Source organism: Anopheles arabiensis, chromosome 3, assembly GCF_016920715.1.
Source record: "Anopheles arabiensis isolate DONGOLA chromosome 3, AaraD3, whole genome shotgun sequence".
NCBI classification, from domain to species: Eukaryota; Metazoa; Arthropoda; class Insecta; order Diptera; family Culicidae; genus Anopheles; species Anopheles arabiensis.
In genome coordinates this window covers 45,722,345-45,853,142 of record NC_053518.1, presented here as the reverse complement: position 1 = coordinate 45,853,142, position 130,798 = coordinate 45,722,345, and the positions used below count along the sequence as shown (strand labels likewise).

The following is a 130,798-nucleotide window of genomic DNA, read 5'->3' as shown; positions in this document are numbered from 1 at the left end:
TAATCAACCCCATCAAAGCTCTCACCAATGACAAATTGTTTTAAACTTTTTGTTTTTGGTTTCTCTTGTCACCTAGGACCGATGCGCTGCAAAGGATAGCCACATCAACCTATCAACGCGTGCGTAATCATTTGATTGGTCTTATGTGTTTCCCGCGATCTGGGAGATTGTGATCGCGGGCTAGGTTAAATTTGAATTTTGGCACGTTTGGCAGCTGGATCCAAATAAATCCCCCAACATTCACAGGGCACTTTCTGCCCCGTCCCACATGTTCTGCCCTGCGAGCCTTGTTCCGTCAACGCTGTAGCGCTGTGTGGCAGTGATCCAATCCATCTGTCACGTCACGGTGAATCATCGGTTCCGTTCCCGAAGCGTCACAACGGTACGGCACATCGTACGACGATGGCAAATTTATAGTAGCGATTAACCCTTCTTCTTTTTTTACTGCCGGATGACACAAATGACACTGGTCATCGGGAGGATACGAGGGATGAGGTACGCAGGTAGATCGTCCAAAAAGCTAAGCAGTGCTGTGTGTTCATCGCTAACGAATCAAAAACATGCCATATCCACAAACAACTAATTTATGTCTCTAGGCCCATCTTCGGCATTTGGAATGGGGTGGAGTGATCGCAAAAAAAAATGCCACAAACTCCTCGAAAGCTTATATCAACCGATGCACCCATTTCTATGGTTCAGCTTGAAAAGCAAATCTCATTTATTTACACCGTGTACCGCGCCACAAAATTCCACCCTTCGGCTTCAAGCGCACGCTGAACGCGTCAGCAAATCTGCCAACAACCAAAGTCAGAGAAAAAACACGCAAAGAAGCACGCAGAACCTATCCCAGTGTTGAAATTTACATAAAATTCCACTTCTCCTCTTCAGATTCCTTTGCCAGCCGTTCAATGGTGGAAAGGAAAGTTCTGTCTTGCAGCTGCTTGGTGGCTTCTGCACAACCAAACCAAGTTTATTCAGGAATGACGTTTGACGGTACTGCAAGATTGATCAAACAATCGTATTTCTGAAGCGGGCTGGTAAGTGGATTCAGCCCAAATGGCCGCACTAACAATTCTGCTCGTGATTAGTTAAAAAGAGCACAGTATTATTTGTCACCTTTCGTTAAATATATGTAATTTATTCAAATTCAATTTGACTCCTCTTATATGGAACGATTTCTGTTCCAAACAATCCAACTTCCCGTCCAATCGCAAGACCAGCACACAGTCTTTCAGCACACACACACACACAAACACACCGAACATCTCAAACATTGTATAGAGATCACACGAGATCACCGATAAGTACGGTCGAAATGGCTAATATTTTAATTTGAAAATAGTTTCGTTAATATTTATCTATTATTTATGGCTGCCGTGCTCGTGGGCGACCCAAACCCCTAAGCACGTCCGAAAGCAGAACGGATCGATGGGTTGGGGGAAACAAAATAAAAAAAAAGAAAAATAAACTGGGCACGGCAGATCGACGTGAGCCATCGAAAGGTCCAAATTTGAATGGAAATGGTCCACAGGAACATGACACAACGATCGAGCGCGCACCACACATCTACCGCACAGATCGAACTCGTTAAAGTCGTTCGGTTTGCGGGGTGAGGGCAAACGGGGCATACCGTGCGATGTTGGCGGTGCTACAGCGATCCCTCCGCGATCACATATTACACATTACTGGCCCGTGCTGGGCGGTATTGCGGCGTGCGTTATTGTAGCACGATATTTCGGGTTTCGTTACGAGCATAAATCTCTCAATTTATGATTGTCGCTGTCGTTGCCGGGGAGATCGCATCGGAAAGGTGCGATGTGCGACTGTCGTAAAACTGACATTGGTGCGGTCAATCGACGATCGCCGGCGTTGATCGGGTTGCGGAGTTCGCATTCGTCTACCTACCACAGCCAGCCAGGGCCAATGGGTTAGGGGTTGACGCTTCCGGATCGGGAGGAAAATCTCTCCAGCTCGACGAAAAAAATCTTTTCAATGGCTAACGTTTGGCATAGATTAGGATTTGCCACACTGCCTCATAGTACAGGGTGTTGAAGTCCTTCTCTAAAATAATAAGATATTTGAAATGCTTCCTACTGCGTTACCTATATGATAGGATAAGGTAAGTAAATTCAACCCAAAAATCTAGATATTTTACATGGCTAGTAATTTTAGACTATTTCTGTAGACACCCTGTTATAGCTCGGGCTCATCATTTTGATCCTATCAAAACTTTCGTAGACTATATACAAGATATGCGGGCAACAGCCATTGATAAGCATACGATATTTGCATAATTTGATGTTTATTTTTTGTGGGTACACCCCTTGTGGAATGTGATCAATTCACCGCCCAATCGTCATTCGGGCTATCAATGTCGATGAGCGAAATGAAGTGATATTATAAACTAGCATTAAACAAGCCTTTTGACACGGTTCCCTCCCAAAGGTGATCGACCATTCTACGCGGCTGCGGAAACTATATGGATCTGTTTCATTGGGTACAGACATCTGTTCGGAGGAGTTCAACGTTGAAACACGTTTGTGTTCTGCGCTCAATGCGGGGACTGTTGCTTCATTCGAAACATTGTTTCCCATAGCAATAATTTGGGTGCTGCTCTTTATCTCCCATAAACCATGTGACATTTGAACTACGGCTGCTGATTGCGTACATGAAACATCATGTCTTCCAGTTCTCTCTTTACCAAGAAGTGTGGCTAATCCGATCTCAGACATTAACGGTAAGGTTCTATGCTGCTTAAACGAGCTGTTGAAAGGTGTTGAAAGATGGCTAAAGTCGTAAACGGCTAGGCAAACATCCAGGCTCATACGGTCGGTATCCCAGTCTAGATGTCGAAGATAAGCTGGAGCTTCTCATTCACCTGACCACCGAGCAGCAGCTCGCAACGCAGAAGCAGAAGCAATTAATCGCCTTTCCTCGTTCATCCTTGTGGATCCCAAGCATAATCTTACAGCACCCTATCTCTCTTCCGACGAACGAACACTAAACGCATGCGATCGTAAGCTACCCTTCCGCAGCAGAATGCACTTGTCGGAATGGAACCCTGCGCGGGCTTGTGACCACACGAAGAGAAGATCGTTATCTCACATCACCTAACTGGGGCGTACCGAGAATTTTTTACCTGTTTCAAAATTAGACCTAATTGCTACAAGTTGCACCAAACTGGACTAATTGAAACATGATCTATCCTTCTATGCTCAATGAGGCTCAAAACAAGTGCTTGTTATAGTTCCTAATTTGAAGAACCGGTGGACCGGTGGGATATTTCCACCTCAACCTCGGCACAGAGTGACAAGCATTTGGGAGTTTTACATCACTTTTACTAGCACCAGATGCTGTTGATATAACCCTGATATAAAATGGGGCTTCTGCATTGGATGCTTACATAAAATGCACCAAAAGGAAACAGTTAACGAGGATAATAATGAGATGTGAACAATAGTGATGAATTCGTGGTGGTCTTTATGTTCTAGATCTGTGCATTTCTAGAACCAAAAAGAGCATCCACCTGTCAAGGGAATTATTTTCCCGCTTTTTTTTCTTGAAGCGGAATTAATCCCATTAAAATCAGGAAGTTTACAAAGAAAGGTGAAAACTTTATGGGTCATAAAATTAAGGGAAATGTTTACTGTTCTAGTATATTGCATTTTCTGAGGATTGACAGAAATAAAGATCTTGAGAGGAAGATTCCTCATCATAAGGTTACATTCATCATAAGGTAGCTAACGGTTTTGTGCGCTATGGGAAAACGACATTTTGTTATAATTCCTGGATGAGAGAATGGAAGTGTCTGGAGTAAAAACATTGATTTGTTCGAATTTTTACGCCTATACGTCTCGACCGTGCTTACGAGAAAGAAAATAATAGTGTGGACCCTCACATAACGCATTTATTCTATTCCAGTGACACATTCGATATACGAAAAACTTGTTTTGCGGGATGATCTTTTCCATATAATTTGAATGTATGAAATGTTAATTAATTGTTTGCAGGACTGCATAAGAGTGGATGTCTTCTACTTCTATTTGGCGTAACGTCCTACTCCGACAGGCCGGCCTATACAGGCTCTCGAGACTTTATTAATTACCACACAGCCGGATAGTCAATCCTTGCTACAGGGAGACGGTTCATTCTAGGTTTGAATCCGTGACGGGCATGTTATTGAGTCGTACGAGTTGACGACTGTACCACGGGAAGTGGGAAAAGTGAAAGGGAAAAATACGAATATAATAATAATCATCAAATTTAAACAAAGTTAGTTTATTTTTTAAATGTTCAGATTTTTTGTTTTGAATAAAAATTATAACAAAAATTGCATTTATTTTGCGATAAATAAGCGATAAAGTATATTGGCATATGACAGGGTCTCCACATGTATTGGGCTCGTGTAGCGTAACGTACTGTTAAACTCCCCGTACAAAATGGAACAGTACGGTACGCTAGTCCATGACGTGTAGAGGTCCACTAAAGGGCCCCGAAAACGATGGACTAATTCACCACTGCATACAGTCTTACAGCGTACAGTTACGCGGTTCTCGACTTTCGCGGATTCGGAGCTTCGTGATTTTTTTTTATGTAACAGGTCAAATGTCAAACCAGTACAATTTGCTTCAATAAATGACCATCAATCAAAAATACCCAATAATACATTTTAGCTGAAAAACATAAAATTCGACTTACGCGGATATTTGAGTTACGCGGATTCCTCGGGAACGCATAAACCGCGTATCTCGAGAACAGACTGTACAAGTCATTTATTCGTAGATTCACGGCCTATTCTTAATGACGCTTAGGGATATATTCGTAAAAGAATGTAAAAAATGTAAAAAAGTGTTTTCATCTGATTATGTTCGGGAATAATTTATTTTATATGTGTTAGATATGTCCTAGCATACCTGCTCAATGTAAACCGATTGTGACCTTAACAAACAAGTGTTTGATGCTGATCATGATAATGTTCTCGATATACGAGATTCAACACGCGTTGACACGCGTTGACAGCCACGCTCTCGCGCAGACCGACAATTTCTCGTGCTATTATACGATAAGCGGCGTAGTTCATGTCTTTCTCGTTGTTGTATTCCTAGTTCATTCGAAGAGAATTATTGAGTGTCAAAGATTCAAAGCAGGAGAGAAAAAAAAATCGTCACCCTAATACGGGTGACGTGGCAGTCAACATGTTAAGAGACGTTTTTGTCGAGCATTTAGATTTGCTCGTTATGCGAAAAATTCGATATAAAGGGTGTTGATTATGAGGAGTTCCACTGTACAAGATTCCTTGCTCAAACAAAGAATATTGCTTATTTGTCTCAATATATTTTATACAATTGTTTACTTATTTGATATATCAATCATTAAAAATACCTCAGCTTCGATCCAGTGATGGTCGGTCAGATCCTATAACTCGTATGTCTGCGGAGTTTAATGCTAGCTCTGATGCATTTGACTTAGGGATATCTACATAGTGGTTTAAAGATAGAATCCGGCTCCTGTCATGGCTAATTGAATGCTAGGTACATTACTATTACTATCATTACTGTAACAGTTGCTGCTGTAATGGAAAACATTATTACTGTAACTTGGCCTGTACTGTAAATCCTCTTAGGCCTCTTAACAGACCTATTGAAGTAAATAAACCACAATTAAAATTATCAATACATTAATTGCATATTTACTGCAATTCGTTGAACTTTACTATACATACTATGAATTTTACATTAATGCCGTTTATACTTTTTCACGTTACATTATTATGTCTATAATTATTCAGTACCAGTTCATAAACACATACAAAACATTATTCTTAGTGCATTCTTGACCCTGTCGAATCAAGGCATAAGTAGTCATAATCAGATAAAAGTAAAGTGAAGTTAGTATAAAAACAAGCATAACTAATGCGAATTGGCTACAGTAATCAGTGTCACAATTAAATATCTTATTTCAATTCCCCTCTGATTGCATTGTGGGCTTCTGATTAATCTTTCTTTACAACTGATAATACTTACCTGTTACGATTCCCGTTGACTGTATTGATTTTTCTAAAGATTTTGCGCACGTCCAATCAACAGCATCGCATTGATAACGTTCCCCATGCTTCACTGGCGGCCACACCGTTATGCTAAATTATAACCTTTACATGCGGTTTTGCTGTTATTCTTTCCTGGCAAAGAGAAAAGTAAAGCTTCATTCACAATACGCCAGATACGATAATTCCGCAACCAATCCAATCCACCCTTCCTTCCAGCCCACCGCCATCGTTGCGTAAAAAGCGGCACATGTAATTTTCACCGCTGCAGCAGCACGCGCAAAACGAAACTCCGCAACCTGCCAAGTGACATGTTCGTGTATGTGTGTGTGTGTTTTTTTTTTTGCATTTGTATGCATTTTCATTAACGATTTCCCGTCACCGAAGCGAACGATTAAGCCATTCGGCGAGTGCGTGGTGCTGCGCTACTCTTGGCGAGGGCTGCGCATTTCGCGCACAATACGCCGCAGGCGAGCGTTTGCCGCGTAAGGACACTGGCCGGGGAACGCGCAACGTACCATCGGCAAACCAGGCAGCTTCCATAGGACCGAGGGAGCAAAAGACGAAGAAATCGAACCTATCGATTAGAGGTGACCCACGTTATGTCGACTTCTTGGACGCAAATGTTCTTTTTTCATCGTTTCCTTCTCTGTCGCTGTCATCGATAAACGTTCGCGTCGTCACTGCCGCCCCATTCATGGTATTGAATGCTACACACATAAAAAGATACACACGCAAACACACACACACACACACAATTGGCGTGAGTCGGATAGCATGCCAATAGACTTGTACTTCCAATTCTCATTTGCTGTGTGTGGCGTTAATGGCAAGTGATGATATAAATTATTGTAATTGATCCCGAAAGCAATTACCGATCGCTCGTAATTATCGTTTCATTCACAGGTTCCCTTTTTCTTTGCGCAACGGCCCGTGTGCCATCTTTCACGCACACTTTCCTTTACACATGGGGCAACACACCACCACATCGCCGCCGGCCCCCCCGCATGGTTCCTCCTTCCGTCCCGATCGGACTAGTTTTCTTTTCTCCTAGAACAAGTTACCTTTTAGCTTCCCGATTTGAATATGCTTTGCTGGTTGTTGTTCGTTGTTGCGAGTTGCTAATGATGATAGTACCGCGCCAGCGCTGGAAAACCGGACGCGCAGCAGCCATGCTATGGCGAAGGAGCCCGACGGCAGCACGCCAAGCAGCATGACGATTGCCGTTCATCATTGTTGCACCTCGTGTCCAGCCCGGTGGCGTACATCGATCGAGGTGTACTTCATTAGTAGCGCCGACGCTACGTGCACAAGGAAGATGGATGGTGCAAAGGAGGATGGGATGGGAGCGGGTCGATCGGTCCTCCGCCAGACATCATAATCCGGGGCGGAGATTCGCCAATTGATACGACTCGGTCTACCTCGTTCCTCGGAACATCACCGTCCTCCCCCCTCCTTCCTCCCTCCTCCATCACTGGGCTTCGGGTGCTGATTTATGGAACGATCGGTAATCAATCATTTGCTACCGCGAACGAACACCGGCCACTACAGCACGGTGATGATTTGTGTGTCACCATCGGCGGCACCAGATCGCTGCACTCTCATCTCTTGCTGCCGCGTGTACGCGTGTGCGTGCGTTTGTGAGTAAACAAATAATTTAACCTACAACCGTATTAATAGTGAGCCCAGGTGAGCTCATTAACATTTCTGTCGTTAATTTAATTACACCCTAATGGTAGTATCCTGTACCGATGGTCACCGTTTTCGCCACCTTCCCCATTCGCTTCCCAAGCGTCCGCTTCCCATCTATATCACACCGTTGGACCCTACCCCGCCCCAGGTGCCTACGAGCCCAAGACAAAGTTTCTCGCGTCAACGCGCCCGGTGTTCCGTTGGGTTGATTGACAAAGTACAGTTGCGCGTCTGCGTAGACGTAGCAATTTGCATAGATTCTGTGGCGACAAATGTGTAGTTGTTTCTTGCTGCTGTAGCCGTACCCCATACGACATCGTTTCTGCAATCACTCTGCGTCCCCCCAAGACCAAGGCGAGTAGATCGAGGCCGATGGAATATGACAAATGTGGTTGCATTCGCAGTGCATCACTTCGAAGCTGACCTGTTGGAAAGGGTGCAACATAGTACAGACGGATACAGCATAAGAGGTAAAAACCTGTGAAAGCTCGAAGGATTGCGATACATGTTGAATCAACATTTAAGCGTAGTTTCTTTATGTTTTTTTTTTTTGGGGAATCCATGTGTGTGTGTGGCATTTTGGTTCCAAGGGGTGAAATCGACGATGAAAACATTTTGTCTCATAATTAAGTACATGATGCATGAGCCTGTTGACAAATTGTGGCGCCTCGTGGAATCTGTAATGTGATCTTTTGTTGACCGTTGGGTAACGGCGCGAACCAAACATGGACCAAAAAGCGAATGGCGAAGACGTGAAGGATTTTGGATGGAATTTCTTTATTTATTTTCTATTTGGAGTTATAAGATTTGGTAAAAGTGAATTACAATGAAGTAACTTTTTTGTATTACCGATTATTTTAAATATTTAACTGGCTTTCCTTAGATATGAGCTTTTATTTATTGTTTGTTATATTAAAACGTTCTACTAATCATAAGACACATCTATCTCCTACAATCTAAAACAAGGAATCTCCTAAATATTCGTAACATAAGCTGCGTAACTAAGCCGGTCTCGTAGTACAGTCGTCAACTCGTACGACTTAACAACATGCCCGTCATGGGTTCAATCCCCAAATAGACCGTGCCGCCATACGTAGGACTGACTATCCTGCTATGGGGGGAAATCAATTAGTCACTGAAAGCCAAGCCCACAAGAGGTACAGGCAGGCCTTGACCGACAACGGTTGTTGAGCCAAAGAAAAAAAAAAAAAAAAAAAAAAAAAAAAAAAAAGCTGCGTAGGTTTGGCATTGTTCAAATTTTCAATCATAATCTAATTTCAGAAGCATATGATAAGAAAATCATCTACAAAAGACACATATCCACAGCTGTCTATTATTGAAAACTAAGTTCCGCTGTACTGAGGTGATTTTTTTTTAAATTGTAGTATGAAAATATATGTTATTATTTGCCACTCAAAGGTGTCTTTGCGAGCCGCGTTTAGTTTAATGAGAAATCCCGACTCATGATATTTGTGAATCAGCTCTTTCCACACAATTTGATGTTTTTGTATAAAATTTTGTTCTGATTATTTATTAGCATTTTCCTTACAACTTCAAACAAATTTGACTAGTCACAGCAAGCCCATATTTGGCGATCACCGGCGATCAGGCGATCAGAATAAGGATTTAAATCTTTTTTTTTTTAATTATTGGACGAATCGATCAGGGGATTTAAACAATCTGATGGCTCTAATTAATGATTTATAATAGCTTCGAAGTAAGACATATCTCACCCTAAATGTCCTTTTTGTCGCAGCACTCACTTACAATGAATTATACAATAATTCCTGAAAAGTCTACACATTTCCCATAGCATTTTCAATGCTGTCGTCCATAATTTAGGCTAACGGGGTAGTAAAAGTAAGGTGACGTTTTTATTCGAGATACCACCATCCAGCAGCATCCTCAACCTTCATAAGTGCTAGTTTTTGTTTATAGATATAAGAATTCTTCAAAGATGCAATACATACTTTCCTCGTTGAGCGAAATGTGTTAACGGGATCGGCAGTGTTGTCTTGTTTTACTACTTACATGATTTTATAAACTCAAGCTAACATTTCATATCAGAATTTTTAAAGAAATGTTACTAAAAATGTGATAAATGCGAAAAAATACATCAACATAACCTAGATATTTATATAAATATCTATGGAATATTTGAGGGTTTCTATGAGACAATTGCAAAACGAAAACAAACGTATAAAAGACGATTTTAAAAAATATATATTTTTTCAATAATTTCAATGTTTCCAATTCAGCCCGATAGCTCAACGTTCACCCTTAATCTACCGCAGTGAACTGTTAAATGTTAATTACCTATAGGTCTATTAGTTCCTCAAAATGATTAGACAAAATTTATGCGGCTTTCAAAAACAATGTTTGTTTTTCAAACCACAGCAAACTTTACATTTACCGTCTTATCGGCCCATGCACCTCCAGCGGACTGCCGTTTGATGCAAATAGTGTTCATAAATTCACTGCTAAGCGGACCCATTCCTCCGTCCAATGCTCCATTCCAGGTGAAGCCCTGACGCGCATCAACTGACGCTAACGGCAGCTACCCCGTCGCGCTGAAATTAAATGTTTTATCGAACCGCCGGCACTTCAAAATCCGATTCTTTCTACACTGACACACACACACACAAACGAACACCCGGCAGCCTGTGGAACGATTGGCTGACCACCGGGCCCGTTTCGCTTTCCCGTCGGTCTGAAGCTGACGGAAAGGTGACAAAAATCGACTTGGGTGTCAGCAGATTTTGACATCCGATACCACCAACCACGAATTTTTCTGAACCACACACACACACACACAATTATGTATAAACGGACGCTAATCGTGTTGTTGCCTTCCTGTCATAATCATAATAGTCCAAAGTGGCCCGAAAACTCGGAACCATGCCTTGTGCGGCGAGGAAGCGCAACCCATCACGTAAGGCATCATCCCGAGAATCCAATAAAATAAACATATCTACAATGTTCGACCAAAGGTTTCGCCCCGGTACGACCCACTGCTCGATCCCGCCCAGAAGCCCGCTGTGCTTACGGTAGTATCATATTCATAATTTAATGTGTTTGATCGTTACCGATGATGTTTCGAGGCATGTCAAACATTTGCTCCAGCAGCCCACCTAGCTGGCCGTCGGGACAGCAGTGGATCTTCTCTAAGCGGAACTACAGACCAGACTGTCGACAGACGATCATGCAGGCGATCGGCTCACGGGTGGAGACGGTCTACTGTCCGTCAGACACACATGCAATGCATACACGCTCCAAAAATGCGATTAAGAGGGAAGGTAGCAGCTTGCTAATTGATTGAAACGGTGTTCTAGGGAGGCCTCTGTGGTCCCATGCTGTTCTCGTAAAATACGCATAATTATTGAGCTGCTTTCACGGCACATCCTTATCCAGTTGCGTGCGGCTAACGCATGAGCGTGGACTTCATAGCATAAAACAAGAACCAACCACACCACACCTGGAGTGACAACGGTGACGCTGGAAATCATTGATTCCTCCCGGGCAATCGAGAGCGACGATTGCGATCGCGCAGCATGCCGTATGACAGTTGAGATCGCACATTTAAGCAGCCGTTTGACACCAACGCATGGCCGTTGCCGTGTACGGACCGCTTGGTTCCTTCGCTGATCCACATTTGCATAATCCGTTGCGATGGTGGCACGCACCTTGTTCGGCACCCGCGCTAAGAGCGAAACGGTGTTACAACACCGATGGGAAGCTTCCCCACAATGTGTGTATGTGTCAAATGGACCAAATCGTCCAAAAAACGCCCCGTGCCCACGGATGCTGTGATAGAATAAGATGTCTTATGTGTCTGTTCGACATTTAACGGTATAGCTTCAAAACCACGATCATTAAATGCATCATCCGTGTGTGAATGTGTTTGTGCTCATTTGCTCGTAACTCGAAAGCTTCTTCAATTCGCACAGCTTACGAAACAGTTCCCCGTCGTTGAAACAAAGCAACACTCCTGATGGTTTGTTGTTTGTTGACATAAATGTTTTGTTTTGTGCTGGAAGGTTTTGTGCTACTCAATTTTGCCACAGTTCGCACTTCGATGACCATGGATTCATACTATTTCGGGGAAAGAACGGGTTTCCCAGCTACAATACGATCAATTGTTACAAACGAAGCAAACCGTAACGCAGCTTGCTAACTAGTTGAAGTAACGCTGGATCCGCCAGCGTGTCGTCCAAAAAACGGCCCCCAAATCACTGATCCATCCTTTCCGACCATCCTCTAATTTAGTCGTCATTTTGACAGCAATTTTTAGACGCGACGCCCGAAAGTGAAAGCCAGCCTATGCAACCCAGCCACACAGCCCGGTCGATTGTTTCCCCTGGCACGACGAATGCTCACTGTCACAGTCAGCGGCGTTATGGAATTCACTGTCCATGAATAGGTCAGGGCAAAAGGGGCATTACGGTCCAAAGAAAGGTGACAAAAATTATTTCATTAACATCGCGCCTCTACCCTCTTCCGCCCGAAGGCTCCCCCAACAACTCTCACACACTCACTGAACATACGCATGTTCCTCTATGCAAACTCTCCAGCACGAGTTTGAGCTCTTAGCACAATGGGGTTGTTTTATCGCTGCCGGTTCGGTATGTGGGTTTCGTTTTCGCGCTCTTTCGACTGTGAAATTCGATACCGGCAGTCGCTCATTCGCGTTAAAATGGCTCGGCATCGATCACGCTCTTCACCTTTGCCACATACCCGTGTCAATGATGCTGGCATCCCTGTCAAGGAGACCAGTGGCAAGAGAGCTAGCGTGTTTCGAGCTCAACTCCAGTAGGTCGGCAAATTGTAATTTTAAGCAACCCGGTTTTGCTTTTCCAATCACAGGAAAACTGATCCTAGAGAGCCGCCAACCACCGGTCGGGGGTCGGGAGAGATGATTAGAAATTCCAAACGCTTGGACATTCGATAACACGACCAACGCATCGACTGCGTATCGCTTCAGGCTGCGAAAAAAGCTACCAATACGTTGTCAATAAATTGTGTTTAGCTACTAGATATACAAATTAGCCGTTTTCAACCTCTCACCCCCCTGTTCACGCTACACAGGCAACGGCTTCACATTCAAACAAGAGTCCGGGTTTGGGCATTGTTGGGCGGGTATCGGGTGACTATGTTTCAACCCCTTTTCACGATCGGGTCCTGCTGACTTGATCGAGTAAGGTGTCAAAACATGGTTTATGTGACAAACTGATACATAATTATTCCCTGCGAGGGATTAAAATGTATATTTTCTGTTAAATTAAATTAGTAAAAATATACAGGGCTTTTCTAGGGTTCTCATAATTTGGGGACACTGGGATGAAAACTCAAGCTTACTGCAGGTGAGCTTTGTGTGATGCGAAGTGGACTACGGCGCTCTTTTCGAACAGTGATCATTTGGAATCTAATAGGATTTTCTAATTTACATGTCCAAAAGGGAGTGCTAGGTTTACATTAAATTTGCTTCCAATAAGAAAGAGTTAAGATAGTATCTAAAACTTAATGAGAACCCCTTGTAAGAAGCAAATGAACCCAATTGGCCCAAAGTCTCTATAAAAACAAATGATTTAAAAAAAACCCTGAAGAAGTACGAAATAATTTTCAATAATATAAAGTCTCAAAACATCTTAAATTCACATTGATTTTGTTATTTTTTGGGACTAACTTGCGTAAGACAAGATTAATCGACAATCTATGCTCTCGGAACATCTGTTTTAAGTGCCTTGGTAGAATTTTGTTGCTCCACCCGGCCCTGTCAAATCGGTGGCTTATCACTTGTTTATTACGGTCGTTATATTTTATTTCCGTAATCTTCGGATGCTATCGTATAACCAGTTGCACAGTTATCATTTCATTAACTAGGCAAAGGCAAATTGAAACGACGCTTCCCTGCGGTGCTGCAGAAGACGAAGACGCGTGAAAATGTCACTTGGAAAATGGATTTTTAAATAGGAACTTAACATGATCATAATTTAAAGGACTCATTTTTTACGCGTATGCGAATTCGTTCTAAAGTCATACGGCTGAGGCTCAGTGTGGCGCACGTTGTGCATTCCTACTAAACACTCAGATATGCTGAGCTTCCTTCAATTGGATGGTACTATGGATGGATTTGGTTTATCGATTATGTTGATGATGATAAGCTTTCACTAATGATTTCCATTTCCATTGTAAGCTATATACCGCAAATAATCCGCTATGAAAACATGTGACATTAGCTTTAACGATACCGAACGATTGTGGTTGGGTGGTCGTTTTTTGTTTAATTTAAATGCGTCATCAAAAACAAAAATGCACACTTCAAATTCAAATGCCACCCGAAGAAAGTAGCTCCAATCGAGCTCGATACATTCTATTCGATAGGTAACAACGACAACAACAACAGCAAACTTTGCACACAAAAAAGTCAATTTTTTGTTCCGTGTATTAAAATTATAGCGTCGAAATGAGATCATAGATCAATGCAAATATGCAAAGCGCGCCCGCCAGACCACAGCACATATGTCCACAATTTGTGGGATACTCCCAAGTGCCATAAAACCCACGTACCCCAGTGGTCCGGCCCCGATGGATAACGCTTCAATGTAAGGCAGTAAAAAATTCCCCAGAGAGGTTGGGAGGAAAATTGACAGATTAATAAAAAAACGACGACATCAACCGATCACGAGCACGGAGTACGGTTGTGCGACCGATACCGGCCAAAAGCTCAATCTCGTTCGCGAATGGGGCAGGCACACGCCGCTAAACAAGCGCTTCGTTCCGGGGACGCGTAAAGATCACCCGTCATTATCATCGCCGTGGCTGCGATCATCCAATCATGTTTTGACGATTTCGAGAGTATGGTGCTTTCCGTTCGAATAAATTCATATCGATACGGCTCGTTCCGATCCTCCACCAATTCCCGTTTCCAGCCTGCACACACCGCCAAACGCGATCGATCCATCGGCAAGAGAAAAGCCATCATCGCACAAGAATGTCACATCGATTTCTTGACAACACACCACAACCAACGACTCACCCCAAATGGGCGATTCAAATCCTACGCAAACCATGTTCGAGCGCTCGAGCCAAGGTAGAACACATCGCCGATCGCTCTCACCTGTGCCTGTGGTCTTTTGTCGCGGCTCGCTATCAGCTGCATGGCGATACAAACGCGATCACACACATGACAAAACATGCGTCGTTGCCGAGCGGTGCCGTGAATCGAGCGTCAACCGTGGCCGGCCAGTGTCCTCCAATCGCCGAACATCGACGCGGTGGCGGTTCGCTCTCTGTCCGGTCCATTATTTTATTTATTCACTTACACGCCTCTATCCTCTCTCTTTCTACACGCGACACGCGGTTCGGTACGCATCGTACAGAAAAAGGAAGGTGAGAAAATGACAAACGAAATCGTAGTCACAGAGAACCCGAATATCGGTCACATCCTCCTAGAGAGCTACATAGAGTGCTGTTGTTGATTTTTAGGCAACTAAAACCATCCTATTAGGCTGAGAATCCTTTACTACGCATTCACTAAGCCGTGATATTAGTGAACAGGATGCTTTAAGTACCATAACAGGATTCTGTAAGTACCATAGTATGCTTAGAACATAACAAAAGCATACGAGGGTAAACTGATGGTACTAGATGCACGAAATGACAAACAAATGTGATCCGAATTTAATTGGTAATATTGATAAAGTTGTGTTTCTGTTTTGTAAATTGAAAATAAAATAAAAACTTAAAAAAGAAAGATTAATTAATTTGTTTTAGTTGGTTTTCAAATTATAATTAAAGACACTTACTTACTTTCTTGCCCATTGCGTTATATCGCTGAGATCACAAATCGTATAATTACAATACTGCTTCTTGCAACCCCGATCAGCACAGTAGGTGTGGGATACCGAGTTTCATTCATTGCCTTAGCGCCGATCTTCTCGCCGTAGGATCTTCTCTCGTGACACTTTTCTTCGCCTCTTACTATCAACCACGATAGATCAGTGTGTCTTCCGTCGAACGGAAGCAGCATCACCGCTGCCAACCACGGCCGTGACAGAGACAGACATGCATGAATGGGAGAGAACATGGATGATGTGCGATAATAACGAAAGATGCCAAGACCATCTCGATCCGCTCTCGCCCAACTGCGTACGCCAGACAGAGCACACAGCATCGCTCACTCGTGACTACACAGTGACCACACAGTCCGGAGATATGGAGAAAAACCCACCGCAGCCTAACAGATGATTCGGATGGGCTTAATCAAACAGTTTATCTAGGTAAACTGACGTTAATGGTTGGACACACGCGCGTATCGCTCCGTGGTGCTTATTTTGTGTCCAGCCTGCTACCGGAATTGCGTACCACTGTTTGAAACTGTCGGGTGTGCGTGTGTGATTATTCTGTACTGTGACAAGCTTGCTCAAGGATATAGTTTGAGCTACAGTGCGCGAAACCACCAAGTGTATTGCTCGAATCGAGTTCGTCGCTTACTACTTTGTGCCCAAATCTTTCGTTTCGCAACGCTTGCGCCTTGGAAACAATACGTTTTACGGCTACTAGACGAGCTGATAACATGATCATAAACGCAGTGTTAGCGCTCTGATGCGCATGCCGATTGTGTGTGTGTATGTGAATGTGTGTATCTGTGTGTTTTTCGTGCCTTTTTATCCTCGCAGCATGGGATTTAGTGACAATTGTAGCAAAATGAGTGATCTGAACCTGCTGCCCAAGAAGCACACCAACTTCAGCATCGAGCGTATCCTGCTCAAACAAACTGCTGCCTCACCTTCCGACGGTAGTGGCGCGCCAACCAAAATGTCCCACTCACCCCAGCCACAGTTCGAGTTGCTCGAGCAAAAAGTGGACCTGACGGTTAAAACGTGCCTGAAAATAGTTCAATCGGCCACCGACCACCGTACGGCCGCAGGCTCCACTTCCGCCTGCACGGTGACCTCGAAGAATGTTATCCCGCTGGCCACCGCCGGAGACACCGGAACTTCGATCGTGGCCCCTTCCTCCCAAACGCTTCTACTCGCCGGTCCGCACCGGCCACTGAACCGCGTTCTGGACAACCCGTGGTGCTCCCGGGGACCTCTCATGTTCGATCCCAAGCTCATCAGTGGCCCCGGTCCCGCCGCCAGCTTCGGTGGCGGTACTCCTCACAAACCTGCCCATTCATCCCGGGGTGCCGTCGGCGATGCTGCTCTCGGACTGCTCGGACCTGTCACACCGCCGTCACCCTCGTCGGCAGCATCACCGTCGTTGGCGTCGTCGTCGTCGCCGTCGTCGTCACTCATCAAAGCGGAAGTCGAGAGAAAAGTGGTGCTAAGCGCGTATGCTAATAATAGTGTAATTGAACGAAACAGATTATCTATCAATTATCCTTATCCGGTCGGACTGTTCAACGCGTACGCCTCGGCAGCGGCGGTCGCGGCAGCAGCAGCCGCCACCGTATCATCGGTTCACCAGTACCAGCATCATAATCAGCAGCAGTGCATGACCCCGTCAGCCCCGCCCGATGCGTTGCTTGCCGCGGGTACAGCTTCGGCATCGATCGGCATCTCGATGCAACAGCAGCAGCAGCAGCAACATAATCAGCCGCATCCCCGTGCGGCAAGTTTGTCCGCGGCTGCCATATTGGCCGGCTCGGGCACGGCTCCACTACACGCTGCCAGTGCTGCACTATTTAACAGCTTCTATCAGTTGCAGAAAAGTGATGAAAACCAGAATAGCATCTTCGATCAGGTTAGTGGAGAGGACGAAGGTGCCTCGGATGGAGGTACAACGGTCACCTCGGGCGATGGCGGCAAGGACTTGAAAACGGATCTGTTCCACGCACATCATCTACACCATCATCATCATCATCTGCATCACCATCATGAGCCGGGCAGTGCGGGTGCCGCCGCCGCCACTGGTACGCTCTGTACGCTCATGTTTCCCGAGTGCTCTTATCAGTGTGCGATTTGTGATAAGATTTTCGGAAACCAAGACACGCTTATGGTAAGTAAAGATAACGTAGGACGCATAAATGTAGGAGATGTTGTTCAGTCATGCGAGTTGACGACTGTATCACGGGACCGCTTCATGACTCCGTAAATGTATGTAAAGTCTTTTTTTATACATCGAAGCACAGCGATAAAAGGTCCTCGAGATGCAACGTAAATGTTTTAGACGCTTAGCATATTTTTTGTTTTTAATTGGTCTCATGAACTATTGGACGCTACCCAGTATTTGTATTGATTTTCAATGGGAGGATTTCAATGAGCCGAGGGAACTAGCCCGAAATATATGGGGAAACGGTGAATAAATCGTAAGATGTAACCCCAAAAAGTACAGGAAACAGCCAAACAATCATGGAACATTCTGTATCAGTTAGTATATAGCAGTTTTTTTAATATTTTTTTTAATATCTATCGCCTTATTCTGGAAGTTCGTGAATGATAACGCTAAATACGTTTTCGCAGTATTTTTTTCTTATTGCTATTTATTTTATGTGATCGTACACATTTGGTTTACAAATATGATTATAGTTTTGAGTTTCTGTATAATCAGAATTTTCGATAATGCCAATTGTACAAAAACATATTCTTAACTAAATACTTATTGTGGTAAGCATGATCCTTAATAAAAATTGATTGTACATGCCTGGATATTCTGTTAAATATAGCATATACTATTTTTATGCTATATTTATTAATACTATATATTTAAATATTTTAGAAAAAATACTATCTAAGAGATAAGAAAATAATATAAGATAAATATTGACCAGTACCTTTCGCTCAAAGCTCTTCAATTTATACATATTGTGAATAAACTGTATGTATTTGTAGCGTAATCGGTACCATCAAAAACTTTGAAAAATTTCTTTAGAATTCTAAATGAAACGTGTTTATAAGCATGCATTCTCATGATTGACGGTATTTTTAATTACTTGGCAATTATCAAAACAAATAGTAGTAAATGAAGCGCATTCCGCTTATAGGAAAATCAGTCTCTGGTTATGATCCTTTTCCGAAAGCGCACATTCGGTAAGGTCGCACTTTGCATAAGACTTGATGTACATCAAACAAAGAGTGACGTATCAGACAATAGTATTTGTTGATAATCTAATAAAAAGACGTATACCTGCCTATCTTACGCAAAGAGTCGTGAGTAGACATTCAACAATATCCTACACGGGGAGCTAATGCTTCAAGAGTGCCAAACTATATGACTGCAGGAGCAAGAAATTATTTGTTTCACAGAGGAATCCAGCATTACAATATAATGCCACAAGAAATTGTCAATGCTGGTTCGGGGAACTAATGTAGTTTAAATGAATTGGAAACTCCGGGTGATGATGATATTGTTTCCTTCTTATCTTTTGTACTTTTAAATGTTTTGAAATTTTGTAAAAATAATCTACATTCTAAATTCATCAAATTATAAAAATTATACACTTATATTAATAATTATCATAAATTTCTTTTTAAAAAATACATAGAATGAGACTAAACTGAATTAAGACACACACGCGTACAGTAGACTCGGGGTTCGGAGCTCAGTAGATTGCTGTTGATTGGGCTAATAACTCGTCATCTTTATTTCATTTCATTTCATTTCATTTATTTCATACAATATCCGCCATCAAGGCTAAATATAATAGACTTAAAACTAATTTAATACTAACAAATAAACAAAATAATTCATGAAAAACTAAGCCTAACTAACCTAGTCTTGACCTAGCAAAAAAGAAAAGAAAAAAAAACAAGAGTAGAGCGTAGAGACTATGCTTTTGTTCAGCTCTCAATCATCTACTCGTATGAATTTTTGTAGCTTTATCAAATTATCGCAAGATACCTCGATCATTTCAATCCTTTGTAGGTGTCAGAGGTGGGTCATCATCATCTAAGATTGATAACTGATATATAATTCTAGCCTTCTTATTTCGCGCAACAACCGTCTAGTCGGTATAGTCCTGTCTGTCTCTCTGTAGCATCACTGTCACGACTTGGCTATAATTAGTGACTCATTGGGTAATATATAGCAGCATACTCAGTCCTACGTATGGGGGGGGGGCACTCGGTTCATACGGGACTTGAACTCATGCCGAGCATGATCAAAAGTCGTGGGTGTTAACGACTGTAACCTGAGATCGACCGTACACTTACATTGTTATGAGATGTGAAATCGTTTAATAATTTGTGTTGTAATGTCACACCGCTAAATATCATAATTTACTAAAACTACAAAATTTTTCTGGAAATAATTAGAGAAAACTAGTTGAAATAGTACACTGAAAAATAGTGAAAAATATATTCATAATTTTCATATGAATCATGAAATCAACCGATAATCGTTCAATTGTGTATTCCTAAGACGTGCCGAATTGTACAAAACATGATGGGATAAAATTCCTTTCAAAATCGATCTCGAAGACTGTCCAGTATTATTGGTAATCACCAATTGAACTTGTATTGCCTTTATTAAACACAATTTATGACACATTTTCTAATATCAAAAATGTATTTTCCAAGTTTTATTTACCAATAGTTGACATGTTTCGCATGCGTGCTTATTAAATTGCCTGTTTGTGAACCATCAAACATACTACTAAGAAGTACGCTAACTATTTCTCGTATGCCTATATAGCCCAGCATGTTAAAATTGAGTTTCCTGTAACCAAACAAATTTTTGGATGTTTTAAACCAGTGGTCGGCAAGTCGGCTATATTTGATATATTTGAAAAAATGGGAAGAACCTATTCGTCTACACATTACTGAACGTCATTTAGTATAACATTTAATACCGTTAAACTCTTTTAACTTTGACTATCGTAATATGGATTGACGGATGAATCGTTATGGTTAAAGTTCCAGTATGTATCACTAACATTGTTAGTACACGACAATCAGACGAGCATTGTAAAACAGAAAAAAAATTTAAAAAAATCAAAAACCTCAAACTAGTGTGTTGTTTTTACGACTACGACGATAATACACTGTTTACAACGATTGTCAATAGCATTTTCATAAGGAATCAGGTATCAATTTATCTGACTTGACATTAATTGATAGTAACTTATTTTTTATTAAAACATTACAAATCCGTATATTTGCTTACAAACTATTCCCTAACTTAGCATGACGTGTTTTATTCGTTATTTGTTTTATTTCATTATTTTCTACCAATTCTATGTAGTTTATGAAAAGAATCATGATTGTTTTGTCATTTTGCTTATTTATGCCTCTCAGTTCTGGTTTAGATAATTAGTTGAATGCAAGAGGTTTTATGTGGTACGATTCAATAATTTCTTTAAACATTTCTCAGTAATCTTCAATTTGTCTGCAGTTTTTAAATTTGTGTTCTAGTGTTTCAGTAATTCCGCAAAATGAGCAATTTGGACTGTTAACCGATTTGTAATTATGTTTGAATTTTTGATCCTGAGTGTTATTTTTTTCATTTACTAGTAAATAGTATAATGTTCTTTGTTTTGAGCTGAGTTCATTGGAATTGATATTTCGCCATATTTTGTTCCATTTTAATGCTGGGTATGTATTTTGTGTTATGCTGGGTATTAGCCGGTCTCGTAGTACAGTCGTCAACTCGTACGATTTAACAACATGCCCGTCATGGGTTCAATCCCCAAATAGACCGCGCCGCCAAACGTAGGACTGACTATCCTGTTATGGGGGGAATCAATTAGTCACTGAAAGCCAAGCCCACAAGTGGGTACAGGCAGGCCTTGACCGACATCGGTTGTTGAGCCAAAGAAGAAGAAGAAGAAGATGTATTTTGTGTAATTGGAGGAGGAGGAATGAAGTTAATCATTGGTTTATGTATTTCCCTTGCTGTAGGGTTCTCTACCACGGGTTCTGTTAGATATGCACATTCTATGGTTAACGTTTCATGGACATGGATAGTTTTTGGGGATTAATTGTATATCAGGTAGATTCTCTGTTTTGGATTTAATTCTGGGTGTGAAGTGCATACGGTGTTGTTCTTTTAAGTATCTATTTTTTATCAATGATGGTAGCTTTAATTTTGGTATCAGTAGATTTAGTCCCCCTCTAGAACTTACTGGTACGTTTGTCTCAATAATGTTTCAGCCGTTAAGGCTTTTTTACTACAAAAGCTAAACATTTTTGAAACATGGTAAGGGAGATGGTCATAAAGAAGTGATATTGCTCTTGCTTTGTAGTTTTGACTGATCACATTTTGCCCACTCTGTTGCTGATCTTCAACTGACAAATCTTTGCAATTAGTTTTACCAATAGGAACTACCAATTTTGAGCCTTGCTTCGATAATATATTTTATCATTTTCTTTGGCACAACAACCATTGTCGGTCACGTCGTGCCTCTGTACCACTATTGGATTTGGTTAAGTGACTTATTGATTACCCCTAGCAGGATAGTTAGTCCTACGTATGGGGGTTTGAGCCCACGACGAACATGTTGTTAAGTCGTTCGAGTTGGATGATATAATTACAGAATATAAACAACATTATCGCTTTTTTATTGCTTGATATCATAGACGAATCGTTTGATTTCGTAATAGTTTAAGTGCAAAAAACGCTTGCTCCTTGCCCGCGACTCTCGATTATTTACTAAATTTGGACCTTTCCTTCATAAATTTGCCGATTGCTTTTTATAAACAGCTTTCAATCTGTTTTTTTAAATGAACTGTTACACTCTACAAAAAAACCATTGTAGTTCGCTTTAACGTCTATAGTCGGACTTGAGTTTTCCTCTTACCCTACGCGGTCAAGTCGGCCAATAAGTTATTTTGTAAGTGTCACGCAGCCGGATAGTTTAATAGATAGTCAGTCCTTGATTGCAATCACAGGACTATTGTTTGATTATTAATATTAATGAGACTTTACTAATACGATCATATCAAATTCTTATACAAATACGATACGATATGTTGAATATCATTATATGTTATATTCGTTATATTCATCATATTTCATGAGCGCCGTCTCGCTGACAAGATACTGAGGATATCATTGTGCAGATAAATTCTACCAATATTTCTGCACTCATTGATCCTGATGTAAATCCTTAAGGTCGTCTGTCATGTGACATCTGGCAAAGATATTTTTAAATAATTACTTTTAGAAGAATGAAACTCTCCAACCTAGCATTAAACTCAATAACGGCTGCACAGAGACAACATGATGACTTTTAATATTGCGTAATTACTAATCCAAAAACTATGATGTAGTGAAAGCTGTACAAAAGGGATTATATTTAAGGAAATTACTTTTTCTTCTTCTTTGACTCAACAACCGTTGTCGACCAAGGCCTGCATGTACCCACTTTTGGGGTTGGCTTTCAGTGACTAATTGATATCCCCCAATAGCAGGTTAGTCAGTCCTACATATGTCGGCACGGTCCATTCGGGGATTGAACCTACGACGGACATGTTGTTAAGTCGTTAAAGACTGTACCGTGAGAACGGCCTAGAAGGAAATGACAATGACAAAATTTGGGAAATTTTCAAACACAAACACCAATATGGACAAGTATCAACACACTTTTTCGAGGCAGCAGCTCAATTAATTGCTTTTCGTGTTCAATATCATTGGCACAATGCAATATAATACTTGCACAATCAAATTTAACAATAAGAACAGTTTCACAAAACATCACACTTCACTTTGTTTCTTAAAAGATTAGATTTTGTTTAAAAAATGACAATACAGACCTTGTAGCAAATTAGAAGTTCTTCTAGTTCTTCTACTGATAAGAAGCAGTAAACTGAATAACCATTACATTCAGGGCACCAGTTAGTGTATCGTTCTTGTTCACCTTTTTTATGTTTTTTCCCTTTAGTTTCATGATTTTGACAACCGATTTTTTCCCCAAACTCTCCTAATTTTCCATTAAACCTCTAAGGTCTATGCAAGCTTATAAGCCAATAAAATCAATCAGTAAGAAGCTTTCGATGGCATATTAAAATTAACTACCAAAAGGTAAATTTTATCTTGTCTTTGTGCTGTGCTGTCTTTTATACAACAAAAAACCAAACCAAAGTTTACATTACATAATTAAGACCAAAAAACTTTTAGTACACACAAATTTGTAGTTTAACTCTTTGAAAGTTCCACAATTTTTAGAAAATGCACAAACCCAATGTGAAATAATGGCAAGAAGCTAATAAAAGGAAAAAAAATTCGCCACATTTTTGTTTTCTTTTTTTATGACACCTTTTTTGTGAATAACTTCTTTCTTTCATTTTTACATTGGAGAATACGTTTAAAGCTTGAGTTTGTACATTTAGTATGGAGTGTAAACCAGGACAAGTCTGGCCTGCAAGGTAAATCTATTTGGTCGGGAGATCATTGATTGCATCCCTGCATATTTTAAAATCAAAGGGAATAGAATTTCGAAAAAATAGTTACATTGTATACATTTTAAACATATATTTTTTCTTAAGGTTTTGATCAATGAGTAGTTGCATTTTTTCTTCATCTGACCAATGTACTTAGTGCGTGCTTTATTTGCTTACTTGCTTCAGATACAATATAACGGTTTTGGAGGAAACTGGGATAACGTTTGCATAAAAAGAGCCCTTTTTTCGGCGGACTGTTGGAAAAAAAAAACTAAGCGAGACAATTTCTTTCCATAAACCTCCTTTGAAAGGTAATTATTTAAGCTTACTTGCAAAAATCAATCTACGACCTTGCAAGCTGCCTGTCGTCAGTTATGCGGAATTTTCATCATGTCGAACAAAATCATGCGTGTGTTATGGTCTACCTTCGATTTTTATAAATTTCGCAAAAAAAAAATTGGAATAGAGCGTTTGCATCACATTTGTCCAGAAAAAAATGATGGGACAAATTGAGGAGGGATATTGGACCAGTTTGTGGACTAGGGTGTCATTGAAATTCCTCCCAAATTCACCTAAAATGGTCGCATTGAGTTTTGGCGTCATTGTTTGCCGCTACTTCCTGACATATTTTTTCATGTTTCCCAGGAAATATTTCACTGTTTGGCCGGTTACATCGACCTCCCGGTAAAGCGAACGCAGCGATGTAGCGACTTGTCCCTTGGATTCCATTTTCAGCAACCGGAACAGGCTTATACGACGTCCACAAGCTGCCGCATGGTGTCCGTTTTAGAAGCTAAGGGGTGCCGTTCTTTGATTGCACACGCTTCTGAACGAAGTTGTTTCACTTTTTTGGCGATCACGGTTAGAGTTCGACTGATAGAGAAATGTCAAATTTTGTCTGCTGATTCATGAGATACTATATTATTGAAAGTGCGTTGAACGTTTCGTTAGTGCGGATAAAGATAAACCCATGAGAAATCGACAATTTTTGTCCATTTTAACCCGATCCTACTGTAATTGCTGTCCCTGGAGCTAGGTGCGGCTAATACTCAATCTACTTCATTTCTTTTTTTAAGATTTTTGGAAATTATGAGGCTGGTTAATACTGGTTCATTGTGTAAATGGATCGAATTCCTTAAAAAATATTGTATTTAAAGATTATTGGCAAATCAGTTTTGGGCGTTGCCAACAACAGTGATAAATTTGATGAACTTTTGTGGAAAAAAATAAACCAAATTACATAATAGTTTTGCAAAATCTTGAATTTATGGCGACCTCATTATCTCATTCGTCAAAGTACCTCGTTCCTAAATGATGTAAGCTTTGCATAATCCACTCAACACTGTTTGCAAACGACGCCAGCCGCGACTGTAGAAAAAAGGTAATGAATCTGAAATATTTTTTTCAAAAGTCGCACTGTAGTCAGAAAACAATATAAGTGCAAATTGAAAGTTTCAATACTCTATACGGTTCTTAGTAAATGGGAAGATGGGAAAATGAAGTTTTCCATAGGAATTGATTCCGGCTAGCTCCAAAGTGTTCTAGAAGTTTTCCAAAATTTTCGAATAGTATATCCGGAATCGGTTAGCAATACGGCCGAAGCCGTTCTTTCTGAATTAAAAAAAAAATCCGGAATCGGTTTCCAGAATTGATTCCGAAATCGGTTCCGGAATCAAAATCGGCTCCGGAATCGGCTCCGGAAACGGAATCGGCTCCGGAATCATAAGCTGCTCCGGAATTGGAATCGGCTGCGGAATTCTTTCCGGAATCGGAATTGGCTCTGGAATTGGCTCCGGAATCGGAATTGGCTCCGAGATCAGAATCGGCTTCGAAACGGAGTCTGTTTCGGCATCTTCATAAGATTAGGCGTTTGGGTCCAATGATGCTACGTATTGATAGCCGCAAAAGATCAAAATTTACTTGTAAACGATCCATTCTCGTCAGCGGATCAGGCGGATCTAACGGTAGGCGTACTAGGCTATCGCCTTAGGCCGCGTCGTTTTAAGGGCCCCGTCGAAATCGATAGTCAATAGTATACAGTATGTATAAAAGTTGACAGAGTTGAATAGCTGCTAGGGCCCCGAGACTGGCGAATCATTTGAATCGGGTCTGGAGTCGACTCTGAATAAGATTCAATGTCGTGAAACTGCAAGCTAATCGGAATTTCGTTGCTTATTCCTGTTATCGGACCAAATTAAGTGCTAACAAATGACATAACATCTTTAATTATTTAAATTATCAAAACTACATTAAATAAAATACACGAAACTGTAATCCACGTTTTCGTATTTTTTTTTTTTAGTTTTAGTTAACTCCAAATTCACCGTAGTAATGCAAATATTTCCCGCTTTCTCCATTTTGTTTCCACCCCACTAGACGCACGAAAAGAGCCACAAAACACCCCGCTTCGAGTGTGAAGAGTGTGGTAAGGGATTTTCCCAGCTGCGCAACTACAAGTACCACGTGTCGGTGCACCGCGGGACGAAGGAGTTTGCCGCCAAGTGTCCGGAGTGTGGCAAAATGTTCAACGACAAGGGCTACCTTAGCAGCCATCTGAAGATCCATCGCAATAAAAAGGAATACTCGTGTCCCCACTGTCCCAAGTCGTTCAACCAGCGGGTGGCGTTTAATATGCATGTCCGAATACATACTGGTAAGTCGGGCGGTTGTGTTACATTTCGAAGGATCGTTTGCAACTCTCGCTTTGTTTCATCCCCTACAGGTGTTAAGCCGCACAAGTGCAATGAGTGTGGAAAGCGCTTTTCGCGCAAAATGCTTCTCAAGCAGCACCTGCGCACCCACTCGGGAGAGAAACCTTACCAGGTAGGTACTTTTAAAGTCTGACTATAAAATATACCCTACTTATACTAATGTGACGCTCTCCATCCCTCTCCGACAGTGTTCCGTGTGTGGTAAAAGCTTTGCCGATCGTAGCAATATGACACTGCATCATCGATTGCACTCCGGTATCAAACCGTTCGCGTGTCCCATCTGCCCGAAAGCGTTCACCAAAAAGCATCATCTCAAAACGCACCTCAACTATCACACCGGCTACAAACCGTACAAGTGTCCGCATCCAAACTGCGGCCAAAGCTTTACACAGTCAAGCAACATGAGGACGCACGCCAAGAAATGCCAGTTTAAGCCGCCAGATTCCGAGTTTGTATGATCGAGATCCTAGCTGCTGCTGCTGGGAGGCAAATCTGTTGATGTGATATTCTCTTTTAACGCAACTATCTTAGTATGACAGTGTGTAGCCAATTATACATAATTTATTTACCCGTAATAAATATTTTACTGTCGAAACTAAAACTGTTCGTTGGCTGGGAGAACGAAGCGGACTAGTAAATACAAATATAAAACGTTACGTCGCCAAACGGTATTTATTTCAATTCCAACCCAATCATGGTCAAACCGGTTGTTTTGGTAAACAGAAGTTATGTAAAGCAGCGTAGTTTGTTCATAATTAAATCCAGTATTTTCATTCAATTCTTCAGTAGCAAAAATAAATGAGAAAATCGTAAGGATGTTCGAAACCGAATTCATTTCAGATTTGACCTATTCCCATACTAATCACGGACTCTTTTAAGCGACGCTAAGTACCTCCTCCTTTACAGTCACTTCATCGTCGGAAGAGCCCACCACACATGCGGTCGGAACGGCTTTGGATGTGCTTTGCTTCTTACCCGGCCCCGCCACAGACCAGGCGAACTCGAACGGGTATTGCAACGGTTTGAACTGTTCCGGCATATCGTCATCCACCGTAGTCGCAATGTGAGCCGGTTCGCCCTTCATGTGTATCCGCTCCAAAATGGCAGCATTGTGCGATATCGGATCCAATCCAGTAATGTCAAAGAACAGATCTTCCTTGCTCTTCACATCACTGACGCCGCGCTTCGAGAAGAACTAAAATATACGAAAAGTAAAACGTTCAAACCACTGCTGGCTGCTTCACTGTGGAAAGAAAGCACAAAAACACTTACGGTACAAATGTTATCGCAATCCCGCATCAGGAATTCTAACGCCCCCGGATGGCCCGGTTCGACGGATTGCGCCACATCGATGATCCAGCAGTGATTGTCGTGCATGAGAATGTTGTACTCGGACAGATCCGCGTGCACCAGGTGTGCCTCCTTGTACAGCTTATGCATTATCTCTACCACCTCCAGATAGGCCCGGCTCAGCTGCGAATCCGACAGTATCGCTTCCTTCAGCTTCGGCGCCGGTATCATGTTCTCCCCTATAAACTCCATCACCAGCACATTCTTCTTGAGCGCCACCACCTTCGGACACTGGATGCCAACGCGCTGGATCCGGTTCAAGTTCCGCAGCTCCTTCTCGGCCCACATGTTAATGACGGTGCGTGCGTTCTGTTTGGAAAATCGACCCGCAAACCGGAAATCATCCTTAATGTATCGATCGCGCTGCTTAAACTCGTTCAGCGTCGTGCTGAACACCTTGATCGCTACTTCCTTCGGTGGGCTGGGTTCGTCCTCCTTGAGGTTCGGATTGTACGGGTCCGTTTCGGCGTGCAAGATGATCGCTTCCTTGCCGGTCGATATTATACCATCGATCGATTCCAGCAGCTGATTGTTGATCCACTTGTACAGTATCAAGCGGGTCGGCTCGTCCAGTCCCATCTCGGCGGTAGCCACGTTTTCCTTCCTGTCCTGTGCCTTGTGCTTCATTTTCGTTGCCTTCTTCGAGTGTGTCTTTAGCTGGTTGAACACCTTGTTCGATAGCTTCATGTCGAAACCGGCCGCATCGCCGGTCGAAAACTCTGGCGGAAAGGACATTACCTTGCACGCGTTGCTCCGGCCACTAATATCGAGATTATGCTTCGTCAGCATTTCTCCCTGCTCGTTCAGCCGGAATCCAGCACGCGGCAAAAGCTTTTGCTCCTTCTCGTTCGTCTCAAACCGATCCCAGTCCGCCTTCTGGTCGACCGGTATCTCGACCGGTTCCTCGTACAGCAGCTCCTCCGGAATCACGCGATAGTTTTTGTACGACACCTTCACCTTCGAGTCCTTGTTCCGGTGATTTTCCTCGCGCTTGATTTGCTCATCGTACTCGGCATCGAACTGGGCCTGCAGCATTTGCGCAATGATCGCATCGGAATCGTGCTCCTGTTGGTCCGCTTCCTCAATCGCCCGCAGCACATCTTCCGGAATTTCTACCGACTGTTTCCCTGGATCGAGCGCACGCGAACAACCGGCCACCGGTTCTTCAAACGTGTCCACCACCGAGACGGGCACTTTCTTCGACGACGACGACGGCGACGATGAGGATGACGATGACGGACCTGGTTCCGACTGCGTTACAGCTGGCGGTGGTTTCGATGTTTTCACTTTATTTGACGGGGGACTTTCCTTGGCTAGTAGCTCACGGGCAAACTCCTCTGACATGATCTCCTGCAGATCTACCTCCGCTACGGGTTGAATTTTGGCCCACGGTGAAGACATTCTGTTTGTGTTGTTCGGCTTAACTTGCTACACTTTTGTTGAACACGATTCCTAAAGATAGTTCGCACGCGTGAAAAAGCGTGATTCAGCTACGCTTTCGATAGGTGTAAAAATATGACGAAATAGCCAGACAGAAATGTGGGACCGAGAGGAAAGAAAAACATGCTTGACAATATAAACAAAGCACCGAAGGCACAATATCTGGCACCACTGTTTTTGCTTAAGCAACGATTACACGGCGCTGTTCGCGGAATGGACTAATATTTATACGTTTTACATTTTGTGATCTGCGAACTTGGGAACTGCGTTTTTTCACGGTAAAAAATTGATTTTCAGCTGATGGATAAATTGCAATTAAAATGCGAACCGGTTTCATGCCATCATCGTACGTGGGGACATTTATTAATACCGTATTTTTATTAAAAAATCACTCTACCCATCTACATTCATCTCTGACGCAACATCTTGCGTCCATTTAAATCATCTACATTATATTCTATCGGCCTATACACGTTTTTCCAGCCCAAGGAACAAACGTCGCGTTATAATATTACTGACTGTACAATTAAATAAAAGCTATGTTAAAACATGGAAAAAGAATGTATGAAAATAGTGATTCAAAGGTAAAAATAGCCGTGCGCAGCGTCGGCTCGAAAGCTTCGAAGCCTTTGCAGCACGTTTTCCAAATGTATGTTGCTGTATGTCGCATGGTGGTGGTGGTGGGTGCGCTTATTTCTTCTTTCGATCTTGGGAACATTTCGGACAGAACCACTTCCCTTTCGGTTTCGTCGTCAGACCGACGCACGCAAAGTGGAACCATTCGATGGGACACTGGAAATGGGAGAAAACAAAATGGGTCGTGAAAAAGGGCGTCATTTGCCATTGTTTCATATGTCGCATCATTTGTAATACGTACGTCCGGATTGTCGCATCCAATCATCTCTCCGTATGACACCTGATGGCACAGGCAGTAGGTCGGTTCGTTGGGATCGACTGGCATATCGAGCACGTCGCTTGGATGTGGCGTGGAGTGTCCACCGTCCTGCGCTGCGTCATCGTTCTCCGCACCCTTCTGTAAAGTGCAATGTACGGGATTAGACAGAATGTTTGCAGGCCGAACACCATACGCCAGCATTAACAATCGGAACCAAATGCATGCAAGATGAGATGAACTATTATGACAAACCAACTTGCGCTCGAGGTGCGCTTTTATGTCAAAGATAAAACATAAAATCCGTTATAGTCTGCCTTAGGTTGGCACAAACTACTTCACCAACAATGCTACTTTAGAAAGGCACTATGTCTATGCAGGAACTAGGAAAATATTTAAACCATTATGTACAAACCGAGAGAATTTCAAAGAATAAACAACAATTACAGCAATTGCAACCGAGTCTGAAGCGGATACATTGGAACGTAAATTTCAAGTAAAGTATTACATAGAATATAATAATTAAGAAAGTAAAACCAGCAAAGCAAAGAAGAAGAAAAAAACAAATGATCACACACACAAAGTAAAAAACGTGTGATGCTTTGCATAGGATGCGGGATGAAAGAATGATTTTACCTTATTTTGCCCTTTGCGACCTTCTTTTTCTTGATTTACCTTCTGCTTCTTTGTGTTTTTGCCCTTTCCGTTCGAGTTGGCCGCACCGCTGCTGGTTCCACTGTTTGCCACACCCCCGTTGCCAGCCGGTTTGGCCTCATCTTCGGAGGAGTGCGTGCGCTTCTTTTTCACCGTACTCTTGCTATCCTTCACTTTTTTACGGCCCTCTACAAAAAAGAAGAAGAAAAAGAATGAAAGTTTCGACCACCGCACCCACACACCGCGCCTACGGACTTACTTTTGGTAACGTTTTCCTCCGACTTTTCACGCGCATTCACAGTTTTGTCTTGGATTTCACCCTCAAACCGGGCCAAATCCGAGTCCAAACGACGTATATGCTTGTCCACCAGTTCGTACGTTTGTATCGCCAGCTGTACCTTGTCGTCGCCATACTCCTTCGCTTTGTTGAACAGCTCCTGGATGCCCTGCAGCTTTTCCTTCTTCACCTCGTTCGAGATGTTTTCCTTGGAGTTGACTAGCGATTTCAAGTACTCGTCCGCCTTTTCGTCGATCGATTTCATCAGCACCTGGGCCCGCGAGTCCAGATCGCGCATCAGCGTAAAGTTTCGCTTCAGCTCGTTGGGTAGATGTTCTAAACCTGCAAAAGATGGGTAAACGTTGTTACACACACCCGAACTGTGTTCCGCACCGATGGTGCTCGCGGTAGGGGATGCAAAGGCAAATGCCGTGTCTGTCGTACCATCTAAATAATGCTCCAAATACAAGGCCGACGTCATTTTTTCACTCTTCACTGGTTCAAACACGCTGCGAAAAGTTGTTTCGATCCACCGCAACGGAGAATATTAACAAAAATCACTTCGAGATACGTCTGTTTTGTGTGTGTTTTCCAAGCTTTTGAGAAGTGTGTGTGATTCTTTTTCTTTGCTTTCGTTCCCAGGTAGCATATTTCGCACTGGCATTGTTTTTTGACATTTGGCACGGATGTTTTTTTGTTCGAGCAGCAGTCGCTTTGCTTTTCGAGCAGTCTGCATTAGGCGGCGCTCGGCACCAATCGAACACGACATCCGACTCGAACAAACCCACGTAATCATATAGAGGTGCAAGGTATAGGGGAAAGCGGGGCAAAATGGGCATGTGGGGCAAAATGGGCACCCTCTATTTAAGCATTATTTGACTACAAAGATACTTTCCAATGCTCAAAATGTATTCATTAGAGTGTTCTATGAACACCATGTAAGTTTCATAACCCTTACATAACAAATAACTAAGAAAAATGCAAAATAAGGTTTAGCAGCATATTGATGTAATTTTTGCCACTTCGAAAATAAGCTTAAACGTGTGCCACAGGGATGCGTTGAAGTTTTTAATGATATATTTTTAAAGATATGATATTTCTTTACAATTTGTCTGAAGCAATCAAGGCGACTGAATTCGTATTTTTACTAATATAACAAAAAATACAAAAATGCTACACGTGGGGCTAAATGGGCAGTTACTCCTGGGGCAAAATGGGCAGATGCTTTTGACATACGGCGCTTGGTGAGGCTATGGTGTTGTATTTGTCGCCTCAATAATGATAACAGGCACAGCTTCAAAACATTCGATTTTGTAGATTTAAACGTGTAAAAACTGTTATAATTTTGATAACATATTTTTGCAAGAACTTTAAGGGCTTTTCTGACCAGCAAATCAAAAGATAGAACGAAAAATACATTTCACGAAACGTGCGCAAAAGCATAGACCATTACCTAAGCGCAGTTGTTGTGGCCCATATTGCCCCAGTGTTTTGACGTTTCACAGTTTGTTTACATATGCCCATTTTGCCCCAGGGCTATGCCCATTTTACCCCGCGTGTCAAAATAGCTTCTCGTAAAACATCAACTTTTATTTTACATTATTTTCATGTTTTTAAGTTGTTTTCATTCTATGTGGCAATTTTAATCCATAGATAAATGGTGGAGGCATACAATAATGAAAGAAAAGTTGTGTTTTGTGGCATATTCAAAGGAATATTCAGTAAACTGCTTAACATGCCCATTTTGCCCCGCTTTCCCCTATTTATTGAGGAGGTGAATTATTAGTGCGTTTGCCGGACGCCATTATTGAGTATTGTTATGTCAAATCGCATAAAATTTTCTATAACCCCCTCCAGCCCTTCCCGATTTTAATAACGGAGCCCCCAGTATTGTTATGTGCTGTGCCCCAGCCCCACCTGTGCTGTGAGTACTTTGACTGTCAAACGCTTCATAGCTACAGTAGCTAGAACTCAATTCGGGACATTTTCAAGTTTGTGTACGTAGTTTATCTCTTTTCTTCATAAAATTGCGTGCAAAACATTTAAAATAGCCATCAATAATGACTGGAATGCTTCACTGTCAATTGTAACACGAAATATACAGGTTTGAAACGTATAAAACTATTAAGTATACATAATGCATGTATGTATCCACTGTATATGTTTTGGCATGGACGTTTGTTTAAATTTTTCAATATGAAATTTGAATAATTTTTATATTATTATTGATGCGAATTACTAATAAATTATCTGTTGAAGCTTCCCCTTCTAGATGCATATTCATTTCTTTTTCATTCAATTCATTTAAACTATGAAAATAATTCATTTTCAAGATGAAAACTTGGCCGTATTGCAGTTCATCATGACAGGTCTATAAGATATCGAACAGGACAGAACACCTTTCAAACAAAGTCGTGTTTGTTTGTCTTGTTCGATTGCTGCTAGAGCGCCGCCCTATTCGGAGGTGTGCAGTTTTTCAAATTGAAATTGATTTTACAGTTTAATTATTTTTTCATCCATTATTAATCAAATAGTTGTTATTATTATTTATTTTTTGCTTAAAAACCCGCAAATAAAAGTGCTAAAATATAAAAAACAACGTAAAAATAGACAGAGGAATTGCATCACACCGCGATCAAGAGAAGCTCAGACAACGCCTACTTGATTGTTAAAATTGTCTTTACTTTTATTAAAAAAGATACCAGCTCGGCACATAAAAAGGATTTTTTCGTGCTGAATTACTCAGTTTTGGCTAGTTGCTCGTTGCGCGCAGCTTCACGGCTCGTGAATCCGTCGAGCTTGCGGATGATGTACTGGAAGAACGCTAGAATGGAAAAGGACATTCCGAGCGGAAGGTACGCTGCCTTGATCCAGGCCCACAAACTGTTGTGAAACGAAACCAAACCAACCGGAAAAATAATAGAAGTATTTTGATAAGCGAGACCATCATAATAAAAGCAAGTAGTCTTCATCTTACTCGTATGGGTCGTCCGAAACGGTAAACGGCCCAAGGATCGGAAGATCTCCACAATCCTCAATGATGACCGGTTTCACTGGATAATCGTCCGTATCCGTTCGCACCTGTTCCACCTTGTGGACCACAGCCTGTCCATCAAGAACCTTCCCGAAGATGGTATGCTTACCGTCCAGCCACGGTGCCGGCAGGGTGGTAATATAGAACTGGCACCCATTCGTATTTGGGCCACGGTTCGCCATCGCTATGAAGCCTGAGCACGTGTGGTTGATCTTAAGATTTTCGTCGTCGAAATACTTCCCGTACATGCTGATCGCACCATGGCCATCACCGGACACAACATCACCGCCTGGAAGGTATGTTATTCATTACTTTAGTGTGGATTGGTTTTGCTTTTAGCTACACACACCGCATCATCATCATCAACTCACCTTGTATCATAAACTTCTGGATAACGCGATGGAACCGACTACCCTTGTAGCTGAATCCGTCCACATCCTTCGTACAGAGTTGACGAAAGTTGGCCACCGTTTTTGGGGCTTCCTCACCAAACATTCCGATCGTTATGCGCCCTATTTTCTCGCCATCAATCGATACGTCCATGTACACCTGCGATGTAACGGTAAACGTGGCTGCTTCGATCTACGAAAAATGTATCAACGTTGAATCCACTCAAACCGTTTCGGAATCAACTTTTCTCGCCACTTCCGACTTACTTCTCCTGGAATGGATGCATATATTGCAAGCAGTATCCAACAACTAATGCAATGCCGCATTTTGTCCTCAATTCACCGTCGTTGTCTGCTGATTGCAAGCTAACTTCCCTAACACGTCGTATCACACAAGCGTCTGGCACATAAATAGGAGCCGCTCAAACAAACGCCATCCTTCGGGACGTTCGGTTTTGACTCGACTTGGTCGGGAGGATACCGTACAAGTGTTCTGGTCGATATTGATTTTATTAGATGTTTGCTGCACTTTTCAAAGCATACCGTAAAACGTAGTACAAGCAAGCCAAGCGTGTGCTGCCGATAGTGCACGCACACGCCGCCCATCCAAAAGACAAAAACTTCCCCAAAACGCAACACAAACAACGAATTACATCACCATTGCGTGCGACGGCTATCACGATCACAAGTTATATCAGCAGTACGTGGCCATTTGATGGGGTGGCCGCCGTGGGTTCTTGGTCGATGGTCCTTGCAGGTACACCAATACACAGGATCACATTAAATCCGATTGATAGATTATTTTACATTCTCATAAGCTTCGTCGCTCCTAAACTGCAACTCGTTTCATCGTTCTTTTAGATACTTGCCTCTCCACACTACAAAAACCGAGAATCATTTAAATGTATTATTTTTATTTTCCTCAATTATGTTGTAATTTATATAATTAATTCTTAACCGAGTAGAGTTTTTGTTTTACAGCTTTTCTCTTTCTTTGAGTTCGTGTTGCCTTCCTGAATACGGAACCATAACGTTTTACAACGTTTTCTCCTTCACTCTCGTGCACTTAATACAAGCCTTTTATATACATATATGTACAAAATGTACAGAAAAAGGTACATTCTTCTTTTGAATTCATGATGATCACAATAAGTTAAGTAATAATAACAGCATTCATTATTTATTCCTACCTTCTCTTCTTTCGATCGACGTTTTCTGATTTTACGGGGCCGCCATTGTTTTGTTTATTTGTTCATTATTTTCATGTCGTTTTGTAGAAGAACATAAAAAATCAGTTGTAATTGTGTATTCTTCTTTTGTTGTATTTGCTTGTGGTTTTATAGAGTTATTTTTGCGTTATGTTTATTTCGTTTGCTTCCCACTTTACCGTTTATCTAGCGACATCCATTTTCCAAGAAACCAACGTTGCCAACCAATGCAACAAAATACCACGAAAACGCCGTGACACACATACACACACACATGCGAACTTTTGTAACGGTTTTTTTTTGTAATTTCACTATCTAAAGCACCCCCAATTTCGGACCCATATAAACCCAGCTGGCAACAACGGAGGGAATCAATAGTTGAAAGAGAAATAAATGTACACCAAAATTACATGCAATGCACAAAATACCGCAAAGACGTGTCTGTCGTGTTGGGCACATATCCACTGAACCCTAATTAGGAATTTCTTCTTTTAAAAATGTCACTGAAATATTGCAAGTGCCAAAAGACTTGTTTTTTTTGCTTTGCTTTGCGTTCTTCATTGTCGGCGGTTGAACGTATTTTTAACTCTAAAGTTTATGTTTAATTATCTTTTGATTATTATCTTTTTACACATGTCTTCTTTTATGTTTTTTTTTTTCTTTATTTTAGCGTATTGTTCATTTTGATACCGACATTATGAGTGATGGATCTACTGTGTGCTACCGCCAGAGGGTTCCCATCATCCAGCAGGTTAGTAATCATGTTCTTAAGACCAAACAAAATGATTGCCCAGCAGAGGGTAAGAGAAACGCTTGATGCGTTGCGCCACCAGCTAAAGATAAAGTTTCTGCTTTTCTTTCAGTTTTCAACAACTCCTCCATCACCTCATATTTGCTTACAACACATAGTGAATGTGCGCTAGCCCCTCCCTTCATTCACAGTCGCGACATTATTACTTCATTTCAGGTTTTATTTTTGTGGGTTCGAATTTTATTTATCTCGTTTTCGAATAGAGTTTATATGTACAACGAGTGGGGTTTCTTTTTCATTATCATACGAATGTACTTACACGTATCGCAAAACAAAAAATTGGGGAAAAATAATTATAACGAGAGTACAAAAGGATACATAGTGATCTTGCGTGAAAGAGTAAAACAATCACACTACACAACAGCGAGACACCTTGTTGCGGCGTGGTGTGAGCAGCAATGACCAACAGGCCACACCGAACGGTTCAGTTGCTCTCCACTGAATCGTGTAACTCTCTTTCTACAAGCTTTAGTCTTCTAAATATTACATATTATCTGAATATTATTAACGCTACGATCAAATCGGTCTTCTCCTGTCGATGCCCGTGTTACGTGCATTAGTTAGTTAGTGTATGTATGTTTGCTTGTTTGTTTGTTTGTTTTTACATTCTTTTTCGTGCACAGCAACTCACAACACCTCACATTAGAGCATCTCATATCTTTTGCAACGATAACCCCATACTAACACGTATGCGCTAGTCATGCATCACCTATACCTAACCGCGAATCATTTGCAATGTATATATTATGTTATTATGTTGCTCTGTACGTGTTTCTTTTTCTTGTTTGTGTGTTTCTGTTCTGTGTGACTTTGTTTTTTTTTGTGTGTTTGTTTTGTTTTTCGTTTGTTTGTTTTTGTTAACTGCATCTGATCGTACCGCGCGTTTCTATTGTGTTCAAGTTTATACAACACAGCTATCTTAAACCCATACACACATTTTGTGTGAACACTCACGATCGTGTGAAAGATGCAGTAGAACAGAGATGAACACACTAACTACACACATACCTATCTCTTCGGCGTACGCCCTTTTTAACCCCTTCCCGATCTGTCCTATACTATACAACATTCCTGCTCTCTTTTCCATCTGCATCTCTCCCACCATTCTAACGATACACAACATCATTATATCCGAACCGTAGACACTAGATTATTTACCAATGCATTTGTTTTCTTTTTTACGTTTTACCTTTTGCCCTACTATACTTTATACAATGCGCATTAAAGTTTATTTGTTTTGCCTTAAATACTACGCTACGCTTACGTCTTCGGATTTCAACCTCAACTAGGTGTGTATGTGTGTATGTTGTGTGTGAGCGTATTTTCTTTTGTCTTAAATTAATTAACATCTTCTTTTCTCTTCTTCCTCTTCTTCTTCTTCATCATCATCATCGTCGTCATCGTCATTTTCATGTTTTTCTTCAAATGCTATTCGCATTGGAAAATTGGGGTTGTCCTCTTCTGTGTTTCGTCCTCTTTTTCCCTGTTCGTCAAGTACATTCATTATTCATGTTATAGTGAATCAAAACTAGTAATCACTCGCTTCCAATTACTAGTGTGTGTGTGTATGTGTAGTTTAAAAAAAGATAGACGCATGTCTTGCACATGTTGCAGCATGGTGGAAACAACAATCACCAATTTCACCATATTATGCAATGTCCATTTCTGCCCTTTCTCAGTGCTTCTTCAGTATCTTCAATACGGCTGGCAGCACTAACCATAACGCAAACAGATAACTATCGCTGACATTGAATTTGAAACATGTATGCTGACACTCTTCCTATCTTTCGCACCCTTTAAAACCAAAATTTGCATGAAACAGCCAATCGTTCTACAATCGCATTCTATGCGACTGCGCTCCAATAGAAACAGTTTACTACTCGTTGTAAGTGTTGTATTATGTGTTGTTTTGCTCGAATGATTATGCAGCAAAATGGGACCATGATCGGATTATCTCCATCGTGCTGCTGCTGCTTTTGCTATGCTTGGATGATACAATTTTACAAAATGCATAGCCCTTCCCCCATGCATTACTCTTTTGAACAGAGGCAATGCACCCAAAGCTGAACGTGAACAATGCGCGTTGTGCGGAGAGAGGGTGGTTGCGTTGATTTGTTACTTTGCGTAGAAAAGATTCGCTTTGCTGAACATTGTATTTTTGTTTACTTTTCCATAGTGGTGTCGTGTGGGTGGTTGCATTTACAACGATAGTTTTCACAAATTTGGCGCACTAGGCCGTATGGTGGGAGGTGGTTACTATCGGAAGTAATACTTAAGAGATATTATGGATAAATCATCACACATTTCGCACCGAGGGGTTTATCCTTTGGACTGTTTTCTTTTTTTTTTTGCAGTTTGTTTAATCTACGTCAATTTTTCCTTTCAACACGACCTACAAATCCTTCATTAAAACCAGTTTAAATGTATTCTTTGTACCAACGGGAGATGGGGGTACATGTGATGTTTTGTAAATATTTCATTTCATGTTGTTCTCACAAACCTATTGTGTTTTTTTTTTCGTTTTGTTTCTTTTTTACATTTGGTTTTCTTACTATGTGACAACAATTCAACTTTTCGTCTTACATGCCCTATCATTTTCAGTGTTTTAGGATTATACTATTTGCTTGTGTGTTTGTGTTTTTTTGTAGTTTGGTAGTTTTTTTTCTATGTAACATCATCATGCTCAGCTTGTTTTTACACAGTTGCAATCACGATTAGCAGGTACTGGATGTTTGCCACACGGTGCATTAGGTCCGGTGCGATACGAGCCAGATTTTCGTTGGCAAACTCGCAAGATGGGAATATATGCACCACGTATGCCGCCTGCGCACTTCCTGGTGCCGCTATGTTGACGATACCAGCTGCCTGTTTCTGCTGCAGGTAGGTGATGAAGCCAGTTTGCAGATTGTTCTGCTGCTGCAATACGTCCATCCGATCACGGCCACACGGCAATGCTAACAGCATACAGTGTTCGTTGACCATCTGTAAAACAATATTTACAAAAAAGTGTTTGTTAAATTTTTTCTCAACGGCAGTCATTAAAAAAAGTATTTTCATTAAAAAAAAGATAAAATAGTGCATACCTGCATCTTCCTAGCTACTCCATCTATCTGCGCCGGTTCCAGCCGCATTCTCTGAGCAATGCGCAACGGAGGCGTCGACCCGTCGCTGTTGCTTGGCAACGAGCTACCTGCTACGTTCGGATTGCCATACACGAAGTGCATCTGTACTGCTGCGTGATCATTTTTGAGTGCCAGCAGTCCTTGCCACATCACCGGGTATCGCTGGAGCAGCGCATCAAGCGAATCCTTTTGCACAGGCGGTGGCGTTGGAACAACCGACACCACTGGTGCACTACTGCCGCTGACACTTCCGCCACCCATAGGGGTGATCGGAGGCGTTGCCACTTGTATGTTACGACTTCCTATGGCAACGGTTTGTGGTGTACCCATGGACGGTATCATTCCTCCGGTGTGCGCTGGGAGTGGAGCGGATGCAGCAACCGATGACGATCCATGGCCAAGCGCAACAGGATGCAGCTGATCGGACAACTCATGTTCGACCTCGCTGCGGTAGTAATATCCGCTACCCGGTGGAACAGACGTTACGCGTTCTCCAACCAAACGTTGGCCGGAAGCGGATTGCACTAGAGCCGCAGCGGCGGCTGCCACTTGCTGCTGCTGCTGCTGCTGCTGCTGCTGCTGATCTCTTTCCCGCTGAATGTGCAGCATGGTTGCGGGAGAGGCTGATGGTGGCGGTGTTGGACTTGGCGTGACTGAGAACGGTGCCCCACTGTAAGCCGACGTGGATAGATTGTGAGGACGGTGAGCTGGCGGTGGTTCCGTGCTCAGTGCTCTCGGTCCTGCACTTCCTCCGTTCGGGCCACCAATAGTTGGTTCATAGTAGCGCGCGTTCAGTGTCTCCGGGTATGGGTGCGGTATCCGTGCACTTCCCATGTATATCTGAGCGCCTTGTGGTGAATCTGAAAGTGTGGTTCGAATCATTATACTTCTGCCACGATGTGTGCTGTGAAACCTTCCACTTACCCGTCACACGATCGCCAGGACTTTGCAGACTAAGTGGAACGGCGGTTGGGCGAGGTCCGCTTGCAGGTCGGCGAAGTTCCAACGGTGGACTAGCAGCAACCGTTTCTTCCATCTCGGGCATTTCCCGCATGGGTGACCTGCTGAGAGATAAAACAGAAAGATCGATAGTATCACCATCGTTGTTGCTGCAGCGCCACATGCTGAGTTCATTCCCCTGTCTTTGGTTCGAGGCATACCTTGGAATAGGAATGTTGCTACGGTACACGTACTTCACGTAGTCCCTCGGCATACCACCACGGAATCCGCCATCCGGTCCCTGTTGAGTTTTGCACAAGCAGAATAACGAATTAGTATCAATACCCGAAGCAGCAGTACAAATTAAGCACACATATGAAAGAAAAGAACGAAAAAACACATCGTATATTGAGTAAATTATATGATTAAAAAACAAAATATCAACAAAACTGATCAACAGAGACAAATGAACCTTCTACTGAAATTTAATTTTAAACAATATTCGGAACGATTGTATCGTACGTGAACCGGCGTTATTGGAGATGTTTGTTGGTGAGCAGGCGGAGGACTCTGTCCTCGGTTGATGAAACCACTCAAATCACCACGCTGTATACCAAGTATGATACACGCACAGGATGAACAATTACGATTGTCAAAGAAAAGACATTGGCAAACAAATTTGTAGCAGCGTCCACAAGGGTGAAATATAGAAATTACGTTATTGATTGAGTCTTCGCGATCGTGCGTTTTGGAGATAAAAAAATAACAAACAGAAAGCCCATTTTTGCTTCCTGTACAACACGTGGTGTAGCGTGATGTACTGGAACACTTACCATATTTGCAGGATCGTAGATCGTGCCTGGAATAGTTATGTGCCGTTGTATAGTTGCTTGCTGCAGTTGCGGATGGGCTGACTGTCCCTGTGGACTCATAGTAGGCAACGCCACACGTGTACTGCTGGCTCCTGCAATGAAAGAAAGTATACGTTCCATCAGTGAAATGTTTCGATCGTGATTTGATTCACCATAACCAGAACAACACATACCAGTGACAATTGGTTGTTGACCTTGAAGGTGCGATTGCTTCAATGGTGGACTTGCAACTGCGCCCGTCATTATCTGAGGAGCCTGATGTAGCAGCGGAGACAACCCTTTTGAAGGTGGCTGCTGTGTCTGTGGCTGCAACTGCTGAGCTGGCGGTGACGGCGTCGACACATGATGATTCGACAGCTTCGTTAGACCCACCGGTTGCAATGTACCCACTGGACCTGATGGGTTAACCGTTTGCTGCTGCTGCGGAGGCAATCCGGTAGCTGATTGAATTTGCACGATCTTGCCTCCTGCCGTGGGCACCTGATGGATGATGGGACCTTTGCCTGCGATTGTATGCAAACCAACCGCGGATCCTTCGCCTGGTTTGTGATGCTGCAATTGATGTTGTGGTGGTGGTTGTTGCTGTTGGATGCCGGAACTAGTTTGTTGCACAATCTTATGCTGCACGGTCGTGATTGCTCCCTTATGTACGATCGTCGGCTGGCCCGGCTGCTGCACTGCTTGGTAATGTACCGGTAGCCCGGGAGCGCCACCAGCCGCTATCTGTATTGTTTGACCCGTCGTTGGATGCTTGCTGAGTATGTGTTGTTGCACTTGTGATACAATTGGACCAGCACTGCCCACGTTTGGTCCTTGTTGGCCAGGACCGGTCGCACCAGGTGGTTGGATAATTTTACTACCGCTTTGTAGGACAGTGGTGTAACCTACAGGTATTTGTTGCTGGTGCAAAGATGCGGTAGATTCCGTGGCCGTGCCAGCCTTTCCACGATGGATTATTATTTGCTGTGGTACTGCCGGACCTGGTCCACCGGCAGCCTGCACTACATGCTGCATAGGTTTGTGTTGTGTCGGATTTTGAGACGATTGTCCTTGCAGCTGCTTGGCATTAGCAATGACTACTTGCTGTTGTTGATGTTGTTGGTGCTGTTGCTGTTGTTGCTGTTGTTGCTGTTGTTGCTGTTGTTGCTGTTGTTGCTGCTGCTGTTGATGTTGTTGTTGCTGTTGCTGTTGTTGCTGCTGTTGCAAACGAGGCGACATTTGTACAGCTGTAGCCGGATGCATATTAGATGGTATGTTGATTAACAGATTGCCAGTGCCAGTGTGTTGATGCAACTGTATGCTATTACCAACAGCTCCAGGGCCTTGTTGTTGCAGCGTAGCGCCTGTAGGTGGTGGTTTTCCGCTGATGATGTTGGTTTGCTTGGCCATCGCATGAGACTGTGGTTGTCCTGCGATGGCATTATGTATTATGATCTGTTGCTGCTGACCTAATGCTGATGTAGTTATGGGTTGAGTTGTTAATTTCAATGAGGATGATGTCGTCGTTGGATGCATCGTTTTTCCTCCAATCATTTGGCTGGACGGTACAAATGATGAACCCATTTGGTGCTGGGTCGCTAACCCTCCAGATGGTGGCGGTTGTTGATGGCCTGGTTTCGTTACAACCTGTTGATGTTGATGCTGCTGCAGCACTTGTTGTGAGCCAAGCACGTGTGATTTTAACGTATGTGGTTTAGAAGCCGTTAGTGGCTGTTGCTGTTGTTGATTCGATGACACAGTTGTGGTTGTCTTGTTGGTTGTTAACAACATGCCTGTAGAAGACGTGACTAATGAAACGGCCCCAGCAGTTGATGTTCGACTGAGCGCGATGGGCGATCCACTATTGCTTAGCGTTTCCGGTGGTGAAGGAGAAGCAGCATTCGATACGGGGCCTGCTGATTTCAGCTGTTCGGCAGCAGCAGCCGCACTCTGCACGGCAGCTGCCGCTATCACCTTTTTCAGCGGCTGCGGAGCATTCGGCATCGGTACGTACTGACCTTCCTTGCTGTGACGCACAACTGCCATCTCTCCCGTGACGGGATCTATCAGAGTCAGCGAATTCGGCTGCGACAGGTTTCCTATCTCGGCAGGAGACTTCGCTTCGTCCGTCGGCTTCGATTTCTCCGACTTAGACTTATCGGCCACAGATGCTGTCTCATTAGGACGAGCTACTTGTATGCTGGGTGTTACTGGAGTTGTGGCTGACAGTGTACCGGCTACCTGCTGATCGTCCAATGCTTTTGGCTCACCCTGCACTTTCATGGTAATTGCGTTACCGGCTACGGATGGTGGTACCGTTTGCTGAGGCTTTTCGTCACTGCTATCCGTAGATGTTTCCGATATCTTGCGATCTTTACCTTTACGTGTGCTACGAGGTGATTTGCGCATATCTCCTACTCCAGAAGTTGCTGAAAGTAAAACAAAAAACAGATCAACGTTTACACATTTGAGCAATTTTATCGGAACATTTGAAATCATATAACGAATTGATTCGACACTTACCAGTCAGAGCTGTTGTATTCTGCCGAGTGGTGCGACGTGTCGTGTGAACACCTTGCTGCTGCTGTTGTTGTTCGCCAACAGCTCCTGCTGATGCAATGATCTGTTGTTGAGGCATAACCACCTGCGGCTGTGTCTGTATCAAGCCTTGGTTGACTGTTGCAATAGCCGATTGTTGCTGCTGTTGCTGACCAAGCGGAGTCACTGGTGACTGCTGCTGTGCATTCGGAGTCATACCAACACCTGGTGGTGGTTGCTGCAATTGCTGTTGCATCACACCACCGCCGGCTACCTTTGGCGAGGGACCGTTTCGAATCACATCTTCAATAATGTCATCGATAGTGCTTCGTCCATCTTTCTCCAGAAGTCGCCGAGATTTCCTGGTGTTGGCTGCTGCAGCAACCGCCGCTGCCGAAAGCATGCCGGTCGTATTTGTTGTCAACACATGTTCCTCCTTACCGACGTCCATTGGAATCGGCATAGCATATGCTTCATCGGAAACTTGCTGCGGTTGTGTAGGCTGCGATTGTTGCTGCTGCTGCTGCTGCTGCTGTACTGGCAGTTGCGGCTGCTGCTGGTGTGACTGCGGCATCAACACATTTGTGGGCATAGTCGACTGGTGTTGGTGGACCAAGGTGGTAGTGGTGGTGGTAGTTGTTGCTATTGATGTTTCGAGGCTTGTCACACTGGCATTGACTATTGTCGCCCCTGATGGAGACGCTGTAGTGTTGACGGGGCTAGTAGTTGCCGCGCTCGTTGTAGCTATTACTGTTGCTGGAGCACTGCTAGTAACAGCAGTAGGAGTCGCCGTCGTAACTGCGGCTTGATTCTTGATTGTCAGAATTAGCCGTGGGCGCGCACCATCAGCACCGGATGACGCTTTATCCGAATTGGACACTTCTTCTCCAGAGTCATCGTGGAACTCGTAGATATCGGAGGAACCACCGCCCATATGCATTCCCACCTTTGAACCACCAACTGATCTGGGCATTCCAGGGACAGGTGGCGGGACTGATGATGCCAATGGTGTCGCTGCAGTTGCTGAGTTTGGCGTGTTTACCAATGCAGCAACTCCACCTCCACGCGCACCACCACGGCCACCACGGCCACGTTTAGCTCCAGCAGCTTTTCCACCCCTGGTTCGTGTTTGAATGCCCGCTTCAAGCGGTGGTTGGTCTGCATTCGCTTTGTCTCCTGCAGCCAGCGTTGTATGGCTACTTTCCGATGTTTTCCGGCCTCCACGACGACCTCCACGCTTGCCCCCACGTGTGACGTTGTGTTCCTTTTCGACCGGCTCGGTGCTCGCAGTATCATCTGCTTCTTCTTCATCGATGATCGGAGCTGTGGTAGAACTGGCAGTGGTGGTGGTATGCAACTCATCAGCTGTTACCGACATCGCCGATACTGTCTCGGATACCACCTTACTTGTGTCTGCTCTAACCGCTCCGTCAGCGCCACGGTCTCTTAGCTCTTCCTTCAGCGCTGCTTTTGATTTTATGCTTTCCTGAGTGCAACCCTTGGCCACCATCTCAATAGTAGAAGCTGCTTTATCGATAGCACTAGCACTGCTAGCAATTGTTTGCGATGACGAGGAATCGTCTTCCGAGCATAATGCATCGACTTTTTTAATCACCGAATCTATGTTGATCTCCTTTGCAGACCAACAATCACTGTCCTCCTTCGAATCTGTTTCCTGGTCGTCTACATTCACACTGGCATGTGACGCTGGCGTTGGCTTCAGTTCATCCACTGCTGGGACCTGTTTGGACATGTTTTCGCTGGATCTCTTCTCTTCCAAACCTCTACCCTTTTCAGTGTCAAATTTGTAGCCTGCCATGCTCTTACTTGCAGACTCAGCAGTTGAATCGAGAGGAGTTGCCAACTTTTTGGAAATACTCTCCGATGTGGCTGGAGCCGCTGGGGTGGTGACTGTTGGTGCAGACTGATGATTTGGATTGGATGTAATTGTGGATATTGCATTATTTCCAGCACCGAACAACGGACCTGCTGTTTTAGCGTCGGACTGTCTCGCCTTGGCAACTATTACATTGGAAGAGCTTTGTTCTCCAAACGAGGTTTGATACGAAGCAATCGACGTAGTTGCAGGCTGTGGTACTTTAGCCGCTGTGACAATCATTGGTAATTGTTGTGGTTTCGACAGCTGAGCATGCGTCACTGATGTTATAGAGATAGGCTGATTCGCCACAATTGTAGCTGACTTCATAGGTGTCGCTCCCGAATCAGATGGTGCTACGACAACGGTTGGTGGTGTTGTTTTGGGCGACGACGACTCGGTTGGTTTGGTGGTTACATATGCACTTGTGTTGGCGGTACTAGTGCTGGTCGCATTCACTACAATGTTTGATTTATTATGTGTAGATTCCAACCCGGCACTGCTCATTGCTGATGGAGATCCTGGTGCGGCACTGGCAGCTATGATTCTTGTCACGGCTACTGGGCTTCCTCCACTGTTGAACTGTGTTTTGATCGGATGTTGTTCGATGGGTTTTGTGGATGATGCACTGAGCGACACTGGTTTCAACTGTGATCCAACCGCAGACATTCGTGATACCGGCGACGTGTGATGATGAGTCAGCTGTTGTGGTTGGTACTGCTGGTGTCCAGCCCCTGGCGCTGTCACCGGTGTTACGGGTTTTTGAGGTAGGAAGCCTCCTTGCCCTCCCCCTGGCGATCCCGTGGATTGGGAGGCATTGGGAGCATGTACCACAATATGACCACCATGGTGAATGATCATCGCTTGAGGGCTGCCACCGGTCTGAATGATGGGACTTAGTTGCGGAGAATGCCTACTAGCGGTATTCACGGATGGTCTTAGTGTGGTAGGCGAGGACGTTCGTGAGAATGGAGAGTGTGGCGCGATGTGAAGTTTTGGCGATTGTACACCACCAGCACTGCCACTGCTATTCAATGCCGCTGTTGTTGATGAAGCAATGCCTCGAGATGGTGTATCAGGTGTTCCTACCGCATGATAGACGATTGCATTTTGTTCTGGTATAGAGATCGAAGGTGGTGTTTGCACAACATATTGATGACGCGTGACAGCTACCGGTGAAAGCTTTTGCTGATCAGCACCAGTTATAACTGGGGGAAGGTGTTGTTGAGACGGCTGCCCAGTACTGCTTGATCTTGGGCTTTGGCATGTGTTGGTAGTGGATGGCGATGACTTTGCTGCAGGCTGACTCGTTGTTGCTGTAGATGGTGATCCTACAGTTGCTGTTGACGATTTGCTTGATGTAGTAGTAGATGTTGTTGTTGTTATTGTTGGAACTACCGTTGTCGCTGATCTGTGATCGCTGCTTACGGCCTTGGATTTCTCATCAGCTACATTAGAAGCAGAAGCTACCTTTGCGCGATGGTCCCGGTGGTCCTTGGCGATCGTAGTGGTCGTATGTGTTGTACCGATTTTTGGATTCTGTAGATTTATCGCATTCACCGAAACGCCCACAACAGGAGAGATCTTGGAACTAACTTCGCTCTGTTTGGACGACTCTACCACTGTTACCGACACCGTAGCTGAGCGCACACTGTGTTTGGCTGGATGTTGTGCTGGATTCACATCAGATGTTACTCGCGCCGGCGAATCACTAGCCATAGCTACATTCTTACCAGGCGTATCCGGCATTTCCAATTTACTGCTTGAATCGTCTTTTTTCGCTGCATTTCCATCCGTGTTGCTGCTGCTTTCTGTTGCAATCGCCGTTGGGCTTTGGCCTGCTTTGGTAAGCTGCGACCCTTCGATCAACGGTTTGCCGAGCTGGCTCAGATCAACATCGGGTGTTTTGGGTGGATTGTCGAAGCGCAGCAGACTGGACTGTTGATCGTCCTCTAGGTTTGCATCCTCTGTATCCGTGTCAATTTGAAGATCGTGCTCTGACTGCGGCGTATCTGCTTCCTTAATGTCCAGCTCTTCTGCGTTAAGGCTCATGATTGCCTTTTTCATCTCTTCATCGTCTTCCTCCGGTATCTGCGGTGGCTCTTCGACTGCCAACTGCGAGGAAAGCTGCTCCTCCTCTACCGGATCGTTATACATATCGGAGAAATCCGGCGTATTGGATGTGCCGAAGCTTTCGCCCAACAGCGCTGCTACTGCATCTTCGGTTTCTTCCTGCGAGATCACAACGCGAGATTTTTCTTCTACAAGCAGCAGCTTTTCGTCAACTTTCTGCTTGTCTGCGTGCTTTAGTTCGACCTCCTTGCCTTCGATAGCTGGTTCTTTATCAGGTTTGCTAGACTTCTCAGTAAACTCGCCCGATATCGACATCACAGCTTTCTCGTGCAGCTGTTCTTCCAGGCCGTATCCAAACGATGGTGTTGAAAATGGCTGAGTCTTTTCCAACTGCTCTGCCGTCTTCTGTTTGGTGGCACGTACTGCTGAGTCGTGTTGTGATTTTTGTACACTTGATGCCTCTTCTACTTCATAAGTTGGCGTAGAACAAGCCATCTCTACCTTTTCCCCGGCACGACCTGGCAACGGAATGGACGATTGTACTCCTTCCTCTTTGCCCTCTTTACCGGTGGGCTCGCAAGTATTCATTTGTGCTGTTAGCTGCTGCTTGTTGGAAGGCGGCGGACTTTCGTCAAGCAGGCAGGGCAAGCTTGGCGATGGTTTGCTAAGGTTATGCTTCAAATCTTCTTGCTGAGCAGAAATGATATCCAGAGAAAGCTTATTGATCGACGGCGTAACAGGTGTTGTCGTTGGTGGTTGCGGTTGCGGATGACTGTTTACATGCTTGCTGTTATTTGCATTGCCCCCGTAAGCCTCCTGAGCGACACTGCCGCTTCCATCCGTAGATGGCATTACAACAGTGCCGCTGGATGGATTACTGTTGACCGACGAAACATTGGAAGCAGCAGCATTACTAGTAGTAGTAGCAGTTGTTCCCACTGAGCTACCACTACTGTGATGATGTTTGTGTTTCTCCTCCTTCCCACGTTTCTTTTTCTTTTTCTTCTCTTTGCGGCTGTGATCGGTGGCAGAAGCCGATGGCGCTTCCTTCTTGTCTCCATACGACATTTCCATGCTATCGTCTCCATCCGTGTAGCGAAACACGTCCAGCACCTCAACCGACGACCGCTTGCCACTGAGTGAGGCACTGGCAATGGTAGAAGCAGGAGATACATCTTCCACCTTTTGATCGTTGTCGCTCATCAACTGAGCTTCAAGGGCTCTGCCAGCTTCGTCCAGATCGACGCTGTTTTCATCTTCCTTCAGCAACACCATAGAAGCGCGCAGTTTCTCGCGATCGCGCCGCTTCTTCTCCTTGCTACGCTTACGCGATTCCCTGTCGTTCAATGGATCGTAGGACGCGGAGCTTAGCGATACCGGTGCAGTAGCAATCTCTTGCTTGCTACTAATGTTTTGCTGATTTTCCCCATTGCCGCCAGTAAAGTCTGTTGGCAGTCTGTCGCCACTTGCTGCACCAGTTTTCTCCTTCTGTTCTGAAAGCTGGGGCTGTATGTCCTCTTCTTTTGATTCGTCAGGCTCCACGGAACCTTGCTTGCCGTGGGACGCCTCCGTCTCCACAGAGGAGTGCTGCGACTCTTCATCCGATATAGGCCCAAAGAGTTCCATATCGAGGAACTTGCTGTTAGCGCTGCCGGAACCATTACCACTTCCACTGTTCGGGACGCCGCTACCACTAGCCAGTGCGCCTTCTTTATGACGATTTTTCGACTTTTTAGAACGACTGGACGAGGACGATGTGGATTTGTCGTGGTCTTCTTTGGATCGATCACGCCGTTTGTCCTTCTTTCCGCTGCTATGCTTTTTCTTGTTGTATGATAACGAATGATGATCTTCGGATGACTGTTTTTTCGATTCTTCATTCAATGACGAAGGGACAGAAGTAGCATTGGATGATTGTTGTCCACTGCTACAAGCCTGAGTACCCGGCGCTACATTACCGCTATTAGCATTATCAGCTCCAACCGCCAGCGTTGCTGAAGCAAGAGCAGCACTTTCATCCGGCTCAGTATCGACACTATGAGCTTCAACGGGTCTCGGTGTAGTAGGTACATCCTTCTCCAACTGGTCGTACGTGCTACTTCCTTCGAGAGTTTTATTGCGCTTTTGTTTTTTCTTATGCTTCTTCTTGGACTCATTTTGGCTCGTTTCCGATTTCGACGACTTTTCTGGTAGTAGGTCAGCACCATCCGATCCGGAAAGATTGCACAGATGTTGCTGCTGACGCTCTTTGATGTTGCTGAGAGACGACTTGTACGAACTCAGATTGTCGTTCGGTTCACGCTTAATCGATGTTATCACCGGCGCCGTTGGCATCAACGGGTTGCCGCCGGCAATCGAATTGTGCTGTGGATATTCCGACTTAACCACCGTTTTGACCAAATCATCATCCGAAATATCACTGGCGATAAGGGCAAAGGTCGATGGCTTATGTTCCACGCCGACCGGGACTGTAGACACTGAATCATTAGGTTTTGCAGAAGAGGACAGCGGTAGGACGGTGGCTGATTTTTTGTCTCCGTCCAATGCACACTCATCCTCACTTTTGACTTCCTGTTTGATCTTTACATCCTCCTGCCTATCCACCATTCGGCTTTGCTGCTCATTAGTGTCTGTGCTGCCAAACATGCGGCCTATGTTATCGTTGATATGATTATACTCTGCGTCGGATATCGTATTGTTTTCTAGGCGACACATGCCAGATCCCTTCGGCTTTGAGCGTTCACGCATCATCGAATCTTCGTCCGTTTCCGTGTCGGACTGTATGCGAGTCGAGCGGGAATTCTTTCGCGATGACTTCTTATCTTCACCCGAGCTGCGACGAAGCTTCTTTTCGTGATACTCCTGCTGTTTCTGCTGCCGCTGCGCCTCGCGATTTGGCTTATCACGACCCTCACCACCACCAGCACTGCTGAGCATCAAATGTCCTCCACCCTCGCTACTCTCATCGTCGCACAGATCGTTCAGCCGATCGCGATTAAACATCGCCGTGCGGTGCTGATGCGGATGGCGGTGACCTTCGTCGGAATCGGACGCCAACGACGAATCCTTGAAGTTGCGTCGAGATCGCGGAGTCGTGGGTGCATGATCTTCGTCATCCGTCGTTGTCACCATGCCACTCTTATTGTGGTCCTTGTGATTGTACTTGCTGTTGATAGTCGTATCCGAGTGCATTGCATCAGAATCGGAATCGTCGCCCTCTTCCCAGCTCTTAGAACGGTTCTTACCCTCCCGCTTGGCTCTACACTGTTTCAGCTGCGAAAACTTGGCCTTTATTTTTTTCTCTTCCTCCTGTTTTTGCATGTTTTTGCAGGATCGCGCTTTCACCTTGTCATACATCGATATATTCGGCCCATCGTCGGGAATGTCGAAAATCGAATGCTTCTTCGGCTCGTCCGAATCATCCGTATCGGAGCTGTTCGCTTTGCGGCTGCTATTTGATCGACACTTTTTCTTTTCACGTCCCTCCTCGGCAGAAGATTCCGCCCTGCTGACCGGCTGGGACGATTTGCGATCGTCGCGAGCAACTCCGCTGCTTCCGCAGTTTAGCTTGCTGACAGCTAACTTGTAGTCTACTCCATGCAGCCCAATTCCAGCACTCCCACCGCTGGAGCTGTGATGACGCTGTTTCGCATACTCCTGCAGCTCCTTGCGTTCCTTTTTGTAGCGAATACGATTCTGTTCTTCTTCGTCACTTGTAGACCGATTCTCACCATAGCTATCTGCAGGAAAGTTTGTACTGAGCGCGTTTTCCTTGTCACGAGAAGGATCACGATTTTTCTTCGACTTGTGCTTATCGTGGTAACGTTCCTTGCGCTTATGGTGATGAGATACGCCGCCACTGCCAGCCATGTTCGATGCACCGGAGCTATTAATAGGTCCACCCACACCTCCTGGTCCGCTGTGAAGATGATCTTCGCTCGACAGCATGATCTCTTTACGGCGTTCTTCGAGGAAGTAAGCCTGTTGCTTTTCGATCACGTGATTGTCTACGTGCTTGCCCGAAGAGCTCTTTTCCGCAGAACTTACAGTGCTCTGAGTTGACGAAGTGACGGTAACGCTGCTGCTAGTTCCACCAGATTTCGATGAAACTTTCTCGGAACGATGATTATGACTGCTGCCACTAGCACTACCATCCGAACGGTTGCTACTCTTGTGGTGATGATATTTGCTGCCCTCCCTGCGGCTTCCTTCCTTGCTAGAGTCTCTTCTTTCACTACTTTTCGACCCATTTCCACCACTCGATGACATGATGGCGTTGGTGCTGCCTTCTTGTGCGCTGGAGCGTATCTTTTTCAGAGATGTCGCTTCCTCCAACGACGATTCTATGCTGTCTTGCGAACTAAGACGCCGCTTCGATGAGCTTCTTACCGGTGATCCACTGCCGGCCGAATTTACGCGATCCCGGCGATCCTTATCCGATGACCGCTCTCGATGGTGCTGATGATGGAGAGAGGAGTCATCCTGATGATACGGATGTTGATGTTGTTTTTGACTCGAAGATTCTTTTGTTTGCTCAGAATCATTCGAAATCCCACCACTTCCTTTCGTGCTACGACGATCTTTTTCGTGTTCTTTAGCCGAATCTTCACTGCGTTTGTTGTGCTCTTTCCGATCTTTCTCTATGCCGGATCGATCGCTATCCTTTTCTCGATGATCTAAGTTAGAGCTGCCACCTTCTTCTTTCGCCTTTCGCGATTCCTCATCGTTATTGGAGCGTTCTTCACGCTCTTTGTCTCGTCGTTTCAACGATGCACCAGAGGAATGACGGTCCACATTACCGCTACCAGCAGCGGCGGAGGCAGCCTCCTGCTTTAGTCGGTCGAACTCATCGCGATAGCTGCTGTTCAAGGCAGCAGACCCACCTCCGGCAGCAGCTTGTGAGTGCTCACTACCACCAGCCGAAGATGCGACGTGATTTCGCTCATGGTCTTTGTAAGAGTTTTTCCCGTTAGTGCTGATGTTGCCACTGCTGCTGCTACTGTTACTGCTGATACTGTCACTGTGATGGCGATGGTTATGATGGCTACCGCTATTCCGATGTCCGTGCTCACCATGATGATGGTGGTGAGAGTGTGAATTTGACTTGCTCGATTTGCTCGAGTGCTTTGACGAAGCCGTTACTGTTGGCGTCGTCGGCGCATCATCAGGCTCATCCACTATATTCGACCCACTGCCAGACCCGGCAGTGGCAATGTTCGGCGACGATGCCACACTTGATGAGGATGCTGACGAGGTAGACGATGCGGTTGACAGTTTTCGGCGATCCTTGTGATGCTTGCTGCCACTGCTGCTGTTTCCGATGTTATGGTTAGTTTTGCTGCAACCGCTAGAAGACTCCTCCTTTTGTGACTGGCTATTACTACTGGAATGCATATGCGGCACTTCATCACCATTTCCAGCCGTGCTCGATTTAACCGTGCCAACATTTGTACTCCCCGGCACGCTGTTGTTCACACCAGCGTTATTACTGCTAGTGTTACTCTTCACAACCACATTATAGTTATTAGTACTGGACAACTCTGCCGCTGACGATGACGATGACGATGACGAAGAAAAAGAAAATGTTGACGATCCTGACGACACAGAAGAGGACGATTTCTGTGTCTGTATGTGTGTGCCACTCGCCGCTGCCGATGACGATACCGCTGCAGCCACCGAAGACGTAAGGTTAACACTAGTACCAATACCAGTGCTAGTGCTACTGCCACCACTGCTGCTACCGCTATTTAGATTATCACTATTGTGTATTAAATTATTATTGTTGTTACCGCTAGCGTTTGTACTTGTTTTTTCCGTTAAACTAATACTTTTATTTAAAACATTGGTCTTTGGTTTACTGGTTGACGACGACAACGAAGATGATGACGACAACGACGATAGTGAGGTGGCGGCGGCGGCGGCGGCAGCATTCGCAGCTGTTGTGACAACTGTTGTATCGTTGGTAGTAGCAATGGTCGATTGTATTGTCGATGGTGCAGTTGGAATGCTGCTACCTTTACTATTATTACTATTAACGGACGGCGATGATGTTACGGTTGCTGGGTCGCTGCTGTTGTTGTTGTTGGAGCCATTGCCAGTAGTATTGCCACCCTTGCTACCCATCGAGGATGAAGATGATGTTACAGTTTTCGTCTCTGTCGTCAATGACTGTGCAGCGTCCGAGGATGACGGTATGGTCGTAATTCCAGTGCCAGCACCAGTACCACTACTGCCGCTACTGATGGTAGTAGTCGTTGTTGTGACAGCACTCGTTCCTGAAGTCGACGTTGGGCTTTGTTGTGCGACAGGAGGGTGACTCGGAAAAGGATATTGAAGGCAGGATTTTACCGACGGGTTAGGACTGTTGTATGGTTGAGGGCTATTCATTGGCGACACTGAAGCACTGCCACTGACTCGTTGGATGTTGATCGGCGCTGTTGCTGTTGTTTGTGAAACGGCCATCGTAGTAGTAGTAGTAGCAGTAGTAGTGGTGGTAGCAGTAGTAGTATTAGTAGTTGTAGCGGCAGCTGTTACTGTTGTACTTGCTGCAGATTGAACCGGTGCTTCAGGAGGTTGCTGTTGTTGCTGGGAAACTACCGGTACAGCTGTTCCCGTCTTTGTCGAACTCATGTGTACCGGAGATGCGCTCGCTGAAGATGCTACGCTGTTGATTATGACGGGCGAAGACGATCCTATTGCCACTCCTGGTACTATCGGTGTGGCGCCAATAGCCGATGCTATGCTGTTGCCTAGTACAGTGGCAATCGTGGCGGCCGAAGCCAAAGTGGCACTGTTTTTCGAATAGTTGGAAAAATCACGAGGCTCGTATTTGTCATCAATATTTTCTAGCCGTTTGAGATCTTCGTCAAAGATCGATTTCTTCGAAAGGACGGACTTGACGATGTCCGATGGGGGAAGTTCGTGTACGTCGAGATCAAGAAACTTGTGCCGGTACGAAGACGAGCCCGTGGTCGCATGGGAGGAGGAGGAGGTAGAGGCGGATCCTGCTGACAGTGGCGACTGCATTGGATGTGCTGCCGCCGGTTGGTGATGCTGGTGGTGGTGATGGTTTATCAAACTGCCGCTTCCCACAATGTGATTGTGAAAGGATGGTTGTTGCTGGTGATGGTGGTGATGAGTAGAGGAGGAATGATGATTCGAATAGCTCTTATTGCTTGACGAATGCGGAAAATGGTGGCGTTCATTCAGAAAATGAAGGTCACTGGAATTGCTGCCACTTCCCACGATTGCGCTATTACTCACACCACTGCCAACAGGGATACTGTTACTGACGACAACATTGCTCCCTACTGCTAGCCGCCCCACGGATGCCGCCTGCGTGCTGCCGGACCATTTTTCGAACTTCTCATCAAGCGTCTTGATACGTTCGTCAAGCGACAGTCCAAGATCGCTCGAGTCGCTTGAGGTGGAGCTGACGGAGGATGCGCGCGGTGGTGGGCTGGCCGGGACCATTTCATTCGTCGTCTCCAATAGCAATGTACTGCTGCTGCCTCCCGCCATGCCAAAGCTGGTGCTTCCTGATGTTGTTGTCGATGTCTGTGTAGCGCCAACTTGCAAAGGTTTTTGCAATTTGGACAACGCGATACCGGCGGGCGGTGGGCTCGATAGTGCGTTATTATTACTTTGCAGACTAGAATTGGACGCAAAAGAGGATGTGTGCAGCGGCACTGCACCACTGTTGTTGCTGCTGCTGCTGCTGCTGGGTAGTGTCCCGGTGGAGGACGATCCTATCGTGGGTGTAACGGAACCAGCAGCGCCAACTGCTGCCGGCAGTCGATCAACGGAGGATGTAGATGAGGACGACGAAGATGACGATGAAGACGACGAACCCGACATCCCAGCGCTAGCAGCCGCGCCCGCCGACGAACTTGTTTGCAGTTGTTGCTGTAGGGCATTGAGTCGATTCTGTTGAAACACCTGCACCGCAAACCGGGGCAATGGTAGAACGAGCGGTTCCTGATTTTGCGATCGTCCCGTTGGTATACGGCGTGGCTCGCTAGGCAACAGATTCTCCGGCCGCTCATCGCACAGTGGAGTACCTGGCCGAGAGCCGTCCGCACTCTCTCCTCCGCTAGCCTCATGAGAATGTATGGAGTGGAGCTGATGGCCACGACCCCGTGACGAATGGTGGTGCTCGTTCGACGTCGACAAACTACTCGCGCCTGCCGACAATCCTGTTACGCCACTACCTCCACTATTGCTGTTTCCGGCAGGGTTGCTGCTGCTGCTCGCAGAACCGTTCCCCGTTGATTGCGTCCCACTAGCACTTCCACTGCCACCATCCGCAATCATTTTTCGCCGTTTACTCGAATGATGCGGATAGAGCGTATGATTGCTGCCACTGCCACTTTCCAGGTGTGTTTGTTGCGAAATGGAAGCGCTGATACTGCTGCTGCTACTACTGCTACCGTGACGCTGGTGTAGTGACGTACTTTCGGTGGACGGTCTCCTACTATGGCTACCTCCTCCCCCTCCTCCTCCACCACCAATTCCTCCAGCTGCCACCGAGGAGGACGACAAGGACGATTGCTTCGATGTTTGCAGATTGCACTCGGAAAGCCGACGCACTTCCATCGACTTTCGGTGTGTCAGTGCGGATGATGACTGAATGCCACTGATGGAGGATGATCCGCTGATACCACCCACAACACCTCCTATTCCGGGGCTATCACTATTGTTCGCATGATGGTGATGATGATGATGGTGGTGACTGTTGTAATAACTGCTACTACTGCTACCAGTGCCGCTGTTACTATTGACCACGGCTGTACCACCGAGGCTGCCTCCACCACTGCCTCCCGCAACGGTTGTTCCGGGCGACGGATCACGTAGATCGCGGTGATCACGGTGATCGCGATCTCGATCCGAGTCACTACCATGATGATGATGGTGGTGATGGTGGTGATGATGGTGTCCATCGGAATTGTATTTCATACGCTTCTTGGGGCTCACCAGCTCATCGCCACTGGACGGGCATTCTTCTAGCTGTTCTAATATATGTACACGCTCTTTTTGCAGATAGCGCATGTTACTACTATCGCCACCTATGAATGAAAATGGAAAACAAAACACACCCCAAACATTAGTGCATGTTACAAATGATGAAAATATACATATAGAGTATTTAGTCTATTGAATGCTTACCAGTGCCTTTCTCGCTACGTTTCCGTATACTACTACTGCTCGAGGAAGGGGATAGATCGACATCTCCGCTCAGGCGGGATTGTATCGAGGATGCCATGCTGCCACTTCCTGTTACACCTCCCATGATGCTGCTTGCAGGTAGCATTGTAGACGTTGCCGGTGGAGAGTCGGACGATGGCGGGGTATGGTGGTGGTGGTGATGATGAGATCCCGACAATCGGTCGATGAGGCTGTTACTGCGACCGTAACCGCCCGTCGACGACGTTCCAGCATGGCCACTTCCGCTGCCAGCATTATTATTGCTACTGCTGCCGTTGTTATGCTCATGCTGATCGTACCGCTCATCCTCGTGCGTTGAGCTGGCCGATCCTTGGCTGTATTCGTCGTAGCTCCGAAATCTCCGATCACCACCACCTTCAGAATAGTAGTCTTCGCTCGAGTACCGCATATTCCTCGATCGCGATGAGGCTAAGGAGCCGCCGACGACACCACCACTTCCTATAGACCCACTGTTACCGCCCCGTGAACTAACATTGCCGGCACCACCGCCGACCGCTGCACTGGATGCGGACACCGACGATGGCGAGGCTAATGATAGCGGGTCAACGCGGGGCGATGCGCCGCCACAGACGACGCCAGCAGCCGCAGCGGACCCGATATCGGCTCCTCTGCCGCTGAGCGGATTGCCCGGTCGACTGAACGACGACCCGGATCGGTTGCGGGACAGATTATTGCTGTTGCTGTTACTGCTCCCACTGTTACTGCTGCCGACACTATTAGCACTGTTTGCCACTCCGGTGCTGATACTATTACTAACATTTCCACTAATACTATTGTTATTACTACTAGCGCTTCCAGCGATTCCTGTAACGCCGCCGAAACGGGGCGATCCGAATGACGACGCTATGCTACCGCCGGACTGCTGCTTATCTAACTTATCGAAAAACGCCTCCTGACACTCCCGAGACGCAAAGTCCACTTGCAGCTTGCGACCGCGCAACATCACGCCACGCATCTCTTTTACTGCCGCCTGAGCTTGCTGCACTTGCTCGTAGTAAATCAGCGCCAGCTTGCGCTCCCGGTCAACGCTCACTTGCGACACCGTGCCGAAATGATTAAACTGTGCCGCCAGATAGTTCTCGCTCGCACTGTCGGAGACTCCATCCAGCCACACGCAGTTAGTTGGCATCGATTTGCCGAACCCGAGCTTGATGCGATTGTTGCCAAGATGCTCACCGTCCATCTTCCGTATCGCTTTCACTACACTCACTATGTCCGAATATTGACAGAACGCGTACGCGCTCACACCCTGCTTCTTGATGTCTATCTCAATGATTTCACCAAAACACTCGAACTGTTTACGCAACTCACTACCGGTAATGTCCTTCTCGAGATTGCCGACGAACAGGGTCCGCGTCGACTTTGGATGGTACTCGTCTAGCTCCGCCTCGTACGGCCGGAACTCGTTGTCGTCCACGTCGTAGTACCCGGCATAGGGGGCCACCTCTATCTTGCAGCCGAAGAACAGCTTATCGTGGGACACTTCCAGTGCCTTGTCAACATCTTCCGGCTTCTTGAAGCAGACGAGCGCGTACCGATCGGTGTTCTGGCCGACCACCTTCACCCACGTCACTTTGCCGTGTTTCTTATACTCGTGGAACAAGCCATCCTTGAGTGAGGTGTCGGACGAGCGGGAAGGTAAGTTACGCACGCAGATCGCCAGCGGTCGGTTATCTTCCGAATGGCAGTTGATCAGACTCGTGCCGCTACCAGCAGTGCTGCCGTTGCTAAGCACTGCACCTCCGCTTCCGCCCCCTTTCCCACCTCCTGTGCTGCTTGTTTCAGCCGCACTTCCTCCGCCTCCACCGCCGCTACTGACTGGAGCTGCTGCTGCAGGTGCTGACGCTGCTGCTGCTGCTCCAACAGTGGCCGACAACGTCGTTGTGACGCTAGTGCTTGCTCCCCCTCCTGCACCACCACCAACAGATGCACCGGTAGAATTGTATCTGAAACTGGTGCTACTGGAACTGGAACTGTTGCTGCTGCTACTGCTGCTACCTTGATTGCCTGAGCCGTTAGCTGCATTATTAGCGTTACCGCCGTCCGAGCCGTCGCCACAGCCGCTGTGGCTGCTGCTATCTATGAGCACTGCTGGCGATGCTGTTGCTGCAGCTGCGTTAGTGGCTGCTGCTGATGCTGATGCTGCTGCTGCCGCCGCTGCTGCTACTGCAACTGCTGTGGATATCGCGGATTGCAACAGAGTCCTTCCGCCGCTTACTGTGGTAGTTGCCGATGGGGACGAGCAGTTGGCAGCAACATCGTTGCGACAGTAGGGCGACGGCAACGAGGGCAGCAGTTCAACCGACGATGCGCCTGCGGTTCCACTACTACTACTGCTGCCGCTGCCACTGCTGCGTCCCGATAGGTTCGTCGTCGTGCCAGCTTCCCCGGAATGGTTCGGTGCCCCGCCGCCACTGCTGTGCGTCGACGAGGAACAGGAGGACGATCTGCTGCTTGGCGAACGCGATCGGGAACGTGACGCCGATCGGTGGTGATGCAGGTGCTGCTGGCTCTGATGGTTCGTCCTTTCGCTTCGCTCGCTTCCTGCTACACCCGTTACACCACCAAAACTATTCACCGGATGGTGGTGATGATGATGGTGATGATAATGCTGGTGAGGTGGCGGCTGCTGGTAATGGCTGTGGGACGAGGAATTGGGCAGCCCGGGGGATGCGTTCCGCGACGATGCGTGATGATGATGCCGCTGCGGATTGTGGTGGTGATTGTGGCTGTTGTAATTGTTGTGGTGTTGTTGGTGGTGGGGATGATGGTGAACGTGCAAGTCGTTTAGCGAGTCGGACTCAGAATCGGATCGATGAGACTTCGGGAGTGATTGTTGCGATTTCTTCTTCACAGCGTATCCATCGTAACTATTGTTGTTATTGTTGTTGATGTTGTTTACACTGCCGGCACTGTTATTGTGACCTTGGTTGACTCCTATTCCAACGTCCGGCAGCTGCGAGGGAACTATCGAACTGGAGGGATGTTGATGGGAGGCCTGTGAGATCGAAGATGGGCTCTTATCGTTGTTGGTTTCGCTGCTGTACCAACTGCTATTTCCACCTCCACTTAAGCGTGAATGATTGACTGTCGATCTGTAAGATCAGAATTTATGAAGAAGAGAAAAAAGAGATGAGTACGCTGGAAAGGTTCCTCAAATGAGTTGTTTAAGCTGCTGGTAATTCGCAACAGTTATGTATAAAAAATAATAGAAAGATTTAATTATTCTTCGATGTTGTCCCATTTAATTAATTAAGAAGTATCGTATTTCACATTCACAGAAACTATCAGCAAGATACATAACAAATAATAGAGGAAAATTGCGTAACGATCCCCCGTTCGATCTGATTCACTTATGATTTGATCGCCAAAAATCATCAGCATTCTGATTATTCTCTACTAAACACGGTATTCTACAGAGAACTATAATGTGCTTGAGGCTTCAAACAACAAAACTAAACTTTGGTATCACAATGAAACGTTTCTCATATAAGATACTTCATTCGTAGTATTGTGTCACTGCTGTCGCATGATTAAACCCAACTAAAATCCTGCCAATATTATGCAAGATATACACATATGTCAGGGATTCCGAATGAAGGATCACAGCATTTTGATCACTTCGGTTGATTGATGGTCACACTTTTTGACATTATTTATTCATTCCATACTGTTTTGCAAAATATATCTATACATGGCGTATAGTGTATAACCTTCAGAAAGCTGCACATAATGAAACAATAGCACTAGTTCCACCTTTGTTCTGGATTCACATAAAGCGCAGTTAACATTCGGGAAAATCTTTTTCTTCGTGTTCTATTTTTAGCCACAGTGTAAGATTTTCACCATTGATTAGTTGATAGTTTAATATCAATTAGGATCCTTTTCACAAAACACACACGTCCTTTACGGTGGCAAAGGAGGCGCTAAAGACGGCGGTGTTTAAGACGACGGCAACGAAGGCGTGGTTGACGAAACGGAGTGAAGGATTTGATCGTAGAATGTCAGGATAGCGACAATTCAAATACTCTGGGAATCTGCCGTATCTGTTGGTTAAAAGAAAACGAGAGAAAAAAAAGAAAAAAATATAAATTCTACAATTCATAAAACGAGAATACTATCGCGAAATAGCTTACAAAACAAATAATAATAAAAAAATAAAACAATTAAATAAAATAATGACCGATTTTTGTAGTAATCGATTGCTATAGCAAAGTTAGTTTACAGTGATAAAAGATACAGATAAAAATGATACAACAAATAACCCTGAATGAAATTAAAATTGAGTATCAAATTATCGTAGAAGAGAAAAACAGTTGGCAGAGCGCGATATGAAGACACAGGCATGAAAAGGTAATAAATATCACAATTAAATAGCAAAATAGTCTCTAAATCTTTTTTATACAGTACATCATTTCAAGTACTTGTCCAAAGTATATACAATGCCTTTACACTGAATTGAATAACATATTCCGCCCAGCTGCGTTGAATCTTGAACCATTTTTATGAGGCAAGGGCAGGGTAGTGTTATTGTCATTGTGGGAAGTTTGTAAATATATAAAACAAATTACACGATCTATCATTTGCAGATATAATACAATTGGATATTAATTGTCTTCTAACTACATGCAGGCTGCGTATTGGTGTTAAAATGTATTTGTTAACGCAATTCTGTAAAAAACTATAAAACAATTGATAGTAGACCAATAACTTGGTCAGCGCATGATTGTTGTTCTATACAGGACAGAATAGTTTGTGTTGTTGTTGAAGGTTCAATTTCTGTGAGAATTTGAGCCTTAATTTTACGATAGGGTACCAACCATACGACACGCATGAAACATTATCTAACTCTCTGTAATAAAACATGATTTTTTGTCATCAAAAAAATCGACAATAAATGCGAATTTGGCATGCATCATCAATGTAAAATTTATCATTAATGTTGCTGTCAAAGCATTATTTCGTACGGGTTAAGTTTACTCTTCACATTCAGATTTGAATTTGTAAAAATCGATCTGAGCGTTGCAGTATGGCACTCCAATCAGAGTTTTCGTACATTTTATCATATAAGCGCATATTTGAAACCCCCAAATGATACATTTTATCGATAGATTCTGCTGGATACAGCCCAAAACAACGTAAACCGTACACAAATAAGGAGCATTTCCTTGTCAAAGCAGTTTATCGAACCTTTCGAGGGCACCGAAATCATACCAAAAAACACATCACAGCGCATGCGCGACTGTGTCACAGCCCACAATCCCTGTGCCATCTTCGCCCTCGACGAAAGCGCTATACTCCGCCATCAAAGTAAAGCCCTACAGCCCCTATAGCTCGACTCATAGATGGGCCCCCCTATGAAAGGAACACTAAAGCCTACTTCGTACATATTTAGAACAGGGTTCTCATAATCCGTCCATGTCTGCATGCCAAATACAGTAACAACCGTGTGTCTTAGTCTTAATGTCGCACATTTGGGGGCGATGCTCACAACACTAGCATAGCCGTATGACGAGCGAGCGAAAAGCTTCCTCCTCACCGTTGTCGTTTTGGCAACGGTGCACTGGGCACAGCTGATAAGAGATAATTGTTACTCAGAGCACGCGCCCTTTTCCTACACGCTGGAGTCTGTATATCGCTCACTGCGCGCTGCTATCAGTGTATGGGTGATAAAAGTACGGCTCGGGAGCTCGGGGTCAGTAGTCTTGCGCAGTTGAACGCATCATCCTCTCCCACTCTCTCCAGCAAAACCTGGACGAGTAGTAGCCGGGCGATGTTCTTCCACTCCCTCGCTAGTTACAGCAGTAATGAGCAGCATCCTATCTACTGTAACCACAACCTTTGCCCACCCAAACCCATCTGCCTGTAGTGGACAATTTCCAAAGAGCTTTAGAAAGAATAAAAAATGAATAAAATAGTCTGTATGAATCAGGAATCCAATGAAATGTGATTAAATGACGTCAGACAACCCCGGGAGTAAACTTTTCTTCACATCATTTGGCTGAGTGCAGGTTCATAGTATTTAAGTAAATTTATAGAAAAAATACTCCCTAGCCTACTGCACAAAAGAAGGTTTTTAAAATTGTATTAATTAGCCAAGGACTTTAATGGCCAGGATTTAGTTTTCATATATGATATGAGTTCTTGCTATGCACTAAATTTATAACCAACATTCCATGGCTAAACACAGTTTTATCAAAACCAAACATTCAAAGCTCACTTACTTCACTTACTTATTTTATTAAGTATCACTTACTTGTTTTATTATATCAAATATGTTATCTGTTCGAACTGTTGAGTTGTTCGAGTTGTAACAAAATGCTCCAAAAACGTATTTCATGTACGTGCGCAGTTACATTTACAAATGATACATAGAAATGGAACAAAAACGAATCAAATGTCCTCAAATTGATCCTGTGGCACAGCCAACGGCTAAGGGATTACGGAAGCAATCATAGGAAACACCCCGGGGGAATGCTCGTTAAGAACCTTAAGGGAGCTTTGCCCGCATCCATTAAATCCTGTTTTACGAGGCGGACCATCGGCAATGGCATCAGAACAAAATCACCCGAGTGCGTCAAAGACACTACCCGCGCGCTTATTGCTTTCACTTATATGCTTCTAATTCAGCTAACCTCCATTTTATAGAACGTTGCACGTACTTATTCAGCACATATAAACCTTATATTCTTTAAAAAAAATCATATTGATTCAGTTCTGCTTAGTAAAACACGTGAATGCAGCATTCTACATTGATTGAACAATAATATAAAGTTGATGAAAATGTTTATTTGTTAGTATTCACCTCATGCTCTGCATGTTCTGAGTGATGTTCTATTGGCTGCGGTTGCTTTTTAATGTGCATCGAGAGCAAGAAAATTCTATTAACCTTTTTTGTCAATTAACACATTTTTCAAATTCTAAAACAACCCGAGAATTTAGAATTGATGGCAAAACGACAACATTGCCCAACCCTGTAAGAGAAAAAGCATTAGTATAAGATCATCAGTCAGTACCTAATAGCACACATACCACCAACAAACGACATAGAATGGACCCAAAACATTCTCCACATACCCAACAATGTGTTATATACACGAAGAATGAGAGAGTATCCTTCGTTACATTGCATAACAAACAAAATCCTCTACCCCTAATGTAACTCTCCGGAAGAGCCGCGCACTATTTCGGGTATTTTGAGGGTAATGCATCCAAAACATAGCACACATACTACGTTACTACTAGCACTCTCCTCTTTTGCAGCATCCCTTTTCCGCCACAGGAATAACAGGCTCGCACACAGCAACATGATATAGCAACGTACAGTCAAGAGAGAGCATAAGTGAGCTTTTGAGAGAAATTATACACTGGTACACACACACACCTCATGAAAAAGGTTTTCCCGGGTCGTAAATATTACGTTTTTGCATTCCTGGTTTTTTTCCCAATATGGAAAAAGAATTTGAGGTAATGCCAGCATGCTACATAGTAATCAGAAATGGCTGCATGTATTGAGCAACATTTTCTTCAATGTTTTTCTTTTCGTGTACCGTAAAATATTCTTTGCTTCCTTTGTGCAGAATAGTCTGGAGAAAGAGAAAATTAGGAAAACGCAGAATAAAAAGGTTTTTTTTATACGGCTATTATTACCTGATGTTTGTATGATTAGTGTTGAGCATACAATCAATGCTTCAGTAGCTTTAAATGGTCAAAAGAAAAAAATATAACATAAATGAAACTAAAGTTTTCGCTTGAGCTATGTTTTGAACTCTATAACAGAAAGTTGATTGCAATGAGATATTTACACCTATAATTTAACCTTCAATACTTGTGCCGTGTCCTTCAAGAGCCTAACAAAACAACATTGAAGGTTTTTTCTCAATTAGTCACTCAAGGCTACCACATACACTATTGCTTGATCTATTTGAGAAGAAGAATTGTATATCAAATGCAATATACACACCATGTTTGTCGCCAAATACTGTAAAAAGCCCATTCTCTGTTCAGTGCCAAGGTAAGCCACATCAACGACGATATGGTTTTTGTTGCCTTATAGAAAAAAAGGATTAAAAAATGTGATGCAAAGAAACCATAGAGCCATACAAATTTAACCATAAGTAGGATAACTAACAAATTAAGCTATTCCAATAACTTCCCAAACAACGACAAATTGCACTATTTTTCTTCTTATTTTCAACTAACGCCTACACTATACACCTTCTTCTCACATGTATTGTGTGAGTGGTCTGTTTTTGTTACCATTTGTCCTACATCAAGCCTGCTAACCTAAGGAGGTGACACACCACAGTAAGCAATAGAGGGTACGTAAGAATACAACACATGTTGCAACCATTTTGGAGCCCCGGCGCAGGTTTGTGATCGATGATAGCCAGTGAGGCGTGTTGCATACTGGAGAGTGCCTCGGCATAGCCTCCATCTATTCACACGAGGTTCAATGCACTGAAAAGTTGTCCAAGGCCCTCGTCGCTGTGTTTACTAGCCACAAATCGCGTGCCCCTATAGCAATACCTACTTGCCCGTCTATTCAAGACCTCCACACACACACACTAAACAGTTTACCGTCTGGTCGCTAAACGAGGTGCATTGTATGAGTGGCAGCCTCGAGGCTGCATCATAAGCTGCAGCGGAATAGGATGGTGAGATGTGCCCTCGCAACGGCAAAAGCGCTAGAAAGGGAGGCTTTGGCTTTGACGATATTGTTATGACGGTGAGTGGTGACGGTACCGTTTTGTTGTGACGGTTATGATGAGAGCCAAAGGACAGGAGAATGGCAGTCCCAGAATGAACCAGTAAAACAACCCCAGAATGTGTGAAGTAAATAAGCAATGAGCTGCATGATCGGTTCAAAATAGTTGCACACAAATTATCTTCAACATCTAACAACATGATATACTAGGAACGAACTCGGCATGGCATCACACATATGAAAGTTACAGTAACCCATACCTGACTACATTTTTCTAATTGTTTTTTTTATGTTGTCGATGTAAGGACTCGGTTGAAGTATGTTTATTAATTTTGCATTATATGACTAGTCAATAGATATAACATCCGATACTATCGTTACGGTTAGCAACACCAGCATTATAACCTTAAAAACACACAAGTTTTCAAAAAACTCTAATAAGCCACCCGTACGTACATTTGCTATGTACCATGGTTCTAAGCCACCACCTCAAAAAGGAGAGGTTAAAAAAGCAACATAAACTCTATCGAAACCGAGGACGCACGGCCCCACGATGCTGTTTTGCAGCACACAAACCTACCCTCCTCCCCTATTGCACATTCCACGCGCTGCAGAGTTTCTTCGACCACACTGAGAGCAAGAAAGAGAGAAAGATCCTCGCCACGGCTATAAACAACCAACGCACACTCATACGAACGTGCATATGCACCACACATAGCTGGGCACAATACCTAACGGTGCAGCAAAAATGCAATCGTATGTAGAGAGGAAAGGGGCAGATGGCGGAGCCACGACGCGAAACTCAGTCTCGTGTTAAATCACGCGTCCTTCCCGTGACGCGCCATCATCTTGAGAGAATTGGACAACGCACGCGAATTCGCAGGCTCACATAGTTCACAAACAAACAGAGAAAATCGTCTTGCTAAAGAAAACAAAGCTGCCTTGAGAATCGTCATTACCGTTGCACCGCTGCTCTGGTCTTTCTTTCACAGAACGAGCACATACAGTTAATTGATGCGAAACATTTCTCGACACCGTTAAACAGAAAGCGATCGAACGTTGATTGACTAATAGAGAATCGCAAAAATGTTTTTGGGTAACGTGTACAATTATTTCTAAGCAAATTCCTAGGGAATACAAAAATATCTAAAAGCGAGTGAGCGAGTGAGTTGAGTTGATTTAGATGTATAAAGCTGTACTGATCTTTTCGAAAATCTAAATCTACATTATGCAACATAAATTAACAATTGAAAAATATAATAATTCTTACAGAACACATCTACAGATAATTCTAACAGAGTATGCAAAATAAGCATTCTAGACGATAGGGTGAGTCCAATTAAACCTTTTCTTTTATCATTAATTCAAATTAGTAGACAGATAATAAACAAATTGAAAAATATAAAAGAAAACAGCGTTCCGGTGGTGCCATGGCACAAAAGAATTCATTCGCAGGATTGACTAGATCCTGCTGTTGACCAACCAAATCAGTCATTGAGAATCAAATCCAACTGTGGTTTAGACATACCTGAACCGACTACCGATTTTTACGCTAAATAAGACGAAAAAACTTCCTATCCAGGTTTCAGTTTAAATGTGTAACATAAATGTAACTTAGTATACACACACACAAAATCAATATTTATACAGGTAAAAACGTCACCTTACCCTACCTTACACCATGCATCAAATAAAATATATTTAAATTATAGTTCTGTATAACGACGCGATGAATAATGTATCAGCTGACCGTCATGTTTGCATGATGCTGCCATGCTATCCCTTCCTTTTCAGCCCATCGCCAATATTTCAAGCAGCTTGCTGCATGTGCATTCTCAGCGTGCTCAATTCATCCGTTCCAACATTGAATGGTAAGCCGATGTGTGATTTTTAAACGACCTCACCAGACAGACGATAAAAGGCGAAAAATAGAATAACCATACCATTTGGTTTACGATCTTTCGTGGCTGCCAGATGATCCTCCCGTCGCGCGGAGTGCGGCCCAAGGCAGCATGTCGGCGTCAGTTTTATGACCCATTAATGCACATACACACACACACTGAGAGCCAGCAACAAGCACAAAACAACCGCTTAATAGTCGCCTGGTTAACTCCATGAACTGTTCGGTTCTTATTTTCCAGTCACCATCTGGACAAGGACACAGCAGAATTAGTGGGTTGGTGGTAGTGGGTGTCCAAGAAGAAGCAATCGTTCTCAAAACGACCATTAAAATAACATATCCAACAAGCATACAATTGCTGGATGTGAGTAATAAAACTAAAAAAATAAACGCAGGACCGGGTAGGAATGTCTAAGTGGGGTATTCAATACATTAAGACATTACAGTCAATGAGTGTGTGTGTGTGTTTCGCACAATGCATTAATTTGCAATCTTGTTTCGGCATTTATGTTCTTTGATAGTTTTGTATTCTGGTGACAATTTTATCACCTTGAGATAATGTTTTCATTTCTGCTTTATTTAAAAAACTATATTTTAATAAATATCATTCGATTGAAAAAAACATCTCGAGTTAATAGATACTCCTTTTTGAGTACGTATAATCATCTAAACTTGTTTATCGCATAATAACAATATACTAATATACTAATAACAGTTGGGAGTTAAGATAGAATAATAAATTGTGTTTGGTATCAAAACGATGTTGTAATTTCCAGAATTTTCAAGATTTCAGTAACGCACATTCTAGCTCTAATTTTAGTATAAAACTTCTGTAGTAGAGTTCATTGCTCCATGACACATGTGACATATATAGGATATAACTTCAAAAATAAGATTCGAATCCAGAATTTATAACAAGACTGATCTAATGAAAGAAATAAAATTGAAAACTGGAAAGATTATTTATTGAGCTATTGTTTACAACAAATACAGGTTTAGGGACATTTTTGTCAAGACAATGTTCACATCGTAGGCATCGTTTTTCAGGATTTTTGTTTGGAGTGGTTTCAATTATTAATGCTCCAGATTTTATTAAAATCTATCATTGTATTTACGAATACTATCAGCAATAACACTTACTCCAAAACTGTAACTTACTGTCTGATCCTTATCACTGATCAAGCTTTCTCCTTTCTTCTTTCCTCAACTTTCGACAAAAAAAATTCAAAATGTTTTATTGACAAAATATTAGGTTTTGCCAGTGATGGACTATCCGCCCTAAAGTGAATTCTGCTTATTCTTCTTCTTTGGCACAACAACCGTTTTCGGTAAAAGCGTGCCTTGTACCACTAGTAAAGGGCTAAATACATACTTCCACGGACCATGTCTGTTAACGACATCTGTTAACGTATCGGAGCACGGTCCATTCGGGGCTAGAACCCATGACGGGCATGTTGTCGTGCGTCATTTCATTATATCATTAGTTGACGCTACAACTGTGGTAGATTCTATAGAGCTGCTAATAGCTATCTATGAATAATTTGATCACTGAAAATCATAATAATCCTTCCTTCGTATGAAGTTCAAGAACATGAAAACAAACCACACAAGATTTGAACCCAATTACATTATTCATTTATAATTCTCTCTGCTACCATTTCAAACCCAAGCTACAATTTCCTTAAAGCAGGTTTTGTGCATCACTGCCATTTGAAATTGTTCATCAGGCAATATATTGCAGAACGGTTTAACAACATAGTAGTGAAGCCATATTCGATCCCAACCGAGACTGAACTAAACCAGTGACCTTTACCATTTCTTTATGCAGCACGCCCAAACGAAGTAAGTAACTGCAAACCTCACGGTACAACGGCAATCAAACGTCAGTACTTGATCAACATTTGAGACGTTTTAAGCATCTCCACGAGCAGCGTGCAGCACGAACATGCCACACCTCGACGACATTTGATCTTCTCATTGTTACTCACTGCTGTATAGCAGATGTTTCATCCATACACTCTTTAGTATTATTACACACGACCGATACACGTGAAAACCCGTATAAACAAACGATCGTCACCACGGCAACTCAACCTTTCTCTCATATTATGTAGTTCTACTGTATTGATGCAGTTACAATAGATGGATGAAATGTCAAGAGTAACCAGTAACCAATTATTGTTTTGAGTGATTCTTATTCTTAAGCAGAAAATGTTCCCATCGGAAGCAGTATTAATAGAAGGAGTACATTAAAAGTTTTACAGAATCATGTTTGATGCATTAGAAACACCAAAACTACGATTAATGGTTGGAGTTCGTGACCAAAGTGTGCGGCACATTCTATTAAAAGGTCATCAAACCTGTACGTGACCAAGAACATGCTTGTATGACGATAACGATAAAATAGTAACTGAAATCTTGCGAAAACAATATAAAAAGAAGATTTCATAAATGATTTGGCCATAGAAATGCTTTTTGATTGACATTGTTCATAAACAATCTATGTAACTTATGAACCATTAAAACTGACACGTCCATTGCAGTTACAATCCAATCCAATAATATGACAAAATCCTATTCACTCTTGCAACGTGGAGCACAAAGAATTTGGGTGTTTAATACATTCAAAAGATATGGGTTAGAAGAATTAACTTTTAGATGTACCTTTTCCAGTTGTTTAACACATGGCAGTAAAAAAACATCGCTTTACCTATAAATAAAAGAAAAAAATGCATACATTAGTAAACATACTAACTATGTTCATTATTGAAAAGTATTGATTGATAAAACAGTGTTTACAATTAAAACCCATAAAATTTACAATTAAAATCGGAGTTTCCTTCTGCTGATGTTAATGAATGAAAAATAACAAAAGTTTGAACATTACAATCTATTAATCCGGCTTTAAGCGTAATTTGATGAACTCTTTGAAGAATTTAAAAAAATAGTTTAAATTATGGCAACATTCTTGTGTGCAATGTAAATTCTGTGATAAATTTGGCATGTAAATGTTTTATAGAAAAGTTTAGGTAGTTCATGATTAAGTTTTGCTGATGACTAGCATTGAACCGTTAACATAAGATGTAATAATTATTACAATATAAACAATTTTCTAAGAGGTAAACGAAGAACGAAGAACATTATGCCGGTCTGGTAACACATTGTACCACGATTGTACCAATCATCATCTCGTACGACTTGAACATTGACACAACTGCTAAATGTACCAATAATGTATGGGTTAAACGGAACAACCAAGTTTCTCCCGTTATACAAAACTATCAATGGTGTTTGTGCTAATGATTTAAATATTATTTTCACTATCTAAAGCAGCGATTTTCAACCGGTAGGTAATTCCTCCACAGAGGAAAATTTTGATTTTTTGAGTGGAATTTTTGATTTAATTAAAAAAATAATTATAATCCACAGTAGTTATGATGTAATAATGTGTTCTATTTTCTTTTTATCGTAACGTTGATCTTGCCGGTACTCCGAAGCCCAGGGGTCGCAAACTTTTGGGCCAAAAGAGCCTAACTATGCAAAAATGTTCGTAGAGTGCTACGTCAAGAATTAGACGAATTAGATAATGCAATAGTTTTTTTTTAATTTGTATGAAATATACGAACGACAAAGAACCGCCATCTATACAGCAAAGAGCCGCACTTTGCCGATCGCTGCCGTAGCCGAATAGTCGAACACACCTTCTTATCGTATTCAAATGTGTTCACCAGACACGCAATATTTACACCGAAGAAACTAGAGACCTCGCTATAACAATATTGCAGGAACTGAATAATTCGTTACGTCGTGGGTAGCAGCAATCACCACCAACAGGGAGAGCACGTGTTTGAGATGTCGCGATTGCAGCAAAGAAATGATAAACACTATGAGTGTATTTGCACGTTTTGCTTAGGTTCACTGATTGCGCGGAATCGCGCTGTGTTAACTTCTGTGGCCACGCACACACATACCATTCCCTTCTATCACATCCCAAACGATGGTGTGTTATCAGGGTCGCCTCTACGAATCGCATGATTGAGGAAACAAGGCACATATCATGTATGAGAGGTCATCTCGGGAGAATGGTGCTTGACGACAACGTGATTCTTGAATATTCGTTCTCCATCTCACTGTTATTGTCAATAGTTAGATGCTTAATGGTATATTCAGTTCTAAAACAGGAGACAACCTCTATGCATTTTGCACATGTTTACATTCAACACCATTAGAATCAATGTAAACCTATGTCAAACGTTCTGTAAATAGCAGAGGAAAACACCAGTGCCATTTGAGCTTCTTCTTCTATTTGGTGTAAACGTCCTACGCGGACATGGAGGCCTATAAGCGCTTTCGAGACTTTATTCAGTACCACGCAGCGGAATAGTCTGTCCTTACTACCGGGGTACAGGCTATTCTAGGCTTGAACTCACGCCGGGCATGTTGTTAAGTCGTGCGGGTTCACAACTATATCACGGGTCCGCCCAATGGCACTTAGCAATGACTATTAAGTGACACTGAATCGGCATTGAAATAGGTTCATGAAACGTATTTTAACAGTACCTAGTAGTAGGAATCAAAAATCATAGGAAAAGCAAGAGAAACGCAAACGTATAGTAGTTATGAGTGATGTTTAGATTAAGATAATTAGATGTTTTCTTTTTTTAATGTAGTGAAATTTGTAAATCACCGTAAAGCAAAAAACATAAATTCAACATATTTCATACCAACATACAACTTTCTTATGCAATCATGGGTAAAATAAGTTTATAAAATAAGCATCGCGAATGTTAAGCGGCTCGTTTTGCTTTTCATAAAACAAGCAATTAAACTAGGTAATCTATAACGTCATTTGTGTTTAACAAATTCAATACAAAAAAAAACAATTGATCGTAAAATCTAAAAGAATAACGCAGCAAGAGAAAGTAGGTCGATGTCTTCCTGCCGGCGATATATGATCAAGAAAGAGACAGACTAATACAATAACATCCAATTCCAACGAACAATCCATCAAGAGAATTTTTCAGCATATTTATCAACGAAACATAATCGGACAATCTGAATATTATCAACAACATTTAAATTTAATCCTTACTAACATGAATACGAAGGGCAAAATAAAACAATTAGTCTGACAACAAATTTCCAAGTAACACTCATTTCACGTTAGTACAAAACGTGTTCGAGCAAAACCTTCTCTAAAGGGTCGCTAACATGGCGACGGCAACAAACCGAATTAGCGTTTTATATCCTCGGGGTAGATCAACTTGATCTGTCAATCCGTTTATAAAACTGCGATAATTTATTCGCACTGCTACAAGCTTTGACGTTCAATTCAATATGAAGTTGTTTCAATGTTGTCAAAATCTGTATGGCAATCCAAACAAAAAATTGGTTTGTTTTTTTCACAAGTAGTTAGAAAATATCGATGGTATAACATGTCATGAAGGTCTACTATAATAGTAATTTAAAAACCAATACAATAAAACATGGTTTTGTGAACGTAAATCATACATAGCTCCTAACGACGTTTCTAATTGATGTGGAAACATGACCTTTAGAGGCAATAACGAATATTTTTGATACCTTTATTTCATACATGATTCAATGTAATTAAAACCCGAAAAAACACTCAATTTCAAGACAGGACATAGGAATTTTACACTCATGAAACATCCACCACCTTGACACTTTTGCTTGGTGATAATATTCGATTCCATCACAAAGCTACCAACCGGATGAGTTCAACCCATGAATGTCGTTTCATTCCAAGTCTAGAAACAAAAACATTGTACAGCCAAGTGGCAATAGCACCGACACCAAACAAACGACCCCCGCGCAATAACCTTGCCGTGGAGATTTCCCTCCAATTTCTGTTTGACCACCAACAGACCATGATGGACTCAATGAGGTGAATGGACGCGACGACGGTACTCACATGATTACCGTAAACAAATAGTTTCCAACAAATATCTTTCCCCTAAAACATCCACCTCCACCTGTTTGTTTACATGTACTGAGTTGAAGAACACTCAAACTTCAATATTTTCATTACGATTATTATTGTGGTGGAAGTATATCTGACAGGCTAAATTTATATGACTTTCGTCAGTATATAAATTTCCCAAATTTAGACTTATAAAAAATCGAAGGTTGTTATACACATAACGGAGTGTGTTGGTGGATAATCTTTGGTGTAGAAAACCTTTAGCAGCCTAATCAATTAAATATTTATTTTGAAGACCCATTTCATAACGTGTGTCAAAAATGGATGAATGGATTTGCCAAAATATTTATTGCTCTCTCTACGAAATACAATTACAGGTATTCCCCAATATAGGCTATTAATGCGGACCGGAGGCAATAGCGTAGCTCGAATATTAGCGTATGTCGAATTTCGAGGTTTTCAGTTAAATTATAGCTCATTTTCGTATAATTTTGCTTGAAGTGGTAGGTTTTAGCAACTAAATTAGTTATTTGATCTGATTTCAACTGAAAGATTACTATGTTGTACCTTATTAAATGGTTTTTAAATCCGACCAAAAGGGAATTTATTTTGCATTTGACAATTGATGTCAATTTCTGAACAATTTGCTTGAAGAACTGCTTGAAATTTAAAAACTCGCGTATAGCGAAATTGCGTGTATCAAGTATGGTGTATATCGGGAAATACCTGTAATATTGTTTTCATTCCAAATGTAACACCTTTCCTGTTTACCTTATGCCACATTATACATAGCTCTCGACGATCCAAAGTGAAACTTTCAAACCCCTTGTGAAACTAGTGAAACACAGCAAACTGTTTTCGTAAGTTAAAGCATAACAAATAGCCTAGCCTTTCGTTCATATTTAACATATGTCGCATTCGATACGTCGCCGGCAGACATGATCGTAGGCAGTATTATGTTATTTTGCGTGGAGTGCGAGAAAAGGTACAGTTGCATATGTTGATTTGTTGTAACACAAACATCCTACGCACTATGGCGACACATCATGATTCAACCTGACATCGTTGGACAGGCCAGTTTATTCACACTAAAATGCAACTTGGCAGTGACTTAATATGCAATCAGTAATTCGTGATATTTTGCATACTGATATCTAATTGCATGAAACAGCCGTGCGGTATGTCGCGTATGCTACATTTACATCTTTTATATGTTCTATTTGGAATTGAATAAACAATAAGACAGAGACAAAGAGCAATGATCGTTTGGTATGGATGGAAGCAAAACAAACTATATCAGTGAAAAGAAATGTTCATGTAAAACATGTTCCCAACACAATATACACAATTCCATTTAACCATTTAATGCAATAACAACAAAAAAGCAAGTTATTCAACATTGTCTGTGAAATTGATAACATGTGATGCACATTAAAAATTTAAACTGTTGAAATGTCATCATCTGTGATAATAATATACCAGAATGCAATCTATGAATGATGTACTGTAACCGTGCAATAAATAGATATTCAGCAAAATTTCTTGCTGGTTACGTGCGAAATTTCTTGATGGTTTTTGAAGAAATATGATGAGTTTTTGATGAATTACGATGAACGAATTCACATCGCGTGGATTGAAGTAGCTCAATTCAACCTAATATCTGGAGCTCTGCTTGCAACATTGAACTAATTTTGGAAATTTCTCACGAGACAAATTCGCTCTACGTCTATTTGCATGATAAGACCAGTCAAAAAAACCCTTTCTATACATGCATTTTTAAGTAGATCCGAGAAAAGGCGATCTCCAACTTACATAAATGTTCCAATAAATATTAAGTTGCAGACTTTTTGCTCTTCAAAGTCTCATGTGTATTGGCAAGTCCCTTTTTACATCAAATATTTTCCATGAAATATCAATATATTTATAGTGCTGTGAATAAACATAAATATAACCATACAACAAATAAGCACTACTGCCCGCTGCTATCAAACCTGTCACTGGTGAACGTAGAGGATGCAGTGCAACGACAAATACAGAAGCTTTAACCCGCTGGTCCCACAGGACCTCTTCTATTGAAGAAAGATCCCCGCAAACACACTAACCCCCTTTGTGCTTTTTACAGCGTTGGTTGATCCGCGGGCAAACATGTTTATCTGTGTGTTTGTTTGCGCGCGATTGACGATCGACGAATGAATTAGGGACCTGCTTTCGAAGAGATAGTGGGTATACACACCTTGTACTAAAATGGGGCCACTAGAAAAATAACACAACGAAAAATATGAAACCCACACAGACCCGCAGACAAACACACATACACTTACACCTACAGTCAACCACACACAGCCAACCAGATCGTTTTGATTATAACACCTCACACGCAATGTACGGTATTCAAAGGAAAGGTAGGGGTGGGATGAGGGAGAAAGGCATCAAAGCGCACGGGAGAGGGAAAACGGCTTAGACGAAAGAAGAATAAAAGCACATTAATGCGAAAAATATAAACTGAAAGAAAGTAGGCGAAACACATACAACCGCGGGGCGAACAAGGAAAGAAAGCTTCGAAAAAGCACGATGGCGAGACAAAGCAAGAGCAACACTAACGCACTCACACACTCAGGTGCAACGAGACTGATCAGGAAAAACGAACGGAAGTGGGAAAGGAGGGTAGTGGGAGGGGACTCTCCCAAAGATGGAGGCCAGCCCGACGGAAGAAGACAGAGAAAAAAATAAAACAAGTTCGTGTAAGGTTCAGTGACCGGACGGTACGTCTCACATATGACGATGATGTGGAGAAGGCAAACTGTATTTAATTATGCTAATATGCTAATACGAACAACAACAACTACAACGAATAGCAACACGAATCGGTTGATGATATTTGTTCGAAAAACAATCTCTACAACATAAAAAATATACCATTTGTCAACAAATGTTCGACCGATGGGTGATGTTTTCCCAATCATATAATCGAATATTTGCAGCGGGCAATTATTTACAAACCATGCGATGTTATTCGAAGGATTCATATCACGATTGCACCTACACTGGATTCAAAAAGTAAATCACATACGATTACTTATTTGAATTGAAGTACATTTACTTCATGACTGTAAAATACGCGTTATAATACAACTTTACAAACCGTTGTAAAAAAAAACATGGTTAAAATCAAACGAATATAAATGATCATGGTCGCAAATATACGAAATACTGTTGGGACCAAATTAATAGTTTCTCTACGTGTATTTTTCCTACATTAACAGTGCACATGGCTACCGAAGTTGATCAACCATAATCATAATACTCTACCCCATCGCAAATGACGACGAATGAATGAGGATTTTTTACTGCGTGACCAAACCAAAATCGATCGACAGACACATCTATCAGTTACCGAAGAAGAACATACAACCAAGCAAAACAGAAAACCAGCTTCTCCATCCACCACCACATCACATTGCGTAATTCACAAAATGCATGGGGGGCACCTCGAGGAAGGAAGCAAATCCCACACGCACACCACGATCTTTTCGGTTTGACCAACATTTATTTACATGCTGGTGTTGCTCTACTGTTACTCACGAACGTGTCTCGTATTAGCTGCCTATTTTCGGAACCACCGAAATGCATCGACTGGCGTGTTGAAAGCCAATCGATGTTCGTCCTCTGCCGAAGCTATCGATTGTTGCCGTGGAAAATAGTTCGAATTGAGAACAGATTTTGGAATACAGGTACCAAACATGAACTTTGCTATAAGATTTCTTCACAGAAACTAGGGGAAGTCAGGGTTGGTTCGACACTGCGGATAAGATCGACACCTTGCCGATTTAGTTATTATATAACTTTTTGAACAAAAACAATTAGTACATATTATTTTTATTAACTGATTCGCATATTTGAGTCACATACATTTCATTGATCAGAAACCTGTAAATTATCAAAAATAAAAACACACACATGGTGGTTCAGGTTGACAGCCGATGTAATTTTTTAATTCTGGGACTTGTGTGACTTGTCTGTGTGGGACAAAAAGCGTAATTTTTATATTACACTATATAATAAAAAAATCACTAAAACTTAGACTTAACCACATTTAAACATTGGCCACTGTGGGTAAAATCGACACCACACCTGGTAGTAGTGTTATGCTTATTTGTAGCATGTTAACTTAATTTATATCGTAATTTGAAAGGACCTATATTATCTACAGATGTCCCGTAACTATGTACAGCAAACGTATTAATCAAGCTGAGCAAACACTCAATTAAAATATCTTCGAAGCTTTAAAACTGGCGATGTCAACAAACCAAGGAGCTTATAATTAAGGAATTTAGCTATCAATCTCTCGTTTGCCAAACTCGGACTCAAAACATGTACTTAATATATGATTTAGGTTTATTGAAATTAATATTGTTATCGTATTTTAGGCTTACTTTAGGCCGGTTAAGGCTTAACTAAAGAAAAAAATAGTCGCTGGTATGGAATCACATTGACCGATGATCCACTTTTGGCTTTCGGGTTTAGGCAGAGAAAAATAAAATTGAACACCCTTAGATTTTATGAAAAAAAAAGAAGTAGATTGCTGGAAAAATATTTTTTAAAAATAATCTTAACCATTCATTCCGTAAACCAGATGCTTTCTCCGCAGCTTCTTCTATGTGGAGTCTGTTCTCATGCTATTTGTAACGAAATTTTTGTTCTTGCTTGTAACATCATTTCTTTCGCATATTTCAATGATGTTTTGTGTTAATTTTTCTTAAAATTGGTACTAAATACTTTGTTAAACTTCAATGAAAAACAACCCGCCATCAGAGTTTGTTATTTTAAAAATTGTAACCAATCTGAATCACCCCTCAAGGTGTCAATTTTACCCCATCATGGTGTCGATCTTACCCGCACTGCAGTCTTAATGCAACAAAAAACACACTTTTTTTATTTTTATCAAAATGTTATCAAAATCAATCCAGGAACCGTAATTTCTCGAAAAATGGTACGCATTGAATCAAAAAAGCTTTTTCGATGTCTACTAGTAAGTTTATATTGGCAAAAGTATTGCAATTCGGGGAAAACCTTAAGGTGTCGAAACTACCCCCAGTTCTCCTATCTAGCAAAAGTTATATGAAACCGAAAAAAAGCTGTTGACTTATTGCAAGAATGTATTCATCATCCACGATAACAAAACTAATAAACCACCAGGCAAGAGCAAGAACAACAGCAGTTATGAATTCATTAAATTAAACATTTGTACCGAATAATGAAAGACCACAAGCTTACATGTATAGGCATAATATTAATTTGGTTTCTGTTTACTGTAAACTAGAGTAGGAAACTCGAAATGATCGAAATGTTCAAAATGGAATAGGCTCGCGCCTTAAGCTGAGAGTTCCGAATCTAAAAGAAGATCGAAGTGAAAGGTGGTCGTCAAGACTGGAATAGCAATAGTAAAGTGAATGAAAAAAGAGAGCAATAGCAGAAGGTGTCTATCGCTAGAAAAAAAGGTCAGTGATCTCTACGAAACAGCTGGTGCAAATGAGAAGTACAATAGTGGCGAGAGCCAGCCATGTACGTAACACAATCTCACAACATGAAAAGAAAGAAGAGAAAAACAATAGTTCAACTGTTGCTAGTGAGAGAGGTACGTTTAAAATGGAGCAATACAGCAATTCGTAGCCGGTTTAATCTAGTTTTACTGACTGCTATAGACCAGCGGCCGGCAATATTTTTACGTAAAGGGCCAAATTTTGTAAATGATCGAGAGCCGTGGGTCAGCAATATGCATTTTTTTTTAATTTTTGCACCTTTTTACATTTCAACCATATAAAATTAAAGAAGCAAAATAATTGGTTAATGATATCAATCAATGCGTGATATTGCTGTTTTTCTGTTATTATATACAAGGAACGTTAATTCTTTTGGTAAATTATATTATTAAAACTAATTGTTAATATTCACACGTTAAAGATCACCAACAGAGAGCGAGAAAAAGTGTCATAAATCGAAACAACAAAGTGAGAGCAATATCGCTCCTTGATGACTTCCTCCTCTTTCCATACCGAAAAATTTATTAGGGATATTTGTTGTAGGGTATTAAATCCTCTACGGCCGCAAAATTACGAAAAAAGGACATTTGCTTACTATAAAAATGCTTAACGAACAAGTAAGATGTCAGAAAAATTGATAATTTTGATTCCTCATGAAAAAGCTCTTTCACCATCGCTGTTCTTGTAAAAAGCAACAGATAACATTGTCGTACTCGAAAAATAATAATTAGAGTTTTTTTATAGTTTGTTTGCATCTTAAAATGGAACAAAAATAGTCTTTTAATAGATAAAAACGAAACAAATCGATTTTTGTGAAATTAGAAGAGCTTATAGGAATAAATAAATAAAACAAAAATATTTTATCTCGAGAAAAATGTGAAGAGCTGTTTTTCAATTTATTTATTTTTCAATTTAAGACTTTCTATTGCAAATATGTGTGTATATCGAGTATCGCAAAACGTAGCCAGACACTAAACTGCGTGTTAAAATGTCGCATTCATAACTTTTTACAAACTACTGAATCAAGACAATAGTTTTTTTTATAAAATATTGCGAATGCGATGTTTATCATTGCCTCTCAAGGCCTCATATAACGATAATAAAAAGTTGGAAGAGTACGACGGTATGAAATGTCATACTTAAAGATGTTCTGTATTATGCAAATATGAATTTCGCGAAAATTTCGCACGTCACCTACAATATCGATACATTGCAACATTTTCTTTATGAATAGTAAGGCATCTTACATTTGTTAACACAAAGAAAATCATAATACGAAAAGCATATCAAGGAATCCCCATATTACAAACATGTTTCATAAAGCAAAATTAGACAATCTTTTCACTTACATACATCGAAAGAAGTAAAAATACAGCTTTAAATCGCACGATACACACCTAAAAGTAAAAAATAAAATAAAAAAAAGAATTAATGAAATGCATAATAATTACGTTTGCAAAATGGATACACGAATATACAAATATACGATATTTGTTGAACCAAAAAAGATACCTCAAGCTGCAATCATGGAAGATAGATGTTACGATTGGATTCATAAGTAACCTTAAACAGTTACGTTTATTACTCGTCAATCTAATTACTTCGTTTCTGACAATCAAGTTATTGAGAAATTTGTTGCAATTTTCATAAGGCAAATTAACTAAACACAAAATAAATTAATGCCATTTTGTACTCCACACGTTGTGAAACAAACACCACAAACAGAAAATAACTATATGTGATATTTTTACCATTACTAATCATAGTTGCATAGAGGCTATAAGGAATATATGGATAAGTAAAATGTCAAGCAATGCATAACAAAGGTTCAAAATATTTAATATACATTCCCATCAATAAGTCAGGAAAACAATACTATATATAAACGCATAATTTAATTTATCAAAAAAAAACCTCATTACATTATCCTTGCACAGGCAGAAAAATACCTAATACAACCAAAACCTTTTCAAAATTAATCACATAGGTATATTTTGCTCTCAGACAAATTTACCGTTTAAAATCACACCCCAAAACTCGCGTTTCAGTCTCTTATGCATGTCATTTGCTATATCCGTTGCCAAATTAAAAATAAATCTCAGAATACCATAGTATTTTCATCTTTTTGAATGTGTCTGCGGTAAACGAAGCCTTGAAATGCTTACAAATCATATTTTCCCGACGCGGCGAGGGCATCATCTTTTCATCATCATCACACGACTAAAAATATGCAGGGAAACAGTGTTTGCACCTATCATTTGCACCATCAAAGGAAAGTTGTAGTATTCTAAAAAAATGCAAAAAAAAAAGTTAATGGCGTAGTGGGAATGGTTGTTTTACAAAATTTGGGGTTAAGCTGATCTTCAATTCAATGCTTGTTGTATAATAAGCCATGATGAAATCCAGCCTCCTTTTTAAAGCAACACTAATTTGAAATGCCGAATTATTTTCTTTTCTGTCGAAAAGCGTACGGATCGATATACTAACCATTATGTCTAACTCCCATAGTATCACATCTAAAACATTATGTGTAAAGTATCACATTATGCATCAGAATACAGCCACTGTCAGTTGTGGTACGTCATTTTAAGGTGCCAAGTTTTTAAAGAAAGTATATAGATCTATTTCGCCAGCTCACACCCCATCACAAATATCAACAAACGGGTGATATGAACTCGAAACAAACAATAAGTGAAACACATGTGGCAGAAATAGAATACGCAACAGACCACAAACAGAACACGTGACACAAAACGCGCCATTACTACTGCGATCTAGACTGTTTTAGACGGCCTTATGGCAAAGAGATTTGCAATGCGTGTCACAAATAAGTACACAAAAATGTATCTAATGACACAGAGTTGGACTATCGTAATAATAAACACCAACATGCGTAAAAATCACAAATTTACGAGACAACTGTATAGTACCAGAGTATAGTTTAGTGTCTATACAATCTCTCTACAATTCGTTCAGAAGAGCATAATTTCAAAACCATCCTCTGATTTATAATTGTAGCATTCAATTACTGTATTGCAAATCAACGATACTGTATTGTCGTATTCATTCAAATTGGGCAAAGTTGTCGACTTTATTCAACTAAAATATGGAATTTATTATAAACGTAAAAGACATATAAGCATAAAAGAAAGTAATATCATACATAAACGAACGACCCATCGAATGAAACGGGTCAACACGAAAGCCGTTTAAAAATGTGCCGCAATCTTACATCAAACATTTTTGTCAATTTTAGTTCAAATCCATCTGCCTACATACAGGTTTCATGTTTTATTATCAAATTCTATGGATTCTATACACCAAATGTTTATTTTTCTTCTCTCTCACAACGATGATTTTGACAACTGAAGGCTTTTTACTTGAAACAAAGCACGTTACAGGTACGAACAAAGTACCGTGTGAAAAAAACAACTGGTAGAAAAACATTATAAAAATTAGGGTTCGTCATAAACAATCATCAACAATGGTTGTAACCCTGTACGAGAAAGATGAATTGATCTTCCCAGACAGTAAAACAGAAGATTACTGTGATTTTATCTCTATACTGTCAGTTTGTCAGTAAGTCAATGACGCACACTCGCTGAAATTCTATGTTAGGAAGTTCAAACGATAAAAAAAAATTGAACACACATGCGATTGTTGATCTAGTCTTCAACACGCAACTCAGATGAGACACCGTCAACAGATTGGAATGGTGTGTTCGGGCAATTCGAGAATTTTACTTGTATATTGCTTTAATATCGTTTTTAGTTCAATTTCAGAATTATGTTAGCACTGAAATATATATTCAAGCATAGCTTATAACATACATATGAATGAAGAGCAGTTAACTAAATTATTTACAAACTTAATTATAATTACCATAACTTCAAGTTTCCAAACTATATCAATGTTCTTACTAAACCATTTTTAAAATGTAATGTACAATCTACTGCATTGAAAAAACCCAGATGCCACATTCACCTTCATGAAAAAAGTAAACGCTCCACAAATGTTGTTATATTGTCATTTTTTTTTACCCAACTCAACTTCAATATGAAGACTTTAGAACATACATTATCTATTTTAATAAAATTTTAATATTTAGTTTTTTATAATACATCCATTCCATATAATACGACATCGTATATAGAACTGAAATGTTCTAACCATGGATCTTATGTTTCTGCCATTCGGACAATACTAAAACCCGTTGCTACGAAGCCCAGGCACATAGTCCGTATATACAATAGAACGATGAAAGGTATGGACCAGCAGAATACGTAAGAAAACAACGTGCCGTGTAACGCAAAAAAAAACAGAATAAACGAGATTTCCTCGCATAAATATAATTGGCTCATTAGATCCGACAATAATCATCCCATCCTCTCTCGCTCATACTGGTTTATTTCTCCTTTTCTCCGTCGATCTTTCTTACAACAAAACAACGCGGCGTCATCATCGTCATCATCATCATCATAATGCTCATTGTTCGGGTCTACTTCTCTCCTTTCGCCGGGCTCAGATCATCAGTGCACCTCTCGCGCACAGAGTTTCAATGTCGGGGATTTTATTCTTCTATTTATTTGCTATTTTATCCACTGTACCGTTTGCCGATCGCTTTCTGTACCCCTTTCCTTTCATTCATCTTACACTCACCATACCACCACCGTGCCCTTCTGGAGCAAATCATCTTGAGATGTTGCCTTCATTCTTTCGCTCCCGTCCATCATATAAAATGCTATTATCATCCCGGTAGAACGACGCTGTATGCGGGCAAGGAGAGCGACGATACGTAGCTGATCGTCATCAACACGAAAACTGGCAATAAAGGGAGAGAAGTGGGGGTGGAATAAACATCCCCACCCCTCTCCGAACAAAAACTTTACTGAATGAAGAAGAAGAAGAAGCGACGCGTATACGTAACGATCGTACACCGTTCTTTTTCGCCTGTGAGTGTGTGTTTCTGTATAGTGTAGCATTTTCCCTTCCCAGTGCCAGTCATGGCTTTTCACACTGGTGTTGTGTTTATACTGTCGATCAACTAAAAAAAAAACCAACAGAAACAATATGCAAAATCCCAGGTGCACAACACACACACATACTCAATCGCCCACTGGCAAAACAAACAGTAGACGATCGCGCGCGCTACTTCAACGCTAGAGTACTCCTGCCTGCGGCGGTCAATCGTAGGAGCGAATGAGACAGCGCGCCAAGTCTCCATTGCAGTCATGCTGTACGCCACGAAGAGCAACAGCAACAGCAACCGCAGCGGCGGCAAAAACTCCCTACCCACAAAAACATCCAACCGACACACAACACGGCCGGCCAACACACAACACAGCAGCGACAGCGCCACAAACTTGGCAACAGGGCGCTCGCACACACGGTACACACCACACACCACTGCAGCGCGCACCGCACGTATCGCCGCCTGACCGCCTGCCCGCCTGAGCTTGTGAAACGCGTGTGCTGTGTCTCTTTCCTGTTTGCGAAATACACATTGTACTGAAGCGAAGCATACACACACGATGCTACACGGCCACACACACACACACGGGAGCTTCTCCATTGCCGCTCATACGCACTCGTTAAATGAGCTGAGAAGCACCGAAGAAGACAAGAAAACGACGACTGGTGGTGCGCCGTGGGTGGGGGAGCACATTTCCGCCCCAAACAAGGCGGGCTGACACACACAAGGCAAGGTAAGGCAATCGCATGGTTTGCTGTTTGCTGCTGTTGCTGTTGTTGCTTCACCAACGCAAAACGTGGCAACCGTGCGCGCGCGCACTGACTCGACCAACACACACCACACACAGCTGGCTCGCCGTCCGTAGTCGTCGTCTTCGTCATCGTGGTGGAGCGCGCTCGCTACCAACCACGAGGGAATTTTCTTATTTGTTCCCGTTTCGTTTCGAATCCCTCCGCGTCAATCCATTGGGCTGAAAGGGTAGAGGGAATAGCCAACACATCACCCCGTAGTAGCTGATCGAACCAGCCGGAACTTGGTGTTCTTTCTCTTTCTCTATCTCTGTCTCTGGCTCTCCGGTTGCTGCGCATCCAACAACTTCTTTTATTTTGCTACCGCAAGATTCTCCAAACTAGACACACACACACACACACACACACACACACACACACACACACACACACACACACACACACACACACACACACACACACACACACACACACACAGAGAGAGAGAGAGAGAGAGAGAGAGAGAGAGAAGTTTGCTTTAGAAGGGCGCAAAAAATATATGTTGTCGAAAAAGTGATTCGTAAGTGCATTTTTGTTCTAATGACCACATCAATCCACATTTTATTTGATTGTAAATCCTAGCAAATGAAAATGCGATTTTATAAGTTGTTTATACATTTAAAACGTTCGGGTTTATTTCCGTTTAAAAGAACATTCTTCAGATAGCAAATGCGAGATTCCAGCTGGCATTATTCCACAAGTTCTTCATTTTAAAAACGTAGTCCATCATGTCACAACGCCACATTTCCCCGATACACGTGTTTCTCGCAACGTGTGCCTCTATTGCCAGCGCTGTATCTGTCTGTGGCCGTTTTCTTTTTTATCAACCGCTCCTAAAAATCTTGTGACACGCTACACCCCTATTATTCTACTACCACACGTAAAATAGTGTCTCTATCAACCGTACCGAGCTCTAACTGTATGTCATGTTTCACTGTGTGGATGAAATCCAATCCAACATACACAACTTTGTCTACGCATCAAGAGCACAGCCAATACGGCGTAATCACTCACATTGCGTCTAAGCAAACACTTGCCAGCACCCAAAAATTAGGATGAAAAGTTGTAAAGTTTGTGTATTTTTATTCTATAAGGTAAATGTACCTATACTGTTGTCAGTATCAATGTGGGTTATATTGTACTATCATTGCTGTGAGAGTCTACGGAGGAAATTGGATCCAATAAAGGCTTTGATCTTACTGTGGAATGTGCCCAGTTCCTTTGCTTACATGGACATGGCTACAATTGAAACCTTGACGACATTCCGGTAACTAACGAATAGCAGTGCACCGAAAGTAAGAAATGATGGTCCGAAAACGCATAGACTATTCGGCTCGTCCACGATTCACAATGACCAGTTTTAATCCATCATTTCAAAAGGAGTTGTTATATTTTTCATTTAGATGCACAACAGAGAGAGAGAGAGAGAAAAGAAAGTAACGAGATTGTTGTTTTCGTAAAAACGGCCTATTCATCAGAATTATAAACATTCTAATGCAATTTCCCTCACATATGACATTAGTGCTAACTTGATGCCAACTCTATACTGCCACGTGCACTGTGCAGTTAAATTGTTACTTATCATCTCTAAACGTTGATCATCGCATTTCCATTATGATAAGTGTTTGTTTCTGTTTATGTGTGTCTCAGCAACACAAATAGCCAGGGTGAGTTCTCATATTCACCACTAGCTACTAAATTAAAACGAACGTACTATCCCGTGCCCGTGCGCTAGAGCTTACTCAACAGTCACCATGTTATCATGTGGATATCACAAACATTTTCATCAGAACTGTTCACCACCAAACTGCGAACTCAACTATACAGCGATCAATGATAATCATGATTATGACGGTACTTTAAGTTGCTTGGTAGCAGGTATTCCATTTTAGTTCTATTTCTAGCGAAGGGAAATAACAATAGTGTGGTGTGGAAAATTTATTTGTTTTCAATTCCGCATTTCCCGTGTCTATGAATTGCATGAATTGCTTTTTTTCATGATAGATACAGAACAAAGATACACTTGATTTCAACGAAACAATAACAAAGGAGAGCTAGTAACAGTATTCTGCTAACATAACAAGAGCTACATTCTTAAATTTGTTTATGCGACGTGAATCAAACATGTTTCAACACTTTTTGACACATACGTTAACAAATTATCATTTTAAATTTGGACATATTTTTAGGATTGAATTATTTACAGAAACATTTGTTCTCAGATTTGTTTTATGACAAAGCTCTGTTGGAAGTACCTAATGAAACAAATTGCTTTACAATTGATGCTTAATTTACTGAACTGTACGTAATGCCATTTTCAACAAGGAAGACTATACCGCCCCACACCACACGTTACCCTTATCACTCTTATCAAGCTCTCTTTGCCTCATTTGCAAAAATTACGTGAAAGGGAGATAGGAAGAAAGGATGGAAATCAGAGTCGACCGACGCTCCGCTTGGCACGAGAAGCAAGAGTACACACACAACACCTTGCATTATCCCGAATTCAAGCCGGTACATCTCTGTGGTGGACCGCACAAACATGATTTCGCAATTTGCAACTTTGTCGTCACTACGTCCCTCCTCCGCAATTACGTTCTCATGCTCCTCTTACTACTTTTCTTCCGCGTCTCTTCCTGCATTGAGAGAACGCTGTACTCGAACTGTTGCTGTTCCCGTTGCTGTTGCGATGCTGCTACTTTAACAAATGCTTTTGTTCTGCCCCGTTTTACCCTCCGTGTTTTCTATTCCACGCCCATGTCCGCCAACCTGTGTAATGGTTTGCTTTCCGAGCGAATGATGTATACAATACAAGAGTTAAGTTTCAAGTGAGTTATTTCTCGCTGCGGCTGAGTTGAAGTAGGATAGCTGGAAGGTATTAAAGCGGACGGATTATTTTGTTAATTAAACCATCCGGTTTTTAGTAAGCTGAAAATATTCCTGTTTCAATAACATTCTTTTTTCACTTTAGGCTCTAGATCACTTCACCTTAAGGATACTCACAGTATGTAGAAATACTATTCGGCCATCATAATGTGTGCTTTGCAAAATGTAATTGAAGAATACACGATCAATTTACAAGCCAATTGAATTCCGATAGATAGTAGTGGAATTTATTGTGGATATGATATATAGTTGTGTACAAAATTATGATTTCTTATTGATATTGAGTTCGTTTTAGTGCTTTTCTCAATAATTAGAAATATATAAATAGCATAGTTGTGTTAGAATGTGTCCTTACTTGATTTTAACTTTAAGTATATGGAAAACAGTGCTAAAAAAGCCATGTAATTTTAACCTTAAAGAATTCCGATAGACTATTGATGCATTTTAGGATACAATGAAAGTATAAAATCATTGTTGTAAAACATTATGTCAAGCAACATGTTAAGGTGCTTCTAAGACATAGATAGTGCTAAAGGATTACTGTATAAAAAAGACAGTTCACTGCTGATGTCTATAACTCTAGCGCTAGCTAATAATAAGTAATAGCTGGAGAAACATTTACCAAACCAGACAGGATGCAAGCTTGTTAGGTGTATGTCTAGTGCTTCGTGATAATTAGTTTCAACAGTGACAAGTCCACATGCAATGCAGCCTACTCTTCAGCTCATTTAATCTTATGTTGAGTCCCGATAAGAATAATTAAATAGTAATCATTCTACATATGGTTTTGTAGGACATAGTGGGTATATCCAATTGGATATGTAATATGATTATGATGCCATTGAATAAAAAGCATATCATTTCTGAGCTGGATGAAACCTCAGTAACCTCAGGAACCTCAAGTTCTTTTGCATATAAAAAAAATCTTGTACAAACAATGTGAGATAATATGTAGCCTGCGACATTGTATAAAATTCTATACTCTCCTCTCAAGAAGATATCATATTCCTTGTGTTGTGGATACATAAAATTGATATAATAACAAGCCAGTCAGCGATGCCTTTGTTGTAGTGGTGGGAGCTCGGAATCGGACCTACCTGATTCCGATTCCGTGTTCGGAATCAATTCCGGAGCCGATTCCGATGCTGGAATCGATTCCGATTCCGAAGCCGATTCCGGAGTCGATTCCGGAGCCGATTCCGGAGCCGACTCCGATTCCGGAGCCGACTCCGATTCCGGAGCCAATTCCGGAGTAGATTCCGGAGTTGATTCCGGAACCAATTCCTATTCCGGAGCCGATTCCGGAGTCGATTCCGGAATCATCTCTGGAGCCGATTCCGGAGTCGATTCCGATTCCGGATCCGATTCCGGAATCGATTCCGGAAACTGATTCCGGACCTACTATCCGGAATCGATTCCAGAAAACTGCGGAGCTAGCCGGAATCGATTCCGACAAAAACTTCATTTTTCCCATCACTACTTTGTTGATAGTCTTCGGTGGGCAAGTTTCATCAGTTATTGGGGGCCTTTCCGTTTTAAGCTCGTAGGCTGAATTTTCAGCCTGTCGGCTTTTTGCATTGTATATCAGTTTTTGAGCAGCTATCCAAGTGGGTATAATATACAGGTGGACTTATCCCAAGGTGTATGAATTTAGAAGACTGATTTTTATCGCTTCTGTTTCTGAATGAATATTTTAAGAGTGTTTTGTGTATTCTTCATGCCTTCAGAAAGCTTGTTTTAACAAAAGTTTTCACCCATCCTGTCAAAAAGTGATATTCAAATTTGGTTATAAAACATGCTATGAGACCACCTGGACTACATGCACTTTGATTCTGGATTCCATCACCAGATCTCTTTAATGCACCTTGGGATAAATGTAAACAAACCCGTGTTTTCGAGCAGGTACTCGAATCTAATTCTAGCTTTGTGGCTGGAATAATCTAGACTGAAAATTGCTGGCTAGTTTTTTGTGTGGTTTTGTATGGAGTGTTTACATGATTTCAGCCTCAAACTGTCAAACTCCATACAAAAAACTAACTAGAATCGTGAAGGCCCCCATTGTCAGATTATCATTATGCCCCAAGTTACAAATAAGCTGTCTGAAGCCTCTCATTAATACAGGAGCGCCAATTTTATAGAAAGTAGAAGGCGAAAACACACAAACTATACATCAAATTAGCTCGAGCGAGAATTTTACAAATTCAGTAAGAAATTGTGTATACTTACAGCAATTGTCAACTGCTCAGTAAATCGTTTCGACAAAAGAAAAACCAAGCTTAAATCAACATCATAAAACGATTCCGCAAAAAGAATCAATGAAAAATGGTTCCAAGCATGCATGCATGATCATGATCTGTCGGGTGCTGTCGACAGTAAAACCTGTTACTTTAGCTCGTCAAAAGGTTTGCAGGCCAGCAATAAAAATCATCTCGTGTTTCTGACTTCCTTCACCAGAACTAAGTTGTATTGTAAGTTGAACCATAAACCAAAGAAAGAAGCAGAAAATCAATCTTGGACCTCATAAAACTATCGTTCAACCTGACGATCGTGCAAAGTAGCGTTTATCAACACCCGGGAGTGGGTTGAGCATTTAACTCACATAATTTCTAGTGAAGAAGTTTCCTTTGCCCTTACCTGCAACGTAAAGAGAACAGGGAAAACGAAGCATGAATAAAAACGATTAAAGATTACTGTTTCTAGATAAAGGTTAACAACAACTACTTGTGTGAGAGAAAAAAATGCGAACGTGCGAAATGTGGAAAAGACACATCGGAAACACCATACACATCCCGGGATAACAACACGTGTATCTTAATAGCGGCATCACACAGTCGCAATGTAAACAACGAAGCAAAGGTGCTACGAGCATATGAACCATCCTAAACAACGGCAACTGACATTACTGAGAGAAACGTCATTTAGAAAAGAGATCAGGGCAGGGCCCACCGTGCCTGCCAGTCACGACTGAAACATATTTCACTCGGTACAGATAGATGCAGCGCGAAGATATATCCCCGATGGCGTCCATTTTCTTCGTTCCATCAGCCCTACTGCTACGTTTGTGGCCTTAGAAAAGCCGTCTTTCCTAGTTACTAATGCTGGTGCTTCTGCACATGGGTAACGAGCGTTGTCACGTTTCCGTGTCGTGCATCTTTCCCTTTTTTCCCACAAAGGCGTTCCTCCGTCTTACTACTCATCGGATTCTAACATATAACTAATGCTACTTAAATGTCATCCCTCCCAGGCACTAGTGGTGGAGGGAAAAACAGGACGTTTATTTTTGTTACCAAATAGCAAGCGTTCTAACAAATTGGTGTACCTAATGTAACTAATGAATGCATAGTATTCGAAAGTTAAATTAAAAGGTTTTCAAATAAACGCTTAATTTAAAGTACGCTTTAAGTTTGATAATGACCTAATAATTAAGTTAATTTAAAAAAAAAACTATTATTTTATTCGTTTTTCATTTTCAAATTTTATGTTGCACTTAACTCATTTGTTTAAAATGTAATATGAAGAACGACTTGGTGAGATAAATAAAGAATTATTTACTTTGAAAAAAGTGCTTGTAAAATAATTGGCGATAAACCATTATAGGAATGGTTTATAATTCGTCAAGATATTTTTTTCTCATCGAAATCATTTACTCCCATTCAACTGATGTTCAAATTTGTTTTCCCATTCAGCTTGTAGAACTTCTTGATAGATCTTGATTTCATAAACAATTGCATCGTCAAACTACAAGTAAATTCATACTACTATAACCTAATCTTACTGGCGTAAATTACCAACGAGTGTGTACACCGACCACCTACCTATACAGGCCATGTAGCATTGAATTAAAGAAATAATAGTATTTTTTTCCAATTTCAGCTTATGTCTTTATCATTATTTCGGTAAAATGAATGATTCATCGGATAACCCATAAATAGTGTCCTGGGATACTTATTTAGAAGCATACAAACATAAAAAAAAGCATTTGCCACGAGTATCGCATGTCAGCTTATCTTGATACAGTTTTTTCAACATTTGTTACAGTGAAACCTCTCTAAGGTTAATCTTCAAGGGACCGTCAACTTAGAGAGATGTTCATGTTGAAGAAAACTAATGAAAACTAACGACTACACATGTGTGGAATATGACGGGACCATTTTAAAGAAACAATTCATCTTCAAGATACTGCATTTTAGAGAGATTTCACTGTACTTATAATTTGGTCTCTTCGAGATGCTCACTTGCTTATTTCCCTTTCAAAATGCTTATCTACGTCGTCGAACTTTCCCTGCTTATATTCCAAAATACTGAAGTCCAATAGCTTCAAACCTGGAAGAGCTGCAGGCCATTCAGATGAACTGATGGAATAACATAAATTATCCTTACATCATTCCTGATTTCTCATTCACTATTCTCGCCTTATGGATTGGTGCTGAATCGTGTTGAAAGCAGACACTATCATTTCCAAAACATATTTTAGCTTCAAATGATATTAGATAACGTATTGTAAACAGATATACTTGTTTCGTTTTACGTCTCTGGCAATTGATAACAATGTCAATTTCCCTTTTTCGTTCGTAAAAAGTAATCTGATACAAAAACAATAACAATTTTTTTACACAAAATTAAAAGAATCATAATGTTGGGGATTCCTCAATTTAATGACATCTATTATAGATAAAATAGAACACGCAACAGGTAACATGCAGATTTATTGAACGAGCTACTATGCTACTGGATAAAATCAATAGAAATATGGTAGAATTTCGGGTAAAAAACGAAATTGTTTAAAAAAAAATGCGGATGGGATACTCCATCTAAACAATATTTTAACAGAGATTGGGATTACTGCTCGATAATGACATGATTTGAAATCAAACAAATCTGGAAAAAAAATATCATTTAAGCTCCGATTCTAATCTTTTCCAGTAAACTGGCTGTTGCACTCGTATGCATCTACATCTACATGTCTGCACAGACCAGTTGTTTTCAATATTTTTGCAGTTTTTTCTTCCATGTAGGTTGCATGTAGAATTTCATTCCCCCTTCACAAGTTCATGAGCGGGGGACAACTCATATAGCGCAAATTTGATAAAAAAAAAAAAAATTCACCAAAAAATCAAAATTCTCCTTTTTAAAATTTCCCCACCGATTGAAAAACGCTAGACTTATTATGACAAATACATCAGTTTTACAAATAATCATCTATAAGAAAGCTTCTTCGTCCAAGCGAACAGAATATCTCACAAAAAGAGTTCTTGTCCCAACGTACAACACAGTCTGTACATACGGCCGAGCATGCTGGCTAAATGAGCATACAGAAGACAGTGAAAAAGGGTTCCAATCAAATCAATCGGTCGCGTCCAAACACACACTTTCACAAGTCACACACGCGCACCGTTTGCACTGTTATGCTGTTCCTATGCGTTTGACCATTTCAAGGACTTTCCAACGACCACACACAACCAGGCCAATGCAAACAACGCAAGCGCAAGTAAAAACGCACTATGCAAACAACAGACACAGAGTCTTAAGTCTCGACAGCAAGGGTTGGGTCTGAATCGAATGGTCGTTCCGTGTGCCGGTAGTAAGCAGGAAATGCAATACATTCTCACAGCGACAGCTCCCCTCCGGCTACCCGATTGTGTGTCACATACATTTGGCTTTCCATTCTCAAGCAGCCCCCAACCCACCACACCAAACCAAAGTGTCACTCATTCGAGCATGAAATTTAAATGCGTCACACTGCGACGAAGCCTACAAATAGCACACAAAACATGGCTTTCACTCACCTGCTTTTTGTGCATATGCTGGTTTCGTACCATTTATTAGTAAAGTATGAGATTTTAATTTTCGTACTAATATTAATAAAACCAGAACTAGAGCATACAATTTGTTTTCTATAACATATAAATTAGATAATGAATAAAACTGACGTGGATTTTATTTTAGTCGCAGGGTACAGTCATTCGACGGGTTTCCGAGGCAAAAACAAACCATGGTAATAGTGTAGGCGGACTGGAATGGACAAGTGGCGCCTTTTTTGACGCGTCGAGGAAGTAAAAACGCGCGGTTCGCAGTCCAAGAAACCAGTTGGTGATCGAACTAGTTACTAGTTTGACCTAATAAAGCAATAAAGTAGGTAAACGTAGTACGATCAGCGTGACGTATATTATCCAGCGTGATCCACCACTAGAGTAAACTATCAAGGCTTAGTATATGAAGAAAATAAATCGTACTAATCTCTTTCAAACTACCATTACATTAAGTTTTTATTCTTTAAACGAAAAATACCTTACTTGTGGTTATGATGTTTCATGAAAAATGAACAGTTTTATCTTTACATTTTATGTTTCCTCATCGTACACTCGTATTATCAGAATGGATATGATTTGCTGGAACTTAAACTGAACATTTGTTATAAAACAACGAAATACTCAAATGTGTTTGTGACATAATTAATATTAATGTGAAACAACGATAACTAGTAGTTATTTATGCATGATCTAACACGAGCTAAGTGCGGCTCGCCTGTCGCATGCGGCTGCCTAAATATTTCATAGAACTTTTCCACCTATTAATCCATGGTTGTTTATCAATTTGACTGTTACAGGGTTTTCCAAGTCAGTTACGAATGTAAACATTGTTATTCGCCGCGTCCAAAATGTTAATCCACATCAATCTGAGATTTCATTTCCATCACAATAATTTTCAATTTCTCCAACATGATTTTCAACACGACTCAAGCTGGATTGAGTTTGACAGTTCTTTGTTATGTGTTGAAAATCATGTGTTGGAACTGAAAGTTCTATTTGAAGCAACAATGTTTACATTCGACTATCAACATTTTTATAAAATTTGGTTATTTCGACCGCAAAGATTTTGGAGACCCAATGATCAAACATAAAAATTAATACCAATATCACAGGCAAAATAATATGAATAAAAATACTTTGCATACAATAAATCAGGCAGCCTTGAAACTACAAATTGCTCTTTCACTATTGCCTCGGTGATGCTAGGTACATATGATATTTAGGCATTTTTCATGTTCATGTTGCCAACGATAGTAAACAAAAACAGTCAGAAATAAATACCGTACGCAAATTTTACAGTTTTATAAGGTGTGTTGGATAGTGTTGTTAATCCAAAGTAGTTAAATTATCCAAACAACTTTACATCATACGCATGTGATATCAACTTCAATGTCAAACCAATGCCATAGTTATTCCCCTCCTTCTCCTTCGATCCGGCTACATCTATATCTATGCAGAAAACTACAACATTAGTATTCTCTTTCATTAAATAATGCGCACCTTAGACTAGTTAACAACAACGTCCTGCATTAGACAACAACGTGCGTTATTGATCCTGAAGATCGAGCAATGAAAATAATTCTAAAAACGAGAAAATTCTCTAAATTATATTTGTAACTTTGGATGACGATGTCTTAAATAAAACATAACCAGCTGCTCATCAATACTACCATGTGGAAGACGCAATTTTATCGAATGTCTCTACGTAATTTTAAGACGTAAATACGTACTGAACCCTGTATTCCTCATACAAACGTTGTACCAGGCTAGAAGAGCGCAGCAACTACCAACATTTACATTTTTGCTTGCAGACGTCAGTGATCCACACCCAAAGCAGCATATATATGTAACCACAACTCGTGTAGCGAATCTTCAATCCCAGGGTGTAAGTCCTGGTGGGGCAGTTTTCTTGTTCTCCCCCTTGATACTAGCCACACAGTCGATTCTTAAATTACAACAAATGGAAGACCAACCATCGACGAATTGGATCGGATGGTACGATATGGAAAATTACGACACATCGCACATACGCGCCTCTTCCAACACATACACACACTTCTCTTATACCTCTCTACCTAAGATTACTTAGCCCAGGCCCGTTTCGACCAGAGGGGTAGTAGGTAGTGTGTATTCGTAGTTCCGTGCGGTATTTCGTATCGATTGGTCTCGGTTAAAGAAGTCGAAAAAAAACTACTTCCTTACGAAATACATGGCAACAACAGAGCGTTGGACAGAGCAGGGAAGAATGAAACGCTTGACGCTCTCTTCTAGCATACGGCTTCTCTTCTACTAGATGCGGTGTTGTGTGCTGCGCATTGTGCGTGTCTCATCATCGACGATGGCGGTTGAAGGGCGTTCATAAGACAAACGTGAAAGGAAGGGAAGAAGGACCGTGCAAAGGGATACAAATACAAGAGAGACCTTCCGTCCCAATCTAAAAACAGAGGGATAATAAAAAGAAAAGGAAAACAACGCTCTTAAAAAGATGAAACGTCTTTCCTCCGCGGCCTCTATTGCTCTCTCTTATTTCCTACACCGTCTCGTCTAGCCTTTTTATCACGTATACACACACACACAAACACACAAGCGGCCAAGCAGTGGCTGCGCTGTGCTCTTCAGGTCGGTGCGTCGACATCGATTGCCTCAAATGTGTGTTGCCTCATACAATGAAGTAAGCAAGAATATGTGCGCTAGTGGTTGTAGGTTAAAAACACCAAACACACACATCTACATAAACACATCCATATACACACACAGTGTGTGGTGATGTTGGCAAAAGAAGCCAACGGACGAAGAGCACCATGATTCGGCATTTCATTCGCTGGCCCGGTGTTTTTTCTTCCTTCTCCCTTTTGCTTTAGCGACTGTGGTCGATCCAAAGCAAAGCAAACGGAGGGTGAACACACCGATAAAATCCCAGGGATGACGTGACGGCGTTGCGCCGACTGTCTCTCCGGCGTGCGAGTCACGGTACGCAAGAGAGCACACGCAGCAGCAGCACCACCACAGCACACACTGCTGCTACTGCTGCACGGTTTGCCCTGGAGGCAGCCGTGGACCAAAACCATATCAACTCAGCGCACACACACCGTGTGTATATCGTTCCATCCATCGACTGTATACAACACAGTTATACATCTCGGTCAAATCCTTTCGGTCGCTCTCACGCGCTTACAGGCCGTCGCTGCGCAAGCGCTACACACGAAACAGCGTCTTCCATCCCGCTCGCTCTGCCAGTTTTGACAAGCGTCCAATTAAAATCAATATACTAACCCTACGGAAAACATCGGTCCACGTACAGCGTTTTTTCCCATTCCATCCTACCCCATTTTGCCGATCGTGCGCTACTCTCTTGCCGCTATCTCGCTCTCGGTCTCGCTCTTGGCAGAGGGAAACGGGCCAAAAACACAAGGCACACACTTTGCACAAGCCAAACTCCTTTCCTCTCCCCCTGTTCTCCTCTCTCTTTCACGCTCTCTTGTGAAACCAAACCCAAACGGACTGCGTGCCTCACTGCACGTCAAAAAGAAACCGACCGATGTTTGGCCTACTCGCTCTCTCCTTCATTTCCCCCTCTCAAATGCACATTGTTTTGACGCTTCAGCACACTGCATAGCGCGAAAAAGTAGCGCCACAGGAAGGAAAGAGCCGACCGAGCACATAGTTCGCTCTCACTCGCTCCCGTTTGCTTCTCGATCAACATCGCCATCATCCTTCCATCAGCCGGCAACACCGTCGTCGTCCACGACCCAGCAAGAGTGCTTTGCCTCACATTATGACGCAGATAGAGTTGGCTGCCGTTGGCTTCTCCGACGGCCGGGACGACTTACACCGTGGGTTGAATTTGGTCCTTCGAAACGGAATGGGTTTTCTCGCTCCGATGATTGGGGGGGTTTTGGAGCTCTAATGCATTACAACTTCGAGTGCACATACATACACACACACATATACTGTGCGCGAGGTAAATCGTCTTTTCTTGACAAGAGAAAAATCCCCGCAACAGATCCACGATGGTAGCGAAAAAGGGACGGATGGCACAACGGCATTATACGCCGTATGTGTGTGGTGCTGTCGACAGACGGAGTGGTGTGGTGCGAGCACTCTAGCAGGCAAAACGCATGACGAAGCGCATCCGGGAAGGTATACGTACAAACGCACATATACACACACAATCTGTTGGTGCGGTAGCGGTGAAGATTACGTTTTCTCTCTTCCATTCTATTTACTTTGGCTGACACAAATCATCAGTCCATCGCATTTACTCTACCGCAAACAGAAAAAAAATCCGCCATATTCGGCGCTCTGCTGGGGAAGAGACTTGTACAAAAACAACATACCCCTGGCAGTACGTACCACACTGAACCGAAGGAAGGGGTTGGTGTTCTGTGTTCATCATCTTCTTCCTTTTTCAACCTTCCTCAGGTCTGTTGAACCATATCGCTACAACCGGATTTCTACCCATAGCCAGCATCCAACCAAACAGCGTAAAACACAAAAACAACTCAATCGAGGACAAAATTAAGAAAAAAAACAATGCTCTACAATACGTTTCAGTCTTCATCTTCACACATACACATACACACCAATGTACAAAGTTTCCGTTGCCATTGTGAGAAGCAAAAATAAGAAACAATCTCCAGCAGGAGGTGGTATGTAAAGAAATCAAGTATTCGACTTTTGTATGGAAACCAATCGACAAGCTCCACGAGTGTGTCCGCTTTCACGGGCAGTGCACCACGCTGGTGGTGCTGAGGTTCGCGTTCGAAGGGTCGTTTCTTTGCTTTTTGGAACTGCGACTTCATAAACAACAAACGAGTATGCGTGTCATATCTCATTACCTCCTGGTACAGTGGTGGTGGTGGTGACGATCGATCCTTTCCCAAGCACAGATATTTGATATATTCCCAAAGTACTCTCTGCCCGGTCATACTAACCGCTAAATGAAACGTCCAACCAAGCCCAAATAAAACAAAGCAGCCGGAGAGGACACACTGCATTGAATGCCCTTGTCTAAGCTCAACGTCGCACTATAAGAAGTTTCTGAGAATATGCCGATCATGAATAAAGCAAAAACGTTGTTTTCTTTCCTAAAAATGCACTCCAAATTCTATGTAAGTATTATAACCACATCATAGGGAAAATAAACTTTCGAAAGCAGTCCACCGGCCCACAAATGTAATTGACATGTGGACGTCATACATTTCTGTTACTAGCTCTTATTGTTCTTGACTGGTTTCTTCTCCTCACGTGTTTTATTCCCATGCCCTTATGCATGCGCATATTCTACACCCTAAAAGTCTTCTTTATTGAATGTTTCACAACTATAATGTTTGCTTTTTAGTAACTATTACTGGTTTCACAGGTTCTCTCAGAACCAGTCTATTTTTTTTAAACAAAGAGCCCATATTATCTTTTAAATAGTCTCATCAGTATCATAAAACATGTTAAAACAGTATTCAGAAATAGTAGAGCACTTGAATCAACTTATGTCGTGTAATTTGTGAGATATTAACTACAATAAAAACTAGCCTCATGATCATACACAAAAAAGTTACCTTTTCCCATATTTTTTTCCTCTAAAACAACTATATTTCGTTACTAGTTTGTAAACTTCTAAGCATTAGCTTCCCATTTTCAGCGTACATTCAATCATGTGCAGACACCGAGGCTCTATCCATGACAAGACGGCTGTTTTCTCGGTGTAACTCTTCCAAATTATTGCTCCATCGGGGCAAAGAAGGGAGCGGCCAGTCTCGTTCGGTTCGGTCCCTACCAAAACGGGAAGCCAAAACGAGCAATACTCGCATTAACAGGTGCACAGCGTGAGTGAGAATGAGATAGTACGACGACAACGCGCCCGTTTGCTAGAATGAGTAGCTGCTAGAAGGAACCAGGGGATTACGTTTTCAGCCGGGTAAGAAGAGAAGTTTAGCGAGACGCGCGTTTATGCCCGCAGCACTACCCTAGGGGACGTGGTGCGCGTGCATATGTGTGTTTGTGTATCTGCATGGGGACGTAAACCAAAACCCAGCATAAGAAATGCGAAAACTACCGGACCGGATGGATAATAACGGCAGGAAGGAAAAGAAGCTCCTTATAAAAAGACAGAAAGCATGAAAGAGAGAGGGAGAGAGAAAGGGCGTATCGTCATAATAATGTAGAAGAAACCCTTCAGAATGCGAGAATATATCGCGCAAAATGTTCTCAACCCTGAGTAAGAGTAAGAGAGAGAGGGGAGCTTTTTACGTAGCTTATTCCGTCCCGCTTTAACAATCGAGCACACAGCGTTTCCTGCTGTGTACTGTCAATGCTGGTGCCTTTTGGGAACGACACAACAGGGCTTTGGTACGCGTAGCAAAGGAGCATTTTGTGTGACTTTTGAGTGGAATTAATATTCATTAAACTCAGTAAAAAGAACATACGAAATTTAGCTCTAGCGATTACAGAACAGATCAAGTATTTATAAATAAAAAATAATGATCTTAAGCTTAAAAAAATACGTGACTGTTCCTTGTTGGTTTGCTACTTTTTTTTAATCCTCCATAAAACATTCGGATAGTATACGTTCCCAGCCCAAGGAACAATGAACAGGAGAATTGGTTAATTCTTCTTCACACAACAACAAACTGCTCTCGCTGCAAACATTCCCATCGGGCTGGTCGGTCGGTCGGCGGTCGTATTGTGGAACCAGTGCACGGTTTTGATTTCCCTCCCGTTTGATAGAAAGAGTCGCAACGAAACCCTAAATCCACCTGAAAGAAGGAAACGAACATCTCAAAACCCCACACGAATTGGAAAAATTCTGCAATGGCGCTTTCCCATTGTAAATACTCGCTACTCTCGCACAAGCAACATCGTCGCTTGCGCTGCTCATACAGAGTACGCGACACGAAACACAGTTCCGCGCAAAGCGCTGCTCTAGGCATTCCGGGGACTCTTTTTGTTCCCATTATTTTCCCCCCGTTTTCCGTGCCGTGCTGGCCCAGCTATTCGATTATTTCATGTCACAAAAGCACTCGCGTCGACGTTCCCTGTTTTTATTCCAGGCTTTTCGTTTCATTCCTGATTCCAGCCACAGCCACTGCTTTTGAGGCGCTTCCCATCGTTTACTGCTGCTGCTGCTGGCTGGCCTTTTGCTTCTTCTGCTGCTTGCTATCTTATCTGGGCGCTCTCGCTCTGCCTAAGCGAACGTGTAAGCCCTCTCTCACACACACACACAACCGTACATCAGGACGGGGGGTAGGGCATCTGTGGAAAAACACTCGAAGCCCTACATGAACGGAATAGCGCGGCGAAGAATACAACCAGTGACGCAGAATGAAGACGAACAAAAAAACAGGCTTTGACGGTGTCGTCCGTACGCCTCGCTCTGTGTGAACCCATCTGTAATAATACAGCTGTGAGCATGTGTGCGTGTGTGTGCAGCAGAGTGGTCTCATCTATCTTGCTTTCATTCTGGCACACAACCAAAGAGACCCCATCTCGCTTCGGCGCGTGCATTTCGAAAAGGTTTTCAAAACGCTGCTTTCACGCACACACCAACACCCAGCAGAGCTCGATACGGCCGGCGGTGGTGGTGGTGGTGGTGGTGTGTGCAGCGCGCTGTGTGCCAAACGATCCAAAGCGAGGCGATGACTTGGCTCTGCCGCGTGAGATTGTGCGCGCGCGCGTGAAAGAGTGAGATGTAGAAAGAGCGTGCGGGAAAGCAGGAGAGCAGTCACCCCGAACGGACGGACGAGAGTCGAGAGATAGTGAGATACAAATAAAATGTACTAACCCTACGGAAAACATCGGTCCATGGCTATTACGTGTGTGCTTTTTTTCCTCTTCTCCCTTCATTCAATTATTTATCGATTTTCAGCTCCAAAATTAGTAAAATTGTATAATTTCAATATTCTTTCGCACAATGCTTTGGCAAGAACGCACACCCTCTATCACACGGTCCAGGAGCTACAAAACCAAAACACAAGGATTGTGATAGTACTACAAAAGTCGGCAGCCATTCCCCGGCTCTAGAGCCAGGAGGGATGCGTTTGTGCTGTTTGGAGAAGTTTCTTTGATAGAAATATTGACAAGTTACTACGTGTTTGAGAACTGACCACCGGTTGGGAAGAGTTCGAATGGCTTAATGAAATCAATTTCATTCGTAGCACAATAATTGTGTTTCTGGACACTTCAATAATTTTATTAAAATAATGAATTTAGCATAATTCCACACACTTTGCACATTTCAATCATAGTATGCCGAATCAAGCATAATTCGTCACTTTAATGCTCTCTTTTTCATGGTATTCATACGCTACCACCATTCGTATGCCATTGGTCGAGGAAAGAATCTCCCTGGAGAAGATTTCATTTCCACACATTGTGAAATTGTGAAAAGCCTCTTGAATCGCAAAAAACGGTACGATAAACGAAACATGGTACGATAAACATAAATGGCGTGCTCTAATCGATGTGTCATACTTGGCAGGTTTGGTTTAGCCCAGAGCGAAAACACAGTGGACACACTTTTTTTACGCAAATTACTTTTATCAAACAAAATTATACCACGAATAGTGAGCGGTAAACGTCGTCCAAGAATAGAACACGATTGGGGATGATAAATGATGCGATAAATCGAATATTTTATTGATCATCGGAACAGATACGGCTTCTACTGTTCCGTCCGTGTTAGTGTGAGGGGAGGAGTGGAAATGTGCAAACCTACGAGTGTATTATCCAGTGCAATTTTCTCCAACGAGAAGAATGCTTCCATCCTTAGCAATCAGCCACAGCAGCAGCAGCAGCAGCACAGTCAAGGGCAATAATATGGCGGGAACAAATGCATTGGGGATTTTATGTTTATTGATGTATGCTCGACGTTCTTCTTTATTGGGGTGGATTTTACAGATGAATTGCATCCCGAAGAAACTGGCATATCTCTCCTCTCTCATTATGTGCTCGCTGCCTATGCCCGGCATATCATTTGCTCTCAGTCGGGGAGTGCATTTATTGGCATCATTCGTTTTACACGACATTATTGTGTGCCTGTGTGTGCCCTTTTACTGTAATCCCAAACATGGTGGGGACATATAGAATGCCAGTAAAATGCGATGAATTGGTACTGACGATACACAAACAATTCTTAATACGAGCAGCAAATAATGTGCTAAGATATAATAAAATACGGGGAGGCTACCATGAGTTCGACGGTGTATGTTTTAATATGTTGTTCCATTTACAATGTTACATTATTTAACGCGATTCTGGAACCAATTCCAGTGTGTCACTGTACACGTCGAACCATCAATCTCGTAAGTGCTCTTGTAGTTTCTCTTCGCTTACTTCACCCTTTCTGGTACTTTATGTGTGCTTCTTGAATTGCTCAAATTCATAAGGGCAACCCTAGCCCACAATTTGACTATTCTTCAATATGTTTCTATACTCAGAGGACCATCGGTGGGTAGGATGATACCGGGTGAGATAAGTACATCCCATACATCCTTCGTGTGACTAGAACATGTTTGGCAGGACGGTCGGCAGCTGCGCAATTCCCTTTTCGTAAACCCATACACAACTTTACTTTGAACTCCTGCCTAGGTACCTAGGCAAATAAGAAGGAAGTTAATTCCTACATAAGTTAAGCTAGCGGAGCTAGGAGAAATGACACATTTATTGCAGGGAAATGATAAATAACCTTAACATTAAGTATTGGATATTGTGAACAAAATGCTTACCTTTTAAAATGATCCCTTAGCTTGTCCTCTCGTACCGTTTCGGGCAAATTTCCAACCCAAAGATGTCGAGTCTCGCGTACCATTTTCTAGCCTCTGATGCTTCATGGAGGCGGATCTTGGCTTCTACGGGTAAGATCAACGCGGAAGGGAGCAGACAGGGACACACGCACACACATACAAACGCGCGCGCACACACACACGCACACACTTATGGCTCCTCTTTCTCTTTGTGCGAGCGTGCCCTTTCCGTGATCGTTATCGCGTTACACTGAACAAATCTGAACGCACACACAAAGGAAGATTATGTTTCCTTCTCCAAGCGCAAACCACCGCCAAATGTGTGGGGGGTATGGGGAGAGATGAATGGGAGGATTTTTAAGATCTTAGCTTAGATCGAGAGATGTTACTATGAGAGGAGTGAAATTATTGCTTGGTTGTGTGTTTAGGATCATAAGCTGCTTGCGGTAGCTTCATATGGGGGGGTACGGAGATTGGAGGTATCTGGGAGAAGGAATTTCGCGTTCTTGGTTGCGCGCGGTTTTAGATATCTCAATTCAATAAAAACCACTCTTCAGCCATGTAACACAGACACACACCTACTACACACCAAACAAACCACACGCACAAAGCTCGTGTCGTCGTCGTCGCGCACTTAACAATCAGAACGGAATGTGAGCTTAATCCTTTACTCGTGCTCTTCTCTTCTGCAACAGACTGAAGTTTTTCAACAATTAGAAATATAGTGGTGGCCTTTGAAAGACGGTGTTGCGTATGCGTGCTGCAATAAGCATACACCACCTACAACAGTGCACTCGCGCCGTCGACGTCTCTAAGACGACGATCTGGACGGTGCCCGGCGATGGTACACGACGACGCTGTCGATGATCCTTTTTGCTTTTGTTCAAGGCTTTCCGGCGCACATGGTACGCGGCGGGGCGCATTCTGCCTTCATCGTTGTCCCCACTGCATCCTTTCTCCTGCGAGGCAGAGGATGTATTCGCTGGCGTTGCAACTGCTGGTAAAACTCATCCCCAGTGAGTCGCCGCTGGCGTCACTACACATCCAAGCACAACACGTGGGACACACCATTCTTTTCGCAGCTCGCTCGCTGCATTAGGACGCGCAGACCACTCACACGCACACACAAGCAAGCACATTACCACGCATGGTAACAAGTAGATCACGCGCGCACGCACATAGGATCAACTTACTACGCGCAAAGCACGCGTTGGTAGGAGCAAATGCGCACTAAAACTTCACGATCTGCACACACTCGCTCTGCTCCTGTTGCCAGCCTTTCTTTAGCCTTTTTCTGCTTTACTGCTTCTCTTTCACAACATACTTGCATAGCTTTTGCAGTGGACGAGCAGAAAATGCACACGGTGCATTTCGAGCATTGCATACGCACCAGGCACCAGCACTACCTTTTCCCTTTCCCTTGCTGGATACACACCACCGCTCGCTACTATACTCACTTTGCACTCCCTCAAAAACCTTTTAGTGAAAAAATTACAGAAAAAAAACAAAGTGAAAACATGAAAAATGCAGCTCAATCGATTTCGCGCACTTAGTATGCCACACAGCAGGCGCGCCCTATGCCCTCACTGGAAACACACACACACACACACTCACACGAACACATGCACACACAAATTAAACACAGAGCTGCATACACAGTGACGCACACTCCTTTAACGCAGGCGGCGGCCGCATCGACGGTTGGTGGGTTGTGTTACCATGCCGATGCACAATTTCACCGGCGACTTTACCGTGGTGGAGGACGAGTCAGAGAGAAGCAACCTTATATTCCGCGCGACACTCCGCGCGGTTCGTGCAGAAGGGTGTTTCACGCGACCCGACAAACGACAACGCGAACGACAGCCTGGACACTTTCTTTATTGCGACCGAACGCGATTTTCATGATGCTTTCGACGGGTACATCATCATTATACCGAGCCTACTGCTAAGGCCGCTGCCCTTCGGTAGCGCGAATGGAAAATAGCATTTTCCCTTAAATCAAACGACACCGAAAGAGCGAACGCGCGACCGATCACAACGCCGCGACACCAAAACTCAGGCCCCGTCCGCCCTCTCGTTTGCTCCGTTTTCCTTCCTCGTCCTCCACACGTAGCGCTCACCAATCCCCGCGGTGCATGCGGCCGCCAGGTGATGTGAGGGACACCGAGCTAATAAGCTGCCCCGTCCCTTTGAGCCAAGGATAAGCAACACGCCCTTTTTGCACGGCACTTCCTTCCGCGAAAAAAAGGCTTCCTCCTATCCTTTTTTTTATCGACTTTTCTTTCTCAAAAAACGCACACCACCAACAGGATAGGAACAATCAGCAAAACGAAACACCACTTTTGTACAGACCTTAAAAAACAAACCCCTCGTCTGCCCGTCGATGACACACACGCTTCATTTGCGCACTTTTCATTACCTTTTCTTTACTTCTCGCTCGGACTCGCTTCGAAGATCCTGGCTGGCTGGCTGGCTGCCTGCCTGCGGGTGGTGATGGCTTTGCAATTTCACTTCTATGCTCTTCACCACAGGGTTAAAAAACGACACTTTTTACTCTCGCTGGTTCGAGGTATTTTTCGGCCACAAGTATAGCAGCGAAGAGAAGCTCTCTTGCTTCCTCTCTCTGCCCCTTGCCGCTAATGCGTAGCCGTAGTAGAGTGTAGCCAGAAGAAACAATCACACATTCACACACTACTGCTTAGGATGATTCTTCTATGCACAGTGAACACATTACATCTGCTGAAACCACAAACACACATATACACAGAAAAACTAACATTAGTAATGAGATTCGATGGAAATGGATTGCAAATGGCTGGCTAACAGCAGCACTCATAGAAAAGCAGGAACAATAGCATCCGAGTCTGTTTCAAACATTTTGTAACATATACTTTGTATATACAGGTCCTTAGCTACCACATTTGCTATCCAGTTTCTAAGCAACCGTTGTCATCGAGTCATCCTGGGAAGAGAAAGCCGAATTTAAAGTTAGTTTTCGAAAAAAAAAATGACGCACACATACACATTCACAACACAAGCACACAAAATAGTGCAAATAAGAATGAATTGATTGTAACAATAACGCTTCAAAAAGCGGAAATGAACTTCCGAGCAAGAGTGGAACATTCAATACTGGAAAATGTTAAAGCAACATTACTGCAATGGGGGTGAAAATCATGAAAATATTGTTAAAATAGCAATTGCAGTACGGTAGACGGCAGACTTTTATTATATAAGTTTTCTTTTATTCATGTATGACTTTAACGGCCACGCCATTGCTTGCACTGCTGGTAATACTAAGCCGCATTATCAGTCGCTGTAGATTGTTTGACAAAAAATGCATTAAAGGAATCGAGAAAAAAAAACACTTACCAACGCTTCAAATATATTGCACGGAGAAACCACTTCTATAAAGCACTTTTTTATACATTGGTTCTACCCATTATTACAAGCTTCCTATTGCTTCCTTTTTTTCTAGAACGCACACACACACACACACACACGCACACAAGAACGTATATGCTTCTCTTTCTTACCCATGTACTTTTGCTCGAAAAATTTACAATGTATGAGTGGCTTCATTTCTTCTATACTTCTTCACATATTCTTGTTCTCTTTTCTTCCGTACTGGACGGCATTCATCTTACAGCTTTGCGGAGCATCAGTGAAGCACAAAAATTGTATTTTTTTTTTTTTCAGGAAAGCATTATCTTGAGATTGACATGGTTGTTTGCTTAATGCTTCTAGTGGTTGCTGGAGAAAACAACGTTGCTGATGGTAACGTAAAACATGGAGCAGCACACACCTTCAATGCGTTGCCCTGAAATTGTTGCCTCTGTTTCTCCTTCTTTCGACTGCACACAGACGCGCGATTCCGCTGGCCCTGGATTGTTCCGAGCGATATGCCAGCACCACACACAAAAAAAAAAACTGTACCACAATTTTAGCTCACACACACACACACACACGCCACGTACAATCATAATCTAGAAAAAAATAAAGTTTCCTACGCTTTTGTTTCCTAATGGGGTACCGAAATTTTATCACTTTTCACCTTCAATGAATGCACTGGAACACACTAGTTGGAAAGTTTTCTCTTTTTGCTGTACTTTAGTTCAAACTTCACGCGAGCGAACGACACAGCGCCTCCCTGCTGCCATGTGAACGCAAGAATAACAGTGAAATCTCGCTTATCCGTCGTCGCTCGGTGCAAACACGAATAATGGGGAACGGGTGTTCGCCAAGCGTTAGAATGGGAGGTGCTACAATGTCAAACTTGTGACGTTGAATCATTTGACAGAAAGGCACAAAGGCCTGTTCATCGAAATAATAGGCTTTTTTGATGTTCAATTTTTTAAACTTCTTGAGACATTTTATGTTTCTCTTTTAACGAACAATTAATCAGTTTATAAACAAATTTGTGAATTACATGTATATTTACATTTATATAATATTTTCGATGAGGAAATAAAAAAAAGCACGTAACAATAGAAAGGCCCGTATGTGACACGACAATAATATTTTGCAGGAGTTCACTCTTTCAGTGACACAGCTCTTTTGGTGGTGGTACAGTTGGAATTCGTCCGAGTTGAAACTGATCGGCCTTAAAGGCAGCCAAATGCTCCGCTGTAACGTTATCCAGAATGCTGTACATAGTAGCTGATTGTGGGACTGTCGTAGCCTGTGCTGGCGCACCGAAAGCATTCCCACCCAAAGCAGCGCCGAACGGATTCGCCGCTGGTGTGGACAGGAACAAATTTTGTGATGAGGGTGCATTTGCTGAAGGTGCAGCCTGCATCGATGAACCAAATGATCCAAAAGACGCAGTCGTCGGGGCACTGCTGCCGAAAGGCACGGTATTAAACAGACCACTGCTTTGCTGTGGCTGGGCTGCGGCCATCGTTCCAAACCCTCCAAGAGCGGGAGTAGAGGATGCTGCATTGTTGCCAAACATACTAGCTCCACCAAACCCGGAACCAGCACCCGAAGGGTGCCCAAATGTACTGGTAGCGGCACTGGCAAAGAGGTTGCCACCGGCGGCTGGATTCGTGGCCGTTGTCACACCGCCAAACAGTGATGCCCCATTTTGGGCAGGTGGTTGTTGTGGTTGCTGTATGCTTCCAAACAGTCCTCCGCCCATCACGGCAGGACCACCAAAGACGGGGTTCGGTTGTTGTGGCATGCCGAAGATATTTCCAGCGGCAGGTTGCTGTGCAGGTTTGGCAAATATGTTGCCGGTGCTGGAGGCAGCTGTGCCAAAGATGTTGCCAGCTGATTGTGACGCTTGGCCGGTGATGGAACCGCTGCCGAATATACTGCCGGCAGTGCCAGCGTTACTACCACCGATGGCAGCGCTGGATCCGAATCCAGATCCGAACGCATTGCTACTAGTGCCACTGCCAAATATGCCGGACGCCGGAGCATTACTTCCACCCGATCCAATCGATGCAAACGTGTTCAATGGAGCGTTGGTCGGTTTGGCGCTGCTTTCCTGCTGGTTGTAAATTTCCACCAACGTGTTCAGAATGTCTCTGTTCATTGTAGTGAGACATTGCATCTTTGTTTTGGCGTCATTGATCATCTGCGCCAGCTGCATCTGGTGCGCTGGGATGTTGTTTTGCATTTTGGCCTCCAGATACATCATCCGGATCTCTTCGAAGCTGAGATCTTCTATAAAGCTTGGTATGCAGTTTCGCTCCTTGAACGGTCCGAAACACGACAGTGGCCATTGGTTGCCTTTCAGCGACACGTCCACTTCAGTTTTTACAATCGACCTGCAAGAGAAACGTTTGCTACAACCTGGAATGCTGTAAGATCGATGCTCAATGTCCTTACCCAATGTCGATGTGCTCGTTGTTGCATCGGGAGCCAAATCGGCAACTGTTATTCAGAAAGTACATACAAAGAACCATTTTCGAGTGTTTTGCGGTTGCTGCTTTGGATTATACGATTGCCAGAGGCTGTGCGATTTTGTTGCTTTTCTTCACGGCCCCCAGATTGACAGATTATTTTCGTCCGATTTTCGCCGGGCACGAAGTTGAACAATTTTCCCCGATCAGCAGAGTGACCAGAAATACCGATTTATCTGTATTCCTTCCGATTTTTTTTAATTTAAGAGCGTTTCTACATACACCGAGAAAGCAGCTGAGAAAATAAATGACAGCATGCTTTGACAGCGACTGACAGCATTTTCTGTGAGAGAAATCTCCTCGGCATGCAAAGAACGATGGAGCTGAGAAGAAATTGAATTGGCAGTTTATAGCGATCAATCAATTATAGTTTGCATTTGTGCCATCTAATAATCGTAGAAATATTATTAAAAAGTAAAAGAATCTTTTTTGACTTCAATTTAGCGATTCGAATGGATTTTTTCAACATCATTTTAAAAGTCTCATCTCGGCGCTTTTTGGAGCTTCTACACACACCGGCGTGAGAAACTGGTTGTCAATTCTCTCACAGCCATCTCTCACCTGCAGTCTTGGCACCGACAAACCGACGTGAAACTGGCGTTAAAAAAGAGTCCCACACGAAAATATTGTCATTTACCAGTGAGGCCAAAGTGTATGAATATCAGGTGGTCTCGTCCCATACAAATTGACAACTAATTTCGGAATCAAAAAAAGCTCCTTTTGACAGAATGGGTGAAATGATTTTCCATAGGAACCGTTCACTTTGTTCTTAGCAACACATATGTAGTACACATTGGTGTCCTCATCGACGGCATTATTTTGATCCAAAAATGGATTTAAATAGTTCAGATTTGGTTTAGCTTACAATAACAAATATTTTGAGTGCTTTTTAAGGTATTTCTGTGCAAATAACGAAGATTCTAAGTTTGTTTGTGTATTAGGCAAGTCGTCAGAAAGCTTGTTTGGGGAAATGTTTTCACCCATGCTGTCAAAAAGTGACGTTCAACTTTTGCTATGAAAAACAGGCTATGAGACCACCTGATCTTCATACACTTTGAGTGAGGCGATCACTTCTGTCAAAGTAAGCTCTGTTCACTGCTGCTTCGATGTAAACAAGTTTTCTAAATACAAATTGCGAAGGCAGTGTGAGGCAAGATTTTGTGAGAATTTTTGGACAAAACAACCAGGAAAATTATTTTATAAGTTTCCAAATCAATCTAAAAGATGTGAAAAGTACATAAAACAATACGCATTGGAATTTGCGAAGAAAAACAAAAAGGGGATTTAGCAGCATCTTCTCTGTGTCAGTGTAGTAAGCGAATCATTATAGAGATGGCGCTAGTGTTTAACGTATTTTCATTTGAAATAATGAGACAACTTTTGAAGCTCATTTTGTTCGAAGTGTCACGTCGGTTCGTCGGTGCAATCAAATCAGTCTAAATAATCCAGCGAAAATCAAATGACAGCACGTACGATAAAATCGTATCCGATAGAGCACTGCAGCGGCTCTAAGCGGTCGCGTGGAGGCCCGAGAAAAAGAACTTGCCACCGTTGAGAAGAAAATGTGCATCTTAGTCCTTCTTTGGCTTAGAATTCCTAGTACAATTTTAAGATCAACACTTCAGAAAGACCTTCATTGCTGTAACCGCTGAACCGAATCTAATCCATATCCTAGATAAAGGATGCATATTCTCGTGAGATGAAACTTTCATTTTGCGCATGAGTACCCCCCCCCTCCCCATCCCGCTTAAAACATCTTTAGCTTTCACTTCTTTTAACTCGAGTTAAATTTCGAGTTTTTACCTACCGAAAACTACCGATAAAATTTTGATGCGCCCACCGAAAACCGCCAAAATAATCTTGCCACACTGCCGATCAGCCGGAGTTTGATAGCTGTCATACGGCATATGGTCAAAATATTGCATTGTTTTGTTCTGCAGCACCAGTGAAAAGCCAGCCGAAAAATGTCGAATTTGATAATAAATGGTAATTTCGTACGGTGGAGTGCAGTAAAAATGTTCCCAAACAATGTCCAACAATGTGTGAATTCCCTTTTACAGGTCTATTACAATCGCGCAATCCGCTGCTTACGTTTCGCCGGTTCCGGGGAAAGATCAACATCCAGCGACCGCGGCCACCGCATTACGAAAGAGCTCGTGTGCTCGAGGTGATAAAACCGTACTACAAAAAGCCAGACTTTAACGCACCATGCGTTGATGCCGAACGAGCGAAGGAAATGAAAAGCAAGCTGGACAATCCGTACGAAACCATTATTGCGCGAGAGGCGCGGAACTGGTTCGAACACAGCAACCTCGTCGCATTCGTCCATGTGAACTCGATCAAGCAGGAGGATATGTTCAAGGCTCAGGTGGCGCTCCATCGGCACAACGTCTCGGTGAAGGTGTACGGTAAATCGATAATGCGAAAAGCCGTTGCAGACACGCGGTTTGAAGCGATATTGCCACTGTTCGAAGCGAAAACCGCCATCATCTTCAGCCCGGAAGTGCAAAAGATTAAACAGGTGCTGAGCGTGCTCAAGAAGACGCCCCAACTAGTACTGATGGGCGGTATTGTGGAAGGAAGGCTGCTGAGCAAAAATGAGTTCATGGCTTACGCTACCATGCCCGACATTACGACGGTTCGTGCGCAGTTTGCCGCCGTGCTGGACAGTGTCGGTGGCAAGATCGTGGGAGATCTGCAATGTCACCAGAGCCAGTTGGTAAACCTGTTGGATGCGTACGCGAAGACCGATTCAAAACCCAGCGAAGCAAGTCCAGCTGTTGAAAAGGTGGACAGTTGAACGGTGAGGCATTTAGATTGAATAAGTAACTAGTTGAACGAGATGAAGTAAACGTCTTTATGAGTTAATTCAAACACGCAATCATCAATGTACAAGAGAAAGAAAGGTACAAACGACATCATTTACACAATATTGACCATTAAAGCCCTGTAGCATCGTGTTTCCTGACACCTCATCTTTTACGCATATTGTAAAGTAATATTGTATCACGAGGCCACAACGCTCCTACTACAACTAATAGTATACTACTAATAAGAGTAAGGAGTCAGTCTATTTCGTTGGCCGCTCGCAAGCAGTATCACTTCTTTATTGTTTTGTAACACGGTACCATATTTTCTACAGCTGCTGGCATAACTTAAGGAATGCGCTGACCAGAATCATACTTTCCGCCATACATTTGAGCGTACCTCAGTTAGGCGGAAAATTTCGTTCGAAAATTGTTCGCAAGCTTCGTCAGTGCCTCCGCCGCATCGAGCTCATCCTTCTGGTGGTCAAGACTGCCAATGCTTGACTGTATCGATTCCCCGTATAGTGGTGCAGCATATTTGCAACCACCATCACTACCACTGTCCGTAATGGCGTAATAGTTTCCGCCAGAGTCTAACCGCCTCTTCGTTGACGATTGTTTCCTGTAACGAGGCATGAGGTACAGATTGTTACTCTTAGCCGTACTTTAGGGAATGGCTTACAAACGTAAACAACCTACCCAGAGCATTCCCAATCGATGTAGTTGTGCTTGGACGGTGTAAACTTGGCGGCACTTTCTAGCCACTTCGTTAGTGACGGCGGCCCGCGTAACACGGCGGTATCGTAACTGATCGCTGCTGGAGCCTGTAGCTGCAGTCCGTGGCCGTGGGCATGAACACAGTGTTTCTGCTGAAACGGTATGGTAGCCATCAGTACCGGCATCATGGTGGTCGGTTCATCCACCGGTTCATCGGACGCTTCCAGTTCGCCTAGATCGCGCAGGTACTTCTCCATGATGCTGCTCTTGTACTTGCTCGATCGAGATCTTCCACTGGTGATTGTGGGAGCGCCAGCAGCAGGAGAGAGGGTGGTGGACGGCGTCAGATAGAGCGTGCCCCCATTGGGAGCATCTTTCGCCGTGAACGAACGGCCATAGTGAGCAGGTGTGGCAGTGAGAATGATGGGTTCAAGCCTTGCCCCACTCTCTGGATCGTAAGATCTGTCGAACTGTGTGACCTGTAGGGAGAATGAGCGTGAATTAACTTCAGCGGATTGATTCAAACCGTTTTTTTCGTAAGATACCTTGTAGCATCGCGTGTCCTCGGGCAGCCCGAAGACGGTGTCGTAGTTACGTGGAGTATAGCAGTGATCTATTCGAAACGCGGTCGGAGGATAGCTATCCCGTAAGCCTTCGTTGCTCGGACATTCCTCAATTCGACCATACTCCGGAACTCGCATGTACTCGGCAAATGGTCTGCAGTCTAGGTTATTGTTCCGACACGAGTCACTATTGTTATTATCGCCAGCACAGTCACCTGCCTCGGCATACACGTGGTAGGGCAACGGGTTACCAGGGTTGTCGTTGCTCTCATACTTTTGACCCTGCCGTTGATGACCAAGATGATAGCGGTGATGGTGATGATGCCTGTGACGATTGGTGTAAGGATGTTCGCCCGAGCTGGACGTTCGCGAATCTTGCGACTCTTCCCCGTTCTCGCCCCAAATGCTATCGTTCGAGCAGATGCTAAACTGCTCCACGTTTCCCCGTGCATTGGTGTTGTAGTTCTTGATCAGATTGCCCCACGTCTTGCGGATCGGATCGTTACCAGAGTTCTTGAGCTTTCGGCGCCAGTTCGCGAACCAGTTGCAGATCTGGGTGTACGTTAAGCCCGTCTCAACGGCGAGCAGCTTTTTTTCCTCCCGGTTGGGGTACGGGTTTTCCCGGCGCCTCACCAGCCAGTCCTTGAGCATTCGCTTGATTTCCGGTGTAAATAGCCGTTTTACCGGACGGTGGCTATCGCCCGGTGGCCATGCTTTTCTGCAAACGTTAAGAATGGGAATCCTTTTTGTGTGACAAATTTTAAAACGAGCATAGAGCTTTGTTTTTTACAATTAGAACTAATGAGCTTTAGCATTCTGTTAGCATCCCAGAGGGGGTTTTGGTAAACGCACACGCATGCAAGCTTCCCTACCCTTATTACGCAAATGGTTGTTTTCTTCAGTCACGTGCTCGAAAGAGAGGATCGTACGCAAATCATTTAAAAGCAAACGTGCGAGTAACCGTTGCAGGGGTCAAGCTACTTCTGGCGTTTGATGGTGACGTATCAAGACAAAATGGTTAGTAAGTATGGGTATTGTTTAAAAGAAAAAAGGAGGTATTAGTAAAGATGAAAATAACGAAGCTTTTCTTTGCTCGACGTATGAGGTATGTAACATTTTTCTCACTCTCACGGCTTATTATCACACACACACATACACATGGCCACACACGCAAGGAATTCGCCACGAACCTACTACGCTTACGATTTCGCACCGGTCGCGACGGTTTATCCATGTTTAGTTCTGTTTTCGTGTGTTTTCTTTTCGCTCTAGCTGTGGGTTGGTTGGTTGGTTGTTGCTGTTTCTTCTACTTTGTACGCGCGCTGCTTGGTGATCGTGTTCGAGCGTTTTTCGAGGCGGGGTCTGCCTCCTCTCCTGTACTGTCTAATCGTTTTGCAGTGAAACCTTTTGGAGAATAGAGAAGGAAGAAACACACACACAAACACACAGAGATGCGTAAAAAAATTGTAATTATTGATACAACTTGTCAAAACAACCCGATTGGTTGGGAGTGTAAAACGATCGCGATCGCAAATGAATTGTAATCAAATAATCATAATTTCGCCCCTTTCAACACGCTGTTTGTCCTGTTTAGTTTTATAGGTCATTCTGCTGTGCTGTGCTGTGAGCCATGGCCTTCCGTTGTTAATTCACTGCCAAATGGTATTTTTAGAGGAAGAGAATATAGTTGCTTCGCTCGTTGTGGATCGTGACATATTTTTATCCGTTTTGTTTTCTTTGTAGTACCCTCATTTAACTCGTGCAAACCCGACACTTGATCGCTTTGAAAACATTTCGCATGCTTATTACTGCTTATGTAAGACTAAATTAACTTATTACCGATTCGATCTAGGTTCGGCGGAGAAAGGCTCTAAATTGCTAAACTTTATTAGCTTCAAACTTTTGATGACTAAAAAAAAGGGATAAAAACACGTACGATTAGAATTACGTAGGCCCTTACAGTGCGACACGAACGACAGAAAACATTAAAACATCGGCTCAAACACACCACAACTGCTTGCTCTGGTGTACCGTTGCTGGTGGCTATATTTTCTTGCGGGATAAAGATAGATCTCACCACCACTGGCGTTTTCTTAAAAAAAACTGAAAACAAACCAAAAAAAAAAAAACTCCACACACATAATCCACGGACACTACACCCAAAACAGAACGTCCTTCTCCGCACTAGTGACCTATAGAATAGAACGATCCTCTCCCCGCTTTCGCTCATGCAGATCGTTCGGAGAGAGCGTTTCTGGCGTACAGTGCCGTTAAACGATGCATTTATCACTGTGCTTATCGTGGAACGATGTTTGGCACAGCTTTTCTTCCACTGTATTTGGGTTTCCCGCGTTATGACCACTAAAAGACCGTTTGGTCCCGTTTGTTGGATGGAGGCGCCCAACGTGCAGGGCGTTGTCGGTGGTGGGTGGATTATTTGGATGCGGAATTATTATTTTTAGCACATCGTGTGGCGCACACCATGTAACATAGCTTTTTCTTCACCCTCAACGATCACCTCTCCCCCCTACGTACAACAAAGCGTACAGGGCAAGAGCAACAACAACAGCAAAAAACATGATCTTGTAAAGGCCACCGTTTTCTTGGGTGGAAGAAGGATGCGCTGTTGTTTTGTGTATTTCGTTTGTTTGTTGGCTCTCGCGAATAAAATTCGATTCACTTACCCAAACACACACACACTAGCACAGTGCGAGACTCACACATACCCGCACACGACAGCTCACTCGGCAGCTAATCTTCGTAGTACAAAACTTTAGTTTTAAAGAAGAGCCCCCCGTCCCCGTTTTAGGTCTACTTGATATGGTGAGATAAGACAAAAAAAAAAAACAATTGTGCCTTTGAATTTACTTTCAATGTAAAATAGCACCTTGTCTGCCCCGTCAGGCTCAGTGTCACAGTGCCGCCGCATTGGACGTGTCGCAAATGGACATGTTTTTGGGTGGTGTGTTGACTACACGTACACTAACACCTGTCCAAACGTGGCGTGTGCTGCTGCTGCTGAGCGGGCGAACTGACAAGGGCGACGAAGATCGAGATAAAAATAGTCCTTTTCTTCGGCAACCGACCGAATTACCAAACAAACCTGCACTGGAAGGGGAATAATATTACGTATAGTTTTTTGCTCCCTTAGCACTTTGCACTTAACTGTATTGCCTTATTGTTAAACTTTACCACTTTACCAAAAGAAAAAAAAAAACGAGTTCGATTGGGGCTAGGAAAAATGCTGCTTTGTTTGAAACGTACCACTTTGCGGATCAATAATGTTTCCACCGGAGCCAACCCGATGGCTTTAAACAGTTAAGCTTTAGGCAAACTGTAGGGATGATCTTGACTAGCACACGATCTGTTTCGAGATCGGTTAAACATCTGACTGCAAGACACTAAACTGCGCGTTGAGCAGATATCGCGTAACGATCTCATCTCACACGACAATTGAGATTTATCTCTGTCCTTACAGAAATCTCTTCTTGTCGAGAGTACGAGTTCAAATAGGAGAGAGCGAAGAGAGAGAGGGAGAAAGAGAAGATGAGTGAGTGTCTGTGTGACACTGTGGAACACCATCATAATCTCCTTTTTCACACACGACAGTACCGATCGCACGAACATGTGAATTAAATATCTTCTTATCGTATCTCGCGTACCCTTACGGCATTAGAACGCCACGATGTTGGGAACGATGAGCGAAAAGCTGCTAATGGTTCATATGTTCTACACTTGTTTGATCATCAACACACATCCACAACCGTAACATGGTGGTAGGCCCCGTTGCTCAAGGTCCCTTTTTGGCGGACAATTGCTGCTCATCCCTTTTCCGATGTCTTTAACCAGCTGGTGAGAGCTTCGTCTTCGATCGACCAGCAGGGGGGTTCTTTTGCTCCTGCAATACTTACCCGAACAAGCTATTTATCTTACGGCATGAGTTTGAACTGTGCTCGATTGGGGGGGAAATTCGTTGAGAGAGTGTAAAATATTTATAAACAAAAATACACCACACCATCTGGGTGAAAGTGAGAGTGGCTAAAACAAGACGACTTTAGCCGAACGAGGAACGAGAGTTCTTTGATGATATCACATGTGGCATTGCGAGCAGGCAAACACTCGAGCAGCTAACAAATGCCTCTGTGTTGTGATTAGGAAACAGTCGCACGATCGTAGAGCGATCGATAGCGCAGCGGGTGAGAGGGTAATTTGTATGTACTAAAAGTACACATGCGCGTACTAGAGAGGTGCTCAGAATGAATGGAAACAAGGAAAAATAGTGTTAGGTTTTCTTTACGGGAAATTTTTTACAATTCTAGAAGTGTACAATCAAAGGCCACTTGTTGGATTCACTATTAAGATCGCCGACAGTTTCTTTTACTTCAATATTTGTTTTTCCTTGCTTTTGAGCTCTCGTTTGTCAATAAAATCACTTAAGACTTGTTTTGAAATTGCGTTTCTTTATCTATAAAATATTTGTTTGACAAATATTTGACATAATATAATATTTGTTTGAAAAAATAACTATATTTTTTCATATATGTAGAACATACACTCCAATCCGATTATGTTGTTTCAAAGTGGATAGCACATTTGTCGATATTTGCACCAATCGAAGATTTTTTCTACTACTGCCATACGTTAATTAGCCTGGTCACGGTTAAACACGTCGTGCAGATATGACTATAGGCCGTGAACCATTCCTGGTTGGTCCTCCAGCGTGGGAATGTCTGGGGAGAAGCTGGGGTAATGTATGGAGATCCTATAAAGTCCTTTCACACTCTATACTATTGGTCTTTAAACCCACCAAATTGAAAAATATTTTGTATCAATTTTCAATACTTTGTACTTTAGACATTTTTCTCATACGAATATGCTTCCTACAAACCATTACACTCATGTTAGATATTAACTAGAACGACAATTTTTAATATTTATGATTCATTTGCTATATTAAATTAGTCGATTCTTTTCTACTTTTTGTGTTTACTGTATTTACTTTAATGTTAAAAAATAAATGAAACTAACCAAATGTGAAAATTGCCAAAGGTAACAATTCAAAAGTCTTTAATGAATTTCATAAATATCCTGGAAACTTACGTTTGTCAGGCATTAATTACCAGGTTACAGTAATTGAACAAATAGATAATGTATTGTTACTTCTTAGATAATATGTTGATACTGTTATAAAACTACAAGTACTGGATGAAAAACTACAAAAAGGTAGTAAAAGAAATGTTTTAAGGATCAATTATTAGCCATTTAGTTTATCATTAAATCACCAGAAAAAATATTTCACGTCATTATTTATTATTTACCATTCATGAGAATCATCTAGCGGATTAACCAGGATTTGTTTTTTTGTAATTATTTTTAGATTATCACAAAAAATTAAGTTATAGATGTTTAGATTATTATGTTATGTTTGGATTTATAATAATAAATTCATTACAGTGAAATAAACTGTTGGAATAAACTGTTTATGCTTCTCGCAATACATACATTTAGATATCTATGTACATGAAATAACTAATCACTACAGCAATAACATGGCGTCTAAGGCGTATTAAAGCCGGCTAATTGGTTAACTGCATAGTGCAGTGCTTAAATAATACTCACGCGAACTACTCAGATGCTCAAGGAAAGGCAGTTTTTTTCGCGACAATCAAGAGTAAAAAAAAAAGAAAAAAAAGGAAAAGCGCGACAATCAAGAGTTAGTAAACAAAAATTATTTGAAAACAATCATAAGCAAACGATTTCATAACTCTTAATTAGGCGCGCTTCAAAACTGTGTATGCGTTGCCCATTAACTTTACGTCACATTTATCAGCAGTACAAAAAAATACAAAGACTTCCATATTTATATAATTCTAGCTACAAATGAATTGATAATAATCTTGTTAATATGTATTTTTTAAACTCAATGCATCTTTGTGATATTGTATGGTGCGACTTTAAATTAGCAGATCACTGTAATAAGCTGCACCCCCACAACACGTACATTTTTGTTGAATCATCCCAGTGCCCGCGCTCCGAGATGAAATAATCTTTAAAATTCCTCACTAGTTATGTTAGTCTTTAGTTGACACCTCAACTCAATTGTTGGGTTGTATGCCGTACCAACCAGGTATTATTATTGACCAGGTAAGTATTCAAATAATCCTTTTTCTATTGTCTACGATGCGATGTCTACGATATCTAGAACATCACTGATTGGAATATGAATATATACAAACTAACGAATTCGCTATCGATAGTTAGGAGGCACAGAGTCTCCAAACTGAAATAGACCGAACCAGTGGTATAATTATGTAGTTTAATTCAAGTTATTTTTGCAAAAACCTGAACAAAGACTGCTTTTTATTATCGTTACTGCCAAAGTTAATTATTGTATGAGCAACATAAAAGCAAGCTAGTAAGAAATCTTCAAGCTTAAATGTTCCGGGATAAGTTAGTGCAATGATCGGAAAAGTACGGAAAAGTACGGAAAGTACGGCATTTTCCTGCCTGGATGGCGCCTCTTTTCCATTAATATATTTCATAGAACTTTGATACATTGTCATGTTTTGTTTCAAAATTTGGCTTTACTCGTGGAACTCTACGAACAGTTTTATATGATTTGGCTATTTCAGCCGTAACGTTTGCCGACCACTGAGTTAGTGTGCAATCGTATCCCAGCCAGTGAAGTTCGACTATAATTCGTTCATTTTAACGGATGCAGTCGTTAGGTAAGTGAAGCAATTAATCAACCAAATAAAGTCTTAAAGATCGTAGTAACTTGTTCGCATTTTCAGCTTTTTTTATTCTTAATGTAAAAAAAAATCGCCCAGGAAAAGTATAAGCATAAGTTTGTGGGGCACTGTATATGCTTATCGGCGAAAGAGCATTTGCAAACCAAAGCGCCAGCGTTCGTCCGTGTTCATTCGTAAAGTAGCGCTCTCAGCTGTAGCACATTCCGGCACAGTGCACGGTGCAGCGAAATGGACTCGACACCAAAAATGACCAAGAATCTGTTGAAACTTTCGATTGAAGAAAAGGAACGCTTCTTCGATTCCTTCGACATGGTCCAGACGGACTGTGATGGTGAGTAGCATCTGTTGGCAAGAGTGTAGTTCTTCTTTGCTTAACCCTTAAATGACGACATTGCAGGCGTCTTGTGGATGCTCGGGGAACCATTCACCGGTGTCGAATTCACAATCCGTGCACTGCGAAACAATGGCAAACGGGTGATTTATGTTTCGAACAACAGCGTCCGCACGATGGCGGATTATCGCGGCAAACTGGACAAGCTGACGGACTACACAATCGATGAAGAGGACATCATACACCCGGCAAAAATCGTCATTCACTATCTCCGGCAGAGAAACTTTGACGGGCTGTGCTATGTGATTGGTAGCAGCAATTTCAAGGCCTGCTTGCGTGAAGCCGGCTTCCAGATACTGGATGGGGTAAGTCCCCGATGGGTGCAAACATTGCTTTTAGTTGACGTTTGTTTTTGCCATGACTCACATGTGTTTACTTTCGCCGGGGTGTAGCCAAACGAACCAGTAAACGAATCGATACGAGAAGTGGCAGCCGTCGTGAACGATGGACAGCCGGTAAAGGCGGTAATAGTGGACTTTGATTACAACATGAACAATATTAAGCTGCTGCGGGCACAGATGTATCTGCGCCATGACGCCCTGTTCATCGCTGGAGCGATGGACAAGGTGTTGCCCGTTGGTCCGCGGACGCGCTACATCGGACCGGGATGTTACGTGGAGATACTGCAAAATGTGGCGGACAGGAAACCGATCGTACTGGGCAAACCGGGCCTGCCGATGAGCAAGATGCTGAAACAGATGTACTCGGTGGAAGATTCCCGCCGGGTACTGTTTGTGGGCGATCAGCCCGAAATGGATGTCAAGTTCGGACACACTTCCAACTACCAAACGCTGCTGGTTGGTACCGGCAACTACAAGGAGGACGACCTGCAGAAGCTTGCCGACAAACCGGACGAGCTTCCCGACTACTACATCGATTCCTTCGCCGAACTGGAGCAGATTGTGCGGGATGTCGTTGCGTACAAGGCACGCAATGTCACCAAATGTGGCCTTTAGTCAAAAGCGTTGATTTCCTTGTTTGTTATATTTATTTGTCATTTTTTTTAACGCATTCTATGGGTCGACGGGACAATGGAAGAAGCTAGGGCTAGCGCTGGGGCCGGCAACTGCGCAAGGGAATGTAAATAATGGGGAAATTGCTCCTGAATAAACATCTTGCCTATGGTTAAGTTGTGCTTTATGATGCAAATTATGTGCGTTGCTCTCTGGTGGAGCTGCTTTTGGTGTGTTTGAGTGAGTGGGAGATTTTATGCAAGATTTGTCGCACAGCAGTCTTTCTGTTATCGAGTACAACGCGTCAGTCAGCTTTTGTTATCTTATCGCCCGGTGTGCTCAACCTGGATAGCGTCGGTGTAACGATGTAATGTGGAGTAATCTGCCAATGGTGACGCTATTCTTATCGCTTTGTGTAATCCGCTGTAAATAAAAAAAGCGTTTGAAAAATCATGCCCCGTAAAAAATGGCGAATTTGAGCAAAAGAAATCAATTTCACCTCACCTCGTTAAACCTGAACAGCATGCAGAGGAGGAGCTGCGTTTTTCCATTAGGCAGTGCTCCATGCGCCCCACGAATTTGCGCGCGTAGTCGGACGGGCCGACGCGATCGATGCCGCCCGACGTGACGTGGTGTGTAGAGAAAGAGCGAAAATGTTACGCCATCAACAACGAGTCCCCAACGACCGGGCGCCCATGCCCGGCAGAGGTGCGCACTCGCGGGGGCTTTCTCGAGCCGCTGTGCGGTGTTGCCGTAATTTTGCCATGACGCAGCTCTCTCTCGGCCAGCACACGTGGTTGCGCGCGGCATCGTCGCATCACACTCGTACAACGCAGGCAGGATTCGGGCAGAAAAAGTATGCGGCTGTCAGCGATTTAGCAGGTAGGCAGCAGGCGAGCAGCCGCTTTCGCGCCATTTTTCCATCTATTTCCGATTGCACGGAGCTGATTGACAAGGCAGGCTGCGGCAATTGCTTCATGGGCGCTGGTGATGGCAGTGCGGCCAAACGATGTTGCGACGAGTCTGTTCGGGGGTCGTGTGCGCTCGGTTTGTTTATGTTATGGCCATTATTCGGTTACTTCCGATCGCTAATTAATAATGATGGTTTTTGTTGATTTTTTAACATCTAACTTTCACGCTACAACTTCACCGGAACCGCATAAACCGTAAAAGATTGCCCTCGAACGCGTCCTGCCACGCGCTGCTGGCAACCGGGCGCTACGCCAGTTCACCCCGACCCTGGGGGCCCGAGAAGAGAGTTTCGCAGTTTCGCGCACCGAGACTGTGTCGTTCTAGGTTCCTTTTATGGCCAGGAGCGCAGCCACCGCGGCAGGTCGGCGGTTAGTCTAGCTGGCTCGGCGAAGAAAGCGTTTCCGCAGTGGTCGCGCGTCGTGCGTGTGCGCGCGGTCGATTCTGGAGTGATCAATTTCAATTTCGCGCTCGACCAGGGGAGCATCCCGAGCGGCAGGGAGAGCCCTCGCACGATGGTCGTCGAGGCCGTCGCATGCGCCTGGTAGAGAGCGAGCGTGCTGCTGCTGTTGTTGTCTCTCTCGCGGAAAATTATGCCGCCAAACACACGCAAAGGTGACGCGACGACGACGACAGCGGCGTTATTGAGTCGGTGTGCGGGAGTTCCGCAATTGTGATTGCGTGGTACTTTCAAAACTTTTCCTTTGCCACCAAGGGCGCAGACGCGACGAAGGCCGCAGTGACACTGACAGCGGCTTCGTGCCACCACTGACAGCGGCGGGGCAAACAAACAAACAGCGACGTCGGATTGTGTGCCTTTTTGGATCGGATTCTTTTTATCGCTACCAGCTTCGCATGCGCCAGGAGGCGCTTTCCTGCAGCGCAGGGGAAGTTCGTTGTGCACATTGAGCGAGTGCCGCGGGCAGGTGGACAAGATAGGTTATCTCGACGGCACAAGGAAAATATTTGGGGAGTCAAACGTATTTCATCTTTGAATAAATATTTTCCTAGATGTGAGTAAATTTTAAACATGCTTTTTTCGCGGCTAATGTGCCCAACACATCGTTTATGTTGCTTTGTGCGTTTCGACCAAATTGTCCGTTTGTTGCCCATAGTCGCAGAAACACAGCAGAGAAAGAGACGAAGCGATCCATGGCAACGTCGTTTGATAGATCGACTGAGTGAGGCGGGAGCCACACAGCTGGTAGCGCCTGGTAAGCGCGCAAGGGAGGGAGTCGTTTTCAAGCGTTTTCCGGATTGGGCGCGCGAGTCGGTTTCAATAATGGCAACACTTTTTTTGCATTTCCATCAGGTGCCCAGGAAACGGAGCTAGTCGAACCGGCGGCCGAACCTAGCCCGCCAGGGTCGAATCGAGTTCTCTCTCTATTTCGATGATGGCGATCCACGTAGTCGGAAAATGGTTTCGATTATCGGTCAGGCCGGCAGGGTCGCTAGGAGGCACGCAATTGGTGTCGTCGGTGCGCGCGCGTTCAGCAAATCCGCCGCATATGGTCGCCACTGGCAACCGCAATCGGTGTTCCAATTTCGACGTCTGGTCCGAGTTGAGCGAACTGGTCGAGAAATGGGCACGCCGTTTGCCGGTCGCGGTCGGACGCCATTCGACAGGATTGCTTCAGAGGCCGTCAAAATCGGGACAATGGGACGAATTTTATGCGGAGCGCAGCACCAACGGCGGTGGATTGTAGCCGCTCTCGATGGCGTTTACGCTGGCTCGGTGGGCGTGATCGGTTCTCCTCGTGTTGTCAGCGCAGCACATGGCGCGATTCCGTGTTTGCGTGGGACATGTGCCAAACCATTTTGCGTCAAACGCGTGAATCTTTTTGGGTAAAAAATGTTCTTTGCACATCCTCACAGTTGAGCTGGACTTGTGATTGTGAAATTAAGTAAATCAATTTATCTTTCTGATTCTATCTCCTATCATGTCTTTTCTGTTTTGATACCAGCGTTCATTTCGAATTCGCAACGGCGGGTTCAAATTGTGTCACAAAAGGGCACAAAAACCAACCGGATCCGTTCCGAATTCGCTCAGCACAGACAGGATTCGGACACAAATTCTACCAGGGGCGCACGCGAACGAACAAGACCAATCGGTCCCCACCCGTACAAAACGTCCATTGGCGGCTGGTACAAACTGGTGCAAAAGCTTGTGTAGGAAAGGGATGGTGTAAGATAGACCCATAAATCATTTTGTGGTTCGCTTGAAAATTAATAAATAAGAATTATTTAAAAGACTCATATTTTTTTAAAATTTCTTTACAACACATAATTTCAATAATCATTTTCAATAATCATAACGTTTAAGTTGAAATAATCTAAATCTAAAATATGCGATTAAAATTCAATTCAAAAGGAAAATTCATAATATTATTAATATTGAATTGAATAATAGTTGAAAATTATCGTCATAAAGATATGATAAACCAGAATTAATTGAGGATACAATTTCCAAAAATAATAAACATTGAAAAGCCTTATGAATGTATGGACCGTTGTAGGGTTTGCGAGCAATGTTGACATCACAAATGCCGTGCCGTGTAGAAACGACTTCAGTGTGAAATCGATCTAAAAAAGCAAAAGGCGCGCGCTCTAAACAGTGTTGCCATTTGTGTTAGGATTGCTCATATGAGGAAGTTTGAATTTCATTAGATACCGTTAAAAATATTGTTTCGACCGTTTGTCATCTAAACACGAACATATTGTTTGATTTTAATTTTCCATCCACTGGTTGAGAAATTGGAGTTCTGTAAACATTATTTTATCAGTGTGCTCTTACAACTTCCGAGAGCAATACCATGAGTTAGCGATAAGTTTATTATTGAGATTAATATCCAAAGATGTTTTGTTTTATAACATTTATTATTTCATGTCATGGATCTCAAGTTAAACGGTAAAAAAGATTTTAAAATTATAAATAGCATCCATAGCCTATGCTATGTTCAGCCGAGAGTTTAACTAGAAAATACATCGCCAAAATAATCGGTTTTTTTGTTATACTGAAAATAATTTAAAACAAAAAAAAAATACTACAGTATAATAATGGTATCAATAATTAAATAAAATGTTTCATATTTTAACATCGAGCTTCAAAAGGACATCAATCGAAACTTGGAGCTAAAATTTTGTTTGATAAATATCTAATTCATTACACACTCCATATTAACACGGTATATGTGCTCAGTTTAAGTGCAAGTTTTGATTCAATACTATGTTTAAAACAATAAAAAGACGGAAGAAAATATTATTATGAATAAACAAGTGAGCATTATATGCAATCATATGGTTTTAAGCTTGAAAGTGCTTAAAATGTAATCTAATATTAACAATTATTTAAACAAAAGTTTGCAGGTATCAGCAGAAAGAATTTACCAAAGCAGTATAAAAAAATTGTATTATCTAAATTAAAACAAAGGTAGCTGAATGTTTATTTCTTACTAGTTTCACGTGTCTCTAGAAATATCATTACTAATAAGTGTGACGAACTGATAAATTTTTTTAAACAATTTAACAAATAGTTCATTTCTACTCTATACGCTACAAAAACAACTACATGTCACTGCATAATCTGGAGCCTCTTTGGAAAATGATTTAATTTTTCGTAAAGAAAAAGTGCACAACAAATAGTATACAACCTAGTATTAGTTGCAATGTTCCAACGCCAAGAAACAGGTAGCCGGTGAAGGGATTTCGCGCACCCATCCACGATGGTGAGATAAGAGCGACTGCCTTCCGTCCGCCGAATGAAGCCACCGGGTAGGTGTAACGGATGTGCAGTGTATAGTGCCCGTCCGGCAAACCAGCCTCGAAGGGAGCAACGGAATGGTCCACACGCCGATGACGCTTGCGGAAATTGGGCAATGCGGCGGAACGCATCCAATTGATTAGATCCTCATTTTGAAAACCATTGTTGTCGGGGTTGGCCGGATCAAGTTCCCATAGCTCACGGGACCAGGCGGGAGGGCGGGAAATGTTTTGCAGCGCTTCCCGAAGGTCACCGGGTGGATTGCGAAACTTTAGTTCCCGTTCGTGGTCCCAAACAGACCCGCCGCCGACGAGGGGCACACGCCGGTCCGGCGCACGCTGGTACAGGTCAAACGTGTCGTTGAAGATAGCATTGGCGATTAGCCCACATGGCGCCACGGGCAGCGTTCGGTTGTCGCGTCGCACATAGTCCAAAGGGTGGCATCTTGGAGAGGGAGCTTTTAACACATCACCCCGCAGCTGACCATCGTCACGGGATATTACAAACTGCCGGTGGTTTTGGTGGAAGTTCTCCAGGGCGTAATAGAAGTAAACATCTCGGGGAAAGTACTGATCGAGGGTAAAATTAACAACACATTTGCATACGGCACCTGGGTTTCTGTTGATGATTTCGGCGCAACTCCTACCCGACGCATCACCATACGCCGGACAGTGGGTGTATTCGAGGGTGAATTCCGGTGTATTGGAAGCCACATGCTGTAAACCGGCCCCGATCGCTAGGAAAACAATCCCACCGGTCACTAGTATGGGCCAGAGCGTTTTGGCTGTTATGGTCGGTGTCCAAACGGCTAGATTCTGCTGATAGAATGCACTTTCGGTTGGTCTGCGCGATTTTCTCGGCATTATGAGGTGACTGTCACCGCCACGATTGGACATGTTGTAGCTGTAACTGTTGAAACCACACGCAGACCGTAGCAAACTGGTTACTTTGTTTTGTATTTACATTTTATTTCCCATCGGCCTGTACTAGATGATTCACAGTGATCAGGAACACACACTCACACACGCAGTAAGCAGTGATAGAGACTCCGCGCAGAAACCAAATGAACTGAACAAAATCTAGCGTTTGACTAACAACAAACCTTTGCTGCGTTAGGCATTATCGCTTCCTAGCAGCATGTGCGTGCGACATTGCATTGGTGTAAGTGGGTAATAATCAGTTTCCAAAAGCTGGAAGCGTTATCAGTTTTTCATTGTATTAGTGCATTTTTTGATCCAATCAGTAGGTTCCAGATAAGTCTTACTGCTTGTACACTTACTAAATAATCATTGCGCTGGCTGGTAGACAGAACCGTGGGAGAGTTTTTGCAGAGCTTTGACACTAGAACGACCGTCTGTTTTTGGGTGTTGAATGTCAAGTAATTTTAAGTGATATTTGAATATGAAAGTAGAGTAAATTGTAACATCTCTGGAATTTATCATTTGATTGTAGCCATCTCATTACTTACAACACAAAGAAAATTATACAATCAGATAAAAAAACATCCATCATTCTACGATAAAAGGTAAATTATCTGAAAAACTTAATAACAAGATAAAACCTAGAAGTTTTGCATACAACATTAACTCCTGTTTGCAAAGTGACTGAGCAAAGATAATGCTTATTTAGTCCGTTTTGCTTTTTTATCGTTTTGACAATCAGTCGTTTTGATTGGATACGATAAAAATGTCCTCATAAAAGAAAAATTCTTTAAATAATTGTTAATATTTTTTTATAGATAACAGCTAAAGAATGTACTCCAACAATCAAATCGACTGGTGTGGTATCTGCAGTGTTTTAATGCAATTATCCATAAATTAGTTTCATTTTAAAAATAGGTATGATCTTTAAAAAGGATGTACCAGATTAGAACCAGTGATTTCTGCAATCCAGTATGTCTGAAAGTGCTTTACTACTCATTAGTCCACCCCACGCTGGAATTCTGCTGGAATACACCTCGACAGTCGTTGACCCAGTCAATGTTGGTTGGATATTAAGATTCGCAAAAGTCCAAAGACGATTCTCAAGATTAGCTTTCCGATGGAAGGCGGAACTCAATGTCCCCATGCCAAAATACGTAACGCGCAGCATTATTCTAGGGCACTTGAATCTCTTGCAGACAGGGGCACTCAAGTTCGAGGTAATTTCATGGGTCGCATACTAGACAGTCTTATTGATGCTGCTACTCTCCTCGCTCAAATAAGGCTTTACGGACCGTCTCGTTATTTAAGACCGCGTAGTGCACTATAGGTCGTTCCACGACATACAATATTTGGATCTAAAGAGCATTACTTCACTGCATTCAACAATAACTCAGACACTTCCTTCTGTTGCTAATAGCTCCTCTTTATCTCGTCTCTTGTCTCAAATTATTTCATCCTTTCCTCTCACGCATGTATTGGCATATCCTTTCACCCTATAGTTATATATACTTAGTTTATCTTTATTTTTTTTATTTTTTTTGTTTTCTTTTCAGTAAAATACTCCTTAAAATTCGTCTTTTATTTTTCTTTAGTTACATTTCTGTTCAAGACTTCCTCGTAGATTGGTTTGTTTCTGAGTTTAAAATCTCGCGGCATATTTAGGCATATGATGATGACTAGAATATAACCATACTATGAATATAGGTTAAATTTATTGAATTGTTGATCCGTGAGACTGGCAATTTGTAATAAACTAAATAATGAAAACAAATGACAGAATGTAACCTAAAATTTTCAAAATGTTTACGTTAAACTCAATCGCAAATTCTGCTTTCTAAATAGACTTGCTTGGTAACAATGAACACAAACCACAAAGTCAACAATTCTACATAAACGATATCTTAAGCTAACCAGGAAGGCTTAAGTCCAGGAAACTTATATTATGTAGCTGACTGTTTTCTTACAATAGTGCTAAGACAGAGTGAATCGTTTACCTTTTTGGTGTGACGACCTATGAGGTCCTGCCGGCCTATACCATCCAACTAGACTCATTATTTAACATCCTTTTTCCGGATAATCAAACCTGGATATAGGGGTTCAATCTGAATAGGAATCGAACTTGTCCGGCCTTGTAGGAGGGGGCTCTTTTTTTCGCATAACAAGCGCCATTAGTGGTACAGGCAGGCCTTGATCGACAACGATTGTTGAGCCAAAGAAGAAGAAAAGAAGGTGTTTTGCCAAAAATAATCATTTTTCATTGCGTCTTAAAATAACAATAACTGAATTTGAATTAATTTTTTCTACGATTTTTTACGGACGATGAAGAAAATTCGACTCTGTTGTAATTTATTTATTTATTTATTTATTTATTTATGTAGGTTTAGGTTATCTGGCAAGTTACTGCCTACATAACAAATACAATTGTACAATTATACATCTAAATCGAAATCGAACATAACATTAATGCTATTTGTGTTCTTAAAATAAAGTAAAAAAAAGTCATTTATGTTATTTCTCACGACTCTTTCATAAGTTTTCACCTGTGTAATGTGAACCTGTGAGTTCCGATTAGGCTTGAGCAATTCGGTTCATTTCCATGAACGTGAACGTACTAGTTTTTTCATTTAGATGAACTGAACGTGAATCTCGAATCATACATTTCTTCTTCTTCTTCTTTGGCACAACTACCGTTGTCGGTCAAGGCCTGCCTGTGCTCACTGGTGAAGTGAGCTTGGCTTTCTTTGATGTATTGTTACTATAGCAGGATAGTCAGTCTTACGTATGGGGACACGGTCTATTCGGGACTTAAACCCATGTCGGGCATGTTGTTACGTCGTACGAGTTCACTACTGAACCACCAGACCGGCTAAATTGTTCATTCGTTCATTTCAGTTGAAGAAAATATGGTAAATTGTTTCATGTTGTAAGAAGAACGTAATTAGTGTATTACATCTTGAAAATTATTAGGCAGACCAGGAAGATCTGTATTGCGATTGGTAGGACGTTATTTTCGTCAACGTCCTGATATTACGGTTCACGTTCATATTTGTATGGGGGAAATGAACGACCTGGCGTACTAAGTCGTTCTTTATTTTGTCGAGTAAGACGTTATTTTGATGCCCGATTCGATTTTCGTTGTACAATCTAACACAAAAGTCTTAAATAATAAAAACAATAATATTTAGTATGCAAGCTATTCCGTTATACCAAATTAGATGCGCGGAATACCGTGGAATTCTATTTGTATGAAAAGTAAAAATTTCTGCATATTAAGCATCGTATTGAAATGAAGAGACCTTGCACACAATCAAACCTTTTCATAA

At 42.6% G+C, this 130,798-nt stretch overlaps 9 protein-coding genes across 18 annotated transcripts; 3 read left to right on the top strand and 6 right to left on the bottom strand.

Moving 5' to 3' along the window:
• Positions 1-15,994: 15,994 nt before the first annotated feature.
• LOC120902856 (zinc finger and SCAN domain-containing protein 2-like) lies at positions 15,995-27,320 on the top strand. The gene is made up of 4 exons (XM_040311901.1): positions 15,995-17,737; positions 26,434-26,710; positions 26,780-26,880; positions 26,957-27,320. The coding sequence occupies exons 1-4, from the start codon at positions 16,340-16,342 to the stop codon at positions 27,224-27,226; spliced, it is 2,046 nt and encodes a 681-aa protein (XP_040167835.1). The 5' UTR covers positions 15,995-16,339; the 3' UTR covers positions 27,227-27,320.
• A 101-nt stretch (positions 27,321-27,421) lies between these two features.
• Positions 27,422-29,694, bottom strand: LOC120902857 (serine/threonine-protein kinase RIO3). Its single transcript, XM_040311902.1, has 2 exons — positions 28,041-29,694; positions 27,422-27,963 (listed from the first exon to the last, which is right to left on the bottom strand). The coding sequence occupies exons 1-2, from the start codon at positions 29,517-29,519 to the stop codon at positions 27,643-27,645; spliced, it is 1,800 nt and encodes a 599-aa protein (XP_040167836.1). The 5' UTR covers positions 29,520-29,694; the 3' UTR covers positions 27,422-27,642.
• Positions 29,695-29,889: 195 nt separating this feature from the next.
• LOC120903806 (inhibitor of growth protein 5) lies at positions 29,890-32,026 on the bottom strand. 2 transcript variants are annotated; one of them, XM_040313419.1, is made up of 5 exons: positions 31,826-32,026; positions 31,364-31,723; positions 31,087-31,292; positions 30,436-30,591; positions 29,890-30,350 (listed from the first exon to the last, which is right to left on the bottom strand). In XM_040313419.1, exons 1-5 carry the CDS (start codon positions 31,860-31,862, stop codon positions 30,249-30,251), a joined length of 861 nt encoding a protein of 286 aa, XP_040169353.1. In that variant the 5' UTR covers positions 31,863-32,026; the 3' UTR covers positions 29,890-30,248. The 2 variants fall into 2 exon arrangements, with proteins under 2 accessions (XP_040169353.1, XP_040169354.1); XM_040313420.1 differs by having other exon boundaries at positions 31,126-31,292; positions 31,826-32,024.
• Positions 32,027-34,042: 2,016 nt separating this feature from the next.
• On the bottom strand, positions 34,043-35,237 carry LOC120901354 (peptidyl-prolyl cis-trans isomerase, rhodopsin-specific isozyme). The gene is made up of 4 exons (XM_040309215.1): positions 35,072-35,237; positions 34,787-34,997; positions 34,359-34,704; positions 34,043-34,264 (listed from the first exon to the last, which is right to left on the bottom strand). The coding sequence occupies exons 1-4, from the start codon at positions 35,129-35,131 to the stop codon at positions 34,120-34,122; spliced, it is 762 nt and encodes a 253-aa protein (XP_040165149.1). The 5' UTR covers positions 35,132-35,237; the 3' UTR covers positions 34,043-34,119.
• Positions 35,238-37,621: 2,384 nt separating this feature from the next.
• On the bottom strand, positions 37,622-107,897 carry LOC120900190 (protein split ends-like). 7 transcript variants are annotated; one of them, XM_040306859.1, is made up of 12 exons: positions 107,742-107,897; positions 106,151-106,470; positions 103,714-104,427; positions 57,388-60,542; positions 44,259-57,287; positions 41,930-44,164; positions 41,718-41,848; positions 41,407-41,490; positions 41,106-41,185; positions 40,870-41,009; positions 39,907-40,805; positions 37,622-39,805 (listed from the first exon to the last, which is right to left on the bottom strand). In XM_040306859.1, the coding sequence occupies exons 3-12, from the start codon at positions 103,794-103,796 to the stop codon at positions 39,518-39,520; spliced, it is 20,124 nt and encodes a 6,707-aa protein (XP_040162793.1). In that variant the 5' UTR covers positions 103,797-104,427; positions 106,151-106,470; positions 107,742-107,897; the 3' UTR covers positions 37,622-39,517. The 7 variants fall into 7 exon arrangements, with proteins under 7 accessions (XP_040162793.1, XP_040162797.1, XP_040162794.1 ...); XM_040306863.1 differs by having other exon boundaries at positions 40,870-41,006; XM_040306860.1 differs by having other exon boundaries at positions 106,151-106,467.
• Positions 107,898-108,213: 316 nt separating this feature from the next.
• On the bottom strand, positions 108,214-109,746 carry LOC120903951 (nuclear pore complex protein Nup98-Nup96-like). Its single transcript, XM_040313636.1, has 2 exons — positions 109,567-109,746; positions 108,214-109,505 (listed from the first exon to the last, which is right to left on the bottom strand). Exons 1-2 carry the CDS (start codon positions 109,641-109,643, stop codon positions 108,272-108,274), a joined length of 1,311 nt encoding a protein of 436 aa, XP_040169570.1. The 5' UTR covers positions 109,644-109,746; the 3' UTR covers positions 108,214-108,271.
• A 1,745-nt stretch (positions 109,747-111,491) lies between these two features.
• LOC120902845 (39S ribosomal protein L10, mitochondrial) lies at positions 111,492-112,514 on the top strand. Its single transcript, XM_040311885.1, has 2 exons — positions 111,492-111,626; positions 111,701-112,514. The coding sequence occupies exons 1-2, from the start codon at positions 111,605-111,607 to the stop codon at positions 112,438-112,440; spliced, it is 762 nt and encodes a 253-aa protein (XP_040167819.1). The 5' UTR covers positions 111,492-111,604; the 3' UTR covers positions 112,441-112,514.
• A 199-nt stretch (positions 112,515-112,713) lies between these two features.
• LOC120902844 lies at positions 112,714-117,142 on the bottom strand. 3 transcript variants are annotated; one of them, XM_040311883.1, is made up of 6 exons: positions 116,992-117,142; positions 116,412-116,538; positions 114,918-115,131; positions 113,710-114,445; positions 113,147-113,643; positions 112,714-113,069 (listed from the first exon to the last, which is right to left on the bottom strand). In XM_040311883.1, exons 3-6 carry the CDS (start codon positions 114,959-114,961, stop codon positions 112,853-112,855), a joined length of 1,494 nt encoding a protein of 497 aa, XP_040167817.1. In that variant the 5' UTR covers positions 114,962-115,131; positions 116,412-116,538; positions 116,992-117,142; the 3' UTR covers positions 112,714-112,852. The 3 variants fall into 3 exon arrangements, with proteins under 3 accessions (XP_040167817.1, XP_040167816.1, XP_040167818.1); XM_040311882.1 differs by lacking the exon at positions 116,412-116,538; XM_040311884.1 differs by lacking the exon at positions 116,412-116,538 and having other exon boundaries at positions 114,931-115,131.
• Positions 117,143-120,580: 3,438 nt separating this feature from the next.
• On the top strand, positions 120,581-121,999 carry LOC120903617 (phosphoglycolate phosphatase 2-like). Its single transcript, XM_040313154.1, has 3 exons — positions 120,581-120,810; positions 120,877-121,175; positions 121,263-121,999. Exons 1-3 carry the CDS (start codon positions 120,708-120,710, stop codon positions 121,824-121,826), a joined length of 966 nt encoding a protein of 321 aa, XP_040169088.1. The 5' UTR covers positions 120,581-120,707; the 3' UTR covers positions 121,827-121,999.
• Positions 122,000-130,798: the final 8,799 nt, after the last annotated feature.

Bases quoted from the DNA above. Each gene is read 5' to 3' on its own strand.
- LOC120903806 (XM_040313419.1), bottom strand. From the start codon at position 31,862: ATGACGTCGGCCTTGTATTTGGAGCATTATTTAGATG. The intron at 31,293-31,363 runs GTAAGTCCGTAG...TCTTTTTTGTAG, and splicing joins GGAGGAAAACGTTACCAAAA to AGGGCCGTAAAAAAGTGAAG. The intron at 30,592-31,086 runs GTAAAATCATTC...TGCACTTTACAG, and splicing joins GTCGCAAAGGGCAAAATAAG to AAGGGTGCGGAGAACGATGA.
- LOC120903951 (XM_040313636.1), bottom strand. From the start codon at position 109,643: ATGGTTCTTTGTATGTACTTTCTGAATAACAGTTGCCGATTTGGCTCC. The intron at 109,506-109,566 runs GTAAGGACATTG...TTTCTCTTGCAG, and splicing joins AACGAGCACATCGACATTGG to GTCGATTGTAAAAACTGAAG.
- LOC120902844 (XM_040311883.1), bottom strand. From the start codon at position 114,961: ATGGATAAACCGTCGCGACCGGTGCGAAATCGTAAGCGTAGTAG. The intron at 114,446-114,917 runs GTTCGTGGCGAA...TAACGTTTGCAG, and splicing joins CGAAATCGTAAGCGTAGTAG to AAAAGCATGGCCACCGGGCG. The intron at 113,070-113,146 runs GTAGGTTGTTTA...GCCTCGTTACAG, and splicing joins ATCGATTGGGAATGCTCTGG to GAAACAATCGTCAACGAAGA.
- LOC120902856 (XM_040311901.1), top strand. From the start codon at position 16,340: ATGCGCATGCCGATTGTGTGTGTGTATGTGAATGTGTGTATCTGTGTG. The intron at 17,738-26,433 runs GTAAGTAAAGAT...CCACCCCACTAG, and splicing joins GAAACCAAGACACGCTTATG to ACGCACGAAAAGAGCCACAA. The intron at 26,711-26,779 runs GTAAGTCGGGCG...CATCCCCTACAG, and splicing joins GCATGTCCGAATACATACTG to GTGTTAAGCCGCACAAGTGC.
- LOC120902857 (XM_040311902.1), bottom strand. From the start codon at position 29,519: ATGTCTTCACCGTGGGCCAAAATTCAACCCGTAGCGGAGGTAGATCTG. The intron at 27,964-28,040 runs GTAAGTGTTTTT...CGTATATTTTAG, and splicing joins ATTGCGATAACATTTGTACC to TTCTTCTCGAAGCGCGGCGT.
- LOC120901354 (XM_040309215.1), bottom strand. From the start codon at position 35,131: ATGCGGCATTGCATTAGTTGTTGGATACTGCTTGCAATATATGCATCC. The intron at 34,705-34,786 runs GTGAGTTGATGA...CATACCTTCCAG, and splicing joins CCAGAAGTTTATGATACAAG to GCGGTGATGTTGTGTCCGGT. The intron at 34,265-34,358 runs GTAAGATGAAGA...GTTTCACAACAG, and splicing joins GTTTCGGACGACCCATACGA to TTTGTGGGCCTGGATCAAGG.
- LOC120900190 (XM_040306859.1), bottom strand. From the start codon at position 103,796: ATGGTACGCGAGACTCGACATCTTTGGGTTGGAAATTTGCCCGAAACG. The intron at 60,543-103,713 runs GTAAGCATTTTG...CTGATCTTACAG, and splicing joins CTAAGGGATCATTTTAAAAG to ATCGACAGTCAATCATTCAC. The intron at 44,165-44,258 runs GTAAGTGTCGAA...TTTTACTTTCAG, and splicing joins GAATACAACAGCTCTGACTG to CAACTTCTGGAGTAGGAGAT.
- LOC120902845 (XM_040311885.1), top strand. From the start codon at position 111,605: ATGTCGAATTTGATAATAAATG. The intron at 111,627-111,700 runs GTAATTTCGTAC...TCCCTTTTACAG, and splicing joins GTCGAATTTGATAATAAATG to GTCTATTACAATCGCGCAAT.
- LOC120903617 (XM_040313154.1), top strand. From the start codon at position 120,708: ATGGACTCGACACCAAAAATGACCAAGAATCTGTTGAAACTTTCGATT. The intron at 120,811-120,876 runs GTGAGTAGCATC...ACGACATTGCAG, and splicing joins GGTCCAGACGGACTGTGATG to GCGTCTTGTGGATGCTCGGG. The intron at 121,176-121,262 runs GTAAGTCCCCGA...GCCGGGGTGTAG, and splicing joins GCTTCCAGATACTGGATGGG to CCAAACGAACCAGTAAACGA.